At 44.6% G+C, this 144,179-nt stretch overlaps 1 protein-coding gene and 1 non-coding gene across 4 annotated transcripts; both read right to left on the reverse strand.

Moving 5' to 3' along the window:
• Positions 1-49,038: 49,038 nt before the first annotated feature.
• On the reverse strand, positions 49,039-116,744 carry SYNM (synemin). Of its 3 annotated transcripts, none has more exons than XM_056571839.1 (4): positions 116,623-116,744; positions 73,976-74,100; positions 59,756-59,829; positions 49,039-54,908 (listed from the first exon to the last, which is right to left on the reverse strand). In XM_056571839.1, the coding sequence occupies exons 2-4, from the start codon at positions 74,017-74,019 to the stop codon at positions 50,734-50,736; spliced, it is 4,293 nt and encodes a 1,430-aa protein (XP_056427814.1). In that variant the 5' UTR covers positions 74,020-74,100; positions 116,623-116,744; the 3' UTR covers positions 49,039-50,733. The 3 variants fall into 3 exon arrangements, with proteins under 3 accessions (XP_056427814.1, XP_056427811.1, XP_056427812.1); XM_056571836.1 differs by lacking the exon at positions 116,623-116,744 and adding an exon at positions 106,576-107,439; XM_056571837.1 differs by lacking the exon at positions 116,623-116,744 and adding an exon at positions 106,124-106,197.
• Positions 116,745-119,860: 3,116 nt separating this feature from the next.
• TRNAV-CAC (transfer RNA valine (anticodon CAC)) lies at positions 119,861-119,933 on the reverse strand. Its single transcript has one exon. It is a non-coding gene; the product is annotated as a tRNA-Val (tRNA).
• Positions 119,934-144,179: the final 24,246 nt, after the last annotated feature.

The raw sequence follows: 144,179 nt of genomic DNA on the forward strand, positions 1-144,179 counted from the left end.
TAGCTCTTTTCACTGTACACTGGTTTGCTGCCAAAGTCCCCCCCCCCCCCCCCCCACCCCACACCCACCCTAACTTGACACATAGAGGGTACAGGGCAGTGAAAAAGCATTCCCTTTTTTAAATATTTGATGGACTTTATTACAAACTGCATTTACTGCATTGTCTAATTTCAATAACAATCATAGGAAATTATGTGTTTTTGGAAGGGAAGCGACTGGTTTGGACTGTCATTGTCTATCCAGAGCCAAGAGCAGCTGCATAAAAAAAAGAAAAAAGTCTATTGCTCTGGAGGACCCAACACATTTGGCAAGTCTGGATAGTTTATAAAGGATAGTTCAATAAGAAGAATGTAATGCTTAATTTCCCCTGTGGTGGCGCTCAAGGGAAATGGGATTCTTATTGTTGACAACCATTTGCTTCTCCCCTGGATGTTACATTACATTATAGAGCAATGGAACATTATTTGTTGGAAATTCTTAAAACAGATATGCAAATCGGTCTTCTAAAACTGTTACAACTGCTATATATTGAGTTAAGACTGTTTATTTTAACAAAATAGTAGCAGGGGTTTCCATGGAAGTCACACAAAATTTAGGAAGAAAAACTTTAGGAATGGAAAAGATGAACAAGCTTTCAGGAAAAGGAGTCAGGATTTTTTTTTTCTCTCAATGAGTTTGCAAGGATTCATTGCTTAAAAGTTTCCAGTATTCCACATTGCCTAAGTATGTGCGTCTAGATGGGGCGTCATTGGTGCTCCCAGAGACAAACAAAGGATTGCATTGATTCAGGCTGGCGTAGTTTTGGCAATGTTAACAAAGTCTTGGTGGAAATGGGAGCTATAGACACTTTTTCCCACCTAGAACAAATGGACTGGAAAAAGGCCAAGCTCAGAGAGGAAAATATGAACTTTGAAAGCTGACAGCCCACAAGGCATTTAAAAAATATCATTATAAACCATCAAAATTGAAAACTAAAACTGCTTAGGGCATATTAATAAAGCAGATCTGTTCATCTACTATATATAGCAAACAACAACTACAAGTAAAGATTGAAGTCTCTTAAAGAAAGATTGGTGTGTGATGCCCAGAATGTTTTAAAAAGTAATAAATCCGCAATTTTACAATGCACTTTGATTTATTTACTGGTGTATAGATGATAGGGGGTAAAAAAAAAATGAAATATTTGTATTGCATTATGTAAATATTATTCTGTTTATTCAACATGGGATATGTATGACAGATGTATAATATGTTTTTTAAAGGATCCTGCTCTATGGAATAAGACTGAGATCTGCACTACTGTAGATATTCCAGCAGACAGGGCCGGCCCTAGAATGGGTGCAGCTGGGTTCATTGGACCCTGGCGGCACCTTCACAGGGGCAGCAGATTTCCACCCTGAGAAGATTTTAACCCCTTCCTGACCTATGACGTACCGATACATCATGGATCGGATGCGGGGAATATGGCGAGGGCCCGCGGGTTGAGTCCGCTTCATAACAGGCAGATATCATCAGCTGACATCTGCTGGTAATGACAGACATCAGAGCTGGCTCCAATGGTTAAATGCCATGATCAATAGCAATCACAGCATTTAAATATTAAATGCCGGTAATCCCTGGTGTCTAGAGTACTTACCCATCCTTCCCGGTGCTCCGTGGATCAGCGATTGCTTAAGGCTGGGGCAGCCCTTAGCAATCGAGCACTGAAAACATAGATCAGTGTAATGCTACAGCTTATGATGGGCCCCAGGGGGGGCCACCTAATTTTTTTTTTAAACATAATAAAAAAAATCCCCCCCCCCCCATAAAAGTTTAAATCACCCCCTTTTCCAATTTTTCAAATAAAACACTGTTAAAAAAAACCAAAAATAAATATTTGGTATTGCCGCCTGCGTAATTGACCGAACTATTAAATTATGGCATTGCTGATCGTGCATGGCGAACGATGTAAATGCAAAAAAAAAATGAAAATACAAACACCAATATTGCTGATGCAATGGCATAGTCCTTTTTTTTATTTAATTTTTTTTTTTGGGGGGGGGGGGGGGGGGGAGGATTTCACCATTGGACCCAGACAGCATACTGTTTTGGGCTGACCCTGCCAGCAGACAAATGCAACCACACAGATGGAGAACACAATGACATATTTTTGGCATCTGCAAGGTGATTGGGATCTATGAGTTCCATTTGCTGTATGCGATGGGAGATTTTCTGATACATGCACAAAATGGACACCACTGATGTAGTTTGAAAAGAGCTTTACTTTTTAGCTCTTTAATCTATAGGTTATATAGAGACAAGCAGGAATAAGCCTAATTCATTTCTGTCCTAGTCTCCTGGCCCAAGTTCCCTTGCTTAAGGGAACAAGCAATACAGGCAAACCCCCCTGAATTTTTCTTCTATGCTTCTCTACCTTTAAGAGTCTCAGTGGATCAGTCTGTATTGGTTTAGACTAAAACACACACTCTTGAGAATTTTCATTAAATCAACAAACCACAGCAGACTCTCTTTGACCTTCTCTCAGATACACAATATTAATGGCCAGAGACATTAAACTATTCTAAGAATCCCATGGAAGGATTGTGCCATGATATCCTTAACTTGATCAGAGAAACCCAAACGATAATGACTACAAAGACCAGAATCATTACAGTCACAAAGAATAAACCACTGTCTAAATTCATCCGAATAATCCTCCACAGACCTGTTGCTCTGTTTGGAAGCATGAAGATTGACAGCCACAGAAGAGACAATATAAGGGTCATCGTCACAAATTTCCTAAAACAGCAAAGAGTGCCTCTACATTTAGCAAGGTAAGTTTGTAGTGGCCCAGTACAGCATCTTCAGCTGCTACCCATCATAGTAATTGTGTGGCTGAACTTATACAAAGTATGCTGAATGCAAGCTATATGTCATGCATGAGCATGCTAAGTGTCCAAACAATCTCCTATCCACGGGATTGGGTAATTACTATTATTTTGGGGAGGGGGACCAAGAAGGTGTTTAGGGTGTATGGAACAAAGCCTATTCCATACTTAGTGACTGATGGCTACTTTTAGTCAATGAATAGCTGTAAGCAGCAAGCTCTGATGTTGCTCTTTTAACCATGTAGATGCTTCTGTCAATTATGACATTGGCATCTAGGTGATAAAATGTACCTGCCATTTCCAGCAACCGATCAACCCCTCTTCCCCCGATGCAATAACAGCATACCAATGAGTTGCCATGGCAGCTACAGGCTAAGGGTATATGGAGCAGAGCACAGAGCTGAGCCTATTTCATACATAGCAGCTGCCAGATAGGTATTGGAGGGGAGCAAGGAAGTGTTTCAGCCCTCAGCCCTTGAGGTCATAGGAATGCCTCCTTGACTCTAGACACCAAAGAATAAAAGCATTTTCTATGTTATGCAAGCACAGAGAGATGTATGAAAAGTATCATGTGTCTACTTGTCCTAACAGCTATCAAACAGTATCCTGTTAAATAGTCTGCCATACAATGTCACAGGTCTTGTTTACTTGTGTGAGTTGTCAGATCGGTTGCAGGTTTGTCTGCAACATGGATGAGTTTTCTTCGAAACAGTTAAATAGAACAAGGCTTGTCTATGTGACATCTCACAAGGACATACCTACAACCTTTCTGACAGCTTCCTGCTGTCCAGTACATGTTGTAGCTGCTGGAAGAGACAGAATTTAACACAATATATATTACTGTGGTGGCCCAGTACAGGAGGTGTTACCCTGTACCCTTGCTGCCCTGCCCGGCAGCCTCCCTTCAGTGTCCCCTGGGCCCCCTTGTACTTGTTTTCCCCCTGTACATATGTTCTGCATTGTAATGTGTGGTTTCCCGGTACCGTATTACATACGTTACCTTGTGGTGAGGTCCCCAAAGTCAGAGTCCCTAGGAACAGTGGGGGTCCTCTTCCTTAGTTAACCCCTAGTCACCCCTCAGTTAGCTATAATTAATGTAGATATAAGTGTAAAGATGTATATTTAATATTCTTACCTTGTTTGCGTCGCAGGACCTGCGGGTCATGTGACCAGGTTACAGAACTCTATGGTTTTTGCTAAAGGACCTTTGGTGGTTTTGGACATGTGATCACCCACAATCCATTGTAACGGTGAGTGACAGCTGATTGGACCAATCCAAAATGGCTAGCCCCTGCCCATATAAGGGAGCTGCGCCATCTTGATCGCTCTCTTGGGTTGCTGATTCTGAACGAGGTAGGACCTCCGCAGCTTACAAGACAATTACTATGCCTAAGCCTTGCGGCCTAAGCCTGCGCTAGAGACAGATAGTTCATACAATTCCCCGCTATCTCCGCAAGATCTCCGGACCTAATCAAACCCCTAAATCCGGCGGATCTATGCAAATACAATCCTCTAAAGCTAAAGAGAACTTTACGGTCCTAAGCATCTGTCAATCACTGCTGTGCTTTTTAAATAGACTCTGTTATCTGGACTGTTACCGTTATTGCAAATACAGAAAATCTTCAGTAAAGATTCCGCAAGTTTTAAGTTCAGCACTGCTGTGGACAATCTACAGGGTGGGCCATTTATATGGATACACCTTAATAAAATGGGAATGGTTGGTGATATTAACTTCCTGTTTGTGGCACATTAGTATATGTGAGGGGGGAACTTTTCAAGATGGTTGGTGACCATGTTGGCCATTTTGAAGTCGGCCATTTTGAATCCAACTTTTGTTTTTTCAATAGGAAGAGGGTCATGTGACACATCAAACTTATCGGGAATTTCTCAAGAAAAACAATGATGTGCTTGGTTTTAACGTAACTTTATTCTTTCATGAGTTATTTACAAGTTTCTGACCACTTATAAAATGTGTTCAATGTGCTGCCCATTGTGTTGGATTGTCAATGCAACCCTCTTCTCCCACTCTTCACACACTGATAGCAACACCGCAGGAGAAATGCTAGCACAGGCTTCCAGTATCCGTAGTTTCAGGTGCTGCACATCTCTATCTTCACAGCATAGACAATTGTCTTCAGATGACCCCAAAGATAAAAGTCTAAGGGGGTCAGATCGGGAGACCTTGGGGGCCATTCAACTGGCCCACGATGACCAATCCACTTTCCAGGAAACTGTTCATCTAGGAATGCTCGGACCTGACACCCATAATGTGGTGTTGCACCATTTTGCTGGAAAAACTCAGGGAATGTGCCAGCTTCAGTGCATAAAGAGGGAAACATCATCATGTAGCAATTTTGCATATCCAGTTGAATGGCCCCCAAGGTCTCCCGATCTGACCCCCTTAGACTTTTATCTTTGGGGTCATCTGAAGGCAATTGTCTATGCTATGAAGATACGAGATGTACAGCACCTGAAACTACGGATACTGGAAGCCTGTGCTAGCATTTCTCCTGCGGTGTTGCTATCAGTGTGTGAAGAGTGGGAGAAGAGGGTTGCATTGACAATCCAACACAATGGGCAGCACATTGAACACATTTTATAAGTGGTCAGAAACTTGTAAATAACTCATGAAAGAATAAAGTTACGTTAAAACCAATCACATCACTGTTTTTCTTGTGAAATTCCCAATAAGTTTGATGTGTCACATGACCCTCTTCCTATTGAAAAAACTAAAGTTGGATTCAAAATGGCTGACTTCAAAATGGCCGCCATGGTCACCACCCATCTTGAAAAGTTTCCCCTCTCACATCTACTAATGTGCCACAAACAGGAAGTTAATATCACCAACCATTCCCATTTTATTAAGGTGTATCCATATAAATGGCCCACCCTGTATTTATTTCACACTCACCTATCGCTCTTGGGAAGGGTGGCGATAGGCCCAGCATCAATACAGAGTTTTAACCCTCACCCTGGCGTCACGAGTGACAAGGGTTAACAGCGCCCTTTATTATACTGAACAGCAACACCCCAACTACCCTACACCCCCACAAGGTTTTATTCCCCAAGTTTACCACAAATGTATTATAAAAATGTTTGTTGCTTTAAGAGTTGTACCATGTGATATCTCATGTGATTGTTACCCAGGAGGTATCAGTGACCAGGTGAACCAAGAGTGACCTATGGGCTCCCTGCTAGTCTCCCCCATATAAGCCCTGGGTGGAGCTAGCTTCTCTCTCTTTGGAGATAAGTCTTTGCTGAGGTCAGTCGTGCCTAGAGTGTGTGTCCAGAGTGTTGGAAGCCCCAAAGTCAAGTCCTGCAGCCACCACCAAATGCAAATAGGCTACAGTCATGGCTTTGTCAGTCTTCAGTCAAGTCAGTACCTGTCATTTGTCAAGCCAGCTTGGCCATGTCCAGTCCTACTACAAGTCCCAGCAAGCCCTTAACCCCGACGCAGCCCTTTTTCACCTTAAAGGACATCTGCAGCGTTACAAACACTTATCCCCTATCCTCAAGATAGGGGATAAGTGTTTGATCGCGGGGGGTCCGAATGCTGGGGCCCCCGGCGATCTCCTGTAAGGGGCCGCGGCTGTCCCGTGCCAGCCGCAGCATGACGTTGCAGCCGGCACGCCTCCTCCATACATCGCTATGGGAGAGGCGGGGAGGCAGCATTCGTGCCTCCCCGCATCCCCTATAGAACTGTATGGGGACGGGGAGGAGACGAGGCATCACCGTCGACCTCTAGGTCGATGCTACGCGCCTTAGCGCTCACCATGAGCGCTTATGGCGGTGCCCCGTTAGGGAGATCGGGGGAGGTCCCAGCAGTCGGACCCCCCGCGATCAAACACTTATCCCCTATCCTGTGGATAGGGGATAAGTGTAATCCCGCTGCAGTTGTCCTTTAAGGACTGAGCCCTTTTTCGCAATTCTGACCACCGTCGTTTTACGAATTAATAACACGAAAACGCTCTTACAGAATATTCTGATTCTGAGACAGTTTTTTCGTGATATATTCTACTTTATCTTGGTGGTAAATTTTTGGCATTACTTGCATCCTTTTTTGGTGAAAAATCCCCAAATTTCATGAAAATTTTGAAAATTTAGCATTTTTCTAACTTTGAAGCTCTCTACTTGTAAGGGAAATCGTTATTCCCAATAAATTTTATTTTTCTTCACAAAAACAATATGTCCACTTTATGTTGGCATCATAAAATGAACATATTTTTGCTTTTTGAAAAAATTAGAGGGCTTCAAAGTAGAGCAGCAATTTTCAAAAATGTCATGAAAATTGCTAAATCTGAAGGGACAGATGTTACAGAACTACAACTCCCAGCATGCCTGGGCAGTCCAGGCATGCTGAGAGTTGTAGTTTGGCAACATCTAGAGGGCTACAGTTTGGGCACCATTGTAACAGTGGTCTCCAAACTGTGACCCTCCAGATGTTGCAAAACTACAACTCCCAGCATGCCCAGACAGCCTTTGGCTGTCTGGGCATGCTGGGAGTTGCAGTTTGGCCTTCCTAGTGGTTGCCACAGTAAAGATCACTTTACTTTCACTTTCAATTCCCCCCCCCCCACCGTCGCTTCCCTACCTGAGCCAGAATCCAGCAGTCTCCAGCGAAGATGGGGGGGTCCCCAGGCATCTTCTTTGCAGGTACCCGGCCTCCATCTTCTGTCCATGTTCCCCTCGACATCCAGGGGGGGCAGAAAGGGGGGTTGCCATGGCAACCCACTGTCCTGCTCTGCCATTGGTCAGAATCAGTTCTGACCAATGGCAGGGGATAGGAGGAGATCGCAGCACTGCGACCTCACTCCTAGCCCTCAGGATGATCGGGGCTGTCTCTGACAGCTCCGATCATCCCTATTCTCCGGGTGATCGGGTCACCAGAGATCCGATCAGCCCGGAATAGCAGAAAATCGCATGTCTGAATTGACATGCCATTTTCTGCGATCGCCGACATGGGGGGGCGATGTACCGGGGTTCTTGCTGAATGATTTCAGCAGGCATTCCGGTCCAGTCCCCAACCGGCTAGCGGCGGGGACCGGAATTCCCACGGGCGTATTCATACACCCCACGTCCTTAAGGACTCGGGATGCAGGGCATATGTATACGCCCGGCGTCCTGAACAGGTTAAGGTCTCTCGGTCACTGGTCACCTCCGTGGGCCCTGGCTGAACTGTATAGACTTTAACAATTGTCTACCCCCAGTAAAGCTACCGTTATCCGTAACTTGGCGTCGGAGTCATTATTGCCCCTGAGCCTAGCCCAGGATCTAGCGGTATACCTTTGAGTGGCATCGAGGATAAACCATACCCTGGTGCCATGAATACAAGGAGTTAATGCCATCTGCCGCTAAGGTAACAACATCTGCCTTCATCACATCACATTACAAAGTGGTACTACTTGATGTGCTGATACTTCATACTGTATATTTACTTTAGCACAGAACCCCTTTAAAGTTCACGCTGTATCTCCCCTGGGATGCAAGTCTAGTTTATCTCTGAAAACAAACAATAAGCATCATAGCATTAAAGAGGATAACTGAGGATCTGTCAGATGATTTTTCTATCTTCTCCACATAGGCAGCAAACAACTGTCAGCTAATGTGATGTGATTGAGGGGGTAATGTTTCTCCTTGAAGAGAGCACCAAACTGGCATGTGGAGGCATACCGGCCATGCAGTGCTAACAGAGGCTCTTAAAGGGGTCAAACATTGATTTGCAGGGATGATAACCAGGCCCCTACTTACAGCCTATGCTGCCTTAGGCACTGAGTACACTCAATAAGGATGAATCCACAAGCATCAGAATTGTTTCATGCCAATCTATCACAAATACACAGCAAGTACCACAGTTACATGTGGATTTTGTTGACGATTCACCATGGATCTCAACCCCTGTACACAGAACTAGTGTTGCTCGCGAATATTCGCAATTCGAATATTATTCGCGAATATCGCATATTCGCGAATTCGCGAATTTCGCGAATATAGCGCTATATATTCGTAATTACGAATATTCTTTTTTTTTTTCTTCACAGTACACATCACAGTGATCACCCCTCTCTGCTTCCAGCTTGTGTGGTGTAAAGAAGGCTCTAATACTACTGTGTGAGACTGCCGTGCGAAAATTCGCATATGCGAAAATTAGCATATGTTAATTTTCGCATATGCGAATGTTCGCATATGCTAATTTTGTATATGCTAATATTCACATATGTTAATTTTCGCATACGCGAATATTCGCATATGCGAAAATAAAACGAGAATATAACGAATATGCGAATATTCGCGAATATATGACGAATATTCGTCCATATATTCGCGAATATTCGCGAATTCGAATATGGCCTATGCCGCTCAACACTACACAGAACGTGGTGAAATAAATAAATAGAACATAAAGGGCGACAGCAAATCTGCAGGTAAGGCCCCTTTCATACTAACGTTGTCACCCCGCAAAAACTCCCGTCATGAACTCCCGTCTGAAAGTCCCTAAAACGGCCGTCAAAAAATCCAATTCATGTCAATTGGATTTTTTGACCATCCTGCAGCACCAGTTAGATCCTGTTATGACTAACGGACGTTATTTTTGACGCAACAAAAGACGGTGCATGCACTAATTTTTTTCACATCAAAAATAACGGTGGAATAACAGCCGTTAAAATTTTAACATTGAAGTCTATGGCAAACGGATGAGCCTTTAATGTCATCCGTTTGCACCCGGTTTATAATATCCGTTATTACTTCTGTGCATGCTCAGAAGAGGTGACATCAGCAGACTCCTGAAGTGCTGAGATACTACTACTACTCCCATCATGGAACCGACTTGTTTTCATGATGGGAGTAGTAGTTCCCTTGGCTGGGGGAGTCTGCTAGTGGCTGGGGAGGCTACATTAGTGTTTGTATTACAACCAGAGACTGTTCCATGTTGGGAGTAGTAGTACAGGGGCTGAGGGATTGATGTGATCAGAAGTTATTAAACAGGGGAGCGGGCAGCAAGCTCTGCTCCCCTGCGATGTACAGTGTACTTTAACTTTCATTTTTAAATTCCCCACCCGGAGCCCTAAATGGCCAGTACCGAGGAGCCATTCAGTGCTCCCGGTGGGGTTTTTAAACTTCATGTGCATAATTTCCATATAATCATATTCCCCCTGACTTTTGTACAATCAATTTATTCCCCCCTGTATATATTTAATAAATGATTCTCCTGCTGCCCAGTCATCTGTTTCACAGTACAGTGGTGATATGCATCTCCATTCACCTCTGCTCATCTCCGTACTTGACAGAGATGAGCAGCCGGGAATGGAGGGACCTGTCCCCCCGTGCACTGCTTCATTCATTCACCGCCGCCATCGCTGGTTCCCGACATGTCCCCACTGCTGCCCTGCTACAAGTGCAATCAGAGCGCACAGCGGGGACAAGTCAGTCTGTTCCCCACTGCTCATCTCCGTCGGGTACGGAGATGAGCAGCGGTGAATAGACTAGCATGTCCCCGCTGTACTGTGAAACAGATGTGGTGGCCCAATACAGGAGTTAAACCCCTGTACCCTTGCTGTCCTGTCAGGCGGACTCTATTGGGGTGTCCCCTGAGTCCCTCTATAATCTATGTAATGTAAATGGTTAATTATACCTTATGTTATCTATAATAAGGTCTTTATACTATTATGTGACTTTAAATACTGTTACCAATTATTGAAACCAAAGAAGGCACCAGTGATCATGTGACTAATAGGGTGACCTATGGGATCCCTCTAGAGTTTCCCCCATATAAACCCTGGGAGGAGCTAGTTCAGTCTCTTGAGTTCTGAGGTCAGTGAAGTCAAGTCCTGAGAGAGTGTCTGGTGTCCTGAGGAGGCCCAAGGCCTACCACGCAGCCATGCTTCCACTAATCCAGTGCCCCACAGGTGAACATCAAAAACTGGTAAGCTACATACGGGGTGAAGTCAGTCTAGTCAAGTCAGTCAAGAAAAGTCTGTACCAAGTCCGTGTGGGCCTGCAGCAAATTGTCGAAATCCACTATAAGAACTTTTACTGAAGACTTTCGGTAGCAGGCAATATCAATAACAGTCCAGATAACAAAGTCTATTTGTAGTTGAGCAGCGATTGACAGTTGGTTGGGATCAGATAAGCTCAGTTTAGCTTTAGGAAGATTCTGTTGCATAGATCCGCTGGATTTAGGGGTTCGTTTAGGTCCAGTGATCTTGCGGAGAGTTGCTGGGAATTGTAGATATATAACCGCTGTGGTATAGGCCGAGGCCGCAAGGCTTTAGCCTAGTAAACGTACTTGTAAGTTGCAGAGGTCCTACCTCATTCAGTGTCAGCAACCCAAGAGGGCGATCAATGGCCGCAGCTCCCTTATATGGGCAGGGGCTGGCCGTTTTGGATTGGTCCATAATAACTGTCACTCACCGTTACACAGCATTATGGGTGAACACGTGACCTAAGAACCACCTAAGGTCCTTCAGCATACCATAGAGTTCTGAGTAACAGGTCACATGACCTAAGGTCCTGCGACGCCTAACAAGTGAGTAATGAAATATACATATTTACAATGACAATATTTATAAATATTAACTTACTAAGGGGTGACTAGGGGCTAACTAGGGAAGCGGACCCACACAGTCCTATGGACTCTGACTTTGGGGACCCCCCCACCAAGGCACAGTATGAAATACGGTGCCAGGACACCACACTAATGTAGCCCCCCCAGCCACCGGCAGACAGTTATGGTTCGTTACTTTTACTTTTTTTTTGCAGGACCTTTTGTAGCACACAAACGGCTGTAAAAAAGCAGGGACAAGATGGTAGTGTGAAAGAAACCTAATAAGTTGTTCTGATTTATGTAAATTCACTGAAGGGAGTATGAAGGGATTGTGTTTTTATGCAGGCGACATATTGGTGGTAGCAGCTATATCAAAAGTATTTATTTTTTTGTTTACCCACTAAAGTTCTGCCCCCTACCTTGGTTACCCTCGGTTGCCTATTGGCAAATACAGCCCTGGTGCTACCCCCAAGAGGTAGCACTAGAGAACAAGCTTGTGTCATTTTAGAGGGGATCTACTTTGCTTAATTTTACCCCCTAGTCCTACAGTGAAGGCCTCTTTGCTAGCCAGCCAGCACCCCACTCTGTACTGATGATGGGCAAGAACTGAGGAGTGTGCTCTAAGTCACCCAATTGCAAGCAAAAATTGTGAAGTGTGTTCACACAAAACGTAGATGAGGATGTGGTCCATAGCAAGCCCTTCTCCGAAAGAAAAGAGGCCTTCCAATAAACCAAACCCTTCGCCTTCAGGCCAAAAGGCACCTGAAAGGTTCCAGGTACAATGTCCCCTTTTGCCAAAGCTACTAAGGGACTGAAAGTGCTCCTGGCGAACAACTAGGCGTTAACCAGTTTGTCCACCGAGGAACCATTAAAACCAGTTTGGCATCCCTGGACAAGAAACATAAAACACAAATAGGTAACTGTTACGCCGAGCGCTCCGGGTCCCCGCTCCTCCCCGGAGCGCTCGCAACATCCTCGCTACTGCAGCGCCCCGGTCAGATCTACTGACCGGGTGCGCTGCGATACCGCCCCCAGCCGGGATGCGATTCGCGATGCGGGTGGCGCCCGCTCGCGATGCGCACCCCGGCTCCCGTACCTGACTCGCTCTCCGTCGGTCCTGTCCCGGCGCGCGCGGCCCCGCTCCCTAGGGCGCGCGCCGGGTCTCTGCGATTTAAAGGGCCACTGCGCCACTGATTGGCGCAGTTGGTCTAATTAGTGTGTTCACCTGTGCACTCCCTATGTATACCTCCCTTCCCCTGCACTCCCTCGCCGGATCTTGTTGCCATTGTGCCAGTGAAAGCGTTTCCTAGTGTGTTCCTAGCCTGTGTTCCAGACCTCCTGCCGTTGCCCCTGACTACGATCCTTGCTGCCTGCCCCGACCTTCTGCTACGTCCGACCTTGCTCTTGTCTACTCCCTTGTACCGTGCCTATCTTCAGCAGTCAGAGAGGTTGAGCCGTTGCTAGTGGATACGACCTGGTTACTACCGCCGCTGCAAGACCATCCCGCTTTGCGGCGGGCTCTGGTGAATACCAGTAGTAACTTAGAACCGGTCCACTAGCACGGTCCACGCCAATCCCTCTCTGGCACAGAGGATCCACCTCCTGCCAGCCGAATCGTGACAGTAACTCATCCTTTTGGAGGAAATTTTGACCAATAATTCCCAGTCATTTTCCAAGGCTCTTAAATACACTGCTCAAAAAAATAAAGGGAACACTTAAACAACACAATGGGGGAGATTTATCAAAACATGTGTAGAGGAAGAGTGGTGCAGTTTCCCATAGCAACCAGTCAAATTGCTTCTTTCATTTTTCACAGGTCTCTTTAAAAATTATAGAAGCAATCTGATTGGTTGCCATGGGAAACTGCACCACTCTTCCTCTACACAGGTTTTGATAAATCTCCCCCAATGAAACTCCAAGTCAATCACACTTCTGTGAAATCACACTGTCCACTCAGGAAGCAACACTGATTGACAATCAATTTCACATGCTGTTATTCAAATGGAACAGACAACAGGTGGAAATTATAGGCAATTAGCAAGACACCCCCAATAAAGCAGGTGGTGACCACAGATCACTTCTCAGTTCCTATTCTTTCCTTCTAGTGATAGCAAGAGACTGCATCTACAACCCACACAAGTGGCTCAGGTAGTGCAGCTCATCCAGGATGACACATCAATGCGAGTTGTGGCAAAAAGGTTTGCTGTGTCTGTCAGCGTAATGTCCAGAGCATAAAGGTGCTACCAGGAGACAGGTCAGTACATCAGGAGACGGGGAGGAGGCCCTAGGATGACAGAAACCCAGCAGCAAGACCGCTACCACCGCCTTTGTCCAAGGAGGAGCGCTGCCAGAGCCCTGCAAAATGACCTCCAGCAGGCCACAAATGTGCCTGTGTCCACTCAGAAACAGACTCAATGAGGGTGTTTAAGGGCCCGACGTCCACAGGTGGGGGTTGGGCTTACAGCTCAACACCGTGCAGGACGTTTGGCAATTGCCAGAGAACACCAAGATTGGCCACTGGCGCCCTGTGCTCTTCACAGATGAAAGCGGGTTCACACTGAGCACATGTGACAGACGTGACAGAGTCTGGAGACGCTGTGGAGAACGTTCTGCTGCCTATAACATCCTGCAGCATGACCGGTTTGGCGGTGAGTCAGTAATGGTGTGGGGTGGCATTTCTTTGGGGCCGCACAGCTCTCCATGTGCTTGCCAGAGGTAGCCTGACTGCCATTAGGTACCGGGATGAGATCCTCAGACCCCTTGTGAGACCATATGCTGATGCGGTTGGCCCTGGGTTCCTCCTAATGCAAGACAATGCTAGACCTCATGTGGCTGGAGTGTGTCAGCAGTTCCTGCAAGAGGAAGGCATTGATGCTATAGATTGGCCTGCCCATTCCCCAGACCTGAATCCGATTGAGCACATCTGGGACATCATGTCTCGCTCCAACCACCAATGCTATGTTGTACCACAGACTTTCAGGAGCCTCCTCATTCCCAGGCATCATAGGGAGGTCATACGGGCATGTGGAGGCCACACACAGTACTGAGCCTCATTTTGACTTGTTTTAAGGACATTACATCAAAGTTGGATCAGCCTGTAGTGTGGTTTTCCACTTTAATTTTGAGTGTGACTCCATATCCAGACCTCCATGGGTTGACAAATTTGATTTCCATTGATAATTTTTGTGATTTTGTTGTCAGCACATTCAACTATGTAAAGACGAAAGTATTTCATACGATTAGTTCATTCATTCAGATCTAGGATGTGTTATCTTAGTGTTCCCTTTATTTTTTTTTGAGCAGTGTAAGTCAAGGCCACCAGCAAGCTATTTGCATACTAATGTGATGTAACACAGACCATGAATGTGCATATACACTGAACAATCGCTGCATTAGAAAGACCGACTTAATAATGCATTGGTCAATCTTCTTGGGTGATCATGGCTTGCAGACATTGGGGAACAGATTCCTCAAGGAGGCATACATCCCCCATAACCAACTTGACCCATGGTTGCTGCAGCAGCTTGGTCAGTTGGCATATATTTTTCAAAGATGTTGGAGCTTATCTCACATGCTCGGTGGGGTTACAGTATGGCAAGTTTCAAAATAACACAGTGTGGAGAAATTGTCATTTTCCCCAAGCCACTCCCTAGTGATCTTAGCCCTCTTAACATTATTCTGTTGAAAGATGGAATTGTGGTCAGGGAAGATCTCCTGAAGATTTGGTTGCAAATGGTCAGCTATCAGGTCCCTGTAGCCTTTACCATTCAAGGATGGTGGTATAGTTATGGTCCTAAGGCATGCCAGGAAAATGCCCCAGACCACGACACCACCACCACCAGCCTATTGAACTCCAGTGGTGGACCCCAGTGGTGGGATATGACTTTATGCTGTTTATTTCAGATGCAAACCTGGTCATCTGTATGGTTCATTAGAAAATGGGACTAGACACTGCAGGCAACCTTCTGCCATGTGTCTAAGGGAGATTGAGATTTTTTTCTTGGCTTACATGAAGCGTAGTTTGCGATGATGGGGGGTCATTAGGGGAACCTTGGTTTATTTTTAACTGTTGATCCTTAGTCATGCTTATTTTGGAAATTTGTCTTACGTTCACACTGTTTAACTGCTGGGTCAGTTGGTCCACTTTGGTGTGTTGTTGCTGAGATCCCAAACATGTGACCTGATGCTTGGATCAACCACATGTGGCCTGCCACTGTATGATCTGTCAGATGTCTGTCCATGATCATCATGTCTTGGTACATTCTTGATACCATGGTTCAGAGAGAGACAACAAGTGTGGCTGTTTCAGAAATGCTGGCACCGCACAGTCGGCCTGAACAATCTGCCCACATCTCAAAGACAATCAAGTCAACATGTTTACCCCTGGAATAACTGGTAAGGTTGAAAACCCGAAAATTCATGTGGTTATATTTCCATAATAATCTCAGATACCAATAGTTTTGTCATTGACAGAGTTAAATTACCAGGAAATAAAAATGACCTCCCCTCTGTGTGAACATTTCTCAGTGTTACATCTATGGCTCGAAGCAAAGCAGAAGACATCATTGCAGCCATGAGAACCATGTTTGGTAGTTCTTTCTTTCTCCTTGATGCAGACTTTGGGCCCCATCCAAGATTTCCCTCACACTAAATACAGTCGCACAAAACATACCCTCTCTCCAGCAAGTCTGTGTGAACATCACTATCACTGCACGTTTGTTAAGAGATATGTTATTAAAAATATCTATATCTAGTCTCAAATATGAAATATATGGCTTCATTTTTTCCCCAAACCAGAATGACTTTTGCAGAAACTTAGGTTACAACAAAAAGTTTGCACATTTTGAAAAGCAGTGCTGCTTGGAAATGACTTATAACGGCCTATTCGCATTTAGCGTAATACAAAAAAATAAACAGAGGGGAAAGATAACACTTCACATTGGAAAGTTATAATCGTCTTCCTTTTACAAAATAATATAATTTTTTCATTTTTCATACATAAAGTACATACTTACTACTCAAATAGAAAAACTTTAAAGGGGTATTCCGGGCAAAACCATTTTATCCCCTATCCAAAGGATAGGGGATAAAATGTCTGATCGCAGGGGGCCCACCGCTGGGATCCCCACGATCTCCCTGCAGCACCTGCATTCTATGCGGGAGCTGCGTCTCCAGTTTCGGAAACCTCCGAATTTCCCCGACTGGGAATGTGACATCACGCAACGCCCCCTCCATTCATGTCTATGGGAGGGGGCGTGACAGCGGCGGGCCCCCTGCGATCAGACATCTTATCCCCTTTCCTTTGGATAGGGGATAAAATGTCTCATCGCAGGGGGCCCACCGCTGGGATCCCCACGATCTCCCTGCAGCACCTGCATTCTATGCGGGAGCTGCGTCTCCAGTTTCGGAAACCTCCGAATTTCCCCGACTGGGAATGTGACATCACGCCACGCCCCCTCCATTCATGTCTATGGGAGGGGGCGTGACAGCGGCGGGCCCCCTGCGATCAGACATCTTATCCCCTTTCCTTTGGATAGGGGATAAAATGTTTTTGCCCGGAATACCCCTTTAAATAAGTTATGCTGGAAAACTGAAGCAAAACGAGAAGAAGACATGAAGCGAGAGTTGTACCTAGGGCATATGTACCATAATGGCAGACCATCTGGGTGCTATATTGCATTTTGGAGAGAGCCCTACACATGCCATCCTTTTTTGATATTGGGTGGTATGAACATTTTATGGACTCCCACAGATGTGGAATTGGCCAAAGCGTCATGGTAAAGGCATAGAAGAGAAAACAATAACATCCTTTCTGACCTTGGTGGCAAAACCTGGCACCATTAAAAAGGGCCCATTTTAATATTTGCTTTGGGGCCCCCTTTATTGTTTCAAATGCCACTATTTCCTCAGACCAGCAGTTGTCACTTCTTACAAATGGCAATGAGAAGGGAAGATTGTTATTATTACTGTATTATTTTATTTTTTATAGCACCCTTGGCTTCAGGCAGCTGTTCATGTGAAAGGTTAAAATACATAGCATAAACGTGACACAGAGTAAATGACAGCCTAATATGACAGGAGAGAGGGCCCTGCTCACAAGGGGTTAGTTAACTTCCCTTTTAGACTATATTTACATGTACAGTATCCTGCGCATATTTGATGCACAGGATTTGAAGCTAAAGATTTGAAGCTTAGTTAAATAGTTTACATTGAAACCTGCGGCATAAATTCTTCAGCTTCAAATCCTGTGCATCATATAAGTGTAACTGTCATTTCAGAAAACTTTTGTCATGTCATAGAGATATGTGAAAAGTTTTCATTAGTGGGGGTCTGGGTTCTGTGACCCCCACCCTGATCGCAAGAACCATCAGCTTCCCCCCGCTCTTCCTGAGGAAGCCATTTTGGTTAATCGTATGTAGGGGTAGGTGGTACTGTGCTCTGGATGACACACATGCTGGCTAATATTCTCTGAAATATTTGTGCTTGTCTGCATTTTCCCCTTATATTTCTACACTTATGCACTTTTTATGACCTAGCTTTCTAAGGCACGAGTCCTATGCTGCTATGGTACATCTAACTATGGAATATGATTGCCTTTAACTATCTTACCTTTCTGCTGATCATCTTATATATGTATGTACTTCCATTGCCAGTTCCGCCTTTTTTCTTCATCTGGGCATTCCCAGTGCCAATCTCTCATATTTACTTATATTGTTTGCTTTAATTATTGAGAATAATAAAGCTTTTTCATTTTCTGAATAGTGACTTGTATACTATCTGTTGGTGTAATTATATTTGTATGACCCAGTGACGGCATATATCTTGGCCGTGTTTTTTCTGTTGGTGTACAATTTAAGAATTTAACGCAGACTGTAATACTTAAAAGGGAATGTGTTTGTCACGATGCCGGCTGGCAGGTAGTGGATCCTCTGTGCCAGAGAGGGATTGGCGTGGACCGTGCTAGTGGATCGGTTCTAAGTCACTACTGGTTTTCACCAGAGCCCGCCGCAAAGCGGGATGGTCTTGCTGCGGCGGTAGTGACCAGGTCGTATCCACTAGCAACGGCTCACCTCTCTGGCTGCTGAAGATAGGCGCGGTACAAGGGATAGACAGAAGCAAGGTCGGACGTAGCAGAAGGTCGGGGCAGGCAGCAAGGATCGTAGTCAGGGGCAACGGCAGGAGGTCTGGAACACAGGCTAGGAACACACAAGGAAACGCTTTCACTGGCACGATGGCAACAAGATCCGGCAAGGGAGTGCAGGGGAAGTGAGGTGATATAGGGAAGTGCACAGGTGAACACACTAATTGGAATCACTGCGCCAATCAGCGGCGCAGTGGCCCTTTAAATCGCAAAGACCCGGCGCGCGCGCGCCCTAGGGAGCGGGGCCGCGCGCGCCGGGACAGGACCGAGGGAGAGCGAGTCAGGTACGGGAGCCGGGGTGCGCATCGCGAGCGGGCGCTACCCGCATCGCGAATCGCATCCCGGCTGGAAGCGGAATCGCAGCGCCCCGGGTCAGTGGATCTGACCGGAGCGCTGCAGCGGGGAGAGTGTAGCGAGCGCTCCGGGGAGGAGCGGGGACCCGGAGCGCTCGGCGTAACAGTACCCCCCCCCTTGGGTCTCCCCCTCTTCTTAGAGCCTGAGAACCTGAGGAGCAGACTTTTGTCTAGGATGTTGTCCTCAGGTTCCCAGGATCTCTCTTCAGGACCACAACCCTCCCAATCCACTAAAAAAAAAGTTTTCCCTCTGACCTTTTTAGAAGCTAAGATCTCTTTGACAGAGAAGATGTCCGAGGAGCCGGAAACAGGAGTGGGAGGAACAGATTTGGGAGAAAAACGGTTGAGGATGAGTGGTTTAAGAAGAGAAACGTGAAAGGCATTAGGGATACGAAGAGAAGGAGGAAGAAGAAGTTTGTAAGAGACAGGATTAATCTGACACAAAATTTTGAAAGGACCAAGATAGCGTGGTCCCAACTTGTAGCTAGGGACACGGAAGCGGACATATTTAGCGGAGAGCCATACCTTGTCTCCAGGGGAAAAAATGGGAGGGGCTCTTCTTTTCTTATCCGCGAACTTCTTCATGCGTGATGAAGCCTGTAAGAGAGAATTTTGGGTCTCTCTCCATATGATGGAAAGGTCACGAGAAATTTCATCCACAGCGGGCAGACCAGAGGGCAAGGGGGTAGGGAGGGGGGAAGAGGGTGACGGCCGTACACCACGAAAAATGGGGATTTGGAAGAAGATTCAGAGACTCTGAAGTTATACGAGAATTCGGCCCATGGAAGGAGATCTGCCCAGTCATCCTGGCGGGAGGAAACAAAATGTCGCAAATAATCACCCAAGACCTGGTTAATTCTTTCTACTTGTCCATTGGACTGGGGATGATATGCAGAAGAAAAATTTAATTTAATCTTGAGTTGTTTACAGAGAGCCCTCCAGAATTTAGACACGAATTGGACGCCTCTATCCGAGACGATCTGCGTAGGCAACCCGTGAAGACGAAAAATGTGTACAAAAAATTGTTTAGCCAACTGAGGCGCTGAAGGAAGACCAGGAAGAGGGATGAAATGTGCCATTTTGGAGAATCGATCAACGACCACCCAAATAACAGTGTTGCCACGGGAAGGGGGTAAATCAGTAATAAAATCCATACCAATCAGAGACCAAGGCTGTTCGGGGACAGGCAGGGGATGAAGAAGACCAGCGGGCTTCTGGCGAGGAGTCTTATCCCGGGCACAGATAGTGCAGGCTCGCACAAAGTCCACAACATCCGTCTCCAGAGTCGGCCACCAATAGAAGCGGGAGATGAGTTGCACAGATTTCTTGATGCCCACATGACCTGCGAGATGGGAGGAGTGACCCCATTTGAGGATTCCGAGGCGTTGGCGTGGAGAAACAAAGGTCTTTCCTGGAGGAGTTTGCCTGATGGAGGCTGGAGAAGTGGAGATCAGGCAGTCAGGTGGAATGATGTGTTGCGGAGAGAGTTCAACTTCTGAGGCATCCGAGGAACGAGAGAGAGCATCGGCCCTAATGTTCTTATCGGCAGGCCGAAAGTGAATCTCAAAATTAAATCGGGCAAAGAACAGAGACCACCGGGCCTGGCGAGGATTCAGCCGTTGGGCAGACTGGAGGTAGGAGAGGTTCTTGTGGTCGGTGTAAATAATAACTGGAAATCTTGATCCCTCCAGCAGATGCCTCCATTCCTCAAGTGCTAATTTGATGGCTAGAAGCTCTCGATCCCCGATGGAGTAGTTCCTCTCCGCCGGAGAGAAGGTCCTAGAAAAAAAACCACAAGTGACAGCATGCCCGGAAGAATTTTTTTGTAGAAGAACAGCTCCAGCTCCCACTGAGGAGGCATCAACCTCCAATAGGAAGGGTTTGGAAGGGTCAGGTCTGGAGAGCACGGGAGCCGAAGAAAAGGCAGACTTGAGTCGTTTAAAGGCGTCTTCCGCTTGAGGAGGCCAAGACTTGGGATCGGCATTTTTTTTGGTTAAAGCCACGATAGGAGCCACAACGGTAGAAAAATGTGGAATAAATTGCCTGTAATAATTGGCGAACCCCAAAAAGCGTTGGATAGCACGGAGTCCGGAGGGGCGTGGCCAATCTAAGACGGCAGAGAGTTTGTCTGGATCCATTTGTAGTCCCTGGCCAGAGACCAGATATCCTAGAAAAGGAAGAGATTGGCATTCAAACAGACATTTCTCAATTTTGGCATAGAGTTGATTGTCACGAAGTCTCTGAAGAACCATACGGACATGCTGGCGGTGTTCTTCTAGATTGGCAGAAAAAATTAGGATATCGTCCAGATATACAACAACACAGGAGTATAACAGATCACGAAAAATTTCATTAACAAAGTCTTGGAAGACAGCAGGGGCGTTGCACAGGCCAAAGGGCATGACCAGATACTCAAAGTGTCCATCTCTGGTGTTAAATGCCGTTTTCCACTCATCCCCCTCTCTGATGCGGATGAGGTTATAGGCACCTCTTAAGTCCAGTTTAGTAAAGATGTGGGCACCTTGGAGGCGATCAAAGAGTTCAGAGATGAGGGGTAGGGGGTAGCGGTTCTTAACCGTGATTTTATTAAGACCGCGGTAGTCAATGCAAGGACGTAGGGAGCCATCTTTTTTGGACACAAAGAAAAATCCGGCTCCGGCAGGAGAGGAGGATTTACGGATAAAGCCCTTTTTTAAATTTTCCTGGACGTATTCAGACATGGCAAGAGTCTCTGGGGCAGAGAGAGGATAAATTCTGCCCCGGGGTGGAGTAGTGCCCGGGAGGAGGTCGATAGGACAATCATAAGGCCTGTGAGGAGGTAGAGTCTCAGCTTGTTTTTTGCAGAAAACATCCGCGAAGTCCATATAGGCCTTAGGGAGACCGGTTACTGGAGGAACCACAGAGTCACGGCAAGGGTTACTGGGAACCGGTTTTAGACAGTCCTTGGAACAAGAGGGCCCCCAACTCTTGATCTCCCCAGTGGACCAATCCAGGGTTGGGGAATGAAGTTGAAGCCAGGGAAGTCCAAGGAGAATTTCCGAGGTGCAATTGGGGAGGACCAAAAGTTCAATCCTCTCGTGATGAGATCCGATGCTCATTAGAAGGGGCTCCGTGCGGAAACGTATGGTACAGTCCAATCTTTCATTGTTTACACAATTGATGTAAAGGGGTCTGGCGAGACTGGTCACTGGGATGTTGAACCTGTTGACGAGAGAGGCCAAAATAAAATTTCCTGCAGATCCAGAGTCCAAGAAGGCCACAGTAGAGAAGGAGAAGGCAGAGGCAGACATCCGCACAGGCACAGTAAGACGTGGAGAAGCAGAGTAGACATCAAGGACTGTCTCATCTTTGTGCGGAGTCAGCGTACGTCTTTCCAGGCGGGGAGGACGGATAGGACAATCCCTCAGGAAGTGTTCGGTACTAGCACAGTACAGGCAGAGGTTCTCCATGCGGCGTCGTGTCCTCTCTTGAGGTGTCAGGCGAGACCGGTCGACCTGCATAGCCTCCACGGCGGGAGGCACAGGAACGGATTGCAGGGGACCAGAGGAGAGAGGAGCCGAGGAGAAGAAACGCCTCGTGCGAACAGAGTCCATATCTTGGCGGAGCTCCTGACGCCTTTCGGAAAAACGCATGTCAATGCGAGTGGCTAGGTGAATGAGTTCATGTAGATTAGCAGGAATTTCTCGTGCGGCCAGAACATCTTTAATGTTGCTGGATAGGCCTTTTTTAAAGGTCGCGCAGAGGGCCTCATTATTCCAGGATAATTCTGAAGCAAGAGTACGGAATTGTACGGCATACTCGCCAACGGAAGAATTACCCTGGACCAGGTTCAACAGGGCAGTCTCAGCAGAAGAGGCTCGGGCAGGTTCCTCAAAGACACTTCGGATTTCCGAGAAGAAGGAGTGTACAGAGGCAGTGACGGGGTCATTGCGGTCCCAGAGCGGTGTGGCCCAAGACAGGGCTTTTCCAGACAGAAGGCTGACTACGAAAGCCACCTTAGACCTTTCAGTGGGAAACTGGTCCGACATCATCTCCAGATGCAGGGAACATTGGGAAAGAAAGCCACGGCAAAACTTAGAGTCCCCATCAAATTTATCCGGCAAGGATAGACGTAGACCAGGAGCGGCCACTCGCTGCGGAGGAGGTGCAGGAGCTGGCGGAGGAGATGACTGCTGAAGCTGTGGTAGTAACTGCTGTAGCATAACGGTCAGTTGAGACAGCTGTTGGCCTTGTTGCGCTATCTGTTGTGACTGCTGGGCGACCACCGTGGTAAGGTCAGCGACAACTGGCAGAGGAACTTCAGCGGGATCCATGGCCGGATCTACTGTCACGATGCCGGCTGGCAGGTAGTGGATCCTCTGTGCCAGAGAGGGATTGGCGTGGACCGTGCTAGTGGATCGGTTCTAAGTCACTACTGGTTTTCACCAGAGCCCGCCGCAAAGCGGGATGGTCTTGCTGCGGCGGTAGTGACCAGGTCGTATCCACTAGCAACGGCTCACCTCTCTGGCTGCTGAAGATAGGCGCGGTACAAGGGAGTAGACAGAAGCAAGGTCGGACGTAGCAGAAGGTCGGGGCAGGCAGCAAGGATCGTAGTCAGGGGCAACGGCAGGAGGTCTGGAACACAGGCTAGGAACACACAAGGAAACGCTTTCACTGGCACGATGGCAACAAGATCCGGCAAGGGAGTGCAGGGGAAGTGAGGTGATATAGGGAAGTGCACAGGTGAACACACTAATTGGAATCACTGCGCCAATCAGCGGCGCAGTGGCCCTTTAAATCGCAAAGACCCGGCGCGCGCGCGCCCTAGGGAGCGGGGCCGCGCGCGCCGGGACAGGACCGAGGGAGAGCGAGTCAGGTACGGGAGCCGGGGTGCGCATCGCGAGCGGGCGCTACCCGCATCGCGAATCGCATCCCGGCTGGAAGCGGAATCGCAGCGCCCCGGGTCAGTGGATCTGACCGGAGCGCTGCAGCGGGGAGAGTGTAGCGAGCGCTCCGGGGAGGAGCGGGGACCCGGAGCGCTCGGCGTAACAGTGTTAAGAATTTAGGGTGATATTTTTTTTTCAAATTTTCCATTTTGCTCACTATATTTAAAAATAATTCAGAAATCTTGCCATTTTCATTTTCCCCACTATGCCTAATGCCAACCTTCGAAGAACTTCATGTTCTGTCTTTGATGATGAGGACAAGGCTGCTGGAAAGTGATCTGAACAGAATTACGGTGAAAGGTGATGTCAGTAGAAAGAGAAGACAACCGGAGCTCACCCTCCCCTTACTTGTAGATTGACCTTAGCAGAGGTCAGAGAGCATGCCAAGAAACTTATCCCATTCATGCCAATGGCACAGTTCCTGTCCATTGTGAACTGTAGGTTCTGGAAGACTTAGAGTTGTGGATAGAAGACATATCCCACAGTCTGTGGTTCTCTATAATTCATTTGCAGCACTCTCAGAATGTAAGAGCAACATGCATGTTGGCTCAAGCACAGAAGGTGAGGAACCATCGACTCCTATGTCTAATGTTTGCAAGACTGCAGCCAAGGACAAAAAAAAATAAAGTGAAATCTGAAAGGAAGCAGCTGTTGCTGGGTGATTCAATCATAAGAAGTGTGGAGCTTAAGGAAAATGGTTTTGTGAGATGTCTCCCGGGTGCTACATCTAGAAGAGATAGAAGACGTGTTCTTAATATTGTTAAGCAAGCAAAGCAGGAAGGGAATCTGGATGTTCTTGTCCATCTAGGTGCAAATGACTTGGCTTGCAATGAAGTTTCAGAGGTGAAGGAATCTTTTATCACACTTGGTAATGATGTACAGGATTTTGCATCCCCTGTTTCATTTTCTGAAGTTCTGGCTGTGCATAACATTCAGAATGATAGGCAGAGGCGCATTAAGGAGTTCAACTTATGGCTGAGTAAATGCTGTCAAGAGCAAGGATTTGGCTTTGTGTCTCATGATAGCTCTACTTGGAATAAAAAGGAACTGTACAAAAAAGATGGTTTGCATCTTTCTATCAAAGGAATGAATGTACTCAGTGAACAATTCCAAGTCTTTGCTAAGGAGTATTTAAACTAGGAAGCGGGGGGGGGGGGGGGGGGGGGCAATAGAGTGAAAATCCATGAGTACAATTGCCCCCCCAAACAATGCCAGAACATGTCAGTAGCACAGAGGTTAAGCAATGACAGGCTCAGAGTCCTGTCTACAAATGCCCACAGTTTAGGTAATAAAATCAATGAACTTGGGTCAATAATGGCATCTGAGAATGTAGATTTAGTGGCTGTTACTGAGACATGGTTTAATGAAAGTAATGACTGGGACATAACCATACCAGGATACTCTTTATACAGAAGAGACAGAGAAGGCAAGAAAGGAGGAGGAGTGGCCCTATATGTGTAAGATAGCTGTTACGCCTAGCGCTCCGGGTCCCCGCTCCTCCCCGGAGCGCTCACGGCGTCTTTCTCCCTGCAGCGCCCCGGTCAGTCCCGCTGACCGGGAGCGCTGCACTGTTTTGGCCGTTGGGGATGCGATTCGCACAGCGGGACGCGCCCGCTCGCGAATCGCATCCCAGGTCACTTACCCGTCCCGGTCCCCTGCTGTCATGTGCTGGCGCGCGCGGCTCCGCTCTCTAGGGCGCGCGCGCGCCAGCTCTCTGAGACTTAAAGGGCCAGTGCACCAATGATTGGTGCCTGGCCCAATTAGCTTAATTGGCTCCCACCTGCTCCCTGCCTTTATCTAGTCTCCTCCCTTGCACTCCCTTGCCGGATCTTGTTGCCTTGTGCCAGTGAAAGCGTTTAGTGTGTCCAAAGCCTGTGTACCTGAACTTCTGCTACCCATCCTGACTACGAACCTTGCCGCCTGCCCCCGACCTTCTGCTACGTCTGACCTTGCCTCTGCCTAATCCTTCTGTCCCACGCCTTCTCAGCAGTCAGCGAGGTAGAGCCGTTGCTAGTGGATACGACCTGGTTGCTACTGCCGCAGCAAGACCATCCCGCTTTGCGGCGGGCTCTGGTGAATACCAGTAGCCTCTTAGAACCGGTCCACTAGCACGGTCCACGCCAATCCCTCGCTGACACAGAGGATCCACTACCTGGAAGCCGAATCGTGACAGTAGATCCGGCCATGGATCCCGCTGAGGTGCCGCTGCCAAGTCTCGCTGATCTTCCCACGGTGGTCGCTCAGCAATCGCAGCAGATTGCCCAACAAGGACAGCAGCTGTCGCAGTTGACCGCCATGTTACAGCAAATTCTGCCTCTGCTACAGCAGCAACCATCTCCTCCGCCAGCTCCTGCACCTCCTCCGCAGCGAGTGGCCGCTCCTAACCTCCGCTTGTCCCTGCCGGACAAATTTGATGGGGACTCCAGACTCTGCCGTGGATTTTTGTCTCAGTGTTCCCTGCATATGGAGATGTTGTCAGACTTGTTTCCTACAGAACGGTCTAAGGTGGCGTTCGTAGTAAGCCTTCTTTCAGGAAAGGCCTTGTCTTGGGCCACACCGCTCTGGGACCGCAATGATCCTGCCACAGCCACAGTCCAGTCCTTCTTTGCTGAAGTCCGAAGTGTCTTTGAGGAACCTGCCCGAGCCTCTTCTGCTGAGACTGCCCTGCTGAACCTGGTCCAGGGTAATTCTTCCGTTGGCGAGTACGCCATACAATTCCGTACTTTTGCATCTGAACTATCCTGGAATAATGAGGCTCTCTGCGCGACCTTTAAAAAAGGCCTATCCAGTCGCATCAAGGATGTGCTGGCCGCACGAGAGATTCCTGCCAACCTCCAAGAACTCATCCATTTGGCTACCCGCATTGACATGCGTTTTTCTGAGCGACACCAAGAGCTCCGCCAGGAAAAAGACTTAGATCTCTGGGCACCTCTCCCACAGCATCCTTTGCAGTCTATGCCTGGGCCTCCCGCCGAGGAGGCCCTGCAAGTGGATCGGTCTCGCCTGACCCAGGAAGAGAGGAATCGCCGTAGAGAAGAAAATCTCTGTCTGTACTGTGCCAGTACCGAGCATTTCTTGGTGGATTGCCCTATCCGTCCTCCACGCCTGGGAAACGCACGCACGCACCCAGCTCACGTGGGTGTTGCATCTTTTGGTTCTAAGTCTTCTTCTCCACGTCTCACGGTGCCCGTGCGGATTTCTCCTACAACCAACTCCTCCCTCTCAGCCGTGGCCTGCTTGGACTCTGGTGCCTCCGGGAATTTTATGTTGGAGTCCTTTGTTAATAGATTCAGCATCCCGGTGACCCGTCTCGTCAAACCGCTCTACATTTCCGCGGTCAACGGAGCCAGATTGGACTGCACCGTGCGTTACCGCACAGAACCCCTCCTGATGTCTATCGGACCCCACCACGAAAGGATTGAGTTCTTCATTCTCCCCAACTGTACCTCTGAGGTCCTCCTCGGTCTGCCTTGGCTCCGGCTTCATTCCCCCACCATTGATTGGACCACCGGGGAGATCAGGAACTGGGACTCTGCCTGCCACAGGAAGTGCCTCTCCCCCCCTCCCAGTCCCATCAGGCAAGCCTCTGTGCCTCCCCATGGCCCCCGTCCTGGTGTCACACTGCCCCGTGCCAGGCCTCGCCCTCTGCCCTCCCTCCCCATTCCCACTCCTGCTGTACTGCCTGCCGTTGAGGAAACCCTCCATTCTTTCCCGGTATCCTCATCCCAGGGGAGGCAGTTACCGGACAAGGAGAAGGGGAGACCTAAGGGGGGGGGTACTGTTACGCCTAGCGCTCCGGGTCCCCGCTCCTCCCCGGAGCGCTCACGGCGTCTTTCTCCCTGCAGCGCCCCGGTCAGTCCCGCTGACCGGGAGCGCTGCACTGTTTTGGCCGTTGGGGATGCGATTCGCACAGCGGGACGCGCCCGCTCGCGAATCGCATCCCAGGTCACTTACCCGTCCCGGTCCCCTGCTGTCATGTGCTGGCGCGCGCGGCTCCGCTCTCTAGGGCGCGCGCGCGCCAGCTCTCTGAGACTTAAAGGGCCAGTGCACCAATGATTGGTGCCTGGCCCAATTAGCTTAATTGGCTCCCACCTGCTCCCTGCCTTTATCTAGTCTCCTCCCTTGCACTCCCTTGCCGGATCTTGTTGCCTTGTGCCAGTGAAAGCGTTTAGTGTGTCCAAAGCCTGTGTACCTGAACTTCTGCTACCCATCCTGACTACGAACCTTGCCGCCTGCCCCCGACCTTCTGCTACGTCTGACCTTGCCTCTGCCTAATCCTTCTGTCCCATGCCTTCTCAGCAGTCAGCGAGGTAGAGCCGTTGCTAGTGGATACGACCTGGTTGCTACTGCCGCAGCAAGACCATCCCGCTTTGCGGCGGGCTCTGGTGAATACCAGTAGCCTCTTAGAACCGGTCCACTAGCACGGTCCACGCCAATCCCTCGCTGACACAGAGGATCCACTACCTGGAAGCCGAATCGTGACAATAGCATAAAATCTAACCTAATACAAGTTAGTGTGGCAAACATAGAGTCAGTTTGGGTTAAGTTGCAGTTTGGTAATCAGCAGTGGCGTCGCTAGGGGGGCCAGAGGGGGCCATGGCCCCCCTAGATCAGGCCGTGCCCCCCCTTGTGCCCCCCCAATTTAAAATAAATAGGGCTGTCTCGATACTAGTATCGGGGCCAGGGGCGCACTGACCGGCTGGGTAAAGAGCCCACTGCAGCTGCTGAGGATATCCCTGCACTGCTCCTGGTCTGCGTATCATTAGCAGAGACAGGCAGAGCAGGGATGAAGGTACCTGATGATGACTTCGCTCCCAGCACTGGAGAGGAGGGGCCGAGAGCTGACAGGCCTCCGGAACACAGAGCAGCTTCATGTGAGGTGAGTGATGTCCCGTGTCCTCCCTCTCTCCCCCTGATCAGCAGTATATCCTGGGGCTGGGTCATGTGTATAGTAGCAGTCCAGTGGGGTCACTTTCCCTCCTTCAGTGTCCACAAAGTGTGCGCAATTTTTGCCGCAATTTTTCCATAAATTGTTCCGGTAATGTGACCTGTTGGAGACCTGTGGACACAGGAGGAGGGAAAGTGACCCCTCTGGAAGGACATGTGAACACACTGCTAGTTTATCATTAAACCCCATTAAATCACATGTACAGGATCAGCTGCATATTTTTGCTGTATATTTTGTGCAGCTGATTTTGCAACCCATTAGCTTCAATAGGTAGCAAAATCAGCTGCAGAAAATATACAGCAGATCCTGGACGTCTGAACGTACCCTAAGGGCGCATTCAGGGGTGGATCCACAGTGTATTTTACGCTGCAGATCCACCGACAATGGACAATACAGTGCTGCCTCCATCTGTGCCTGCTCATAACGGCAATCCGCCACTACGAGCAGACACGCTTTGATGTGTATACTTGCGCACATCATAGCCGCTCCTCCTGCTCTCTGAGCTAGTCCGAGAGCAGCCGCGATGTGTGCGAGTATACACATCAAAGCCTGTCTGCTCGAAGTCAGATGGAGGCAGCACTGTAGGGTCCATTGTTGGCGGATCCGCAGCGTAAAATATGCTGGCGATCCATCCGTGTAAATGAGTCCTAAGGACACAAGGCGTATGTGTACGCACAGTGCCTGCTCCCACTGTGTTGTATAAATCATTAGCTAGAACCCTCAGCTAATGCCAGACATTACCAATCAGGCTGATGTTTGACATTAACACTTTAGATGCCGCTATCAAAGTTGATGGTAGTGTCAAAAAGTTTTAACGCCTTAAGGACATAGCGTTTTTCCGTTTTTGCACTTTTGTTTTTTCCTCACCTTTTAAAAATCATAACCCTTTCAATTTTGCACATAAAATTCCTTATTATGGCTTATTTTTTGCGCCACCAATTCTACTTTGTAGTGACATCAGTCATTTTACCCAAAAATCGACGGCAAAAACGGAAAAAAAAAAATCATTGCGCAACAAGAATGTATGAAGATTTTAAATTAAAACATTTTTAAAATTATAATTAAACATGTTCTGCACAGTGTGTGTATGTGTGTGTGTATATATATATATATATATATATATGTATTTATTTATGATATATACACACACACATACACACATTTTAAAATTGCCCCCCCCACTTTTTTCACTTTCCCCCCCATGTGCCCCCCCTAAATATGAATGCTGGAGACGCCACTTGTAATCAGACAGTAACTCGTGTAGGTGTTATATATAGACCACCTGGCCAAGTTAAAGAATTAGATGATCTATTAGCTGAAGAAATAGCTAAAATGACAATGAAAGGAGAAGTAATCATTATGGGAGACTTTAATCTTTCGGATATAAACTGGAAAACCAAAATAGCTAGTTCTTCCAGGAGTACAGATATTCTAAATTCCCTACTGGGATTATCTTTACAACAAGTGGTTGAGGAGCCAACCCAGAGGGAGGCCATTTTGGATTTCATATTCACAAATGGGGATTTGGTATATGATGTTATTGTAGGTCGAAAGCTTGGGATCTAGTGATCACTAATCAGTGTGGTTTAATATAAGAACAGTGAAGGAGTCACACCACACAAAAACAAAAGTTTTAGATTTTATAAAAACAGACTTCAAAAATGAGATTAGTCATAAATGAGTCCCTATCAGACTGGAACGGATTACATGGAGTCCAGGAGAAATGGGACTACTTAAAAGACGCATTATTGAAGGCAACATAAAACTGCATTAGACTTGACAATAAAAGCAGAAAAAGGAAGAGACCACTGTGGTACTCAGCAGAAGTGGCCAAAACCATAAAACACAAAAAGCTAGAATTTAGTAATTATAAAACAACCCAGAGCAATGAAGAAAGGGAAATCTACAAGACTAGGCAGAAAGAGGCCAAGCAAGTTATAAGAACTTCTAAAGCGCAGGCAGAAGAAAAACTAGCTCAGTCTGTGAAAAAGGGGGATAAGACATTCTTCAGATATATAAATGAAAAAAGCAAAATGAAAACAAGGAATAACTAAATAAAAAATAAAGGAAGGAAGGTATGTAGAAGAGAATAAAGGGCTAGCCGACTGCCTTAATAAATACTTCTGTTTAGTTTTTACAGAAGAAAATGAAGGAAAAGGACCTCCATTAGGGAGGAATACTAAAGGATTGTTTGATGCATGTGTCTTTACAGAGGAAGAGGTTCTACATTTGCTATCTAAATTGAAGACAAATAAGTCACAGGGGCCTGATGGGATACACCCAAAATTATTAAAAGAGCTTAGTGGTGAGCTAGCAAAACCGTTAACAGATTTATTTAACCAATCACTGGTAACAGGAGTCGTCCCGGAAGATTGGAAATTGGCAAATGTCGTGCCCATTCCCAAGAAAGGTAGTAGGGAGGAATAAAGCAACTGTAGGCCAGTAAGTCTGACATCAATAGTGGGGAAATTAATGGAAACCCTACAAAAGGAGAGGATTGTGGAACATCTAAAATCCCATGGATTGCAATATGAAAAACAACATGGGTTTACTTCAGGGAGATCATGTCAAACAAATCTTATTTATTATTTTGACTGGGTGACAAAAATAATAGATGGCGGAGGGGAAGTAGACATCGCATATCTAGATTTTAGCTTTTGACACTGTCCCACATAGAAGACTTATCATTAACTACAGTCATTGAGCTTGGACTGCCATATTGTTGAGTGGATTAAACAGTGGCTGAATTACAGACAATAGAGGGTTGTAGTCAATGGAGAATATTCAGAGCAAGGTCTTGTTACCAGTGGGGTACCTCAGGGATCTGTACTGGGACCAATTTTGTTTAATATCTTCATTAGTGATATTACAAAAGGTCTCAATGGTAAGGTGTGTCTTTTTGCTGATGACACAATGATATGTAACAGGGTTGATGTTCCTGGAGGGATCCGCCAAATGGAAAAGTATTTAGGAAAACTAGAAGAATGGTCAGAACTCAGACAACTGAAATTTAATGTGGATAAGTGCAAGATAATGCACCTGGGGCGTAAAAACCCTTGGGCAGAATATAGAATATTTGACACAGTCCTGACCTCAGTATCTGAGGAGAGGGATTTAGGAGTAATTATTTCAGAAGACTTAAAGGTAGGAAGACAATGTAATAGAGCAGCAGGAAACGCTAGCAGAATGCTTGGATGTATAGGGAGAGGTATAAGCAGTAGAAAGAGAGAAGTGTTCATGTCGCTGTACAGAGCACTGGTGAGACCTCACTTGGAGTATTGTGCGCAGTACTGGAGGCCATATCTCTAAAAGGATATAGATACTCTAGAGCAGTGGTTCTTAACCTGGGTTCGATCAAACCCCAGGGATTCGGTGAGTCAGTCCCGGGGGTTCGGCAGGGGAGGTCGCAACAGGACAGGCAAACCAAGCAATTGCTTGGGGACCCAGGCTGGCAGGGGCCCCTAGCAGAGCCGGTGTTTACCCGTCCTGTAGCGATGGGGCAATTCCCCCCATCACTATTAACTCCCTGCGGCCCCACGTTAACTTTAAAAATGCAGGCCGCCGGGACATAGCACACGCCGGGACGTCACTGACGTCCCGTGGGTACGCCCATGGAAACAAAGGCGCTGAGGAGCGGAGGATAGAGAAGAAGGAAGACGCGCGCTGGCCAGCTTGGTAAGTGACCAGCGGCACGTCATCTTCGGTGCTCCGACCACTGGTCCCGAGACCTACTGCTATAGCCGGAGCGGTGGTCGGAGCACTGAAGTGGACAGTATACAGGCATACAGCCTCCAGCCATACACTGTATATGGCTGGAGGCTGTATGTCTGTGGAGGAACACTGCCTACATCAGTTGTCTTCAACCTGTGGACCTCCAGATGTTGCAAAACTACAACCCCCAGCATGCCCGGGCCGCCGTTGGCATGCTGGGAGTTGTAGTTTTGCAACATCTGGAGGTCCGCAGGTTGAAGACCACTGGTCTACATAATGTGGGGGAACAATGCCTGCCTAATGTGGGGGAACTCTGTCTGCCTGATGTGGGGGGAACACTGCCTGCCTAATGTGGGGGAACACTGCCTGCCTAATGTGGGGGAACACTGTCATTGCTGCAAAAATGACATGAGAGCGGCACTTGCCAAGGTAAAGCCGCACATTTCTGAACTGGTCTCTGAAAGACAACAGCAGAAGTCACACTGATTTGCAGTAAATATTCATTATGTTTTTGTGTGAAAATCATGTTTTCATGGTTTTGTTCTTTGTTCTTAATGGTTTTGTTCATTTTGTGCACCTATGTATAGATATATACTTAAATATATACCTCCTATGTTTTGAATTTGAAAAAATCATATTTTATTTTTCCAATTAAGAGGGGTTCGGTGAATGCGCATATGAAACTGGTGGGGTTCAGTACCTCCAACAAGGTTAAGAACCACTGCTCTAGAGAGTTCAGAGAAGATCTACTAAACTAGTACATGGATTGCAGGATAAAACCAGGAAATGTTAAAGGACCTTAACATGTATAGCTTGGAAGAAAGAAAGAGACAGAGGGGATATGATAGAGACTTTTAAATACATAAAGGGAATCAACACGGTAAAGGAGGAGAAGATATTTAAAAGAAGAAAAACTACCACAAGAGGACATAGTTTTAAATTAGAGGGGCAAAGGTTTAACCCCTTAAGGACTCAGGGTTTTTCCGTTTTTGCACTTTCGTTTTTTCCTCCTTACCTTTTAAAAATCATAACCCTTTCAATTTTCCACCTAAAAATCCATATTATGGCTTATTTTTTGCGTCGCCAATTCTACTTTGCAGTGACATTAGTCATTTTACCCAAAAATGCACGGCGAAACCTAAAAAAAAATCATTGTGTGACAAAATCGAAAAAAAAACACGCCATTTTGTAACTTTTGGGGGCTTCCGTTTCTACGCAGTGCATATTTTGGTAAAAATTACACCTTATTATTATTCTGTAGGTCCATACGGTTAAAATGATACCCTACTTATATAGGTTTGATTTTGTCGCACTTCTGGAAAAAATCATAACTACATGCAGGAAAATGTATACGTTTAAAAATGTCATCTTCTGACCCCTATAACTTTTTTATTTTTCCATGTACAGGGCGGTATGAGGACTAATTTTTTGCGCCGTGATCTGAAGTTTTTATCGGTATGATTTTTGTTTTGACCGGACTTTTTGATTACTTTTTATTCATTTTTTTAATGGTATAAAAAGTGACCAAAATACGCTTTTTTGGACTTTGGAATTTTTTTGCACGTACGCCATTGACCGTGCGATTTAATTAATGATATATTTTTATAGTTCGGACATTTACACACACGGCGATACCACATATGTTTATTTATTTATTTTTTACACTGTTTTATTTTTTTATGGGAAAAGGGGGGTGATTCAAACTTTTATTAGGGAAGGGGTTAAATGACCTTTATTAACCCTTTTTTTTTGCAGTGTTATAGGTCCCATAGGGACCTATAACACTGCACACACTGATCTCCTATGCTGATCACTGGCGTGTATTAACACGCCTGTGATCAGCGTTATCGGCGCTTGACTGCTCCTGCCTGGATCTCAGGCACGGAGCAGTCATTCGTCGATCGGACACCGAGGAGGCAGGTAAGGGCCCTCCCGGTGTCCGGTCAGCTGTTGGGGACGCCGCGATTTCACCGCGGCGGTCCCGAACAGCCCGACTGAGCAGCCGGGTCACTTTCAGTTTCACTTTAGAAGCGGCGGTCAACCCCTTAACGACGCAGGACGTATATTTACGTCCTGTGCCGGCTCCCGCGATATGAAGCGGGATCGCGCCGCGATCCTGCATCATATCGCGTCGGTCCTGGCGCTCATCAACGGCCGGGACCCGCGGCTAATACCACACATCGCCGATCGCGGCGATGTGCGGTACTAACCCTTTAGAAGCGGCGGTCAAAGCTGACCGCCGCTTCTAAAGTGAAACTGAAAGTGACCCGGCTGCTCAGTCGGGCTGTTCGGGACCGCCGCGGTGAAATCGCGGTGTCCCCAACAGCTGACCGGGCACCGGGAGGGCACTTACCTGCCTCCTCCGTATCCGATCGACGAATGACTGCTCCGTGCCTGAGATCCAGGCAGGAGCAGTCAAGCGCCGATAATGCTGATCACAGGCGTGTTAATACACGCCAGTGATCAGCATAGGAGATCAGTGTGTGCAGTGTTATAGGTCCCTATGGGACCTATAACACTGCAAAAAAAATGGAAAAAAAAGTGTTAATAAAGGTCATTTAACCCTTTCCCTAATAAAAGTTTGAATCACCCCCCTTTTCCCATAAAAAAAATAAAACAGTGTAAAAAAAATAAAAATAAAAATATGTGGTATCGCCGCGTGCGTAAATGTCCGAACTATAAAAATATATCATTAATTAAACCGCACGGTCAATGGCGTACGTGCAAAAAAAATTCAAAGTCCAAAAAAGCGTATTTTGGTCACTTTTTATACCATTAAAAAAATGAATAAAAAGTGATCAAAAAGTCCGATCAAAACAAAAATCATACCGATAAAACTTCAGATCACGGCGCAGAAAATGAGTCCTCATACCGCCCTGTACGTGGAAAAATAAAAAAGTTATAGGGGTCAGAAGAGGACATTTTTAAACGTATACATTTTCCTGCATGTAGTTATGATTTTTTCCAGAAGTGCGACAAAATCAAACCTATATAAGTAGGGTATCATTTTAACCGTATGGACCTACAGAATAATGATAAGGTGTAATTTTTACCGAAATATGCACTGCGTAGAAATGGAAGCCCCCAAAAGTTACAAAATGGCGTTTTTTTTTCAATTTTGTCGCACAATGATTTTTTTTTCAGTTTCGCCGTGCATTTTTGGGTAAAATGACTAATGTCACTGCAAAGTAGAATTGGCGACGCAAAAATTAAGCCATAATATGGATTTTTAGGTGGAAAATTGAAAGGGTTATGATTTTTAAAAGGTAAGGAGGAAAAAACGAAAGTGCAAAAACGGAAAAACCCTGAGTCCTTAAGGGGTTAATACCGCACATCGCCGCGATCGGCAATGTGTGGTGTTAGCCGCGGGTCCTGGCCTTGATGAGCGCCGGGACCGACGCGATATGATGCAGGATCGTGGCGCGATCCCGCTTCATATCGTGGGAGCCGGCGCAGGACGTAAATATACGTCCTGCGTCGTTAAGGGGTTAAAAGTAATATTAGGAAGTATTACTTTACTGAGAGAGTAGTGGATGCATGGAATAGCCTTCCTGCAGAAGTGGTCGCTGCAAATACAGTGAAGGAGTTTAACCCCTTAAGGACCGGGGTTTTTTCCATTTTTGCATTTTCGTTTTTTGCTCCTTGCCTTTAAAAAATCATAACTCTTTCAATTTTGCACCTAAAAATCCATACCATGGCTTAATTTTTGCGCCACCAATTCTACTTTGTAATGACGTCAGTCATTGTGCCCAAAAATCTACGGTGAAACGGAAAAAAAAATCATTGTGAGACAAAATTGGAAAAAAAAACGCTGTTTTGTAACTTTTGGGGGATTCCGTTTCTACGTAGTACATTTTTCGGTAAAAATGACACCTGATATTTATTCTGTAGGTCCATACGGTTAAAATGATATCCTACTTATATAGGTTTGATTTTGTCGTACTTCTGGAAAAAATCATAACTTCATGCCGGAAAATGAATACGTTTAAAATTGTCATTTCTGACCCCTATAACTTTCTTATTTTTCCGTATATGGGGCGGTATGAGGACTCATTTTTTGCGCCGTGATCTGAAGTTTTTAACGGTACCATTTTTGCATTGATAGGACTTATTGATCGCTTTTTATTCATTTTTTCATGACATAAAAAGTGACCAAAAATGCACTATTTTGGACTTTGGAATTTTTTTGCGCTCACGCCATTGACCGTGCGGTTTAATTAACGATATATTTTTATAATTCGGACATTTCCGCACGCGGCGATACCATACATGTTTATTTTTATTTACACTAGGTTTTTTTTTTATTGGAAAAGCGGGGTGATTCAAACTTTTTATAGGGAAGGGGTTAAATGATATTTATTCACTTTTTTTTTCACTTTTTTTTTGCAGTGTTATAGCTCCCATAGGGACCTATAACACTGCACACACTGATCTTTATCATTGATCACTGGTTTCTCATAGGAAACCAGTGATCGATGATTCTGCCGCTTGACTGCTCATGCCTGGATCTCAGGCACTGAGCAGTCATTCGGCGATCAGACAGCGAGGAAGCAGGTAGGGGCCCTCCCGCTGTCCTGTAAGCTGTTCGAGATGCCGCGATTTAGCCGCGGCCATCCCGAACAGCCCACTGAGCTAACCGGCATGGTTTCAGTTTCACTTTAGACGTGGCGTTCAACTTTGAACGCTGCGTCTAAAGGGTTAATAGCACGCGGCACAGCGATCAATGCCGCGCGCTATTAGCCACGGGTCCCGGCCATTGTTAGAGGCCGGGCCCGACCCGCTATGGCCGTGGCCCCGCGTTATAGATCGGGAGTGGACACATGACGTTCCAGTACGTCATGTGTCCTTAAGGGGTTAAACATGTATGGGATAAGCATAAGGCTATCCTTCATATAAGATAGGGCCAGGGACTATTCATAGGATTCAGATTATTGGGCAGACTAGATGGGCCAAATGGTTCTTATCTGCCGACACGTTCTATGTTTCTATGTTTGTATTGTTGCCTGTGTCTATCCCCTTAACCCCTTAGGGACACAGCCAATTTTATTTTTGAGTTTTATTTTTTCCTCCTCGCCTTCTAAAATCCATAACTCTTTTATATTTCCATTCACAGACCCAAATAAGGGCTTGTTTTTTGCGCAACCAATTGTACAATGTACAATATAAAATGTATGATAAACTCCCCCCCCCCCAAAAAAAATTTGTGTAAGGAAATTTAAATGAAAAATGTTGCTAATGTCGGGGGATTTCGTTTTCCTGCTGTACACTTTATGGTAAAAATGACATGTTTTCTTTATTCTGTGGATCAATACATGGTACCCATAATACCCATATATATATATATATATATATATATATATATATATATATGCTTTGCTATAATTGTACTGCTTTTAAAACATCTCAAACTTGTGATATGATGTGACAAAAAGGCAGAAGTGTTGAACTTTTTTTTCACTACATTTATGCCGTTCACCGTATGGGATCATTAACATTATATTTTTATAGTTCGGACATTTAAGCACGAGGTGATACCATGCATGTTTATTATTTATAATTTTTTATGCTTTTTTATTACAATGGGGAAAAGGGGTGATTTCAATCTTTATTGGGAGAGGGGATTTTTTTACATTTTTTTTTACATTTATTTTACACTTTTTTTTTTTAGCAATCATTGGATTGTTAATACTGTTCAGTGCTATGCATATGCATGGCACTGATCAGTGTCATCTGCGATCTTCTTTTCTGGTCTGCTCGATCTCAGAGTAGAAGATGCTGTGAGGACAGATGTAGGCAGATGAGAGGACCTCTGTCCACCATCTTGACTGATCTGATCCTTGCGGCTGTGTCACAGGCTATCAGATCAGCCATTTAAAGTGCCACACTGCCACAGATACCGTGATCTGTATTGACCATGGCATCTGACGGGTTAATTGTGGACATCAACGTGATCACTGATGTTTGCCATTACCTGCAGGTCAGTAGCTGCTGACAACCACCAGGACCCACCATGCATGAAGCAAGCGCAGCTCCTGCGTACATTTACGTTGCATGTCCGTAAGGGGTTAAAGACACAGCCCATTTTAATTTTTGCATTTTCGTTTCTTCTTCTCACATTTTAAGAAGATTGTAAAGTAAGGAAAGCAAGAGATTTCCAGCCACTATTTAAACTCATCGGACCCATGTAATTGCACTGCCGAAATCCGATCAGACAACGCAAACCCACCGATACCTCTGTTTTCCCTATAGATCCTGTTATCAGCATTGATCATAGTATCTATAGGGTTAATGGCAAACATCAGCATGATCTCTGAAGTCTGCCATTAGTGAATCCCCAACTGCTGATAGAAGCCGGAACTCACACAGCATGAAGCGAACACAGTTCCTGCACTTGCTTCATAGCTGGCAGCAGTCCTGTGTATGGAGTCAGCTTGTGCAGCCGTGCTTTTGTTTCTGCCATACATGCAGACTGCAGTGACATCTGGGAGAGAGGCATGTTACCCCTGTTCAAAAAAAAAAAAAAATAATAATAATAATAAATATAAATATATATATATATATATATATATATATATATATATATATATATTTATTTATATAAATATTCCAGAAAACGGCAGCACACAAAAAAGTAGTGTAAAAAAAAGTGAAAGTTTATTCCATATGTCCAGTGCAACAAATAAGAGCAACAATTCTGGGACCTCTCGTCACCGTTTTCAAGCTCAAGTGCGTGATCCCATAAGGGTGTTTAACCTTTTCAGGATGCAGGGCGTATGCATACGCCCGTGGGAATTCCAGTCCCTGCCACTCGCCGGGCGGGGACCGGACCGGGGGTGACTGCTGATATCTATCAGCAGGCACCCTGTGCAAACCCTTGGAGGGGGTCCTGCGCTGCAAATCGCAGGTCAATTCAGACCGCCGATTTGTGGCTATTCCGGGTAAATCGGGTCTCTGGTGACCTGGAAAAAAAGGGTGAATGGGGATTTCTGAGACAGCCCCATTCACCCTTATACAGCAGGAGTGTGGTGGCATGGATGCCGTCTCATGATCACATGACTGATCGGTCGGAACAACCGACCAATCACGACCCTGCTGGGCGGCAATTGGGACGGCGAAGATGGCGGCGATCGGGGCCGGCAGGGGTCTCCTACCTTGCATTGGTCCGGCGGGGGTCCCCTCAGGATCGGTGGCGGCGACAGGAGCAGCAGGATCGGTGGCACCAGCGGCGGTGGCAGGCGGCGGTAGGATACAGCAGGAGGTGAGGCCTGTTCACCTCCTGCTGTTGCTTAGCAACAACTCGCAGCATGCACAGCCAAAGGGCATGCTAGAAGTTGTTGTTTTGCAACAGCTAGAGTTCCAACTACAACTCCCAGCATGTCCTTTTGTAGTCTGTGCATGCTGGGAGTTGTAGTTATGCAACAGCTGGAGGCACATTTTTTCTATCAAAAAGTGTGCCTCCAGCTGTTGCATACCGACAACTCTCAACATGCACAGACTACCAATGGACATTCTTGGAGTTGTAGCAGTGTGCCTCCAGCTGTTGCAAAACTACAACCCTCAGCATGCCCTTCGACTGTCAATGCATGCTGATTGTTGCAGTTTTGCAACAGCTGGAGACACATTGGTTGCGAAACCGAGTTTGTTACCTAACTCAGAGTTTCACAACTAGTGTGCCCCCAACTGTTGCAAAACTACAACTCCCAGCATGCACTGAGAGACTTTACATGCTGGGAGTTCTAGTTTTGCAACAGCTGGAGGCACACTGGTTGCAAACACTGAGTTAAGTAACAAACTCTCAGTGTTTCACATGTGGCTCCAGCTGTTGCATAACCACAACTCCCAGCATGTATGGTCTGTCAGTACATGCTGGGAGTTGTAGTTTTGCAACACATGGAGGTTTGACCCCTCCCATGTGAATGTAGGGTACATTCACACGGGCGGGTTTACAGCAAGTTTTCTGCTGCAAGTTTGAGATGCGACAAAGTTTCCGCCGCAGCTCAAACTCCCAGCGAGAAACTCATTGTAAACCTCCGCCTGTGTGAATGTACCCTAAAAACACTACACTACACCTACACCAAATTAAAAGTAAGACACTACATATACACATACCCCTACACAGTCCCCACCCCAATGAAAAAAACAAAAACAAACGTCTTGTACGGCACTGTTTCCAAAACGGAGCCTCCAGCTGTTGAAAAGCAACAACTCCCAGTATTGCCGGACAGCCACTGACTGTCCAGGCATGCTGGGAGTTTTGCAACAGCTGGAGACACCCTGTTTGGGAAACACTGCCGTAGGGTATTTTTGTGGTGGATTCAAATACACAATTTAGGCCTCAAATGCGCATGGCGCTCTCTCACTTCAGAGCCCTGTCGTATTTCAAGGAAACAGTTTACAGCCACATATGGGGTATCTCCGTACTCGGGAGAAATTGCGTTACAAATTTTGGGGGCTTTTTCTCCTTTTACCCCTTATGAAAAGGTAAAGTTGGGGTCTACACCAGCATGTTAGTGTAAAAGAAAAATTATTATTACACTAACATGCTGGTGTTGCCCCATACTTTTAATTTTCACAAGCGGTAAAAGGAAAAAAAAAGACCCAAAAAATTTGTAACGCAATTTCTCATGAGTATGGAAATACCCCATATGTGGGCGTAAAGTGTTCTGCGGGCGCACAACATGGCTCAGGAGTGAGAGTGTGCCATGTACATTTGAGATCTAAATTGGTGATTTGCACTGGGGTGGCTGATTTTACAGCGGTTCTGACATAAACACAAAACAATAAATACCCAGATGTGACCCCATTTTAGAAACTACACCCCTCACGGAATGTAACAAGGGGTATAGTGAGCCTTAACACCCCACAGGTATTTTGCCAAATTTTCGTTTAAGTTGGATGTTAAAATAAAAAAATAAAAAAATTTCACTAAAATGTTGGTGTTACCCTACATTTTTCATTTTTACAAGGGAGAATAGGAAAAAAGCCCCGCAAAATTTGTAGCCTCATTTCTTCTGAGTAACAACATACCCCATATGTGGATGTAAAGTGCTCTGCGGGCGAACCACAATGCTCAGAAGAGAAGGAGCGCCATTGGGCAAGAAAATGTGTCCGAAATTGAAGGCCATGTGTGTTTACAAAGCTCCCTTAGTGCCAGAACAGTGGACCCCCCCCACATGTGACCCCATTTTGGAAACTACACCCTTCCCGTATTGTTATAAGGGGTACAGTGAGCATTTATGCCCCACAGGTGTCTGACAGATTTTTGTAACAGTGGTCCGTGAAAATGAAAAATTATATTTTTCATTTCAACAGCCCACTGTTCCAAAGATCTGTCAAACGCCAGTGGGGTGTAAATACTCACTGCACCCCTTATTAAATTCTGTGAGGTGTGTAGTTTCCAAAATGGGTTCCCATGTGGGGGGTCCACTGTTCTGGCACCATGGGGGGCTTTGTAAATGCACATGGCCTCCCACTTCTATTCCAACCAAATTCTCTCACAAAAAGTTCAATGGCGCTCCTTCTCTTCTTAGCATTGTAGTTCGCCCGCAGAGCACTTTACATCCACATATGGGGTATTTCCATACTCCATAGAAATGGAATGGGGTTACAAATTTTGGGAGGCTTTTTCTCCAATTACCCCTTGTGAAAATGAAAAATTTGGGGTAACACCAGCATTTTAGTGAAAAAAAATAAAATTTTTCATTTTCACATCCAACTTTAGTGGAAATTTGTCAAGCACCTGTGGGGTATTAAGGCTCACTATACCCCTTTTCCATTACTTTAGGGTTGTAGTTTCCAAAATAGTATGCCATGTGTTTTTTTTATTTTTTTGCTGTTCTGGCACCATAGGGGCTTCCTAAATGTGACATGCCCCCCAAAAACCATTTCAGCAAAATTTGCTTTCCAAAAGCCAAATGTGACTCCTCCTCTTCTGAGCATTGTAGTTCACCCGCACTGCATTTGACGTCCACAAATGGGGTATTTCCATACTCAGCATTTTAGTGAAAAAAATTCCTTTAAACATCCGACTTTAACAAAAAGTCGTCAAACACCTGTGGGGTGTTAAGGCTCAGCGGACCCCTTGTTACATTCCTTGGGGGTTGTAGTTTCCAAAATAGTATGCTATGTTGTTGTTTTTTCTGTTCTGGCTCCATAGGGGCTTCCTAAATGTGACATATCCCCAAAAGCCATTTCAGCAAAACTCATTCTCAAAATCCCATTGTCGCTCCTTCCCTTCTGAGCCTTGTAGTGCACCCACAGAGCACTTGACATCCACATATGAGGTATTTCCTTACTCAAGAAATATTGGGTTACAAATTTTGGGGGCTTTTTCTCCTTTTACCCCTTGTAAAATTTCAAAAACCGGGTCTACAAGAACATGCGAGTGTAAAAAATGAAGATTTAGAATTTTCTCCTTCACCTTGCTGCTATTCGTGTGAAACACCTAAAGGGTTAACTTTGGGGGGGGGTGCAGTTTTTATAATGGGGTCATTTATGGGGTATTTCTAATATGAAGAGAAAAATTGGAAAATTGCTGCTGAACTTTGAAGCCCTCTGATGTCAAGATGACTGCCCCCATAATAATGTAAAATAAAAATGAAATAAAATAAAAAATAATCGGGAAATATAAACAGATTAGAAAAAATAACAGATGACCAAAAAAAAAAGTTTCTGTATCTGTCTCCAATTCAAAAACAATTTAGGCAATACTTTCCCTTTAAGAGATTCAGTAAGCTTATAAGATTCAGTCTGCATTGTTTTGTAGTGTATTCTTAAATCCATGGCAAGCACAAAAACACAATTATTTGTACCTTTGCTGATGGTTTAATTTAGCATTCATATGGTTGTCTTATGCTTGGCAGAAAAACATCCCGGCTGCCTTACTTGAAGTGATTTAAAGGCCCGGGTGCTAAAATTTAAACAAGAACTGGAGCTGCTGCCTTTTAAAATAATCCTGACCTTTCGAGCTGTCAGTGGGAGCATTCCTTGGTGAAGAGCTATTCCCATGTGGTGTCCTGTGCTGCTGGGAAGATGTCATTTGTTACCATTTTTTAACTAGTTCACAGCCTGATGGGGACACAGTGTACATCATCTCCTACCCGCCTCACATTCTCTGGAAGTCATGTATTAAAGTATCAGTGATTAAATTAAAAATGTTGCTCAATGGCATGCATTAACGTATTCTTAAGAATACCTCTTTTCATTAGGTTTGGACAATCCCTTTTCGTAAGAAGGTATCCCAGTCAAAAAGCTGATCCAGTCTCATTGCAGCACTACTACTAGAGTATTGAAACATTGTACAGTATCCATGTACAGATTTGCCATTTCAGAATGAGAGACACTATTTGCAGGTGCTATCCACTCTAGTTTAATTTCATAGTGTGATGTCCCAGTACAGAACATAGTCCTGTACTACACTTAGGCCCTGTCAGGTGGAGTCCCTCAGTGTCCTGGGGGCTCTCCTGCAGTGTCTCCCCCATAATGAGGTTAGTGTTACTATGTCTAGCCAGGACAAGGTTATGTATTATGTGTATATAAAGTATAAAGGACTTTTGGAGATCCAATGTAAATATTTTACAGGGGTATTCCAGGCCAAACCTATTTTTATATATCAACTGGCTCCGGAAAGTTAAACAGATTTGTAAATTACTTTGATTAAAAAATCTTAATCCTTCCAATAGTTATTAGCTTCTGGAGTTGTTGTTCTCTGTCTAACTGCTCTCTGATGACTCACGTCCCAGGAGCTGTGCAGTTCCAATGGGGATATTCTCCCAGCATGCACAGCTCCCGGGACGTGACATCATCAATGAGCAGTTAGACAGAAAACTTCAGAAGCTAATAACTATTGGAAGGATTAAGATTTTTTAATAGAAGTAATTTACAAATCTGTTTAACTTTCTGGAGCCAGTTGATATATAAAAAAAAGTTTTTGCCTGGAATACCCCTTTAAAGACCTTTGGAGTTATCACATGTTATGTTATCACATGTTACCCAGAGAGCACCAGTTAAAAACATGACCTGCAGCTTGATCTATGGGCTTCTGGCCCAGCCCCCCTTTATATGAGGGGGAGCCATTATTATCTCTCTCTTCTACCACATCTCTCTCTTACACCAGACCTTTGCTGAGGCACGGCCAAGTATAGACCTCAGATCCAGCATCCAGTACACCTTGAGGCCTCAAGCCTTCATATGTCAATAAGTCCAGTCATCTATGTCTATTGTCTCTACCTACAACCAAGTCAAGTTACCAGTCAAGTCAATTATAGTCAAAGCGGCTGCATGGAATCAGTATAAGACCCCACCATAATACAGACCCCAGAATAAGACCCCACCATAATACAGACCCCAGAATCAGTCCCCACACCAATACAGACCCCAAAATCAGTCTGCACAATAATACAGACCACAGAATCAGACCCCACCATAATACAGACCCCTGAATCAGACCCCACCACAATACAGACCCCATAATCAGTCCCCACTATAATACAGACCCCAGAATCAGCCCCCACCATAATACAGACTCCAGAATCAGACCCCACAATACAGACCCCAGTATCAGACTCTACCATAATACAGACACCAGAATCAGACCAAACCATAACACAGACCCTTGAATCAGACCCCACCATAATACAGACCCCTGAATCAGACCCCACGATAATACAGAACCCAGAATAAGTCCCCACTATAATACAGATCCGAGAATCAGTCCCCACCATAACACAGACCCCAGAATCACCACCCACCATAATACAGACCCCAGAATCACCACCCAAAATAATACAGACCCCAGAATCAGACCCCACCATAATACAGACCCTAGAATCAGTTCGCACCATAATACAGACCCCAGAATCAGACCCCACTACAATGCAGACCCCAGAATCACCACCCACCACAATACAGACCCCAGAATCACCACCCACCATAATACAGACCCAAGGATCAGACCCCAGTCGTGTTTCGCAATAATATACATACAGTTACATTAACTGACTCACAATTCACGTCGGCATCCTCTTTCCTTCTGTTCTCCTTCTGGCTCAGAACACTATGACAGCTTCTTCCAGCCAAAACCCATCACTGCAGCATCCGCAGGACAAACATCTTAGTCTCTGCATTTTTCCAGTGCTCTCCCCAGAAGTGCAAAATTCTGTGAAGTTTATTCCATTCCAAACAGTGTTATAGAGCAAGCTACGTTTCAGCGACCTGTCTTCGTCTTTGTCAAGCATGAGAGGCAACAAAATTAGCCTGCTCTGTAACACTGTTTGAAATGGAATAAACTGCACTGAATTCTGCACTTTATACTTTGGTGAGCTACGATTTTCCTTGGATATAAGTAGGTAGGTAGCTATGCAGGTAGGTACGTAGATATGGAGGTAAGTTCATAGGTAGGTAGCAAGGTAGGCAAATGGGTAGCTATGTATGTAGGTAGGTACCTGGGTAGATAGCTAGGTAATTAGGTATCAAGTAGGTAGTTAGCTAATTAGGTTGCTATGTAGGTAAGTAGCTATGTAGGTTGGTAACCAGGTGGTAAGTAGGTGGGTATGTAGCCAGGAAATTAATAAGGTAGGTAGCCAGGCAGGTAATTGTGTAGGTAGCCAGGTAGGGAAGTAGCCAGTGCTCCTTCACATCCAAATCATCATCCCCCTCCCTGTCACCTGCATCCCCCTCCCCGTCACCTGCACCCCCCTTCCCCCCATCACTTGCAACCCCCATCATCACTTGCACCCCCCTTTCCCATCATCACTTGCACCCCCACTATCATCACTTGCATCCCCCCATATCATCACTTGCACCCTCCATCATCACTTGCACCCCCCATCATCACTGGCAACCCCCCATTATCACTTGTACACCCCCATCATCACTTCCAACTCCCCCATCATCACTTGCACCCCCCATCATCACATGCAACCCCCCATCATCACTTGCACCCCCCATCATCACTTTCATCCCCCCCAATCATCACATGCACTATCCCATCATCACTTTCATCCCCACATCATCGTGTAATTGTGTAGGTAGGTAATTAGTTCCCTCATCTCTTTTGGTCCCCATGAGGGTAGAACCCTTAGATCAACCTGAATATATCATTGACCTTCAATGCCCTAGACCACTGGAAAATGTATAACTTACTATTTCATTAATCTAGACCAACAGGGATTTTAAAACATAGTATTAAACTGTTGACATGGGTCCCCTCTGTTTATTTCTGTCATGATAACACACAGTTTTTTTTAGGACTAACACATAATACTATATGCCGATGTAAAAGACATAAAATTTAAAAAAAGGACACCAAGTTATGATTTTTACATCTTTAATAGTCAAACGTAAATAACTTATGCACTGTATGAAAATACCAGGGAATAGCCAAACCAGTCTTATATCAATGTGACACAGTAAAAGAGCAAGTTTTCTATGTTCAAGAGATTACATTACTATTACTTAGCTCCAAACTGATTTTTTCTGGATTCCTAGAAAATTGTCAACAGGCTGGACGAGGCCTTCTGGGATGACATCACGTACATGTTCACATGTGATGCTGTAGCCAATCGCAGGCCTCAGTGGTCTCTGCCTGCAAGTATGGCATGACCACACAAACAATGTACGTGACATCATCAGTGCAGGCTTAGTAGGTGGAACAGCAATGGTTAATTTAGGGTTGAGTAAAGTTTTTTTTTTCTCCTTTTTTTATGTCATTTTCAATTTGCAATTTTCTAACAATCCTAAAAAACCCTTTAAGGTGCAAACACATTGGAATATACAAGCTTTGAACATTAGACTGCAGATTTATGGATTGTTATGTTTGGTTACACAGACACGCACGCACACAATATCATTTCTTGAATTCAGAGAACCCCTTTAAACTCAAAAAGTATTTATCAATATTAAAATGTACCAATTCACTGCCGCTGTGATTATATGGTATGTTGGTGTACATGTTGCCTAAACAAACATACGTAAGAAACTGACAGGCTTCATATTTCTGACAACATGGCTACTTATACTATATGTGCAAGTCAAACAGACATTAAGTGGATATATACTATTTGTTATATATACTATTCAAATGACAACATTGTGCTGCAAACCCAATGACATTACAAAAATAAATCTTATTTACTTATATATGATAATGTTTTGTTTTTTTAGAAAATAATATTTAACATTATACCTTGGATTAGAAACTTCGCCTTACTTCTTGTGACTTCATATGTATGACGGTATTCTGCCCCAGTAGTAATATCTAGGACAGAATATTTTCATACACAGAGTCCAAAGAGGCCTGCGTGGAAGTGCACTAAGGACCTGAGGGCTGACGCGTACATGGGCCCTTAAACACAATCTAGACAAAAGCTCCACGTTTCCCTACAGGCTATGAAGAAAAGTGTTAGGGATTTGTTTGTAAGCTATGTCTTGGATTAAAATGTTGACAATATATGGCTTTATTGTCTATAGAAATCAATTAGAGCTCAGGTTTTATTTTTGAACCTTTACTATAGAAATGTAACATGGACGGTTCCTATTCTCATCTGGACCACTCTTCCTATTTGTGACCATTATGATACATGAGGTCTAATGTCTTCTATAAATGGTGACGGTATGAGCAGGAAAATATTATGAATCCCTATAAGGTTAGGTGCTTTGTGCATTGTTTTGAGAATTTTTATGAAAACAAGCTTTTTGAACATTGTGTGATATGAAAAGCTCACCCATCTAAGCAAGAAATATAACATAAATATGTGACCCAAACTAAAAGTTAAAGCCAAAAAAAAAATGTTTTCCATTCAGGGAAGTATAAAATAAAAAGCATTACTTACTTTTAAGCAAAGTGTCTTCATTATAAGCTGTTAGCCCTTTTTCTAAGCTAAGCTATGGGATTGTTGTCAGCGGGAAAAAAAACATAAAGAAAAACTGATGTCCATCACCTAGTGCTATAGCCTCATCAGTTCTTAAAGGGATATTCTAGTGTTTGGATATAAATTTAAATGTTGCTGGGACCCGTAAAAAATAAAAAACATAAATATATATACTTACCTACCCTCGGTACCCTGCTGGTCCCCTGCAACTCATTTTTTTCTCCTTCTTGTCTCCCCAATGCTTCTGTCTGCTTTCTACTTCCAAGACAAGTGCCCAGTGCAGGATCTGCCTACTCAGCCACTCACTGGTGCTGCACTGAGCCCTCGTCTCTGAGATAGGAAGAAGACAGACGCATTAGTATCAGAAGAAGAATAACAGGAGCTGTGGGAGTGGGGGGACCGAGGGTAGGGAATTATGGGGCTTTTTACCCTTTTTTTATATATAGGTCCCAGCAGCATATACATTTTTATTCACATGCTACTGCTGCGACATCCCCCTCCCCCCCCCCCCCCCCGCTATCTCCTGCACGGGGCCACGGCTCTGCTGCAGCTCTCCCGTGCAGGAGGTGTGTCGGCCGCAGCATGACACCGCGGACGACACACCACCTTCATGTATCTCTATGGGAGAGGTGGGGAGGCAGAATTCGTGCCTCCCCACCTCTCCCATAGAACTGTATGGGAAGGGTCGTGGAGGGGGCGTACCGTCGACCTCAGAGAGGTCGACGCTACGCGCATTAGCCGCTCACATAGAGGGAGATGCGGGGGCCCCGTTTGGGAGATTGCGATCCCCCTGCGATCAGACACTTATCCCTTATGCTGTAGATAGGGGATAAGTTGTCTTTTGCTGCAGATGTCCTTTAAATAGAGTGGCAAAGGTTTATGCTATAATTTCAGGAAGTATTACTTTACTGATAGAGTAGTGGATGCATGAAAAAGCCTTCCTCCAGAAGTGTTAGCTGCAAACACAGTGAAGGATTTTAAGCATGCATGGGATAAGCATAAGGCTATCCTTCATATAAAATAGGGACAAGAACTAATCATAGTATTCAGAATATTGGGCAGACAGGATGGGCCAAATGGTTCTTATCTGCCGACGCTTTCTATGTTTCTTGCTGGTACACTGGTACCTTGGTACTCAAATTTCTCAGATCTCAAACAATTAGGTAACTGTCACCAAATAAATTGTTCTAAAGTAACTCAGGCTATGTTCCCTAACTACTCCTAACACCCCTCCCACCCCATTATAAAAATTTCAGAGCTTCAAAAAACTGTGTATCATACCTTTATTTTTGCTCACAGCAGGAGAAAGTGGGCGTTTCCCAGCAGGCATGACATCACTGAAGCCTGCTTGGGGACCACTTCAGCCCTCACACGGTTGTGGTGCTGTGGTGAATAGAAGACATCAAGCTCTGTGCATGTTTCAGTCTGTGTTGCAATAAGTGAGGCTCTCCTCCAGGTTTCAATCTGTGCAACTTTCTGTGAGAATCTGTGGAGCTTTCACTTTCTATGCAGCTGTCAATCAAGCTCAGTGCAGCCAGAAGCACTTCCTGTGTCTGGACTCCTACCATTCCGGGAGGAGACCAAATTGACAGCATTAATTGTGGCAGGGAACAGAACATAGCCACCTAGTGGCCGTTTTTTATATTACATTTTAAACATATTTATGTTGATAATTTTAAAAGTAAGAGAATGGGAAAGTACACAAGGAACACTATATTAAAAGTTTTATTTGGTGACAGGTACTCTTTAAGGAAATCTGGATGTGGCGGTTGCAGTTGTGCACTATAAAAGCTTGGGGGTGAGGATGTTGTGCACTAAAAGGATTATCATTTTCATAACTATTATTTATTTTTACAGCGCCCTAGAACACATATAAACACAAATGTAAGTACAATAAATGTGAAACAGCGTAAATAACTGATATGGAGGAAGAGAGGGACCTGCCTGCAAGAGCTTACAATCGATAAGCTCTATCCTTTATAAAGCATCACATCCTCACTCCCCATTCTTACCCTTTATAGTGTACCCTACCTCACTCTTACATTCATTCCTTAGAACTTAATAGTGAGCCCTTCCTCTGTTATTCTTCCTGTAAATCTGTGCATTAGTTGGCAAATTAGCATATTCCTTACCCTTTCCAACAGTACATATCCCTACATTAAAACAATTTTCAGGCACCTTGAATGGTTGCAAAGCTTGGAACTGATCTAGCTATAGAATGACTAGAGCATTAGATATAGGTCAGAAGTCAATACATTAAAACTGCCTTAGGTAAAAGGGCCCTAAATACTCTTGTCAGTGGGTTTGGCAATGTGCATATCACCAGACATATATTATATTGAGTCCTTAGCATTCATCATCCTTGCATAGAGTGATTTCAGAATGAACGCCGTAAATAATCTTGATCAGGCTCTTCTTCATCTTCTTCATCATCAAGGTAAACAATGGCTACTTTCTTATCATCAGAAACAGTGTGACCATGGTGGACAATTCTTTGCAGCTGCACAGTTTTCTCGACTTCTGACATATCACCGATAACCTGGTGGGATGTGATATTATAAGGGGGTTGAGAGATGCCAGCAATTTCTTCCTCACCATATCCGCTTTCTGCCACTTCTGAATCCTCCTTTAATTCACTATATGATTGACTAAGTTCTTGTTGTTCTTCAGACCTACTAGACATAATCCCCGTGCTGCTTTCTTGACCTCCTTCTTCTCCTGTATGCTTTGTGGCTATTTTGGTTATATCCATTTGAAATGTAAATGACTTTTCTGTTGGACCCAGTTTAATGTGTTTAATTGACCTCTCGCTCTCAGTGGAATCCCCAGATGGAGATGAAACAATATACTCTGATGATTCATAGGATTCCCTAGTTGGTCCTTCAAAGGTGGTACTTTCTGATGTATGACTATCAGGAGAACTCAGTTGTATATGTCTCATATATCTATTTTTATCATCCATTTGAAAACCATCTTCTCCTCTAATTTGAAAACTGGGTGAGAGGGAGCCTTCAAAAACGATTTGCTCTCTGGTAGGACTTAATTTAATATGGTGGACAGATGTATTGATGCTGGGCTGATCTTTTGACTGTTTTAAACTGCTAATTGACTCTGGTTCGGAAACATAACCCTGGTACCTAATTTGTTTTGCTGCATGCACTTTCTGAGTAGCAAAGTTGAATTCAATAGGAGCACTGTCATCGGTGGTATCTAAAGTGATATTAAGATCATTAGGTTTTGGAATAGATCCTTCTAATAAAATGTCTTTACTTTTTTCACCAGAATAAATCTCTTGATCTCCCTGGTTTTCATTGTAAACCAATGATTGGCCTACACTCTCAGCAGTGTCATCTTTAGCTGATAACCCTCCTGTGACATTTTGCCCAATGCTGACTGTTTTGAAAATGGGTCCATGAAATATAATCTGTTCTGCCGGAAAATTTTCTGTTGGGCTTATTTTAATATGTCTAATAGACCTGTTCTGATCTGAAGTGTCTTCTGTACTTTTTACTATGTCCAGTTTCAGTGTTTCTGAGACAGGCCCCTCAAAGATTATCTGCTTTTTAGAGAGCATTTCCCTGGGTCCGATTGTGAAGTGATGTTCAGACCTGTTTATTTCTGTTGGAGATAGTTCACCAACTGAGCCATGTTGTGATCCCGTTTTCTCTTGTGTGACTTGCTCATTGGTGCTAAGTTCAATGTTTTTTATGAATTTACTTACATCGGTGGAAATTTGACCAAACGAAAATTCTCTTGTGGGACTGAAATGGATACTTGTGGTAGTTGGCCCTTTGATGCTGATCTCCTCAGTGTAATACTCCTCACTATTATTTGTTCCCATGGAGTCATACAATTCTTGGTATTTATCAGATTCTTTTGCAAATGATGTTACATCATCAGATGACTTGATATTTGATTTACGTATAGTTATCATTTCACTCTGAACATCCTTACCTAGCTCTAACATATCTACATCATCAGCGTCTACCGTTTGTGATACATTTATTTCTGCCACAATTGTAACTGCACCACTTTCTTCAGGTTGTCCAACTTTTTTGATATCCACTGCCAAACTGCTGCTTTGTGTTTGTTCTTCTCCAGCTAGTGCTGACAGTTCTTCCATAAGATCTTGTGGAAGTTTTCCTTGTAGGCAGTGTAATGCCCCTTTCAATTTTTCCTGTGGATCTTTAACATCTTTTGACAAAAGATCCATAATTGATGACTTCATTTCTTGTGGCACTTCAATTTTTTTCTCAATTACAATACTTTCAGTGTGTGGCTGTTCTGTTTTCTCTTCACTGCTCCATCTTTGTTGTGCTTTATCAGACTTATCTTCACCATATGAGCTTTGCTCACTGGCCGTGGCATTTTTTAGAAGCTCACTCAAACTCTTACGACCTTGGGATCCTTGTAGAAATTCATCTTGCCAAGAATACTTAACAGTAGATTCTTCTTCCGTGTGGATCTGTCCTCGTAAGGTCTCCTCTTCCTCCTCATCTAGGTAGGGGTTATCATCAGGAACATGAACAAAGTAATCTATCTCTTCATCAGCATGCCCACCTTCTGTTACTTCTTCAACTTGAGATGGACCTTCTCTGAGCTGACTTTCATCTTGCCACTTTTCGGTGCTAATTGAGGAATGTTGTTCAGAAATGACTGATTCTTCTACATTGCAACTATCTTCTGCTTCTTCTACATGAAATGGAGTTGGAATTTCCCCCTTTTCAAATTCGAAGGTTCCATAAGATTCTTCAACTATCTCGACATTAATTGACTTTCCTGTCCCTGTCTTTAACCCAGAGTGGATTACATTTCCTATCCATTCTTCTGCCTGCTTTCCAGTCACATCTTTCAGTATTGTTTTCTTTGTTGTCCTGCTTTCTACTTCACCAGGCAAGCTTCCAGTTGATCCTGGCACAGTTTTTGCTGGTGACTTAGTGGCTGTTGTGTTCCATATATCAGTTAAGTCAGGTTCGTCAAACAAATCAATTTCTTCCTTTGTTTTAGACTCTACAAAGATGTGAGTTTTTACAAAGCCATCGTCACATTGCTCCTCTTTTTCCATGTAGGTTACATTGGAATCATCCAGAGCAGTGGGTTGACCTAATTGCCTTAGAATATCTGTAACAATAGCTTTCTTCTCACTATGCTCTAATGAACTATCGTCCACATTAGAATCCATGGTGTACTTTGCATTGTCTTCGTAGTATTCATTTGCTTTCATTGCCTCTTTATCCTTTAGAACAGCAGCATCTTTACTCACCACATTAGTTTGTTGAGAGTCCCATAAAAGCCTGCTTTGTTCTGTATGTTCTAGATTCTTTGTTTCTGACCTAACTTCTCTTTTCCCTTCTTCATACTGTATTGGTATATCCAAGACAATTTTATCTCCAAAAATAGTTGTTGTATCTCCACTTTCCTGTTGTTTCTTCTCAATAGAGACTATGTTAGGCTTATTATCATCTGAAACAGAAGCGTGGCCTAAATGTCTTAGAATATCATCAACTAGAGTTACTGATTTTGTTCTTATGTCAGATTCCTCAGTTATGCCACTCCGATGTGCTGTAAGGTTATCCATATTTTCTAGAAACATTCTTTTGTCATCCACATACATAGGACTTACATTTCTTTTTGCGTTATCCTCCATATAACTTTTTTGTGTGCTATTTTCAATTTTTCTTGCTTCCAGTTGTATTGGTATTTCCCATACAATTTGCTGGTTCTCTGATCCTGATTCTTTTTCTCCAAGTACAACTTTTTGCACATGAGTGGTTTCCTGGACATCAACCATTGATCCTGCTGCTACATTCGTGTCACCATCTCCAACTTTTTCTAACTCCTCTTTTCTTTTTTTAGCTTGTTCTCTTTTCTTCCTTTCTTTTTTGACAGGAAGCTCTTGAGGTACCAGTTCTCGGATAATATCTTTCTGAACTGATTCTGTTATAGTTGCATCACTGATCACATTCTCTTTAGATATATACTGAAGATTAGGTTCCAAGGCTTGTTGTATTTTTTCTACATGCTTTGGAGATGCTTTATTTTCTTTGGTTACTTTTGTTTCTGAACTCCTTTGTGAGATGCAATCCACTTTTTTATCTTCTCTGCTAACATGTACATCTAGCTTTTTGGCCTCTTTAGAATGAGCTCTTGGGCGGGCAACTGGTTTTAGATCTTTCACTTTTTCTTCTTTCCTTGTTTCAGTTATGAGTGTGGGCTTGGTTGATGGAAATGTTGAAATAATTGGGCGATACATAGTCTGTGGGAATTCAGTCTTACTGGATATCTCATATCTTATAGGCGTACCTGTGTTCCATCTTTCACTTTTGTTTTGGCTTGTATTCTCATATATATGGGATACATAAGAACTATTTGTGGTATCCAGATTTGAATATTTTGGTCTGATTTGTTGTTGTGGTATTGTGCGAGTTATGAACCTATCTACATTTGTGGTGTCCATATTTCTCCTTATCTGTTCTTTGCATCTTGTCATTGGGTATTCAGCTCCTCTGTGATAGCGTTTTGTTGATTCTTCAACGGAAGATTTTACGTAACCTAGATAAAATATACCACATGTATGTTATACAGAAAATTAGATATAATTTAAAAGTCTATTTTAGTATAATATGTTTAAAAATCTAATCATGTTTTCAAAATATTGTTTAATGCACAATGTATTTAAAATGATATTTATATTCTTGTGTCAATATATATAGTGTCAAAATAGTGTATACAACATATAGGCTAGGATTCCACTTGGTTTTTTTTCTGGCAGTTTTTGGAAAACTGCCACTGCAGTTTTTGGGCCAAAGCCAGAAGTGTATTCAAAAGGAATGGGAAATATAAAGGAACGACTTACACTTCTCCTCCCTTATTGACCCACTTCTGACTTTGGCTCAAAAACTGCAGTGGCAGTTTTCCAAAAACTGCCAGAAAATAAACCAAGTGGAATCCTAGCCTAAGGGAGGAGAAGTCTAAGCCCTTCCTTTATATGTCCTATTCCTTTTGAATACACTTCTGGCTTTGGCTCAAAAACTGCAGTGGCAGTTTTTTAAAAACTGCCAGAAAAAAAACCAAGTGGAAACCTAGCCTTATACTATAAGGCCAAAGGTATGTGGACACTACTTCATAATGTGTTCAGCAATATTACTGATAACAATTGTTTACAGGTGCATTGAGTCCAGCATAAAGCACTAAGCAGTAAATTAGTTATACAGGAGATGTCAATAGTTTTAAGCACAGTCATATTATGCTACTGTTCATCATATTTCTGTAATGCCTGATATCACCATGTACTATGCCAAGCATTGGTTGGAATACTATCAAGTACACATCCTTCAGACTCTGGAGTATTTAAAACTAATTCTATGGATTAGGCACCAGTCATATCTTACAGCTACCAACTTAATCTTCTTTAATGGGTACTGTCAGAATCAACTTTTTATGATATGTTGTACATCGCGGCAAAACATTAATCTTTCTAACATTCTTCATAGTTTTTTTATTTTCTTTTTATAGAAATCATGGCTTATAAAAAAGACCACTAGGGGTCCCTATACCATCCAGAACTTATGTCAGGCTGCACCATCATCTTTGTCCCAGCTAAAGTACAGGCTGGGACAAAGTCCAGGAAGTAAGGACAGGACTAGCTCTTTTGTGCTTACTCCTGTCCTGTCTATTAGGCTCTTGTCATAAAACAGAGAGGAAGAGGTTACAGAGCACCCTGCAGTGATTGGATGAAGAAACCCAGCACAGCACACTTAGGAAGGATGCAATAATGGAGAAAAAAGGCATTCCTGCACTCACCGCAATGGTACGAGACAGCTGGCTCCTCTTACAGGTCCTCCGTCAGACTGGCAGACATACTCAGCGTGGGGCGCTCAGAGGCTCTGGGACCTGTGAGAGGAGCCTGCTGTCTCGTAACATTGCGGTGAGTGCAGGAATGCCTTTTTTCTCCATTATTGCATACTTCTGACTGCTGCCATAATTTACATCCTAGCACCGCCGCTTGACGAGTTTTGCTTGTATGCCTGCTTATGTATCCTTTTTCCCATTTGCTTTTGGTGTCAGCTACATTGTATATAGTGGTGCCGTTCATATACTTCTTTGTTTGCTGTAGACTTAGGAAGGAAGTGAATGCATGTTGAGTGAAGGTGGGCTCAGTTTTTGCCTTGGACACTGAATGAGTGAGCAGCAGAACAGAGGGATTTGTGAGCCAAATACAGAAGCTAGACACATAAAATAAACATGTAAAGCTCAGATACTGGCTGGGTCACTGGTTCATGCAGCTTTATAATCCACTTGCAAACACATGGAGCTCAATCCTGGACAAAATTATCACCATGTACATGTACATATTGCATCATTTCTCCCACTGGGTTTAGCCTCTGGCTTTAAGCTGTTTTTTTTTTTTTTTTATTCCACAATGCTATTTTATTTACTTGTACTTTCCCAGTTGCAAAATAATACAGAATTTGAATGAAATTATATTAAAAAAGAGTATTCAGACAGTATTATTATTATTCCCATTAATGTTTCAGAATCTGACAGTCTCATTGACAAAGCTGGTTTAGGAGGATGTCAGAATAACACCTCTTATGCATTCTACAGTTTGGTAAAAGGGGAATGATATTCTGGAGCTGTTTTGGTAGTTTGCCCTTAACTCTTTACCTTTACCAAATAGTATGTGATGGTAAATATGTTTGTTTTTAAAAAGACCAACGTTTTATAGCACTAAAACCTATTTTTAATTTTACAAAACTTTTACAAATAATGGTTTATTTTAAATTAAGAGGGGAGTGTAGTTTTCTTTGTAGGTTTTGATTTCCGACAGGTATTTTCCCAAGGTATTTACAAAGTTTTCCCTACATTTTGCACTTTTCCCTACATTTTGCTTTTTTTTTTTTTTTTTTACAACTGTTCTGATCTGTCGAGTTTTTCTCAGCTCAAATCCACCACATTTTCTGTGGGAATACTTAGTAATATGTTGCAATTTTTCAAAACTGTCAGGGACATGCCCCTTTTGCCGGAACCACTCCCATTCCCCCCTGTGACCACGCCCCCTTTCATTTTTTCTTGTAAAATGGTGGGTTTAGGTTTTTTTTTTTGGGTCGCAAATTGTGTTGCATGGAACGTGCGACACAATTTGGGCACAAAACCCGAGAAAAAGAATCGGGATCACGTTAGTAAATAAACCCCAATGTCTCTATTTAAAGAAAATTGTGGGGGGTTGTAGCTTTTGCTGGAGCCCAAAATGTATCTGATTTATTTATTTATTTTTGAAACAAAACCTTTAACACTTTTTTCAGTCTCAAAATATGGACCAAAAATATATGTGCCATGTTTGTTCTGACCTCCATAATAAAGTTTTTTTTTCGGGCAAATATATAACATTTAACTAACTGCCTCTTCATGTATTAAAACAGTTACATCAGCATACTTACCTCCCCTGCTCCCCCCACTGCTCACTCAGATTTTCCAATGCCTGCTACGCTCCTATTCTGCCAGTTTCCAATGATGTCCTGCTTCCCGCTCATCCAATCACAAGCTGGTTAGTTAAGTATGCTTGGTTTTATTGTTTAAATGAACAGGGAAGCAGTTGGCACCATTACAAATGATAAAAAATATACTGGGACACAGTTTAAAAAACAAGGGATGTATTTTATTTCAGTATTTGTAAGCCAAAACCAAAAGTGGAGCCTACACAGAAAAAAATATAGTGGATAAATTTGTATTTTGTCCGTGTTTTGGATCCATTCCTAGTTTTACCTTATAAATACTGGTAAAATGCACTGACCAAAATGTTGCAATGTGGTGCAAAGATTTTTTTTTTTAGGGCTTAAGAAAAAAATTGTCAGGTGGCAGACTACAGCACTCCATGTACAATGTTCGGTTTCCCGAAGGCTCCGCTGGTCTCTTCTGATGCTAGGGTTGAGTATAATTTTTCCTTCACCCCTGACCCCTGCAATTTTTATTTGAAGGTGGAAAATAAAATTTTCTAATTAACTGGTGCCAGAAAATAGATTTGTAAATTAGTTATATTTAAATATCTTATCAACTTCCAGAGGATGTTGTGTAGTTCTTTCCAGTCTGAACAGTGCTCTCTGCTGACAGGTGTCAGGAACTGTCCAGAGCAGGAGAAAAACTTCATGGAAAATCTCTCATGTTCTGGACAGTTCCTTACATGAACTGAGGTGTCAGCAGAGAGCACTGTAGTCAGACTGAAAAGAATTAAACAACTTCCTTTGTAGTATACAGCAGCTGATAAGTACTGGAAGGATTAAGATTTTTTTTTTTATAGAAGTACAAATCTGTTTAAATTTCTGACACCAGTTGTGTCAGGCCCAAGGCCTGATTATTAAAATCCTATATGTGTATTATAATTATAACTGTGTGATGTATTATCCAAGCCATGGGTGAGAGGTCATTCAGACTGTGTTTTTGTGTATTGCATTTTATTGGGGGGTCTGGCTATTTGTTTACATCTCCTTTGAAGTCAAAGGCTTTTTTGAAGTCATGCACTCGGGTCCCATCATATAATCAAACAGATAAGGGGCCAGGAAGAGAGAAGACCCCTTGGTGGGATCAGAGGGGAGGGGGGAATGAAGTCTCCCTTCCAAAAAAGGAGATATATAATATTTAAAAACAATGCTAGACTCAGGTTGTTCAAGGCTGTGCCCCAAGCTGACAAGACCATCCTAAGAAAAGCACTCTCACTCACTCATGGACTGCTATATCATCGTGCTGTAAGAACTTCATCTTTTGTTTTCTGAACTTGCCTTGCTAAACTCTTTTATATATTTTTGTAACTGTATGTCATTTGTTTCTGTATTTTTATATATTTAGCACTGTGATACCTTTTATCAGATTAAATGTTTAATTAATCAGCTCTGGTCTTTGATCTCTAAATATAGGAGCTCACCTTTAGAAGGAGGCTCTGGTAAAACACGTTTATCTAAGGGTTAATTTGGTGACTTGCTGGGACTTGTAGTTGATACCCAGAGGTCTGGTGGCCTTAACCCTTGCACCATCACACTCTTTCTAGCGTCTTGGCTGGACCGAAAGGGTGTGATCGTGACAAGTTGATTTGAATTTTTTTTTTTCCACTGGAGCACCCCTTTAAACTTTGAAGATACCTTTAACATAACAAAATATGGAAGGCCAAGACAATGACAAACATTCATGGGATGTTCCCTCTAAATTGCTTCTGGTTATCGATAGTCTGCAGATAAAAGTCAGAATATATCTTCTATAGTCTCCTGATGGAGTGGAGGGATGCTATGGCAAGTTGAATTTCCAGCACAGTCTGAATGGTATTACTATATTTCTACTGCATATAAGGAAGTTATTTTGAAAATAACAATACATAAAGGCATTTCTATATAACCAGTGATAATTCTTACCTGCAGGCCTGTCCCTCACTAAATGTTCTGTCACGATCACTGTGCCCTTTTTGCTTTCTGCTTCCAATAGAGCCCTGATGTAAAATGACAACAGAATCAATTATTAGAATTGGTGTAAAACAGTAATAACAATCGTGCAATACTGTATATAAAAAAGTGAAAAGTTATGTTACATGCATTCAATGTGGTTTGGATGCATAGAATAGATTTGAAAAGAGAAGTTTCAGTCTTCCCATTGTATGTGTCCTCCATGTATGATCTGTTATTTTAACAGTCTGTGTAACTTTAAAAAATATTGGCCTAAATTTTATTTCCTAGACAGTGTAAACTTAGATTAAACAGTCTAAATATTTGCAAATAATCCAAAGTAAGGAAAGAAAGAGGCGGATCACTCACCAGTCCGTTGCTGTGCACTTTATTGGAAGATGAATGTTACGCCGAGCGCTCCGGGTCCCCGCTCCTCCCCGGAGCGCTCGCAACATCCTCGCTACTGCAGCGCCCCGGTCAGATCTACTGACCGGGTGCGCTGCGATACCGCCCCCAGCCGGGATGCGATTCCCGATGCGGGTGGCGCCCGCTCGCGATGCGCACCCCGGCTCCCGTACCTGACTCGCTCTCCGTCGGTCCTGTCCCGGCGCGCGCGTCCCCGCTCCCTAGGGCGCGCGCGCGCCGGGTCTCTGCGATTTAAAGGGCCACTGCGCCGCTGATTGGCGCAGTGGGTCTAATCAGTGTGTTCACCTGTGCACTCCCTATGTATACCTCACTTCCCCTGCACTCCCTCGCCGGATCTTGTTGCCATCGTGCCAGTGAAAGCGTTCCCTTGTGTGTTCCTAGCCTGTGTTCCAGACCTCCTGCCGTTGCCCCTGACTACGATCCTTGCTGCCTGCCCCGACCTTCTGCTACGTCCGACCTTGCTCTTGTCTACTCCCTTGTACCGCGCCTATCTTCAGCAGTCAGAGAGGTTGAGCCGTTGCTAGTGGATACGACCTGGTTACTACCGCCGCTGCAAGACCATCCCGCTTTGCGGCGGGCTCTGGTGAAAACCAGTAGTAACTTAGAACCGGTCCACTAGCACGGTCCACGCCAATCCCTCTCTGGCACAGTGGATCCACCTCCTGCCAGCCGAATCGTGACAGTAGATCCGGCCATGGATCCCGCTGAAGTTCCACTGCCAGTTGTCGCCGACCTCACCACGGTGGTCGCCCAGCAGTCGCAACAGATAGCGCAACAAGGCCACCAGCTGTCTCAACTGACCGTGATGCTACAGCAGTTACTACCACAGCTTCAGCAATCATCTCCTCCGCCAGCTCCTGCACCTCCTCCGCAGCGAGTGGCCGCTTCCGGCCTACGACTTTCTTTGCCGGATAAATTTGATGGGGACTCTAAGTTTTGCCGTGGCTTTCTTTCACAATGTTCCCTGCACTTGGAGATGATGTCGGACCAGTTTCCTACTGAAAGGTCTAAGGTGGCTTTCGTAGTCAGCCTTCTGTCTGGGAAGGCTCTGTCATGGGCCACACCGCTCTGGGACCGCAATGACCCCGTCACTGCCTCTGTACACTCCTTCTTCTCGGAAATTCGAAGTGTCTTTGAGGAACCTGCCCGAGCCTCTTCTGCTGAGACTGCCCTGCTGAACCTGGTCCAGGGTAATTCTTCCGTTGGCGAGTACGCCATCCAATTCCGTACTCTTGCTTCCGAATTATCCTGGAATAATGAGGCCCTCTGCGCGACCTTTAAAAAAGGCCTATCCAGCAACATTAAAGATGTTCTGGCCGCACGAGAAATTCCTGCTAACCTACATGAACTCATTCATCTTGCCACTCGCATTGACATGCGTTTTTCCGAAAGGCGTCAGGAACTCCGCCAGGATATGGACTTTGTTCGCACGAGGCGTTTTTTCTCCCCGGCTCCTCTCTCCTCTGGTCCTCTGCAATCCGTTCCTGTGCCTCCCGCCGTGGAGGTTATGCAAGTTGACCGGTCTCGCTTGACACCTCAAGAGAGGACACGACGCCGCATGGAGAATCTTTGCCTGTACTGTGCCGGTACCGAACACTTCCTGAAGGATTGTCCTATCCGTCCTCCCCGCCTGGAAAGACGTACGCTGACTCCGCACAAAGGTGACACAGTTCTTGATGTCAACTCTGCTTCTCCACGCCTTACTGTGCCTGTGCGGATATCTGCCTCTACCTTCTCCTTCTCTACTAAGGCCTTCTTGGATTCCGGATCTGCAGGAAATTTTATTTTGGCCTCTCTCATCAACAGGTTCAACATCCCTGTGACCAGTCTCGCCAGACCCCTCTACATCAATTGTGTTAACAATGAAAGATTGGACTGTGCCGTGCGTTACCGCACGGAACCCCTCCTAATGTGCATCGGACCTCATCACGAAAAAATTTAGTTTTTGGTCCTCTCCAATTGCACTTCCGAAATTCTCCTTGGACTACCGTGGCTTCAACGCCATTCCCCAACCCTTGATTGGTCCACAGGAGAGATCAAGAGCTGGGGTACTTCTTGTTTCAAGGACTGTCTTAAACCGGTTCCCAGTACTCCCTGCCGTGACCCTGTGGTTCCTCCTGTAACCGGTCTCCCTAAGGCTTATATGGACTATGCTGACGTATTTTGCAAAAAGCAAGCTGAGACTTTACCCCCTCACAGGCCTTTTGACTGTCCTATTGACCTCCTCCCGGGCACTACTCCACCCCGGGGCAGAATTTACCCTCTGTCCGCCCCAGAGACTCTTGCTATGTCTGAATACATCCAGGAAAATTTAAAAAAGGGGTTTATCCGCAAATCCTCCTCTCCTGCTGGAGCTGGATTTTTCTTTGTGTCCAAAAAAGATGGCTCCCTACGTCCTTGCATTGATTACCGCGGACTTAATGAAATCACGGTAAAAAACCGCTACCCCCTGCCTCTTATCTCTGAACTCTTTGATCGCCTTCAAGGTGCCCACATCTTTACCAAACTGGACTTAAGAGGTGCATATAATCTCATCCGCATCAGGGAGGGGGACGAATGGAAAACTGCATTTAACACCAGAGATGGACACTTTGAGTATCTGGTCATGCCCTTTGGCCTGTGCAACGCCCCTGCCGTCTTCCAAGACTTTGTTAATGAAATTTTTCGTGATCTCTTATATTCCTGTGTTGTTGTGTATCTGGATGATATTCTGATTTTTTCTGCCAACTTAGAAGAACATCGCCAGCATGTCCGCATGGTTCTTCAGAGACTTCGAGACAATCAACTTTATGCCAAAATGGAGAAATGTCTGTTTGAATGTCAATCTCTTCCTTTCCTAGGATACTTGGTCTCTGGCCAGGGACTACAAATGGACCCAGATAAACTCTCTGCCGTCTTAGATTGGCCACGCCCCTCCGGACTCCGTGCTATCCAACGTTTTTTGGGGTTCGCCAATTATTACAGACAATTTATTCCACATTTTTCCACTATTGTGGCTCCTATCGTGGCTTTAACCAAGAAGAATGCCAATCCTAAGTCCTGGTCTCCTCAAGCGGAAGACGCATTTAAACGGCTCAAGTCTGCCTTTTCTTCTGCTCCCGTACTCTCCAGACCTGACCCATCTAAACCCTTCCTATTGGAGGTTGATGCCTCCTCAGTGGGAGCTGGAGCGGTCCTTCTACAAAAAAATTCTTCCGGGCATGCTGTTACTTGTGGTTTTTTTTTCTAGGACCTTCTCTCCGGCGGAGAGGAACTACTCCATCGGGGATCGAGAACTACTGGCCATTAAATTGGCACTTGAGGAATGGAGGCATCTGCTGGAGGGATCAAAATTTCCAGTTATCATTTTCACCGATCACAAGAATCTCTCCTATCTCCAGTCTGCCCAACGGCTGAATCCTCGCCAGGCCAGGTGGTCGTTGTTCTTTGCCCGTTTTAACTTTGAAATTCATTTTCGCCCTGCCGACAAGAACATTAGGGCCGATGCTCTCTCTCGTTCCTCGGATGCCTCAGAAGTAGAGGTCTCTCCGCAACACATCATTCCTCCTGACTGTCTGATCTCCTCTTCTCCAGCCTCCATCAGGCAAACTCCTCCAGGGAAGACCTTTGTTTCGCCACGCCAGCGTCTCGGGATTCTCAAATGGGGTCACTCCTCCCACCTCGCAGGCCATGCGGGCATCAAAAAGTCCTTGCAACTCATCTCTCGTTTCTATTGGTGGCCGACTCTGGAAACAGATGTTGTGGATTTTGTGCGGGCCTGTACTGTCTGTGCCCGGGATAAGACTCCTCGCCAGAAGCCTGCTGGTCTCCTTCACCCTCTGCCTGTCCCCGAACAGCCTTGGTCTCTGATTGGTATGGACTTTATTACAGACCTACCCCCATCCCGTGGCAACACTGTTGTTTGGGTGGTCGTTGATCGATTTTCCAAGATGGCACATTTTATTCCTCTTCCTGGTCTTCCTTCAGCGCCTCAGTTGGCAAAACAATTTTTTGTACACATTTTTCGTCTTCACGGTTTGCCCACGCAGATTGTCTCGGATAGAGGTGTCCAATTCGTGTCTAAATTCTGGAGGGCTCTCTGTAAACAACTCAAGATTAAATTAAACTTCTCTTCTGCTTATCATCCTCAATCCAATGGGCAAGTAGAAAGAATTAACCAGGTCCTGGGTGACTATTTACGGCATTTTGTTTCCTCCCGCCAGGATGACTGGGCAGATCTTCTACCTTGGGCCGAATTCTCGTACAACTTTAGAGTCTCTGAATCTTCTGCTAAATCCCCATTTTTCGTGGTGTACGGCCGTCACCCTCTTCCCCCCCTCCCTATTCCCTTGTCCTCTGGTTTGCCCGCTGTAGATGAAGTGACTCGTGATCTTTCCACCATATGGAAAGAGACCCAAAATTCTCTTTTACAGGCTTCATCTCGCATGAAAAAGTTTGCCGATAAGAAAAGAAGAGCTCCCCCCATTTTTGCTCCCGGAGACAAGGTATGGCTCTCCGCTAAATATGTCCGCTTTCGTGTCCCCAGTTACAAACTGGGACCTCGCTATCTTGGTCCTTTCAAAGTCTTGTGCCAAATTAATCCTGTCTCTTACAAACTTCTTCTTCCTCCTTCTCTTCGTATTCCTAATGCCTTTCATGTCTCTCTTCTTAAACCACTCATCATCAACCGTTTCTCTCCCAAGCTTGTTTCTCCCACTCCTGTTTCCGGTTCTTCTGACGTCTTCTCAGTGAAGGAGATACTGGCCTCCAAGACGGTCAGAGGAAAAAGGTTCTTTTTGGTTGATTGGGAGGGCTGTGGACCTGAAGAGAGATCCTGGGAACCTGAGGACAACATCCTAGACAAAAGTCTGCTCCTCAGGTTCCTAGGCTCCAAGAAGAGGGGGAGACCCAAGGGGGGGGGTACTGTTACGCCGAGCGCTCCGGGTCCCCGCTCCTCCCCGGAGCGCTCGCAACATCCTCGCTACTGCAGCGCCCCGGTCAGATCTACTGACCGGGTGCGCTGCGATACCGCCCCCAGCCGGGATGCGATTCCCGATGCGGGTGGCGCCCGCTCGCGATGCGCACCCCGGCTCCCGTACCTGACTCGCTCTCCGTCGGTCCTGTCCCGGCGCGCGCGTCCCCGCTCCCTAGGGCGCGCGCGCGCCGGGTCTCTGCGATTTAAAGGGCCACTGCGCCGCTGATTGGCGCAGTGGGTCTAATCAGTGTGTTCACCTGTGCACTCCCTATGTATACCTCACTTCCCCTGCACTCCCTCGCCGGATCTTGTTGCCATCGTGCCAGTGAAAGCGTTCCCTTGTGTGTTCCTAGCCTGTGTTCCAGACCTCCTGCCGTTGCCCCTGACTACGATCCTTGCTGCCTGCCCCGACCTTCTGCTACGTCCGACCTTGCTCTTGTCTACTCCCTTGTACCGCGCCTATCTTCAGCAGTCAGAGAGGTTGAGCCGTTGCTAGTGGATACGACCTGGTTACTACCGCCGCTGCAAGACCATCCCGCTTTGCGGCGGGCTCTGGTGAAAACCAGTAGTAACTTAGAACCGGTCCACTAGCACGGTCCACGCCAATCCCTCTCTGGCACAGTGGATCCACCTCCTGCCAGCCGAATCGTGACAATGAATACAGTGGCTACATACGGATAGATGTAAGCAGCAGGGCAGAAGGTGTTACAGAGCCCCATCCGAAGCGACGGCGCCGTTTCATGCCCTCTGGGCGTTTCTTCAGGCCCAGAATTGACAATTGGACAACACCTCCTGCCCTGCCGCTTACATCTATCCGTATGTAGCCACTGTATTCGTCTTCCAATAAAGTGCACAGCAACGGACTGGTGAGTGATCCGCCTCTTTCTTTCCTTACTTTGGATTATTTGCAGAATAGTAACTGTACCAGCATGAGCACCGCCGCCAAATCAGCTGTAGGCGCATTTATCCCCCTACAGGCCGTCAGTCCCTACCTGCATATCCCAAAGCAGTGCCAGGTGTCTTGTTATACTCTGAGTCTAAATATTTGTTTTGCTTCCAAAACTGCCTTGCACTTTGTTTATATGCTTTTTTTTAAAACTTGAACAAGAGGAAAAAGGAGGCTGCTCGATAATGATCAGCCAGAAGCTTAATATATATAATACATATAATAATATATATAATACTTAATATACATAATACTTAAGTACCAATAACTTTATTGACAAATATATAACATAATTAAAACGTGATAGGGCAAAACACATTTTGGAAGGTTAAAGGGGTTGTCCAGCATAAGAAACAAACTGTGTATGGTGTCAACAAGTATAATAAAGCAGCTTACTAATATATTGTTTTTAGCCATACTGCAAAGAGCTTGCCATATTGGCTTGTAGCTGTGACATCTTGTTACCTTCTCTGAAAAAGAGAGCTGCTCTGTCCCTGCTCTCCCCTCCTGTTTGCTTAGGACCAGACCATTGATAAGAAGAAGGGGAGCTCATATTACTGCTCATTAGATTTTAAGGCAGAAGGAAGCTCAGTCACAGTAGTTTCCCTCAAAATAGGCTCATTGCTGTCTTATCTGACAAAGGCTTCCTGCTACCTTAAAACCTTATAAACAGCAATATGATCTCTCCCTGACCAGACAGGAAGAGAGGGCAGACAGGAGATCTTTGCATTCGCAGCCTGTGGCGTGATGTTACAGCTACATAAGCGGGCATGGCTTCAGGTTTCTGAGTTGCAGACATGAGCATAAATTTACATAAAAACAATATAATATACAGATAATAACCCCTTAAGGACCGAGGGTTTTTCTGTTTTTGCATTTTAGTTTTTTCCTCCTTGCCTTTAAAAAATCATAACTCTTTCAATTTTGCACCTAAAAATCCATATGATGGCTTATTTTTTGCGCCACCAATTCTACTTTGTTTTGTAACTTTTGGGGGCTTCCGTTTCTACGTAGTAAATTTTTTGGTAAAAATTACACCTTATCTTTATTCTGTAGGTCCATACGATTAAAATGATACCCTACTTATATAGATTTGATTTTGTCGTACTTCTGGAAAAAATCATAACTACATGCAGGAAAATTAATACGTTTAAAATTGTCATCTTCTGACCCCTATAACTTTTTTATTTTTGCGCGTATGGGGCAGTATGAGGGCTCATTTTTTGCGCCGTGATCTGAAGTTTTTAGTGGTACCATTTTTGCATTGATAGGACTTATTGATTTTTTGGCGTGTACGCCATTGATTGTGCGGTTTAATTAACGATATATTTTTATAATTCGGACAATATGATTCAAACTTTTAATAGGGAAGGGGTTAAATGATCTTTATTCACTTTTTTTTACTTTCTTTTTGAAGTGTTATAGCTCCCATAGGGACCTATAACACTGCACACACTGATCTTTTACATTGATCACTGGTTTCTCATAGGAAACCAGTGATCGATGATTCTGCCGCTTGACTGCTCAGGCCTGGATATCAGGCGCTGAGCAGTCATTCGGCGATCGGACAGCGAGGAGGCAGGTAGGGACCCTCCTGCTGTCCTGTAAGCTGTTCGGGATGCCGCGATTTCGCTGCGGCTATCCCGAACAGCCCACTGAGCTAACCGGCAAACTTTCACTTTCACTTTAGATGCAGCGTTCAACTTTGAACGCCGCGTCTAAAGGGTTAATAGCACGCGGCACCGCGATCAATGCCACGCGCTATTAGCCACGGGTCCCGGCCATTGTTAGAGGCCGGGCCCGACCCACTATGATGCGGGGCTACGCCGTAGCCCCGCGTTAAAGATCGGGAGCGGACACATGACGTTCCAGTACGTCATGTATCCTTAAGGGGTTAAAATAAAATATGCACAAAGAAGTATACATGAATTGTACAGTAAATATAAGAAAGCTAAGTGCAATTGGTCAACTCTTTGCACTGGTTTTGAAAAATCTCTCCCCATGGTGTTGCATTTTAAACCATGCCCTTTTTTTTTTTTACCAAGCAAACATTCCTTTTTGCCAAGGCCACGTCCCTTGTGTCAGCTGCAATAGAAAAATGTCTAACACTGATAACCTAATTCTTATAAGCCAATTTCTTGAAGCAAAGTACTCTAGAATTCTAATGCATTTATGAAAGTTAATCTTTTTCAATGTATTTATTCATGTGTTACTGTGGTGTATCTGAGGTGTACTTATAAGTTAGAATGGGTTCACACTATGATTTACATAACAAAGATAATGAATAGTTATTAAAGAGTAAAGAAATATTAATATCTGCATTGGTATTCATTTTCATGATGTTTTCTCCCCCACATTATATAGAGCATTGTGTAATGGAGCAGGGTGTTCCAGCATAGTCTGACTGTTTTCTAAGTTATTGGGCAGATGGCGGGGGAGGTCTTACGGCTGTTGTCAGTAGTCTGCGCAGCCATAGAGAACCCTAAATAAGCAGCAGGACAACACCCATGTGGCCACAAGAGCTACAAATTAATCTGAAGCTTTAAGTCCTGAGAATGAAGACCAAAAATAAAAGCAGGACTCATATCTGGCACCATCCTGCTGGGATTCGGAAACTGACTCACTGTTCTCTGACTAGAGATAATGTTTTTCCAGTATGTGAGGTGTGAATAAAAAATGATAGCCAAAATATCAGCCCCACCCAGAGGGAAAGGGAGCCATTGGCAGTGTAACATGAACTGGAGGACAGGTGGTTTTAGAAGTCGGCAGATTCAATTTACATTTGTTTCATGCAACTCCACCACTGAGTGAATATAAATAAACTTACTTAATAAAGACCATGAAAAACAGTAGCAGAGAATGGATAAGAGCAACTTGATACCAATAAACAAGAAGAGAAACAGACGCATAACCAGCTGTAAACAAAGTATAGCAGGATCCTGGAGCCTCTCACATCTCTAACTACTTCATTATTTATATTTAGTACTATGCATCATGGTCCAGGTTAAGGATCATCGAAATAGCAATGATGGTTGAAATTGAATCTTGGTATACATTTTCCTTGCAAGGACATATACATATTATATTTTTGTTGTTTGAGATATTTATTGTAGAGGCAACTATATATAATGGAATTTTGGGAGAAAAACATCAACTCGATGCCAGATGTGTAACAGAACTTTGGGGCCCATATGCAAAATGTGTAACATGGCCCCCCACCTACTCAAATAAGTTATGGTGGAGGTCTTTGGGGAGATAAAGTGTATTCTGTAGAACCTTGGGAAAAAATGTTAAAATTTTTATTCTATACAATTTTAAACAAGTTTCATCAGGCTCAAAATGGCCCATCTGGGAACAGTTGGATTCACTGGTGGTCCCCTGAATAGCTTCAAGACACCTTACCCATTTTGCGGTGATGTGCAGAACATTGTGGCAAAAATACAATGGTTTTGCACAAATCACAGTATGTTTACAATATGATGTTTTTGCGTCATCCTAAAGTACTAAATAGGGTACAATTTACTTATAAGTATAGGGTAGGCCCCCAGGATCAATTCTTTTGGTCGGCCCCCAACACCCCAGCCCAATGCTGAGTTCCCTAGCTATTTCGGTACACCCCTATTTCACTATAAGAACTTCTGGTACCCCCACCGATCAGCTGATGGGACAAGGCACTTGTGTGAGTGCTGCTGCCTTTTTATTGCTTACCAGATGCACCTCTATACATTTTGGAGAGGCTCTATTTGACATGTGGTAGCGTTGGGGGATAAAGCCTTGTGGAGTGTAGGGTAGTTAGGGTGTTGCTGTTCAGAATAGTAAAGGGCGCTGTTAACCCTTGACACTCGTGACGCCAGGGTGAGGGTTAAATACTGTAATCTTGATGATAGATGCTTAGCATATCCACTATGTTAGAGGCCGAGGCCGCAAGGCTTTGGCCTAGTAAATCGTCTTGTAAGCTAAGGAGGTCCTACCTCTTCCAGAATCAGCAACCCAAGAGAGCGATCAAGATGGATTGGTCCATAACAAGAACTTCTATACAGTCATAGACTAACTGAGGGGTGCCAAGGGGATAACTATAGGAGAGGGACCCCAACGTTCCTAGGGACTCTGACTATGGGGACCTCTACAAAGATAACGTATGAAATACTGTACCGGGACACCCTAAACCCCCTTACTTAAAACAAGTCGACCCCGATGCCTGTCCCCTAAGGCAGAGGAACTAGGACTGGGACAGGATTATTAATACTTTATGTACATCCTGACAAAACCTAAGTAAACATTAAACACATTTGTACTTGCTTGTTACTCTGACTAGCACCTTGACTAGACAATATTGAAGCTATCTAGACATTTTGAAGCTATCTAGACATGTTGAAGCTATCTAGACAGTGATGAAGCTATCTAACCTTTAGTTTCTAGCTCCTTAGACATTTTCATAGCTCTCTATAACATTTATGAGGCTAACTAAACATTAGTACAGCTCTCTATACATTTAGTTTCAAGCTGTTCAGACATTTTTGAAATCTCACCACATTTTTTCTTTTTGCCACGATGAGTCACCTGTTAGTACACAGAAGGGTATATTGGCTTGCCTGAGGCTCTCTACCAATAAGGTTAGCTACTAGGGTCTATCGGCTACACGCTACTTACCCCTAGAACACAACAGTATAACCTACCTAGGTTACCTAAAGAAATACGTGTTTAATCTTTAGCTCGCAAGAGCATCTACTGGCCAGGTAGAGCATCTCACACACGTAATAAAGAGAAGATAAATATGAGTGTACCTAATAGTGGCAGGAATTGGGTTTCTTGAATGTGAAAATGTGGAAAAGTGTTTCTTGAATGTGAGATATATTTTTTGTTTTTGTGTATGTACTGAAGAAGACTGAGGTAGTACATTTAAGTGAGTAATTTAAGTACTATGTGTGCAAGTACTGCTTGCTAGTTAGTCTTGCTATCTTAAGGGTAGGTTACCCTGTTATTTTTGTTGAGACAGGTGCTAGCAATTGGCAACTGGAATGCTACTCTCAGAGAAGCCAGGAGAGTCACCTATTTAGTAACTACTAAAACACCTTTTTAGTATTTTTATACATTTGTATGTACATGTATACAAGTGTATACTGTTTTTAGTGTACACGTGCATCTGGCAGACAATTTTCTGTGTACAACCTTTACTTACTTTTTATGTACACAGACACAAAGCCGCTGTACACAGACACAAATCTGCTGTTCCGGAGCCATTGTGCTGTTCTCACCATGTGGAACGCTGCTCTCCGCTATGTCTGTACTCTCTGGCTCCCTGTGCAGACTGAAGAGGTCGCTGTGCTGACAAGTTGCTGTGTCACAGCCGAAAGGGAACTTGGAAACACAGGACTCGTTTCTGGGGGAACAGGAAGTCGGGGCTGCACCGATGACATCCTTCCTGCCAGCTGCCATTTTGGGAAGCCCAATATAAAAGACACCACGTCTTTTATATTGGGCTTCCCCAAAAGGGCAGCTGGCAGGAAGGATGTCATCAGTGCAGCAACACAGCAACTTGTCAGCCACGCCCAGGGGCGGGTCATGGTGCAGCGCACTACTTCTTTGCGCGCTTCTCTGGCAGCAGGTTAACTCCTCCCATGCTGACCAGAGGATCGTTTACACATTGCAGCAAATAAATCTTCGTCTCCCCCCTTACTTTTCACGTGGTCCCTCTGTAATTCGCACCACACGCACCGCTCCTGTACACTGTAATGCGGCCTGCGACACATGAATAAAGTCCGTTACTTTCTGGGGGGAGTAAAATTTCACTAGTGGCAACAGCAGTAGGCACACACCCGAATCCTGTTTGTGCGATGCCAAAAAGGCTTTTCTGGTAGCGTTGGGGCATAAAGCCTTGTGGGGTGTAGGGTAGTTAGGGTGTTGCTGTTCAGAATAGTAAAGGGCGCTGTTAACCCTTGTCACTCGTGATGCCAGAGTGAGGGTTAAATACTGTAATCTTGATGATAGGCCTATTGCCACCCTTCCCAAGAGCAATAGGTGATGCAGAAATAAAGGATTGTCCACAACCACTGTTAACTGAAAACTTGCTGGAACTTTTACTGAAGAACTTCTGTACATGCAGCAATAGTAACAGCCCAGATAACAGAGTCTCTATAGATATAGCTGAGCAGCGATTGACAGTTGGTTGGGATCAGATAAGCTCAATTTAGCTTCTTAGAGATTTTGTAGCATAGATCCGCTGGATTCAAGGGTGCGTTTAGGTCCAGTGATCTTGCAGTGAGTAGCGGGGAATTGCTTAGTATATCCGCTATGCTAGAGGCCGAGGCCGCAAGGCTTTGGCCTAGTAAATCATCTTGTAAGCTGCGGAGGTCCTACCTCTTCCAGAATCAGCAACCCAAGAGAGCGATCAAGATGGCGCAGCTTCCTTTATATGGGCAGGGGCTGGCCATTTTGGATTGGTCCATAACAACTGTCACTCACCGTTACATTGCATTGTGGGTGAACACGTCATGGGAACCTCCAAAGGTCCTGTAGCAAAACCATAGAGTTCTAACCTAATCACGTGACCCGCAGGTCCTACTATGCTGAATAGGTAGGCAATCAAATATATACACATTTATACTTATATTTATAAGAACTTCTATACAGTCATAGACTAACTGAGGGGTGACAAGGGGATAACTATAGGAAAGGGACCCCGACGTTCCTTGGGACTCTGACTATGGGGACCTCTACAAAGGTAACGTATGAAATACGGTACTGGGACACCACAGACATCTCAGCTTTTCCTATTTAAGTTTAAAGCCCCATGCAGTTTTTCTTACAAGGACAGCTCCATACAACTGGTAGCAGCTATAACTGGTACTGTAGCTTATCCCATTTAAGTTTCCACTCATAGTTCCAAACTAAGATAATATGGACACCTCTTTGCTTTTGTATTACAGCTACAAGACACAGTCTGACCACTGGTCTCATATCCCGAACTGATAGCTGTCAATTTGGTTCACCAGACCTATGGTTTGTCCAGGACTTGTGCCTGAAAGATAGATGCAGAAATGCATCCCTATTACACAAGTGTGAAGCTAGCCTTAAGCTATATAAATTATCAGATTTAGTTCAAATTAAAGGGGTTATCCACCATAAGGTGATTTTAGTACGTACCTGGCAGACAGTAATGGACATGCTTAGGAAGGATCTGCACTTGTCTTGGGGCTAAATGGCTATGTTGTGAGATTACCATAACACTGTGGCTAGCTTTTTGTGAACTGGTATTTCCTGTTTGAGTTTTCTTCTTTGCCTACAAATCCCATAATTCCATTCTCCTCCCTCCCACACATCAGCCACCCCACCCATTGAAACATAAATGAGCTGCATCCATTCCAAAGACCTGTGGTTTTCAATCAGGGTGCGTACAGCTGTTGCGTTAGTTGTAGATTGATCCCTCTCCCACCAAGCGTTCGCTCCAACCATTGAGGCAGACAGGCTCCCTGTCATCAGCTGACTAGGGAGTCAGGTCTCGGCCGCATTGCAACCTGGGAAAAATCTGAGACAACAGTCATTTTGTGTGCTGTTAAAAATAAATATTGGGGTGAAAATCACAGAAGAATTGTGAGAAAACTGTCACACACAGGTACAGACACTATATTATGAACTACACTAACTTTACAGCCCCTATAGCATAGTCAAATAAAAAAAATTCCTGGAATAACCCTTTAAATGTATGTGGACAAACTATGCAATGAACAATATGTCCCAAAAAACTTTTTCCAAAGAAATGAAAAGCATATATTTATTTAATGAAAGTTTGGTTAGCAGAAGAAACAGTGTAATATAAAATGTTATAACAATGACAGCTGAGTTATATGGTTTTTATAGTGGACATTACCTATAGGCAGCTACTTCCAGGCCGAGTCCTGTTTTCACTTGCATGAGGTCGTGATATTCTTTCAGACGCTCTGTGATGTTCAATGAGATAGTCCGTTTTTCTGTCTCCAGCTCGTTTATGATAATCTGCAGGAACAAATTGTAGAGAAGTTATGTAGAAAAGTAATATCCGCAATACTCTACATTATCAAACTCTATACGTACTCTAAATAAGAGGAGCCTCTAGAGCCTGTTCACATCACTTTTTCTGGAGCACTATAAACTTATCCCCAACATTTAATTGCCAGACAGAGGCCAAAAGGGTGAATTATGTCATCATACAGCAAATAAAGAGATTACAAAGCATAGTAGACAATGGCACTCCATTGGAGTCCAGTAAAAAGAAAATCAACTTATCACAGTGTGGAATAGCTATATTTGGTAAACGGATGCCAATATAGTCTTTAGCTGATGAATGGGTTAAATGAGTGCCCAACAGTAGCATCTATCAAGGCTGTATGCTGAGTGATATCTGAAGATTATCTGAAGATTATTGAAGAAATTTAGAAGAGGGATATTTTTTATTTTTTTGTTAGGAATTTAACAGGGTCTGGGAATGTTGCGGCGGTGCTATTTCCTACAGTGGAACTGCTAACTAAAGGGTGGGCTGTTAACTATAGGAGGTACATTACCTACAGAGCGTCTGCTGATACATATAGGAGGGCAGCTACTACCTACAGGGAGCTGTAATCCACAGTGGGCTATTCACTCCACAGTGCTATTACCTACAGGGGGCAATTACCTATGGGGGCAAAGGGGATGTTACCTACTGGGGGCTAAGGCCTACAAGGGGCTACTACCTAGAGAGGGGACCTACCTACATGTTACACCTACCAACTTGAAGCACCTATGTTATAGGGAAAACTATGTGAAAGGAACATCCTACCTACTAGAGCGATCTTACTAACCAATGAGGGGGACCCTACCTACTCTTCATCAACACATTTATCTACCCAATCTATTGTGTGGGACATAAGTAGGAGTATTATTACTGTTTGGGGTGCTATAGATACTAGAAATATTTATCTGGCAGGTTCTGTGGAGAGGAGTCATGGCTGGAAGAAATCATCACGATGCTGGATGGAGAATAAAAAGAAAGTGAACGACTCCAGTCAAATCATAATTAAAGATGGTCCTGATTCAGCCCCCTAGGGATTCTGGGTGGTGATGAACATTGTTTCTACAAAGAACATTTATAATGATTTTTCTTTTTTTGAATGCTTTCCTTGCTTTTTAAAGTTGTTTTGTGGGACTTTATTATTCATGCTGTAACCTCAGGATAGATCCTCAATATCATATTGGTGAGGTAGCGGCACCTGGCACCCTGCCAGTCAGCTGTTTTCCAGAGCCATGGCACCCGCATACACAAAGAAGAGAGCTAGAAGCAGACCTCTCCGTACATCGTATAATAGCCATGCTGGTTTACTGTAGCTTACTCTCCATAATATGGGGCTCAGCGTGCTGTCATACCAGGATTGTGCATGCAGAGCGCATACAAACTTTTTCATTTCCATAAAATAGTTTTCAGCCCTTATAAATATAATAAAAAAGTAATAACAAATATTAGCTAGTGGCTGAACTCAAAGAAGATGCCTTAAAAGGTACTGTATATTGGTAACGAGGATTGCAGAGAAGATTTTGGACATTCACTGTCAGCCTTGCAGAATACTGCAGTGTTTATATGTCAGTATCACATCTGCTTAGCGCTGCACTTTAAACTGATCCATGTATATCAGAGTTTTCGCATGAGAATGCATTTAGCCCGCTGCTGCCCTTTGCTGGTGTTATTCAGCACTCAGTTAGCTTTGATGAAATCACCTTAGACACTGTTGCTTGTTGAACATCAACAAACTACTGAAGCCACTTTTCTAATTGTGAACAACCAGATCTACTTAAAGGGAAACTCCAGCATTCCTCCTCCTCCATTAAATAGGTTTTCTCACAAAGCAAAGTTTGTAATAAAGTTGGTCAAATCAGATGTGTACCACATACATACAGTATATATCACATGGTAGAATATAGCATGCACTACACTCTAGTTTAAAGGGGTACTCTGCTCCCTAGACATCTTATCCCCTATCCAAAGGATAGGGGATAAGATGTTAGATTGCCGTGGTCCCGCTGCTGGGGACCCCGGGGATCGCTGCTGCAGCACCCTGCTATCATTACTGCGCAGAGCGAGATCGCCGGGGCCGGAGCATCATTACGTTACGGCTCCGCCCCTCGTGATACAAGACTATGGGAGGGGGCGTGGCGGTCGTCACGCCCCCTGCCATAGACTTGCATTAAGGGGATGGGCCGTGATGTCATGAGGGGCGGAGCCATGACATCACGCTGCTCCGGCCCCTGTATCGCCCGTCATTACGCACAGAGCGAACTCGCTCTGTGCAGTAATGATGGCGGGGTGCTGCAGCAGCGATCCGCGGGGTCCCCAGCAGCGGGACCGCGGCGATCTAACATCTTATTCTTATCCTTTGGATAGGGGATAAGATGCCAGGGGCGGAGTACCCCTTTAAGGGATTTTCCAGCAAAAAACTATTGTTACCCACCCTATCCACTGAGTAGGCCATCAATAGTTGATCAGTGGGGTGTTGACACCCAGCACCCCCATCAATCAGATGATTGGCACTTACACATGGCTAGAAATAACGTACAAGGCCTGGAAGCCTCGACTGTATACTATTTGTAGTGATGGCGCTGTGTAACTGAAGAGCTTTAATAAGGACGCAGCCCTTTTTCACCTTAAGGACTGAGCCCTTTTTCGCAATTCTGACCCCTGTCACTTTACGAATTAATAACGCGAAAACGCTTTTACCAAATATTCTGATTCTGAAAAAAATTTTCGTGACATATTCTACTTTATTTTGGTGGTAAATTTTCGGCGTTAATTGCTTCCTTTTTTGGTGAAAAATCCCAAAATTTCGCATTTTTCTAACTTTGAAGCTCTTGGATATTCACAATAAATTTTATTTTTATTCACAAATACAATATGTCCACTTTATGTTGGCATCACTGTAACAGTGGTCTCCAAACTGTGACCCTCCAGATGTTGCAAAACTACAACTCCCAGCATGCCCAGACAGCCTTTGGTTGTCTGGGCATGCTGGGAGTTGCAGTTTGGCCTTCCTAGTGGTTACCACAGTAAAGATTGTTTTACTTTCACTTTCAATTCCCAGGTCCCCAGGCATCTTCTCCTGCAGGTACAGCCTCCATCTTCTTCCCAGATCCCCTCGACATCCAGGGGCGGGCAGAACGGGGGGGTTGCCATGGCAACCCCCTGTCCTGCGCTGCCATTGGTCAGAACTCAATTCTGACTAATGGCAGGGGATAGGAGGAGATCACAGCTCTGCGACCTCACTCCTATCCCTTAGGCTGATCGGGGCTGTTGCTGACAACTCCGATAAGCCCTATTTTCCAGGTGATCGGGTCACCAGAGACCTGATCAGCCCGGAATTGGAGAAAATCGCATGTCTGAATTGACATGCGATTTTCTCTGATCGGAATGCAGGGTGTATCCATACGCCCTGTGTACTGAAGAGGTTATGATTAATTGTAGCTGCTTTACGATTTCCCAGTTCCACCTCTACAGTGTACAATGTACATGTGTGAATGCTTCCAATTCCTCTATGTAGTTTATTTCTGGCGCTGTGGCAGTACTGATCAGCTGATTGGTGGGGGTGCTAGGTGTCAGCATCCTGCGATCAACAATTGATGGCCTGTCCTGTGGAATAGTTTTTGACAGAAATTTTTTTTTAATAATCGGTGTTCAGTTTGGGGTATACACAAGTATTAATGACTGCTTTATTGTGACTTTAGCCTATTGTGGGGGTTATGGGGATATTAAGTAATATGTATTTAAAGGAAATCTGTCATCAGTGTCACCCGACTAACCTGTTTGTACAGGCTTGTAGTTCAGGAGACACTGATGAAAATCATACTTACCACAGGCTGATCCGTGGCCCCATTCACCTGTTATCCTCCTTATTTGGGTGGCAGGTGCATGGGGGGCACTTTAGGAGCACGCTGATGGCATGGCTGCTGCTTTTTCACTCCGCCTTGCTCTGAGCAGGCCTGAAGAAGCAGCAGAAAGTGACATCAGTGTGTTCCTGGAGTGTCGCCGGTGCACCAAGCCTTATGCCCAAATAAAGAGGATAGTAGGCACACGGGCCACATCTCAGGGATAGGTAAGTATATTTTTTTATCAGTGTCACCTGCACTACAAGCCTTTACCAACAGGTTAGTGCGGGTGATACTGATGGAGCATACATTTAAGAGAAAGTATCTAAAAACATCTAAAATGATTCTGCATTTGACATCAAAAACGCTGTTATAGTATATAAGGAACATAAGTGTACCACGTAAATAAGATTCTAAAGCATTATTATTATTTTTTTGGGGTGTTTTGCTCTGTTTAGGTTTATTTTGTTTTTGTTCCCCCTCACGGAACCCTTCTTCCATTGGGAAATTAGAAAATCTGGGGAGAATATTGTTGTTTAAATCTTCAAGAAATGTAATATGCCTTTGTAGAATTAATGTATAAATGAAAAACTGAAATAAAAATGGAAGTATTAAAAAAAAAGATTCTAAAGCAACAGGAAAAAGCAGTTTACTCTTAAAACTGAATAAAAGTCCATGGTAATAGGATCCAACAGGGTAGGTGTTACGCCTAGCGCTCCGGGTCCCCGCTCCTCCCCGGAGCGCGTACGGCGTCTCTCTCTCCGCAGCGCCCCGGTCGGTCCCGCTGACCGGGAGCGCTGCACTGTCATGGCCGTCGGGGATGCGATTCGCACAGCGGGACGCGCCCGCTCGCGAATCGCATCCCAGGTCACTTACCCGTTCCCGTCCCCTGCTGTCATGTGCTGGCGCGCGCGGCTCCGCTCTCTAGGGCGCGCGCGCGCCAGCTCCCTGAGACTTAAAGGGCCAGTGCACCAATGATTGGTGCCTGGCCCAATTAGCTTAATTGGCTTCCACCTGGTCCCTGACTATATCTGACCTCCTCCCATGCACTCCCTTGCCGGATCTTGTTGCCCTTGTGCCTAGTGAAAGCGTTTTGTGTGTCCTAAGCCTGTGTACCAGTACTTCTGCTATCCACCCTGACTACGAACCTTGCTGCCTGCCCCGACCTTCTGCTACGTCCGACCTTGCTTCTGTCTACTCCCTTGTACCACGCCTATCTTCAGCAGCCAGAGAGGTTGAGCCGTTGCTAGTGGATACGACCTGGTCACTACCGCCGCAGCAAGACCATCCCGCTTTGCGGCGGGCTCTGGTGAAAACCTGTAGTGACTTAGAACCGGTCCACTAGCACGGTCCACGCCAATCCCTCTCTGGCACAGAGGATCCACCTCCTGCCAGCCGGCATCGTGACAGTAGATCCGGCCATGGATCCCGCTGAAGTTCCTCTGCCTTATATCTCTGATATCACCACGGTGGTCGCCCAGCAATCCCGACAGATCGCCCATCTAACCCACCAGCTGTCGGAAGTGTCCACCATTGTGCAGCAACTTCAGTCGCAACTTCTGCAGCAATCATCTCCTCCGCCAGCTCCTGCACCCCTTCCGCAGCGAGTGGCCACTCCTAGCCTCCGCCTGTCCTTGCCGGACAAATTTAATGGGGACTCTAAGTTTTGCCGTGGCTTTCTTTCGCAATGTTCCCTGCACTTGGAGATGATGTCGGACCAGTTTCCTACTGAAAGGTCTAAGGTGGCTTTCGTAGTCAGCCTTCTGTCTGGAAAAGCCCTGTCATGGGCCACACCGCTCTGGGACCGCAATGACCCCGTCACTGCCTCTGTACACTCCTTCTTCTCGGAAATTCGAAGTGTCTTTGAGGAACCTGCCCGAGCCTCTTCTGCTGAGACTGCCCTGCTGAACCTGGTCCAGGGTAATTCTTCCGTTGGCGAGTACGCCATACAATTCCGTACTCTTGCTTCTGAACTTTCCTGGAATAATGAGGCCCTCTGCGCGACCTTTAAAAAAGGCCTATCCAGCAACATTAAAGATGTTCTGGCCGCACGAGATACTCCTGCTAATCTGCATGAACTCATTCATCTAGCCACTCGCATTGACATGCGTTTTTCTGAGAGGCATCAAGAGCTCCGCCAGGAAAAAGACTTAGATCTCTGGACACCTCTCCCACAGTCTCCATTGCAATCTGCGCCTAGGCCTCCCGCCGAGGAGGCCATGCAAGTGGATCGGTCTCGCCTGACCCTGGAAGAGAGGAATCGCCGTAAGGAAGAGAATCTTTGTCTGTACTGTGCCAGTACCGAACATTTTTTGGTGGATTGCCCTATCCGTCCTCCACGTCTGGGAAACGCACGCTCGCACCCAGCTCTCGTGGGTGTGGCGTCTCTTGATGCTAAGTCGGCTTCTCCACGTCTCACGGTGCCTGTACGGATTTCTTCTTCAGCCAGCTCTTCCCTCTCAGCCGTGGCCTGCCTGGACTCTGGTGCCTCTGGGAATTTTATTCGGGAGTCCTTGGTGAATAAATTCCGCATCCCGGTGACCCGTCTTGTCAAGCCACTCCACATTTCCGCGGTCAACGGAGCCAGGTTGGATTGCACCGTGCGTTTCCGCACGGAGCCCCTCCTAATGTGCATCGGACCTCATCATGAGAAAATTGAGTTTTTGGTCCTCTCCAATTGCACTTCTGAAATTCTCCTTGGACTACCCTGGCTTCAACACCATTCCCCAACCCTGGATTGGTCCTCAGGGGAGATCAAGAGCTGGGGTACCTCTTGCTTCAAGGACTGCCTTAAACCGGTTCCCAGTACTCCCTGCCGTGACCCTGTGGTTCCTCCTGTATCCGGTCTCCCTAAGGTCGTTATGGACTCTGCCCGCCTTAAGAAGTGCCTCTCCCCCCCTCCCAGTCCAGTCAGTCAAGCCTCGGTGCCTCCTCGTGGCCCTCGTCCTGGTGTCACACTGCCCCGTGCCAGGCCTCGCCCTCTGCCCTCCCTCCCCATTCCCACTCCTGCTGTACTGCCTGCCGTTGAGGAATCCCTCCACCCTTTCCCAGTGTCCTCATCCCAGGGGGGGCAGTTACCGGACAAAGAGAAGGGGAGACCTAAGGGGGGGGGGGTACTGTTACGCCTAGCGCTCCGGGTCCCCGCTCCTCCCCGGAGCGCGTACGGCATCTCTCTCTCCGCAGCGCCCCGGTCGGTCCCGCTGACCGGGAGCGCTGCACTGTCATGGCCGTCGGGGATGCGATTCGCACAGCGGGACGCGCCCGCTCGCGAATCGCATCCCAGGTCACTTACCCGTTCCCGTCCCCTGCTGTCATGTGCTGGCGCACGCGGCTCCGCTCTCTAGGGCGCGCGCGCGCCAGCTCCCTGAGACTTAAAGGGCCAGTGCACCAATGATTGGTGCCTGGCCCAATTAGCTTAATTGGCTTCCACCTGGTCCCTGACTATATCTGACCTCCTCCCATGCACTCCCTTGCCGGATCTTGTTGCCCTTGTGCCTAGTGAAAGCGTTTTGTGTGTCCTAAGCCTGTGTACCAGTACTTCTGCTATCCACCCTGACTACGAACCTTGCTGCCTGCCCCGACCTTCTGCTACGTCCGACCTTGCTTCTGTCTACTCCCTTGTACCACGCCTATCTTCAGCAGCCAGAGAGGTTGAGCCGTTGCTAGTGGATACGACCTGGTCACTACCGCCGCAGCAAGACCATCCCGCTTTGCGGCGGGCTCTGGTGAAAACCTGTAGTGACTTAGAACTCCGCTAGCACGGTCCACGCCAATCCCTCTCTGGCACAGAGGATCCACCTCCTGCCAGCCGGCATCGTGACAGTAGGTTTTTTCTAATTCTGCAAAAGTGTGGTGTGAACCTAACATTATTTTTAGGGGAAGAAGAATGTCCAGCGCACACACGTATAAAACTGAGCTGCTTTATTGCATGGTTGCCATGGGAAACATCGGACACTCAGGTAACGTGACGCGTTTCGGCCAGCAAGGCCTTAGTCATATGACTAAGGCCTTGCTGGCCGAAACGCGTCACGTTACCTGAGTGTCCGATGTTTCCCATGGCAACCATGCAATAAAGCAGCTCAGTTTTATACGTGTGTGCGCTGGACATTCTTCTTCTTTTGCATTTCTCTGGATCCAGTCCTGGTCCTGTCCGTGCGCTGAAGCCTGGGGTAGAGCTGGTTCGACTTGTTTGTACCTTCTATAACATTATTTTTGCATTTTTACAATCTTAAAATTGCTCCTTGAAATTATTTTTTAGCTTTTAGCAACACAAACAATCTTGACCTTTTAAACTATATAAATATTCCACTTTTAGTGATTACACTGGCTGGTGCTACTTCTAACCCTAGTGCTCCATCTGAATATAGATTAAATATACTGCAGCAAAGTTATTTTTTTTTTTTTTTTTTTTTTTGCAATTTGTTTTTGTCAGGTTTTAGATCTCAATACTTTGCTAACTTGAACCACAGAAAAACAACCCATATTTGCAGCACAGTCTATGCAAGAACTAAATGCACATTGTATAATATAAAATACATGAACAGAATGCGATTTAATTAATGAGGGTGGAACGTCTTGGTATAAAATCCTTATCACATAAGCAGTGACTTGACAAGCTGGAGCAGACCGATAAGTAACCCAGTGGACGATGTGATGTAGAACACTGTATAACCATGTTAACTAAGACGTCACACAAACATGCATCAGATTAAAATATCAAATTTCTTGAAATATTAGAAATCTTGTCAAACTCTATTAATGCTTATAAGATGTTGCTGCTGTGAAAGAACTCCTGAAATCTTTTATACCTGCCATTTAATTTTCATAGAAGGTCATGTGCCCCTATCACCCTTCCAAGTATGATATCCTTAGAGAGAATCTGTGGCCAACCCCCAAAAATGAGATTGCATTATCATTCAATAGCTTAGTGTGCCCTCATCGTACACCTTTTAACATTTCCCTCTTATTCCCAAGATAGTTTGTCTGACATTTCAGGAAATCAGTCAGATGGGTGGGACCTTATTTTAATAATTTGAGTGAATATCAGGTGATGGGCGGGATTATACAGTCAGGGGGTGTGTATTAGGCATACGGATCCCCTAATGTAAAACATTCACACCGACTGTATAATCCCAGCTAACACCTGATCACTTTTATTAATAAAAAATTATTTTATGACTTCCATTAACTAAGTTTACGCCCATCTGAGCGATTTCCTGAATTGTCAGACAAACAATAAACCCAAAGGCGTATCAAGAAAATATAAAAGGTGTGGGATCATAGCAGCCCAAGATATTTCATGAGAGTAAATTTAAACATTTGTTTTGGACTGGCCATAGGTCCTCTTTGAACCATATTAATACATTGTATTCGTGCAGAACTTCTCTTCCATTTTTGTAAGGCTCTGAACTTTTACAAGAGTTGTATCTGAGAGACTGCCCTCAGGCCATGAATCGAATGGTTAATGTACTCTTCATATTAATGCCATCATCTCTGTTCATCATAGCATTAAAGAGAACCAAACATTAGATTTTATTATATATACTGATTGTTATCTATGGTAAAATCTTTATCCTCACCATCCCTGGGGGACGTTTTGCCATCAGGGATGGTTAGGATGTTCAGTTTGTAAGTTACCCCTGCCAACTTGTAAGTAGTCCCCTGGGCGGTGAGCTATACTGACCTAGTCCTGTCACTCTGGCCGATGGAGCAGAATAGTGACACGGGCTGTCAATCACATTGAGAGGGCGTCACTACGATTGGACTAGGTAAGTATAGCTTCCCACCCAGGGGACTAAGTGCAAGTTGGTGGGGATAACTTACAAACTTTTGTAAGATTTTTTTGTAAGATTTTACCATTTATAACATGCTACCAAACATTATATATGGTAAAATCTAATGCTTGGTTTCCTTTAAATGCATAATCCACAATCTAATATCACAGAAATAAGTTCAGCACTTATAGGGTTAAACATTTTGGTATAAACCTAAATATTTATCAAGAAAAAAAATATTCATGACTGGCGTAGACACATACAAGCTGGAGCTGGATGATAAGAAACTCGCTAGAGGATGTCTTGCAGTATGTTACTTTCTTACAATAATTTAATTTTTTCACAGGAAAACCTGGTGAAAAATGGTACGTTAGGGGGTAATAAATATAAGCATACAGTTATTGTTTTTACAGGGTTTTTCTATTCCCCCCATTGTGTTGTGCCATGTGTTGGTCTAAGCACCGATGCATAACACAGGAATTATTTCTTGTGTTCTTTTGCCACGTCTCAGGCAAACAGCTGATTGGCAGGATGCCGGGTCTCAGCACCCCACCAATGTGATATTGATGACTTATCATGATGATAGATCATTAATAAGTTATTTTTTCTGGAAAATTTCTTTAAAGGGAACCTGTCAGACGATTTTATCTTATATAACGTGTAGTGATGTGTTATATATGGTAAAATCTTCTTCCTCGTCATCCCGGGAGATGTTTCTGCCTGTAGGATAGGAATGGTGAGGATATATAGCTTAAAGGGGTACTCCGGTGAAAACCTTTTTCCTTTTAAATCAACTGGTGGCAGAAAATTAAACATATTTGTAAATTACTTCTATTAAAAAAATATTAATCCTTCCAGTACTTATTAGCAGCTGAATGCTACAGAGGAAATTCCTTTCTTTTTGGAACACTGATGACATCATGAGCACAGTGCTCTCTGCTGACATCTCTGTCCATTTTAGCAACCATGCATAGCAGATGCATAGAAGATGCATAGCAGATGCATGTTAAGGGCAGCATGGTGGCTCAGTGGTTAGCACTGCTGCCTTGCAGCGCTGGGGACTTGGGTTCAAATCCCACTAAGGACAACAATAAATAAAGCATTATTATTATTATAATAACGTCAGCAGAGAGAACTGTGCTCGTGATGTCATCAGAGAGCATTCCAAAAAGAAAAGAATTTCCTCTGTAGTATTCAGCAGCTAATAAGTACAGGAAGGATTAAGATTTTTTAATAGAAGTAATTTGCAAATATGTTTAACTTCCTGCCACCAGGAGTTTTCACCGGAGTACCCCTTTAAGGGTACGTTCCCATATGCATATTTTCTGTGGCTTTTGCAGATTTTGCTGCCTATTGACTTCAATGGGTAGCAAAATCTGCTAAAGCAAATCTGCAGAAGATCCGTAGCCAGCCACAGACCAGCTCCAGTCACAGACGGGCTTGGTAAGTAGTCACCTGGGCGGGGAGCTATACTCATAGTCCTGCTGCTCCAGCTGGTATGATGCCCCCTCAGCGTGAGTGACATCCCAGGCATGGCACACATCATCGCTCTGCTCAGTCTGCTTAGGGAGCAGAGCAGTGACGCGGGCTGTCAATCACGCAGCGGTAGTGGCGTACCAAGGGGGGGGGGGGCGGGGGGGCAGCCCGCCCCTGGTACCATTCTCAAGGGGGGGTGCCAGGGGCGGACTGACCCGCCGCTGCTGAGGTTCGGGACACTCCTCCCAGATCCCCAGCAGTAAGCGCTACTTTCTCCTGTATGCGCGATACACGCACATACAGGAGAAGGTGTCCCCTCTGTGTGAGCCACATCTGCAGCTACACAGAGGAGACGTGATCTCCGCACCCACGCTGTACAGGCGCCGGTGACGTCACTCATCCGGCGCCTGTACTGTGGAGGGGAGACGACGCGGGCCCTGCAGCTGAGGAGATCGCTGCTTGGGATATCAGGTGAGCATCCTTTTTTATTTTTATTTTTTGCTCTACATTTACCTATGGGGAAGGGGGGGGAGGGGGTTACTCTACATATACCTAGAGGGAGGGGGGCTGCTCTGCATTTACCTATAGGGAAGGGGGAGAGAGGGTGCTCTGCATTTACCTATAGGGAAGGGGGAGAGGGAGGGGGGGGGGGGTTCTCTGCATTTACCTATAGGGAAGGGGGGGGAGAGGGAGGGGGGAGAGGGAGGGGGGTGCGTGCTCTGCATATACCTATAGGGAAGGGGGGGGGAGGAAGGGGGGGTGCTCTGCATTTACCTATAGGGAAGGGGGGTGGGAGATACCTATAGGGAAGGGGGGGAGAGGGGGGTGCTCTGCATTTACCTATAGGTAAGGGGGATGCTCTGCATTTACCTATAGGGAAGGGGGAGAGAGGGGGGTGCTCTGCATTTACCTATAGGGAAGGGGGAGTGCTCTGCATTTACCTATAGGCAAGGGGGGAGAGGGAGGGGGGTGCTCTGCATTTACCTATAGGGAAGGGGGGGGAGAGGGGGGGTGCTCTGAATTTACCTATAGGGAAGGGGGAGAGAGGGGGGGTGCTCTGCATATACCTCTAGGGAAGGGGGGAGAGGGGGGTGCTCTGCATATATCTAGGGCTGGGCGGTATGACCATATATGTGTATCACGGTATTTTTTTTAACTTACGGTGGTTCCACGGTATATAACGGTATTTCCCCCCCCCCCAAATCATGTGACCCGCCAGCGCTTTTCTGCCCCCCCCCTATCATGTGACTTGCGTGCGGCGTTCGGCTTCCCCCCCCCCCCCAAATCATGTGACCCGCCAGCACTGTTCTGCTCTCCCCAATTAATGATCAGCCCAGCGGGGTACTACTCACATATGTCAAGCTCGGCCATCCTCCTCTTTGTTGGGGGCCGCCGGCGATGGAACTCACTGTACGCCAGTGGTCTCCAACCTGCGGACCTCCAGTTGTTGCAAAACTACAACTCCCAGCATGCCCGGACAGCGCTGGGAGTTGTAGTTTTGCAACAGCTAGAGGTCCGCAGGTTTGAGACCACTGCTGTACGCTGTATATGGCTTCATACATGACAGTGGGCTCAGCCTATCACTGGCAGTGGCGGGGCATCGCTCTGGCCGGTGATAGGCTGACGGCTGTCCGGCGTTCCCGTCCCCAGCGACGTGGGTGAGTTAAAAGTTTATTTTCCGTATCTTTTTCAGCCCGGGCATAGGTGTACAGCGTACAGCAGTGGTCTCAAACCTGCGGACCTCCAGCTGTTGCAAAACTACAATTTCCAGTATGCCCAGACAGCTGTTGGCTGTCCGGGCATGCTGGGAGTTGTAGTTTTGCAACAACTGGAGGTCCGCAGGGTGGAGACCACTGGTGTACAGAGAGTTCCATCGCCGGCTGTCCGGGCATGCTGGGAGTTGTAGTTTTGCAACATCTGGAGGTCTGCAGGTTGGAGACCACTGGCGTACAGTGTAGAGTTCCAGCGCCCGGCGGCCCCCAGCAAAGAGGAGGAGGGCAGTGCTTGACATATGTGAGTAGTACCCAGCTGGGCTGATCGTTAATTGGGGGGGAGCAGAACAGTGCTGGCGGGTAACATAGGATTAGTTCCCCGATGTGGGGACAGCGCTGTGCTAGGCTGATAATACATTCCCGAGGGGGAGGGGCCCAACCGGTATTGCGGTATGGGGGAAAATCCATATTGTGCAGCCCAAACAAATTTGGTATTCGGTAGGGGTGTGAATCGCCAAGAATTTGGCGATTCGATTCGAATCGCGATACCAGTGTGGCGATTCGATATATCCCGATATATCGCGATACCGTCTAGGTGACGATACATCGCAATATATCCCGATACATCGCCCACCTGGGAGCATTCATAGATCCCAATAGACGCCTCTGTCAGCTTTGACAGCGGCGATCTAGTACTCCGGTGCTCACTTTTCTCATTTTATCCCGTCCGGGCTGCAAAATAAAAGAAAACGCACTTTATCTTACCTGCCAGCGAGCCCGCGGAGCTCCGGTACAGGTGTTCGGTCCCCGGGCTGTATTCTTCTTACTTCCTGTTAGGCTGAAGCTCCGTGTGACGTGCCGGGCTAACAGGAAGTAAGAAGAATACAGCCCGGGGACCAAACACCTGTACCGGAGCTCCGGGGGCTCGTTGGCAGGTAAGATAAAGTGCGTTTTCTTTTATTTTGCATAACATGAGAAAAGTGTGCACCGGAGTACTCCTTTAATAGCCAGCCGCGGCGATCGCCGCATGCTGGCTATTAGCGGCGGCCCCCGGCTACTGAAATCAGCCGGGGGTCGCATAGTACGGAGCGGGCACGAGTCGGAGCCCGCTCCATACACCCAGAGCGACGCCGTGTCAGATCCGGCCTGCCCGGCTCCACAAATGTGGAACTTTTATCTCCTGATGCCCGGGACATGCTGTTCCAGGCGTCAGGAGATAAAAATTCCACATCCCTAAAAGAATCGATTCAAAAATATTTTGAATCGATTCAGTATCGGCAAATGAAAAAATCGCGATTATCGCGAGAATCGATTTTTTCTTACATCCCTAGTATTCGGTATGAACCGGTATACCGCCCAGCCCTAGATATACCTATGGGAAAGAGGGGGGGGGGGGTGTAGCTCTGCATATACCTATGGGAAAGAGGGGGGGTGTAGCTCTGCATATACCTATGGGGAAGAGGGGGTGGGGGTTTTAGCTCTGCATATACCTATGGGAAAGGGGGGGTGTAACTCTGCATATACCTATGGGAAAGGGGGGGGGGGGTTAGCGTAGCTCTGCATATACCTATGGGAAAGAGAGGGGGGTGTAACTCTGCATATACCTATGGGAAAGAGGGGGGGTGTAACTCTGCATATACCTATGGGGAAAAAGGGGGTTACCTGGCTACCTACCTACCTGCCCTTTTACTGTGCAGGACACCAAGGAGGGCATTATTACAGTTTGTGGGCCTATAGATGGGAAGATTGTGTAGAGGAGGGCACTGAAAATATGCAGAGTCTGATATGTTTTTCCTGCAGATGTTAAGAGATTCAAATGGCGGTCTTATCCGGATGGAGAAGAAAAGGAAAGAGGTCGCCACTGATCAGAAAAGACGTAATTGTGAGTCCCAAAATGTAACTGTAATCACTTATATGGTATACACATCCTGTGTACAGCTGATATCTACCGCCATATGGTCCTGTATATAATCACTTATATTCTATACAGATCCTGTATAGTATACTGGTCTGTGTATAGTGGTTTAATTCAGTACAGTATGGTGGTATTATTCAGTTATTGTGTGGTGGTATATATTTACTCCTTGTATACCAGTATTATTGGTCATAGAAATTTACCTACTTTAAAGTGTTTCTTACATATATACATTTTAGTTTATTGTGTGTGGGATTTGGGTGGAATAGGAGCGTGGCAGAAGATTGACGAGCTGCAGAGGCCCTTGCTTTTTTTTGGGTCCGGGGGCCCCGAGTGTTGTCAGTCTGCTCCTGGGGGGAGGGGTGGGAGGGGGTGTAATTAAGGGGGGGGGTGCGTGTGTGTGTGTGTGGGGGGGGGGGGTGCCAAACAAAGGGTCCGCCCCGGGTACCAAATGCTCTAGGTACGCCCCTGCGCAGCGGGACTAAATGAGTACAGCTCTCTGCCATCTTTGCAGGCAGGAGTGTCTCTCGGGGATGTAGGGGAAGAAGATTTTACCATATAACACTTTGCTACACACTATATGTGGTAAAATATACTGACAGATTCCCTTAAAGGGGTACTCCGGTGGAAAACTTTTAATTTTTTTTAATGAACTGGTGCCAGAAGGTTAAACAGATTTGTAAGTTACTTCTATTAAAAATTCTTAATCCTTTCAGTACTTTTTAGCAGCTGTTTGCTACAGAGGAAAATCTTTATTTTTGAATTTCTTTTTTGTGTTGTCCACAGTGCTCTCTGCTGACACCTGATGCCCATATCAGGAACTGTCCAAAGTAGTAGAAAATCCCCATAGCAAACTTATGCTACTCTGGACAGTTCCTGACACGGACAGAGGTGTCAGCAGAGAGCACCGTGGACAACACAAAAACGAGATTCTAAAAGTAAAGAGTTTCCTCTGTAGCATACAGCTGCTAAAAAGTACTAAAAGGATTAAGATTTTTTGAATAGAAGTAATTTACAAATCTGTTTAACTTTCCGGCACCAGTTCATTTCCAAAAATAAATTTTCCCCCGGAGTACCCCTTTAAATGCAGTATAAAAAGTATGAAAATAATATAATATAAAAAAAAGACATGGCCATACATCCACCTATTATACATTGATCTGTTATACTGAAGCGAATATCCGTTATATATTTTCCATGGATAACACGGTGGTTTTTCTTCATTACAGCACTTATAACAGCCCCTTGTTGTATATGTCCAACAAGGAAAGCTGAAGTCTGTAGACAAAGTCTGTTTTGTACAGTTTCCATGCTTCTGTTCAGAAAATAAGGAAAAAAATGAAAAAAAATTCTATGTCACAGGAAATTACAACATCAATTACTTATCCAGATGATGTAATCCCATAGGGAAATTATGTCAGGCTACTACTTTAGCAACTTGTGAACATTTACAATCTCATTACAGGCTAAACGCCCGAGCAAACGTATGGTATATGGTAGTGGTACATTTCAGAAGATGAAGATTAAATGAAGATGCTGTATGGCCAATGTCACATCCTTTTCTATATTATTTGCTTCAGTCATTTCTTAGGCAAGGTTCACACTGTGTTATGGCATTCTGTTCAGTAGGACTGGCAGCTGTATGGCTATTGAGTTGCCTTTGCATTAAAAACTATACCACTTAGTACATATTTTTTGTCATACAAATGCCTTGAAAAGTGCAGTTTAATACACCTATCAATAGAGCTGAGACGAAGGTATACTGATATTTTGTATAATGGTGAAATAAATGCCAAAAGGACCCATAATGGCAAATGCTTGGTTCTTTATATTCCATAGACAAGTCATAGGTAAGGAACATTTTCCAGCATGCACACTAAACATAGTACAACCACATGTATTGGGTTTGTAGCTTAAATACAAGACAGCTATTATGGCCAGTGTTACAGCTTCCACAGTGACTATTACCCAACTTTTCCAATTTCCTGAATGTAAGTTGCTGAAGTACATATAAAAATAAATCCTTGATGCATCGTTTATTGCCAATTTTTTTTAGACATCTATTTGTTAAATGTGTTACTGGACAATCTGGGTGAAAGCTTATATGGCTGCCAATGCGGCTTCCACTGGAGAATGTCAATCAGTTTTCTCCTATTTCAGAACTGTAAATCTGCAAAGTGATTAAAGTATTATTCCCATCTGGACTTTTATGTCATATCCATAAATGTTTAATAGAAGCGGGTCCTCAGATCTTGTGATTGAGAGCCCCCTGGCCCCCTATGGCCTGCATGAGGCCACGAGGCGCCATCTTGAGAAAGTTTCAGGTCCAAGAGTTGGACCTACATCCATTGGGCATTTAAGGCAAATCCTGTGGATATGTCATAAATACATAAATGTCCAAATGGGAATACCACTTTAGGCAACAAACAGGTATTAATGTTTATTCTAGGAATTTAGCCATTAAAGGGGTACTCCCGTGGAAAACCTTTTTTTTTATCAACTGGTGCCAGAAAGTTTAACAGATTTGTAAATTACTTCTATTAAAAAAATCTTAATCCTTCCAGTACTTATTAGCTGCTGAATACTACAGAGGAAAGGGTTTTCTTTTTGGAACACAGACTCTCTGCTGACATCATGACCACAGTGCTCTCTGCTGACATCTCTGTCCATTTTAAGAACTGCCCAGAGTAGGAGAAAATCCCCATAGCAAACATATGCTGCTCTGTACAGTTCCTAAAATGAACAGAGATGTCAGCAGAGAGCACTGTGGTATCCTTCCTCAGAGAGATCTCTGAGGAAGGAAAGCGTACTTTCTGATACGCGTCAGATCCTTTTTGGCCCCAGGCCCATGCAATAGGGACATCTCTAGCAGAACCTGTGTTACGGCGAAGCGCTATTACACCAGGGAAGCCAGCCAGTGAGACGCTTCCGGCCGGAGCAGATCTCCCAGCAATCGGCTCCCTGGTAATGTACATCACATCGCCCAGCAGAGGATTTCTATTTTGGAAGCTCCCCAAGTCACCCGGAACGGACGTGAGAACCAAAAGGCAACATACCTCGCAGCAGAGCCACGTGTAACAGCAACAGGTAAACAGGTAGTACGGACATCAGCATATGCAGTGTTGATCAGAGCAGCTATCTGTCACTTCCCATTGAGTGTTTACGACTGTGGACATGTGCAACTTGGAGTACAATATATAGGTCTACTATAGTTCATTTTCTTTTCCTTTTAGTGAATACAGGATCTTTTCCCCAACTATATCATTAAGACCGCATGAGCCCTTCTGATATAAACTTCAGAGAAAAAAGAGAAAAGAGACAGGAGGACAGCGCCTAGCGTAATTCTGTAAGAACCAGACAATTTACCAAGGATCCGCAATATAGGTGTTGTGCTCACCTGGCAGGACACTTGGGTTCATGCACGTAACTCCTCCGTATGGGGTCCAGACGTATGGATCTCGAGCTGCAGCCTGCAACTGGTGGGACCGGTCACCTTCCAGGGGTGGGGGACGGTATTGTAGACAACTGTATATAACGAGGAAAAATTTCGTTGCTCTGGCGCTACTTTCATACGATCCGCTTCAGACTCCGTGACACGGGATATAGTATAACCAAAGTGTTTTTATTTCTCCATAAAAACGGTTAAAACATATGACAAATGGCAAAACGCGTTTCGGGAATATCATTTCCCTTTCTCAATTGCTTAAAAATGGATGCACAATCCTATACATATGTTCTTTTATACACTTGTAATTGGCGCCAAAGTTAAAGGTAAAAGGTCAAGGTGAATCCGGTCACATTGTGGCCGGTGTACTAAACAATTGTAAAAAGTAGGTAAAATAGCAATCTTAGGGTTACACAGTCAGGACCCCTTTAAACCCATCTGAGGGCTGCAGTTACAGACATTGTGTTACACAGTCAGGATCAGACCTAATTCTGATAAAAATATATATTAAAAAACTAAAATCAAAGTTGTATTCGTGCTGAGCCTCTTACAGCAAACAGGATGGTTTCCGGATCGATCTCGAGGCCTGGATAAGCAAGTACTACATGTTTATATTGTTGAAGCGTACGCTCTCCCATTCATTAGAAGGGTTAGCCAATCGGAAGGCTTTGGGTGGACTTCACTGTATCAGATGAACATACACCGATGTCCACCCAAAACCTTCCGATTGGCTAACCCTTCTAATGAACGGGAGAGCGTACGCTTCAACAATATAAACATGTAGTACTTGCTTATCCAAGCCTCGAGATCGATCCGGAAACCATCCTGTTTGCTGTAAGAGGCTCAGCACGAATGCAACTTTGATTTTATTTTTTTAATATATATATTTATCAGAATTAGGTCTGACCCTGACTGTGTAACACTACCTCACCCTAAGATTGCTATTTTACCTACTTTTTACAATTGTTTAGTACACCGGCCACAATGTGACCGGATTCACCTTGACCTTTTACCTTTAACTTTGGTGCCAATTACAAGTGTATAAAAGAACGTGTATAGGATTGTTGTCACGATTCGGCTTACGGGTTGTGGATCCGCTGTGTCAGCGAGGGATTGGCGTGGACCGTGCTAGTGGACCGATTCTAAGAGGCTACTGGTTTTCACCAGAGCCCGCCGCAAAGCGGGATGGTCTTGCTGCGGCAGTAGCAACCAGGTCGTATCCACTAGCAACGGCTCAACCTCGCTGACTGCTGAGAAGGCGTGGGACAGAAGGACTAGGCAGAGGCAAGGTCAGACGTAGCAGAAGGTCGGGGGCAGGCGGCAAGGTTCGTAGTCAGGATGGATAGCAGAAGTTCAGGTACACAGGCTTTGGACACACTAAACGCTTTCACTGGCACAAGGCAACAAGATCCGGTGAGGGAGTGCAAGGGAGGAGATCAGATATAGCCAGGGAGCAGGTGGGAGCCAATTAAGCTAATTGGGCCAGGCACCAATCATTGGTGCACTGGCCCTTTAAGTCGCAGAGAGCTGGCGCGCGCGCGCCCTAGAGAGCGGAGCCGCGCGCGCCAGCACATGACAGCAGGGGACCGGGACGGGTAAGTGACCTGGGATGCGATTCGCGAGCGGGCGCGTCCCGCTGTGCGAATCGCATCCCCGATGGCCATGACAGTGCAGCGCTCCCGGTCAGCGGGACTGACCGGGGCGCTGCGGGGAGAGAGACGCCGTGAGCGCTCCGGGGAGGAGCGGGGACCCGGAGCGCTAGGCGTAACAATTGTGTATGACAGCCATTTTTAAGCAATTGAGAAAGGGAAATTATATTCCCGAAACACATTTTGCCATTTGTCATATGTTTTAACCGTTTTTATGGAGAAATAAAAACACTTTGGTTATACTATATCCACAGAGTGTCACGGAGTCTGAAGCGGATCGTATGAAAGCAGCACCAGAGCAACGAAATTTTTCCTCGTTATATACAGTCTTCTGATATAAAGTAAGTGGATCATAAGCTACATAGTTGTTATAGCGCCGATACACATATATACACAAATCTGTTTAACTTTCAGGCACCAGTTGATTTAAAAAAAAAGTTTTCCACGGGAGTACCCCTTTAAACCCATCTGAGGGGCTGCAGTTACAGACATTGTGCCTGCCTGTAAGCTAAGACCCCATTCCTATCAATTTTGGAGGCTACATTGCTGCTATTTACTGTTATTGAATAACAGTATGATGGTATTGGTCACTATAGTAGTAATATGTTGTGTGGAAGTATTATTTTATGTTTCCAAATCCCAAGCCATGAGAAAATCCTGCGTGCTCCCCTGTTGAGCGACATTATATTGCATGCACTGCCATTCTCTTACATTTACAGGCCAGGGGGATGCACAATACTCTTGTGGCTTTGCCCTGGGAGCTTCCAACCCACACTATGCCATGCTGCGACACAACATGTCAGTGAGGGAAGGGTGGGTGGGTGGTAGGTGCACCAAAATGCATCTTTGCCTGTGTAGTAAAAAATCGACCGGATCTGCATTTCGCCGCTCTACGGATCTCCTTAGCACTTGACAGTCACTATGTTACATTACAAAATAGGTTTCTCGTAATGACTTTTTCTGATATAGAGTAATTTAACCTTCATTTCAGCAGTGCTGCTAATGGTATATACTTAACATGCCAGCTTTCATCGGTTACTAGCTTTTAAATGTGAGGGATTATATATAGCATAGGAATTGTTCATTCACTGTAACAGCCCTGCAGGGGGTCGCGTCTTCTGTCATTCATCACCTGTTTAGTGGTGCTGGTAAAAGTACTAATGGAATCTGTCATTAAGATGAAGACATGTATAAGGTAGCATATATGAGGATATCAGGTTTTAAATACGGTATTCATTGATCTATAGAATACATTTTCATATAAAGGGTATGCTAAAATTACATTTGTATACACTCCCTTACTAAAGGATTTTTATAGGATGTGAAAGCACAAGTGCATGTGATATTCTAGGGGACAGTTTTCTCTCCAAGACATGCTTTCTGAAAATCTCACCCAGGTGGCTTCTGTTTCTCTACCCCCAGACCCCCAGCTGCTATGCTATCCCTGACAGAAAATTTGGCTGTTATTTTTGTTGCAGCTACCACTCCTACAATGTGGCTCTCAGTTCTAGCTTATAGTGGGGGGGGGGGGTGGGAGGGGTTCTTAAATAAATCTACTCTAGGATGTCCATTTTCCCTAATAGGGCATATGGATATGGTTATATTCATAGGTTAACTCCTTTAAAAAAAAATTGGTAAATTTTATAGGTAAAATATATCCTAATCATTATTTCCTTTTAACTCTGATTAGTTTAGAATAACATTAGAAAATCTGCTGCGGAAAGAATGAGCAAGCTTATTCTTCAGGTGGAATTTGCCCCAAAGACATTGCCGTCTATGGGGATGGCAGTGTCTGCACAGTCTTATCGTCTACAACAACTCACCTTTAAAGGACAACTGCAGCACAATATACACTTATCCACTATCTACAAGATAGGGGATAAGTGTTTGATCGCGGGGGTCTGACCGCTGGGACCCCCCTCGATCTCCCTAACGGGGTGCCGCCATTAGCGCTCATAGAGGTCGACGGTGACGCCCCATCTCCTCCCCGTCCCAATACAGTTCTATGGGGGAGACGGGGAGGCAGGAACACTGCCTCCCCGCCTCTCCCATAGAGATGTATGGAGGAGGTGTGCCGGCCGCAACGTCATGCTGCAGCTGGCACGCCCCCTGCACGGGGGAGCCACAGCACAGCCGCGGCCCCGTACAGGAGATCACAGGGGGTCCCAGCGGTCGGACCCCCCGCGATCAAACACTTATCCCCTATCCTGTGGATAGGGGATAAGTGTTAATTACGCTGCAGATGTCCTTTAACTCCATCAGAGATAGCCCTAAACTAAATACCTCGCTTATTTGTATAAAACTTTACTTTTATTTACACTGTTATTAAAAAAAAATTCTGATAAATGTAAATAAGGTGCACTGTGTTTATTACCACTCGTTGGCAGAAGTGTTTTAAAATTACGCTAATAAGCTGAAACCGACCAGTTTTTGTCTGGGTATTTTGGCACAGAGTGTCTGAGACATGTCTGCGCCAGTCTGCACCAGTGTGCGATAGTGTGCGCCTGGAAAATCTGACAAACTCGACATTGCACTGTGAAAAGATGAGAAGGGGGCGTGGTTTGTCACAAAGGGGCGTGGTTGCATAACCCCGACCGATTCACTATTGAATTCTCAGAAAATCCTGTGGATAAATGGCTGGAAATGTCCACATAGCAAAAGCTGGTCAGAAAATGTTCCCGACTTTTCCCAATAGTAAATAGAGAGGAATCCTGCAAGTCTGAAACAACTTTTCCCACTAGTAAAAACCTGACACTCTTAGTAAACGAGGCCCACTGTGTCATGAGCTTCTTTAGTTAGTATTACTGCTGTGTCCATTGATGGGACTACTTGTAGTCAGCAGTGTTAATATTTATAACCTAAAGCTATTTGCTATGATCATGACACTGGTGATGCCCTAAAACAATAGCACCATACTCCCTGATGTTTCACCAGTTAACCTGGCTTTTTCAAAGGCACGAGTTATGGCATGATCTTAAATGCAGGCTTTTTATAGACTTAGTTAATTATGTCATTCCTACGTCCTGATAGTGCGCCTAAATCTAAATGTGATCTATATGATCTATATGTCCTCTCTTGACCTCTGGTATTGCCGATCATGTGTCCGTAGTATCGCATGATTTCAACTGGTTGCGCATGCTCACAACCTCCCACTGGCACTCAGCTTATATCACTAGTAAACTGCACAAGCGGAGAACCTTAAACCTTTCACCAGCCTAATAATCTCTATTGCGCATGTGGGGAAACTTCAATCTACCCCTCACTAGCTGCGTAAAAACTTCTATCTAACTTCAGCTCATTCTTTATATCAAATTTGAGCCTAAGACATTGCCGTTTATGGGGACGGCAGTGTCTGCACAGACCTATTGCCAACTGATTCAGTCGTCGCTTGTCACACTCGGAATCTCCAGTCAGAATTTCTGTAGTGTGAACCTAGCCTTATTGTGTATTTGTCATGATATAAAGTTTATTTAACAAAATTGGATGCAACAGTCATATGCCCTGTATTTAAAGGGAACAGGAAATTGGGGTGGTAGGAGGACCAGGCAAGTATACAACTTTACAATTTTTTTTTGTTATAATGCTCCTAGCATTTTTTTTTAAATATCTTACTACACCACATTTAGCAGAAATGATGGCCACCATTTACAAAGGTCTACAGGATATGGCATAAATGTCTGATAATGCAAGTCCAACTTCTGGGAACCACATCTTCCTCTGATCCCCTCCAGCTACAGCCAGAGGTAGCCAGGAGTACAAAAAACATCCAAACGGCTGTTTGACACTGTTTTATTATTAAAGGGGTACTCCGGTCCTAAGACATCTTATCCCCTCTCCAAAGGATAGGGGATAAGATGTCTGATCGCGGGGGTCCCGCCGCTGGGGACCCCCAAAATCTCTCATGCAGCACCCACCTGTCTCAGCTGCACGAAGCGATGATCGCTCCGTATCTGAAGAATCACGACTCCGGGGCAGGGGTATCGTGACATGACTCCACCCCTTGTTACATCACGACTCTGTCCCCTCAATGCAAGCCTATGGGAGGGAGCATGACAGCCGTCACGCCCCATCCCATAGGCTTGCATTGAGTTGACCCCCGTGATCAGACATCCTATCCCCTATTCTTTGGATAGGGGATAAGATGCTTTAGGGCCGGAGTACCCCTTTAACATAGATGGGAAGAGCAGGTACAGAAACGGTGTAACCCCATAGATGGCCTCCATCCATCAGACATTATGGCTATGTTCACACATCAGGAATTTCCGCACATCCGCACCAATTCTGCATCAGCAATCATTTGGGTGGTTTCTGGCTTGTGCGGATTCCCTACTGAATCAATATGGATTCCGTGCAGAATACATGCGGATTCCAAATGTGGAAATTGTAAAGTGTGAATAGGAGTGTGGAATATTATTGAAGTCTATTGTACTTTAATTTGATGCAGAATCTGCATGCGGAATCCGTCCGGAATTCCGCATGCAGAAATCCTGACTTGTGAACATAGCCTTATAGCTTGTCTGTGGATTTACCATAAATGTCTAAGATGGGAATACCCCTTAAAGGGGTACTCCGATGAAAAAATTTTTTTTTTAAATCAACTGGTGCCAGAAAGTTAAACAGATTTGTAAATTACTTCTATTAAAAAATCTTAATCCTTCCTGTACTTATTAGCTGCTGAATACTACAGTGGAAATTCTTTTCCGTTTGGAACACAGAGCTGTCTACTGACATCATGAGCACAGTGCTCTCTGCTGACATCTCTGTCCGTTTTAGGAACTGTCCAGAGTAAAAGGAAATCCCCATAGCAAACATATGCTGTTCTGGACAGTTCCTAAAATGGATAGAGATGTCAGCAGAGAGCACTGTGCTCATGATGTCAGCAGACAGCTGTTACGCCGAGCGCTCCGGGTCCCTGCTCCTCCCCGGAGCGCTCACGGCGTCTCTCTCCCTGCAGCGCCCCGGTCGGTCCCGCTGACCGGGAGCGCTGCACTGACATGGCCGTCGGGGATGCGATTCGCACAGCGGGACGCACCCGCTCGCGAATCGCATCCCAAGTCACTTACCCGTCCCAATCCCCTGCTGTCATGTACTGGCGCGCGCGGCTCCGCTCTCTAGGGCGCGCGCGCGCCAGCTCTCTGAGACTTAAAGGGCCAGTGCACCAATGATTGGTGCCTGGCCCAATTAGCTTAATTGGCTTCCACCTGCTCCCTGGCTATATCTGCTCACTGCCCCTGCACTTCCTTGCCGGATCTTGTTGCCTTGTGCCAGTGAAAGCGTTTAGTGTTGTCCAAGCCTGTGTTACCTGATCTCCTGCTATCCATCTTGACTACGAACCTTGCCGCCTGCCCCGACCTTCTGCTACGTCTGACCTTGCCTCTGCCTAGTCCTTCTGTCCCACGCCTTCTCAGCAGTCAGCGAGGTTGAGCCGTTGCTAGTGGATACGACCTGGTTGCTACTGCCGCAGCAAGACCATCCCGCTTTGCGGCGGGCTCTGGTGAACACCAGTAGCCTCTTAGAACCGGTCCACCAGCACGGTCCACGCCAATCCCTCGCTGACACAGTGGATCCACAACCTGTAAGCCGAATCGTGACAACAGCTGTGTGTCTAAAAGAGAAAAGAATTTCCGCTGTAGTATTCAGCAGCTAATAAGTACAGGAAGGATTAAGATTTTTAATAGAAGTAATTTACAAATCTGTTTAACTTTCTGGCACCAGTTGATTTAAAAAAAAAAAGTTTTTCACCGGAGTACCCCTTTAAACACCTTTGTTAAAAAAAATATAGCCCATTATTAGTTAAGGAACTAATTTATAGTAAGTAATATACATCCATGGTGTAGTATGTACTTATTCTTCCAGGTTATACTACAGAATCTCAACTTCAGACTGATTGGTTCTTAATCATGTTATAACTTTGGTTAAGGATACTGCTGTTTATTATTAACCTTTTTTTATTATCTATTATAATGGAATGAAGAAATTAAAGGGGTACTCCGGTGGAAAACTTTCTTTTTTCTTTTTTTTTTTTTTTTTATCAACTGGTGCCAAAAAGTTAAACAGATTTGTAAATTACTTCTATTAAAAAATCTTAATCCTTCCAGTACTTTTTAGCTGCTGAATACTACAGCGGAAATTCTTTACTTTTTGGAAAACATTTGGACAGAGATGTCAGCAGAGAGCACTGTGCTCGTGATGGCAGTAGAGAGCTCTGTGTTCCAAAAGGAAAAGAATATCCTCTGTAGTATTCAGCAGCTAATAAGTACTGGAAGGATTAAGATTTTTTAATAGAAGTAATATACAAATCTGTTTAACTTTCTGGCACCAGTTGATTTAAAAAAAAAAGTTTTCCACCGGAGTACCCCTTTAAGTTTTAACATGGATATAGTGCTGGACTAAATTCTTTTTGTTTGCTGTCTATCTATCTTTGTGCATGAACCATCTTCCCAACACCTGTGCATATTTGATTTTTACAGGAGGAGAGCATGATGATCATTTCAGTATGACTTTAATGCATTCAAAGGGTTTTATGCACAATAAAAATGTTATGCGTCTATTTTATGAATATAGAATTATAAAACACAGCCTGTTACACCTGAGCCTTATTGGTACCATTTGAAGCCAGCAGAAATCAATAGATTGTTAGTTTAGCAAGAAAAAAACCCAGAGAAAATACAGATAGAAAATGGACAACTTACAGTATAACAAAATGTAGAACAAAATAATCCATTTTATCTGATACATCATGGCCGACATTTATCATTCTCTTTAGACTGTTTTTTGTGTCTACAAAAGGTGCAAAAACAGGCGCAATCAGAGTTTATTTGCGCTTTTTTTGTGCCTTTTGGTTTACACATTTCTGCTCATTTTGAGTTGCAATCCACTGATTTTGGCAATACACATGATATGGAAGGGTTCTATAAACTGCGCTTTTTTTGTGAAGTAAAGTCTCTAAAACTACACCAGCCCAGACTTAGCTTAGCTTTTTGCTGTATGTGAAGAGAGAAATTTCAGAAAATGTGACCTGCACAAAATGTATTAAATGCTCTGTGACCATATAATAAATTTGGTGCTTCTACACATTACCAGCACACAAAAATAAAAGGTGTAAAAAAATGCTTCACTTACACCTATAATTAGAAATGCCGGCCCATGGCCGTAAATGTAGGTGCCCCTGAAATGAAGTATTTCTCACAGAAAAGGATTGCAGTAACACATGTTTTGCTATACACATGTTTATTCTCTTTTGTATTGGAACTAAACCAAAAAAAGGGAGGAAAAACAGCAAATTGGACATAATGTCACACCAAACTCCAAAAATGGGAGGTGGCACCCTTAACTAAATATTAGGAAATCAGTTGCTTCCTATAACCATCAATAAGCTTCTTACACCTCTCAGCCAGAATGTTGGACCACTCTTCCTTTGCAAACTGCTCCAGGTCTCTCTTATTGGAAGGCGCCTTTTTCCAACAGCAAGTTCAATGGGATTTAGATCTGGACTCATTGCTGCCACTTCAGAACTCTCCAGCGCTTTGTTGCCATCCATTTCTGGGTGCTTTTTGACGTATGTTTGGGGTCATTGTCCTGCTGGAAGACCCAAGATCTCGGATGCAAACCCAGCTTTCTGACACTGGGCTGTACAATGCGACCCAAAATCCGTTTGTAATCCTCAGATTTCATGATGCCTTGCACACATTCAAGGCACCCAATGCCAGAGGCAGCAAAACAACCCCAAAACATCATTGACCCTCCACCATATTTCACTGTAGGTACTGTGTTCTTTTCTTTGTAGGCCTCATTCCATTTTCAGTAAACAGTAGAATGATGTGCTTTACCAAAAAGCTCTTTCTTGGTCTCATCTGTCCACAAGACATTTTCCCAAAAGGATTTTGGCTTACTCAAGTTCATTTTGGCAAAATGTAGTCTTGCTTTTTTATGTCTCTGTGTCAGCAGTGGGGTCCTCCTGGGTCTCCTGTCCTAGCGTTTCATTTAATCTAAATGTCGACGGATAGTTCACGCTGACACTGATGCTCTCTGAGCTTGCAGGACAGCTTGAATATCTTTGGAACTTGTTTGGGGCTGCTTATCCACCATCCGGACTATCCTGCATTGACACCTTTAATTTTCATTAGCCTTTCAATTTTTCTCTTCCGTCCATGCCCAGGGTGATTAGCTACAGTGCCATAGGTTACAAACTTCTTGATAATGTTGCGCAATGTGGACAAAGGCAAATCTAGATCTCTGGAGATGGACTTGTAACTTTGAGATTGTTGATATTTTTTCACAATTTTGGTTCTCAAGTCCTCAGACAGTTCTCTTCTCCTCTTTCTGTTGTCCATGCTTAGTGTGGCACACACAGACCCACAATGCAAAGACTAAGTGAACTTCTCTCCTTTTTATCTGCTTTCAGGTGTGATTTTTATATTGCCCACACCTGTTACTTGCCCCAAGTGAGTTTAAAGGAGCATCACATGCTTGAAACAATCTTATTTTTTCACAATTTTGAAAGGGTGCCAATAATTTTGTCCAGACCATGTTTGGAGTTTGGTGTGACATTATGTCCAATTTTCTTTTTTTCCTCCCTTTTTTGTTTAGTTCCAATACACACAAAGGGAATAAACATGTGTATAGCAAAACATGTGTTACTGCAATCCTTTTCTGTGAGAAATACTTCATTTCAGGGGTGCCAACATTTATGGCCATGACTGTATTTTCATCTGAATGTGTGATTAAGGCCTAATGCAAGGATTTGTGCCTCTTTTATGTTTTACATACTGATGCAAAATTTTGTCTGGTCAGTTTATCCCCAGTGTATTGGTAAGTGTCCAAAATCTGGATCTGACTTAGGCTGGTTTCACATGCCAGTATTTGCCACGTTTTTTTTGCACTAGTATATGTAAGCCAAAACCAGGATCGGTCCATTCAGAATTTGTTTAAACAGTGGGACCTGAGCAGACAAAAGATATGCTAAATGAATGGACACCAGATGAAAACCTGATGTCCCTTGTGTAAAGGACTTTTCAGCTCTGTTTTTTGTCCTTGAGTGGAATCTGCGATGGAAGCCCCAAATTGAGTATCCAATGGCGATATGAACAAGGCCATGAATGAGTACAGATGTAGCAGTCAGCGGCACATTTCCCTGTTTCTGTGGAATGCTATGCTATTAATATACCTAGAGTGACGATGCATACAATAGTGTTTGCATCACTGCTCACCTCTTAAATTTCCTTAATCGGAAGCATAGGCTGCAGCATGCTACGCTAATAAAATGTAGAGCTACCTTGTTAAAAATGGCAAACGCTACAACTGTTTACTGGATATTTCCCCTTGATATATTTCTGCAAAAGTTCTCTCAGGAAGGTATTTTTCCCTTTGGCTTTAAAGAGAAGAATTGCTATCTAACCCTTTCAGATCAATCATTTTTGCTAGATAGTACCCTACTGTACAGTGTACACCTATAGATGTACTGAGACACAGCCCTTTCATTCTGATGATCCGTTAGGGTTGCCACCCAGACGGTATTTTACAGATGCAGCTGGTGTTTCCATGTTGCTGTATTTATCGGGGTATACCACGCACTATAACCACGGCCTTATATACCACGGCCTATAACACGCACCCTCATTTTACCACGGATATTTGGGTAAAAAAAGTTTTTTACCCAAATATCCATGAAAAAATGAGGGTGCGTGTGTGCGCGTGTATACCCCGATATACCCCCAGGAAAGGCAGGGGGAGAGAGGCCGTCGCTGCCCGCTTCTCTCCCCCTGCCTTTCCTGGGGTCTAGAGCGCTGCTGTCGGCCCTTTTCACCCCCTGGTTATCGGCGCCGCTGCCCGTTCTGTCCCCCTGACTATCGGTGCCGGCGCCGATTGCCACGGGGAGAGAAGGGGCAGCGGCACCCATTGCCGGCGCCGCTGCCCTGTTGCCTCCCCCCATCCCCGGTGGCATAATTACCTGAGTCCGGTCCGTGCTGCTCCGCTGCTCCAGGCCTCCGTCGTGCGTCCCCGGCGTCGTTGCTATGCACGGCGCGGCGCACTGACGTCATGCGCCGCGCCGTTCAGCGCATAGCAATGACGCCGGGGACGCACGACGGAGGCCTGGAGCAGCGGAGCAGCGCGGACCGGACTCAGGTAATTATGCCACCGGGGATGGGGGGAGGCAACGGGGCAGCGGCGCCGGCAATGGGTGCCGCTGCCCCTTCTCTCCCCCTGGCTGTCGGCGCCGCTTCTCTCTTCCTGGCAATCGGCGCCGGCACCGATAGTCAGGGGGACAGAACGGGCAGCGGCGCCGATAACCAGGGGGTGAAAAGGGCCGATAGCAGCGCTCTAGACCCCAGGAAAGGCAGGGGGAGAGAAGCGGGCAGCGACGGCCTCTCTCCCCCTGCCTTTCCTGGGGGTGTATCGGCGTATAACACGCACACAGACTTAAGGCTAAAAATTTTAGCCTAAAAAGTGCGTGTTATACGCCGATAAATACGGTAATTTTCTATGAAAAATAAACAATTAAAATGGCACAGGGAGATAAGGAGGGGGAATCAATAAAGAGGGGGGGAAGTTGAAATGGCACAAGGGATCGGGGGGGGGTGAAATGGCACAAGGGGGTTTTAAAGGGGGGATTGGTCCTCCTTGTGCCATCTCATCCCCCCCATGCCATTTTAATCCCCCGCATATGTATTCTCTTTTATCACTTCCTGTGATGTCACGCATATAAAATTAATTATGCAAATTAGCATGTTTGTTATTTTTTTGCTAGAAAGGTGGCAACTCTAGTCTAGATCCTACAGATCACACATTGTTGGCCAATACTAAAGTTAGATCAACAAAGTTATTTCTAAGTAATCCCCACAAAGATGATAGATACAGAACAAGTGAAGCTATTTCTGTACAGCCATTGCATCTACTGTTACACAGGCCCAGCCTGACTGTCTGTATATATATGGCAGGTGCATGGGCATTTTAATAATGTAACTACAGATTGTGCAGGGATTAAGGTTCATGGCAATGTTTTAATAGGTCACATAACTGTAAGCCATGCCTGGTAATACAATATAGTATGTATTATTGCATAGCTACTAGTACTAGTAATACTAGTAATATGGTATCACTGTGCTACTAGACAGATTTGTTATATAGGCAGGGCCAGGATAAGATGTGGACTGATGCCTCGGGGGCCATTATATTGCTAGGGCACAAATATAGATTTTATTCTTTAGATTTTGTAGGAAAGTTTTTTTTCAGTGGTATTTATTAATGAAATCATACCTGTACTTTCGAAGGTTTTAAAAACCTGCCTGGATTTGTTACATTAACCCCTTAGAGTGGCTACAAGGTGATGTTAGTGCCCTCACTGCTGTCATTAAAGGGTTATTCCAGGGAAAAACGTTTTTTTTTTATATCAATTGGCTCCAGAAAGTTAAACAGATTTGTAAATGACTTCTATTAAAAAATCTCAATCCTTCCAATACTTATCAGCTGCTGAAATTGAGTTGTTATTTTCTATCTGGCAACAGTGCTCTCTGCTGACATCTTTGCTTGTCTCGGGAATTGCACAGAGTAGAAGAGGTTTGCTATGGGGATTTGCTTCTACTCTGGACAGTTCCCGAGACAGGTGTCATCAGAGAGCACTTAGACAGAAAAGAACAACTCAACTTCAGCAACTCATAAGTACTGAAAGGATTAAGATTTTTTAATAGAAGTAATTTACAGATCTGTTTAACTTTCTGGAGTCAGTTGATATATATAGAAAGTTTTTTTTTTCCTGGATTACCCCTTTAAGTTCCTAAAGGTCGCTCTCAATGGTGCACTGCTATTTCTCATTACCCATTTTAGGGGGGAGAGAACTTAGCAGGGCTATTTGACAGCAGTGCACACCTGGACTTCTTTTGCCTTACTTTTGTGCCCAATCACAGGGCCCCTACACTTCTCTGATATGTCATGATTTAGTGCTGGAGAAAAGGCAGCTGCACTGTTCTGCCGGATGAGGTACACATTAAGCTATATAGATAAAATGTAGGGGGTAGGAAGATATTAATGCACTGCTTTTCAAGGATAATAGCTTCACAGCAAGGAAGGAGATACAACATAAAAAAACCTGGGTTCATGCAGTAAACTACTGCTGATAATGATGTAAAGGGACAGCTGCCCAAAACTTTAGGATGGTCAGAGGTATGAGGAATGCCTTAATTTACCTTGCAGGCACAGTGTGAGTCATCTGGAGGAGGCAGACAGCCTCTCATTGCATGCACACAGTCTAGGTTCTCCATTATACAGAGCACAAGCTAAGCCCCATCCCCATTTTCTGTGCTCTGTTTTGATCGCTCTGGAGATGGAATTCCCCTAACAGTCAGTGGAAAAAAGTTTGCAGGTTAGAGAGACACCTGGTGGCCAAGACCTTAGGGCTTTTTTCTGAGGTAATGCATATTTTTTTGGTAAATTAAGTCATTTACAAACATGTTAGGAATGACATAGGCTATCAGACAGAGGGAAGTTGTTTAAAACAGCACTGACCTTTCAATATGATAGGATTTTTATATGTTTGCTGCCTCCCTTGATACCCGGTATATGCTGTCATTGTATACATTGATGATGTTAGTTTTTATTATAGCACACAATGATTTCTGTATGGGATAGATTTACCTACCTGGTACTCCTCCACCTCCAGCATGTACTTCTCTTTCATCCTCAACAGCTCTTTTTGTAACATATCCTGGATTCTCAGGAGTTCCTCATGTTCTTTGTGCAATTCTTCTATTTGTAGTTTCTGTACTTTTACCTCCTCCTCCACTCCAAGTCGTTGTTCTACATCCATATCCAGTGAGTTCTCTAGTTTCTCAATTTTTTTCTGGTAGACCAGAAATACCTCCTTCCAGGACTCTGAAATCTCCAGTGACAAGCTCTGTACATCCTCTAGGCTTAGCCTCGGTCGCACAACCTCCTGCATGGTCATCTGAAGAGGCACCTGAACAGCCTGATCTCTGAGGGCAAACATTTCTTCTTGTTGAGAAGTTTTAAGCATCTGACATTCTTGTTGGAGCCGAAAATACAGTTCTTCCAATGCTGCCTGGTTAACTTTTGCTTGGTGCAGATCTTTCTTGTAAAGTTCTAGCTGTTGGTCAATTCTCAGTCTGACGGACCTCACTTGCTCCCATAATTCTTGCAAGTCCTGAAGTTCTTGTAAGACAGTGTCCTTCTGTAGTTCTGCTTCACATTTTTGTACACTGAGCTCTTCCACTTGTCTCCTCAGTTGGCATATTTCATTGTAGTAAACCTGTGTCCACTCTGCTCCTCTTTCCTGGCGAAGTCTGTGGATCTCTTCTACCAGTACCTGGTTCTCTGCTTCTAGCTGCCTAACTTTCGATAGGTACTGGTCCAAACGTTTATTTAATTCATTTAGTTGAGCTTTCTCATCCCCAAACCCTCTCCTTACGTACAACATGTTTAAAGCCAATTTTGATCCCTATATTACCCTACAATTTAGCTCCTTTCCTCAAGCTGCCCACAGAGATCTGAGTCTCTACCTGAAGTGACACAGCTTTCATAGCTACAGGGAGTGGCAATTTAAGAAGGAGGGGTGTACAGACGGGGTACTGAGAAGTACTTCGGAAAGGATGAAAGTTTTGTACAATGTGAAGCAAGACAGTGCCATCTGCTGGGACAATGCCGCCAAAGTATATGGGATTGTGTATCTCTGCTGTAAACTAGAAGAATAGTTCCTAGGTCAATACAGCAGAAATCTAGAGGTAACAGAACATGACTATACACAGTATATTCTCAATAATTTAGGAGAGCATATATTATTCCTTATAATACATACCTCAGCAACTGCAGAACCACTTTTGGAAGAAGCAGAATATCATGCCAGTCTTTAATTAAATAATAAAATGCCCACAAACAATGCCTACCACAATTACCTGTGGCTTTCACCCTACCTTCCAAGAGCCATAACCATTCATTGATATAGTTTTTGTGCAAGATGTTACAATTTTTTTGTTGTTTTCATTTATTTTTTTGTCAGGTCTCCACACGTGACTGGCAAGACTTACCTACACCAGTAGATAATACTTATTCAGTGGTTCCTGTAAGGAAACAAATAAACACATATGCGTAACACTGCATAGTAAAGCGGTTGAACTGTGCCCAAAAACAGTGACCGGGGGTTAGCCTTTAGAGGGCAAAAATACAAAACCGTGCAGTAATAAAAATAATTTATTGGAAATTACAATACCAAATATCTGAAAACATCAGCCATTTCGTTGTGGGGATTTGGAACATAAGTAGCATAACAGCCTGACTTTCACCTCCCTAACTTCTGTATAATGTGCAGAGGAACCTTGTGTTGTGATGTGGCAGATGCTGCCCTAATGCGAAAAGAGTGACCTGAGAATTCCCGATGATTACCTCCCAAAGTGGTGATCATACTGTATGTGAGAAACGAACCAAAGGGTAATAGTGGGTGATCATCAGTTTGCTGCTCAAAACTGATAGTAATACCACCACCGGACACCAGGCATTCTGTGAGGGAAAGTAGTTTACCGAAACCCTCACCTGCAAGTTTTCATGACTGAGACATTGAGCTCGAAAAAACTATCCCTCCCCATTAACTGACACTTGAGCAAAGGCTTGGACTTTGGACGTTAGTGCATGAAAATTCCCCCGGTCTGAGGAACTCATAAAAAGCTAGGTACATAGCTGCCTTGATCACTGGACTGGGGAGGTGCCAGAATGGTCGTTTGTCCAATGCTTCTGACATGGACCTGAACACAATCCCAGTAATCGGTTTGCGGGACGGCCCCTTGGGGACACTATGCACCTGGATACCTCTGAGGGCCGCTTTAACAGCATGCAAAAAAAGATTGATGGTCTATCCAGGAAAGATAATGAAATAAAGTGTTGCAACCCAGCTAAATAAGTTTTGATAGTGTTATGTGACAGGTGTAAAGATAAGTGGAAAACCCCAATTAATGACAGGATGAGTAGTGTCAAAAGAAAAAGGAACATTAATGTGGCTAAGATAAGTGGTATAAGCGTGGAAGGCAATGTCATAGGCTTTCCTAGTGCTCGGTGCTAGAGAGTCTCTGATAAGGTTGCTGGCCACTTGTGAATGGAACTTCAATCCATCATTAGAGCTTGTGAAGGACAAGCGTGTCAACGGGATCCACATGGGGCATGACCTGAGAGAAAAGGCGAAAATTAGCCCTCGACAAAGCATCTGCTGCCATATTCAAGACACCCGGTATGTGTCGGCAGACAAGATTAAACTTATATAGAAGTGACAGAAACACCAATCTCCTGATGAAAGACATTACCCGACCTTTCTTAGATCTGCCTTTGTTAACAATCCCCACTGTAGCTTCACTGTCACAGTAAAATAACACTGACTGATTACACCAATTATGCCCCCACACACAAGCGGCCGCCTTAATGGAGTAGAAATGCTCAGGTACTATCAAAACCTACCAGATTCCGAACCTCAGTTGACCATTGTCCTGGGACAAACATTGAAACCACGTTCCACTCAGCAATGTACTTATCCCACATGAGAAGATCGGCCATGGCCTCTGCGTCCAAATAAATACAACTGTCCTGGTGAGCTACCGTGTGCAGTAAAGTCAATAATCGAGATACAAATTACCTGCCTTGGGGAATTATACGCATTGCGAAGTCCAACATCCCCAGCCGGCTTTGTAGTTTGACCCTTGCAGTAACCTGTGTGCAGGAAAACCTGTGACTTGTCGCTTTAATCCTGCTTAACTTCTCTACTGGCAGTCGGGCCTGCATATTGACCATGTCCAACACTATGCCAATATGTCTATTGGGAGAAACTGGCACCCCCACTTCAGCAAACAGCCCTAACAGATCTACCAACCTATCGGCTCCACATCCGGCGGTTCCAGTACCAGGAAGTCATCTAGGTAGTGGATAACGTACGGGCAACTGTCGACATTGACCAGAGCCCAATGCAAAGCTCGAGCAAGCTGGTCAAAGAGCCAAGGACTGCTTTTGGATCCGAAAGTTAGTTTAGTTGCAAAATAGTACAAACCTTTCCACTTAACCCCATACCACCTCCAAAGATCCTGTCTCACAGGTAACAGCTTGAAAGCATCCATAATGTCTGTTTTTGTCAACCAAGTACCGGGACCTAGTCGAATTATGATTTGAATGGCCTCATCGATTGATGCATAATGCATTGAGAATTCCACGGATGGAATAAGCAAATTGATCCTGGGTATTACAGATGAATATGGTGCTGACAAATCGCAAATCAAACACTTTTTATTGTTAAATTTTCCACATACTACCCCCACGGGGCTGACTCTCCAAGTATCGAATGGTGGAATCATGAAGAGGCCAATCATGTACCCTTTTTCTAATTCATTTTCTAACAGCTGGGAGACAGTGTTAGGGTCATTACTTGCTGACAACAGGTTATTACACTCGTAGGTGCACTGTGGTAACATGATCAAGCCTGTCTGAAACCCCTCAACAAACCTGTCTACCAGCCAATGCACCCAGCCAGTTTTAGGGTGTCCTGACAGGATTCTGACCAGGGCGGGAACCTGCACCCCGCCTAGTCATGCCTTTTTGTGAGCAGACCATACTAGGGTGTGCTCTATAGCATAGAAAGCAAACATATAGAAGTCTACAGTAACTATAATTGCATGTCGACAGATTATAATTGTTACAAATCTGGCTCCTTCCCAGGTACCTGCCTGGGCGCCCCAACTTATCCACGGAAGGAGACGATTTCTGACCAAGCGCTGGCATTGGGCTAGAGCTACTGCTGGTACCGGGCTCTACTGGCTGATTGCTCCCTGAACACCAGGCTGCCGTGTGGGATATAGATTGACAGATTGTGCACGCAGGAGATTTTAAACCCGCAAAGTGATTGCAAAGGAGTTCAGTATCAACTATGCTCCAATCTGCTACAAAGGCTTATTGACTAAAGATGCTGCCGCTTTGGCCGAGAAACTCTTGTGATAATCATAAAAATGAGTGCCACCATACTTGTAGGAAAATTCCGTGATTTGCAAGAGATACAAATCACGGTATACCGCTTAGACTGTGCATACAACCCTGAGTGACCTAAACAACCCCAGAAGTGATCAATAAATCTACCATGCATGCTTTAATCAAAAACGTGCTACTCCACGCTGAGCAGTCGGTTTAACTGTCACTGAGTGATATGAGAACGTAAATGACGTATGAAACGGGCAACTGCTCTGAAGACGTGTCATTAACAGCCGCAAGCAGAGATCACCCCTGAAAAACGTGTCAGGATAACAGCAAACCATGGCCTAGTGGTACTTTGATGCTCTGAAGACATGTCAGCAACACCAATTGCGACAATTCCCCCTGAAGAAGAAGATGTGTGGGTAACTGTTACTCTGATTTCGAGATGGTGAGCAACAGTGAGCCCTTGTCTGCCCCTAAAGAACGTGTAAGGTAAACTGGCAAACCAATTGCTGTTGCATGAGGATGACCTGAAAACGTGTCAGCAACTGTCCTCTGTGGTGATCTTCCCCTGAAGAAGAGTCAGAATTAAACGGTGAAATCACCACCTTTGTGTCCTGTATTAAATATGTTACGTGTTTGTGTTAATATACAGCCTTACTGTCCATGTGACAGAATTAGTGTCTGTGAGCACCCATGTACCGAAAGACCCTAACAAAAACAACCTTTACTAATCATATGCAAACAGTGACATCCTACCAAGTACCCGACATGCTTGTGACATGATTACTATTCCTCACTCATGGTGACACAACTGGACATGTGCCAGTATTGTGAATGTAAACGTAATATGTAATGCGAAATATAAATGCATGACAAAGAATGCGTGTCGTAAACTTAACAACCAGAAAAAAGAAAATGCTATCAACGACAACCGACTGGAAACACCGCCTGCAAAATGTAAACAACATAGCTCAAAACTTTCCCCCATATACCATACAAATTACTTACAAAATAAAAAAAATGTTTTTTTAATTATATATATGCTACCCTGACCTGGACCAGTATCTCTACAAAGACCAGGGCCAATGCATATATACACCTCTATGAACACCTGCCTACCCATACATATAAACTGTTACAGCCACTTACAACCTCCTTTTTTTCTTACTTTATACAACAAGACATCTTCCCTGCCAAAACACCATGCAGCGCCTAGTGACGGCGTCCCTGCACTGCACAGGTAGCCGCACGATGCCCAGAAGCGCTCGCCAGGCTTGCACAGCACCCTTTTACCGGGCCCCTGAACCTGCAGCTGACCGGGTAAATTTTCCAGCAGCACTTGGGGCACATCGACTAAGCCATACTCATCCCACCAATGCACCAATGATAACCCGCTGCTGCGGCCATATCCTCGCCAGCGCTGCAGACACGTCGACCCCGGCCCACCGATAACATAAGTAGTCTGCAAACTATCGCAATACGCCGGGACTTGAATAACCCGCATTGCCCGATCCCCGCACTTACCCACCACAACCGGGAACACTTGCCAATACACGTAACCCCCGCACTGAACTACAAACTCTTGAGAGGGGACGTACGAGCTGACAGCAGTGCACAGTAAACTGAAACACCGCCAAACGCAATGCACACACACCTGTGTGATGGGGGGGGGGGGGGGCGTGTGTTAAATATCCAAAACCCCTCTCACAAATGCAGCCTGATAGGCTTATCACTTAATAGAAGGGCAGGACCAAAAACAGAAGGTGAGCATGAGGGCCTTCACATTTTGGGCATGTGTGAACTGTAGTGTTACCAATAAGGTAACCCCTGTGTGTGTGTGTGTGTGGGGGGGGGGGGGGGGTGAATATATGCCCTATGTGTGCTTTCATAAGCCATTTCCCAATAAAACTCAGGTATTTGGCTGTGAAGCCCGTTACCCAGCTAGCGAGGATGGTGTGCATTGGCTTCACGCCCTATTACCTTTTATGCAGTTGTGGCAGTAGGATTATATTGCTTTCTACTGTGCTGAAGGTGACTGTTGTGTCTGCTCATGCAGCCTTGTCCATGAATTATCTCTTGTCTTGTCCGTGACTCATGGACAAGCCTGATGCTGCTGCAGGACTGGTTAGTAGCCCAGTAGGTATAGGGACCCCAAATGGTGGGATTTTCAGGAGCTGTTTTCTTTATTAAATATATAAAAAAAACTATAAACAACCACATTACAAAAGGTCTTTAATTTTCATCAGGTTAAATCATATAAACAGTTTTTGGATCTGACAGTGCCCATTTAACCTAGATCAACTAATGTATACATGTACTGATCTAAATCCTGCCTTCTAAGCAGACTGACCAAACAAATGGTTCCTCTATAGATACTGAATGTCATTACATACTCTTATTTACACAACTTCTAATTAAGTCTTGGGTCTTTTGCCTTTATGTCCTACAGAAACCTCCCCGCACATGTATGACATAATTTCCAGTACATTCTGCTAGCCCACAAGCAGTGAGGTCAAAAAGGATTCTTTATCCTCTCTTAGCATGTAGAAATAAAATCTGCAGGAATCAGGACAACCAACTCTGCCACAGAGGCCGTACCTGCCACTATAGGAATGGGAGACTGTAGGTTACGTTGGACCACTAATATCTGCGTGCATGATTGTGGAGCTGGTTTCCACCATTTCTAACCAATTCTGAAATTCCTGCATGGAAGTGGTTAGACCACTCAGCAACGAATGAATTTGAAGCATGGCAGAACCTATTGAAACCACCCTTGTGGTCTTCTGGCTATTGGCTGTAAGCATAAGAAATGGCAAAGTACAGTTTTCCTGGCTCTGTCTGGGAAAGGAGTATATTGGCATAATGAGCTCAAGAACTATCCAAGATCTCAGTGTGAGGGCACTGCCCACCTCTGGACCCCTGGATGGAGATAGTGAGACTGAAGCTGCCTAAATGCATGATGAGTGCAGATCTTCCGAAGTCCTGGTAACCAACCAGCTGGTATAATCTATGAGCTTTGATATGTGAGTCTAGCACTTATGCAGACCATGTAGACTGGTTAGAAAAAAAGTAATGAGCAACCTAAAACAACCTGAAACAAAGTAGAATAAATAAATCCATGCAACCTTGTACATAAGCAAGATCCAGACATATCTATGAGCCCTCATGTGATCTGTGAAGCATTTTAATTAAATATAAATACAATTATTAAGTAATTAATAAAGGGTTTCATTATTATTAGGGATGAGCATATTGTATAGAAAAGAAAACACTTGGGTCTTAAAATATAGCTTTTAAAGCTATATTTTAAGACCCAAGTATTGTTTTTTCTATACAATATTCCATGTGAATGCTGGTCTATTAATACATTTGTTGAATTGGGTGTCTATGCTTATTAGGGATGAGCAGAAATTTTGAACATTGCCAGGTTCAGTCGCAGCATTCCGCAGATAGGATTCCTTATGATAGATGATCCATAGTATAGAGAGGCTAAAATGGCTGCAGGTTAGACCCTTAGAGAATTATGTTGCATTTGATGCCATGCATCTGGGAGTGGACATGGAACCCCGCTGCCAGAGGATATAGTGAAAATTTAAAACAGGGGCCGCATAAAAATACTAGCACTGGAGTACCTCAAGAAATATACCATACAGTATAATATCGACAATGAATATAACACAAACATTACTTAAGGAGGGTATCAGGTAACTGTGCCCTAAGGTGTACCTACCAGGAGGTGACTGTGGGAGCAGTGGGGGATCAGGCTGGCATGGGCCTAGACCTATACTGGCCATGCTTTTACCTAGTGTAAGACCCTATACCTAGGTGGGGTAACAATTTCATAAATCACTCGGATTGTTAAAAAAAAAAAAAAAAAAATAGAAAACCACACTCACATTTTGGAAAATTATCTTTAAGTGAGAGCTGTCAGTCCAGGTCATCACACCCCCTGATCAGGCTGGGAATGCCATCCATAATATGATTGCAAAAAATGTATCCGGCCTACACTTATGTGAAACCCAACTAAATAACTGTAAATGACTTTAGTGGAAACTCAGAGCATCAACAGTGAAGTCACGCCTACAAACTATACCCATTTTTACATATTTGGGTGTAAAAGAAGGCCTTAAAACCAACACATGTAAATATAGTCAGATTTGAGTGGACAAGGTGGTAACCCTAATACAGTTGAGCTACTGCCACAATTTTCTGGGTATAATGGGCAGAACACACAAGATCATTATCATGGCTATAACAGTTATGATGTGGGAGCTAGCACCTGCTAATGATGGCTATATCCTTCACAAGCAGTTAAAGGGGTACTCCACTAGAATTTTTTTTTTTTTAAATCAACTGGTGCCAGAATAGTAAACAGATTTGTAAATTACTTCTATTAAAAAATCTTAATCCTTCCAGTATTTATCAGCTGCTGTTATGATCCACAGGAAGTTATTTTCTTTTTTAATTTACCTTCTGCCTGACCACAGTGCTCTCTGCTGACACCTCAGTCCATTTTAGAACCTCTCCAGAGCAGGATAGGTTTTCTATGGGGATTTGCTCCTACTCTGGACAGTTCCTAAAATGGACAGAGGTGTCAGCAGAGAGCACTGCGGTCAGGCAGAAAAAAAAATAAAAATAAAAATAAAAACTTCCAGTGTATCATACAGCAGCTGATAAGTACAGTAAGGATTAAGATTTTTTAATAGAAATAATTTACCAATCTGTTTAACTTTCTTGCACCAGTTGATTTAAATATTTTTTTTCCAGTGGAGTACCCCTTTAAGAGGTTCAGGGTGCTTTCTAAAGCTGCACATGTAACACAATGTAGGGGGAGTGTCACACGTGACATATTTTCTGTAGTTTTTACATGCAGAAAATCTGCAGCATTTACAATTGCTGTAAAATGCTGCGACCCCCCTCCTCCTAGATCTCTAAAATGAAGCCCTGACTCTCTGTTGCTCCTTATAAAGTGTTGCAATTTCTGCATGAAAAGTATATAACAAAAGTCAGCATTAAAGGGGTATTCGGGCTTTATACATCTTTGGATAGGGATGGGGGATAAGTAGTCTGATCTCTGGGGGCCCGCCGCTGGGACCCTCGCGATCTCAATTGAGCACCTGGCATTCTGTGTGCTGCCTCCGAGACCGAGATGTGGCGTCACGACCACGGCCCCTCGTGATGTCACGCCACACCCCCTCCATTCATGTCTATGGGAGGGGGCGTGATCGTGGGGGTCTCAGCTGCGGGACCCCTGCGATCAGACATCATATCCCCTATCATTTTTCATGCAGCATGGCAGATGTACATTTAGGATATATTTACATTGTGCATTGCCCTACCTCCCTACCTGTCGAGCCACCCCCCCCCCACAACCAACTCCCCCCAACCCCCCCCCCCACCGCCTGCAAAAATAAACCACAAAAATAAAGTACTGATATAGTTATCATATAATATTGTTGCTGATGAGCCAGATAAAAATATTACCTCCATAATACTACTAACAATACACATTCTACATTATTTACCAAAAGCTGTGAAGAGGAAAAGTTGCTCTTAGCAACCAAATTGCTGGTTCAATAAAAATGGTCAACTATTCCTTTGCACAAGCTTTGATAAATATTCCCCATTGTCAATGATACCACAACAAAATGTCTAAATAACACTGTCACACCATGACTGCTTCACACCATATATACAGTAAGTGACTGCAGTGCAGTTACATTCAGTGACTCACACATGGCGTCTTCTCTGATCAGAGTCATTCACATCATATTCTCCATCTGGCCAGATCGTCATGACAACTTTCTCCAGCCACAATTTGGCCCAATTTGGCTCCACACTTTAGCAACATCCTTCCCACCTAAATAATAATGCCGTCCTTGGTGTCCTGTAGAGTAAAGTAGGTAGAAGAGTGAATAGGGTGAGAGTCGGTGACGTCATTGCGTCTCGCAGTGCATAGCAACGACGCAGGGGACGCACACCGAGGCCTGAAGCAGCGCGGACCCGACCCCGGCAACAGGTAATTATACAACCGGGGATGGGGGAGGCAACGGGGCAGCGGCGCCGGCAATGGGTGCCGCTGCCCCTTCTCTCCCCCTGTCTGTCGGCGCTGCTGCCCCATTGCCGGTGCCGCTTCTCTCCCCCTTGCTATCGGCGCCGGCAATGGGGCAGCGGCACGATAGCCAGGGGGAGAGAACGGGCAGCGGCGCTGATAGCCAGGGGGAGAGAAGGGCCGGCAGCAGGGCTCTAGACCCCAGGACATGCAGGGGCAGAGAAGCCGGCAGCGGTGGTGGTGTCTGCACCTGCAAAGCCGCTGCAGTTCATTGATTTAAAGCGCCCGCTTTAAATCATTGATCTTCAGCGGCTTATCGGCGTATAACACGCAGGTAGACTTTAGGCTAAAAAATTTTGCCTAAAAAGTGCGTGTTATACACCGATAAATACGGTATATATATTATATTGTGCTGCAGAATATGCGCTAGAAAACAATGAGAGAGAGAGATAGTCAAAACTGTTCAAAAGAAAGGAATGCATTTCATGCCCATAGCAATCTACCATAAATCAGCCTTTTTTTTAAGATACCGTATTTTTCGACCTATAAGAAGCACCGGCATATAAGACGCACCCAATTTTAAAGGTGCAAAATCTAGAAAAAAAAAGATTCTGAACCCAACAGTGATCTTCAACCTGCGGACCTCCAGATGTTGCAAAACTACAACTCCCGTTGGCTGTCCGGGCATGCTGGGAGTTGTAGTTTTGCAACATCTGGAGGTCTGCAGGTTGAAGACCACAGGTATAGGAGGTAATACCCACGTGTCCCCACCGCTACGGACCCGTCACCGCTGCCCTGGATGTAGCTCTACCGCTGTTGTCGTGTCCCCGTGGTGTCCCCGACGCTCCGGTCATCTTCTTCTCCGGGATCCACGCTCTCCGTCGCCGTCATCACGTCGCCATCATCACGTCGCTACGCATGCCGCTACGCACGTCACTACGCACGCCACTCCTACTGGATGATGGGACGGCGTGCGCGATGACGTGATGACGTCTAAGGAGAGCACCGGCCATGCAGGGGATCCCAATCGGAGCAGACACCGAGGAGGCAGGTAAGGTCCCTCCCGGTGTCCTGTAAGCTGTTCGGGATGCCGCGATTTCACCACAGCGGTCCCGAAAAGCCCGACTGAGCAGCCGGGTTAGTGTCACTTTCGCTTCAGACGCGGCGGTCAGCTTTGATCGTTGCGTCTGAAGGGTTAATACAGGGCATCACTGCGATCAGTGATGTCCTGTATTAGCCGCGGGTCCCGGCCGTTGATGGCCGCAGGGACCGCCGCAATAGGTGTGTATTCGCCGTATAAGACGCACCAACTTCCCCCCCCCCATCAGTTTTGCCGAAGAAAAAGTGCGTCTTATACGGCGAAAAATATGGTAATCCAAACAGTAAAGAACCTACATATATCAGTAATGTAACAAACGTAACCCCTGCATAATAGTTAGGCACCGTATAATGTGAACTCCCAAAAAAAAAACAATAATGTTACTAGAGTCACTTTAATGAATGTATAAAAGTTCAATTTTTATTATAAACAATATATGTTAAAAAGTACATATCATTTAAAAAAGGATGAATTACATCAAAATATAGGCTACATTGCTGGAACCTCTGCATAAAAGTGATCATATTATATGGGTTGTAAATACAAAGTACATAATATAGCAAGATAAGTCCAAGGCAGCACACAACTCAGCAATGACAATTAAAAAATGAAATTGCATAAAAATACTGCGTGCATAAATCATCTGTTATAAAAATAACATTAACAAATAAATTTCATACGATGAAAAGATATATTATATCCATGTAACCTTCATCCGGAACGAAGATTACGTGCCGAAACGCACGTAGGAGTGGCGCCATCCTGGCCCCTGCATCTTATTTATTTTTGTGTCTAAGTGGGTATAGTATATGTTTTCAATTGCATCTCCATAGACGGCCATGCATGTTCAAACAGAATCAGCAGCAACATTTAAGGCTGGGTTCACACTGTGGAATTTCTGGGCAGAATTTCTGCCGGAGATTGATCAGGCGGCACTAGGACCACGCCGACTACATTGCCGTCCCCATAGATGGCAATGCATTTCTGGGTGGATCTTTTGGGAGATCTGCTCAGAAATGCATTGCCATCTATGGGGACGGCAATGTCTGCTCGGTCCTAGTACCGCCGGCTCGATCTCTGGCCGAAATTCTGCCCAGAAATTCCACAGTGTGAACCCAGCCTAACAGGTTCATTGCGTCGGAATGGGAAATTCTGCGGCTGAAAAATCTGCCGCAGAAATTCTGCCATGTGCATAGTGCAGCAGAATCCCATTGAAATCAATAAGTATTTACAAGCTGAATATTTCAGCAGAACTCCGCTCAGACATTACGCCCTGTTTACGTACCCTAAGGCTAGGTTCATGCTATGGAATTTCCACCTGCAATTCCGCTATGAAATTGCAGGTGGAAATGTATAGTGTAGTGAATGGGTTTCTGTTCACAAATTCACACTTCGGAATTTGTGAAGCGGAATTTGTGAAAGGAAAATCTGCATGGAAATTTCCACCTGAAGAATGGCGTTGCTCATTCTTCAGGCGGAAATAATCGCAGAACACATTGCAGCCTATTGGAGACTGCAGTGTTCGTGCGGTCCTAGTGCAGACTGATTCAGCCGGCGCTGGCCGCACTCAGAATCTCCGGGCGGAAATTTTCTGCCCAGAGATTCCGTAGTCCGTAAACCAAACACTACTTGTGATGCAATTTGGAGGGTGCCATCTGCTGAATAACATTAGATGCAGCACTTTTAGCCTGATGCATACATACATTTTTATTTTATTAAAAATTAAAAAAAATGTTTAAAAATTTAAAAATAGAGAACAATAAATTGTAAATAAAAACTGTAGTGACATGTTAAGGTAAATTCCCACACATTTAAAAGACGTGTTTCCGCCCGGGATCGAACCGGGGACCTTTCGCGTGTGAGGCGAACGTGATAACCACTACACTACGGAAACATTACAATGAAAGGAGCTTGCCTCGTGCTTTGTTATCAGAAAGACTGTAGGATGTCGGTACTTTCCTTCTTTACTTTATAGGTTTTGCTACATCGCGAAGCTTTTGTCCATGTTGTAGTATCAAGCTTTATGTTCCTTGCTGTCAGCACCCTGTAAGAGCACAAGAATGGTATGATCCGAGCTGTCTGTTCCTTGCTGTCAGCACCCTGTAAGTGCACAAGAATGGTATGATCCGACACAACCATTGCCGTTATGAAGAAAACACGGTGGTAACTATCATTTATTTCATTCGCCTGTAGAGGGCAGTATAACTCTGCTGGAGGGTGCAGAACAGTCCATTCACGGGGGTTCCGATGAGTAAATCGTGGAGCGCTGGGATGCAGCACTGTGAGTGTTGTAGATAATGACAATAAACCTGCTGACCTGCTCTGGGTACATTTTGGCACTACGTAAGGATCTCTGGGCATGAATATGTGGGCAGAAAAGTACACTATGTAGCCTATGGGTAAAAAACGGGGGTGTTGAGTAGGCACAGCCTGGGCACTAAATGCTACTCTGTGGACACCATACAGCAGTGTTCTTCTTCCTGTACCTGTTGCAAAACTACAACTCCCATCATGCCCTGAGAGCAGCCCCCCCCCTCCCCCCCCCCCCCCCCCCCCACACACACACACAGTTGCTTTTGCAAATTTCAAAACTACAACTCCCATCATGCCCTGACATCAGTGTCTCTACAGCAGTGGTCTCAAACTGTGGCCCTCCAGATGTTGCAAAACTTCAACTCCCAGCATGCCCGGACAGCCAACGGCTGTCCGGGCATGCTGGGAGTTGAAGTTTTGCAACATCTGGAGCACCACAATTTGAGACCACTGCTCTACAGCTATCAACTACAAAGCTACAACTTCCATCATGCCCGGCAAGCAGTGTTCCCCAACCTGTGTCTCTGCAGCTGTTGCAATATTACAACCCCCATCATGCCAATTATGAGAATTGTAGTTTAGCAACACACGTGTTGGGGACCATTATTGTCGGTGGGATGCCCGTAGTATCATATCATTGTGGAGAGCGAAATGCCATCTTAGGCCCCTTTCACACTACAAAATGACTCCGTTTTAAAGATCCGTACGAAGTTCTGTCTAAAAATCAGCTGAAAACGTCAGTTACAAAATCCTATACGGCCGTTAGAAAATCCCATTATAGTCTATGGGATTTTTCTAATAGCCGTTTTAACCCGTTATAGCCTGTTATTAATAACAGACGTTATTTTGTGATGGAAGGTGGTAACGGGGAAATAGTGCATGCGGAACTTTGTACGGATCATTAAAACGGAGTAATTTTGTAGTGTGAAAGAAGCCTTATACACTGCTCAAAAAATGGGGACACTAAGATACTAAGATAACACATCCTAGAAGGGAACACTAAGATAACACATCCTAGATCTGAATGAATGAACTAATCGTATGAAATCCTTTCCTCTTTACATAGCTGAATGTGCTGACTAGTGTTGCTCGCGAATATTCGCAATTCGAATTTTATTATCGAATATCGCATATTCGCAAATTCGCGAATATTCGCGAATATTGCGCTATATATTCGTAATTACGAATATTCGTTTTTTTTTGTTTTTTTTTTCACAGTGCACATCACAGTGATCATCCCTCTCTGCTTCCAGCTTATGTGGTATAAGAAGGCTCTAATACTACTGTGTGAGACTGGTGTGCGCATTTTCGCATATGCAAAAATTTGCATATGCTAATTTTCGCATATGCGAATTTTCGCTTATGTTAATGTGTTGTATATGCTAATTTTCGTATATGTAAATTTTCGCGCACGCGAATATTCGCATATGCGAAAAAAAGAGAATATTACGAATATGCGAATATTCGCGAATATGGCGAATATTCGTCCATATATTCGCGAATTCGAATATGGCCTATGCCGCTCAACACTAGTGCTGACAACAAAATCACACAAAAATTATCAATGGAAAACAAATTCATCAACCCATAGAGGTCTGGATATGGAGTCACACTCAAAATCAAAGTGGAAAACCACACTACAGGCTGATCCAACTTTGATGTAATGTCCTTAAAACAAGTCAAAATGAGGCTCAGTAGTGTGTGTGGCCTCCACGTGCCCGTATGACCTCCCTACAATGCCTGGGCATGCTCCTGATGAGGTGGCGGATGGTCTCCTGAGGGATGTCCTCCCAGACCCAGACTAAAGCATTCGCCAACTCCTGGACAGTCTGTGGTGCAACGTGGCGTTGGTGGATGGAGCGAGACATGATGTCCCAGATGTGCTCAATCGGATTCAGGTCTGGGGAACGGGCGGTCCAGTCCATAGCAGCAATGCCTTCCTCTTGCAGGAACTGCTGACACTCCAGCCACATGAGGTCTAGCATTGTCTTGCATTAGGAGGAACCCAGGGCCAACCGCACCAGCATATGGTCTCACAAGGGGTCTGAGGATCTCATCTCAGTACCTAATGGCAGTTAGGCTACCTCTGGCAAGCACATGGAGGGCTGTGTGACACCACCCCCCCCCCCCCAAAGAAATGCCACCCCACACCATTACTGACCCACCACAAAACCAGTCATGCTGGAGGATGTTGCAGGGCTCTGATAGTGCTCCTCCTGCTCCTCCTTGCACAAAGGCGGAGGTAGCAGTCCTGCTGCTGGGTTATTTCCCTCCTACGGCCTCCTCCACGTCTCATGATGTACTGGCCTGTCCTGGTAGCACCTCCATGCTCTGGACACTATGCAGACAGACACAGCAAACCTTCTTGCCACAGCTCGCATTGATGTGCCATCCTGGATGAGCTGCACTACCTGAGCCACTTGTGTGGGTTGTAGACTCCGTCTCATGCTACCACTAGAGTGAAAGCACCGCCAGCATTCAAAAGTGACCAAAACATCAGCCAGGAAGCATAGGAACTGAGAAGTGGTCTGTGGTCACCACCTGCACAACCACCCCTTTATTGGGGGTGTCTTGCTAATGCCCATAATTTCCACCAGTTGTCTGTTCCATTTGCACAACAGCATGTGAAACCGATTGTCAATCGGTGTTGCTTCCTGAGTGGACAGTGTGATTTCACAGAAGTGTCATTGACTTGGAGTTACATTGTGTTGTTTAACCCCTTAACGACGCAGGACGTATATTTACGTCCTGCGCCGGCTCCCGCGATATGAAGCGGGATCGCGCCGCGATCCCGCATCATATCGCGTCGGTCCCGGCGCTAATCAACGGGCGGGACCCGCGGCTAATACCACACATCGCCGATTGCGGCGATGTGCGGTATTAACCCTTTAGAAGCGGCGGTCAAAGCTGACCGCCGCTCCTAAAGTGAAAGTGAAAGTGACCCGGCTGCTCAGTCGGGCTGTTCGGGACTGCCACGGTGAAATCGCGGCGTCCCGAACAGCTGATCGGACACCGGGAGGGCCCTTACCTGCCTCCCCGGTGTCCGATCGACGAATGACTGCTCCGTGCCTGAGATCCAGGCAGGAGCAGTCAAGCGCCGATAATGCTGATCACAGGCGTGTTAATGCACGCCAGTGATCAGCATAGGAGATCAGTATGTGCAGTGTTATAGGTCCCTATGGGACCTATAACACTGCAAAAAAAATGTAAAAAAAAAGTGTTAATAAAGGTCATTTAACCCCTTCCCTAATAAAAGTTTGAATCACCCCCCTTTTCCCATAAAAAAAATAAAACAGTGTAAAAAAAATAAAAAATAAACATATGTGGTATCGCCGCATGCGTAAATGTCCGAACTATAAAAATATATCATTAATTAAGCCATACGGTCAATGGCGTACGCGCAAAAAAATTCCAAAGTCCGAAAAAGCGTATTTTGGTCACTTTTTATACCATTAAAAAATGAATAAAAAGTGATCAAAAAGTCCGATCAAAACAAAAATCATACCCATAAAAACTTCAGATCACGGCGCAAAAAAGAAGTCCTCATACCGCCCTGTATGTGGAAAAATAAAAAAGTTATAGGGGTCAGAAGATGACATTTTTAAACGTATAAATTTTCCTGCATGTAGTTATGATTTTTTCCAGAAGTGCGACAAAATCAAACCTATATAAGTAGGGTATAATTTTAACCGTATGGACCTACAGAATAATGATAAGGTGTAATTTTTACCGAAATATGCACTGCGTAGAAACGAAAGCCCCCAAAAGTTACAAAATGGTTTTTTTTTTTCGATTTTGTCGCACAATGATTTTTTTTTCCGTTTCGCCGTGCATTTTTGGGTAAAATGACTAATGTCACTGCAAAGTAGAATTGGCGACGCAAAAAATAAGCCATAATATGGATTTTTAGGTGGAAAATTGAAAGGGTTATGATTTTTAAAAGGTAAGGAGGAAAAAACGAAAGTGCAAAAACGGAAAAACCCTGAGTCCTTAAGGGGTTAAGTTTTCCCTTTTATTTTTTTGAGCAGTATAGTTGTACTAGTGTGATGATGAACCACCAAGCGAAACGTGCAGAATCATGGTGGCATAACATGGGGTGTGATTTATGTATGAAGCCTCTTGTACCACTCATGGGCAGTGTGACCAGATTTTGGTGGAAAAAACTAAATCCTATCCCTCAGGGGAAGTCGCTAGTGTTCAGGATATACAGTAACCTATACTCTGGCCCTCTCACCAAGGCAGTCCCTAACTGTTTGACACCCTCTCTCTACACTCCGCACATAGCAATTTGTCACCCACGCACCCCCTGTGATACCCTCCCTGTGCACACTGCACATTACACAATGTCACCTGCAGCATTTTGCAATAAGCTGAATGGCTCTGCTATCACTTGCTTGTGTCAGTGAGGTCTATGTGTTTGCTGGACCTACACAGGGATAGGGCTATGTGCTTGCGCATACGCAGTGCCGTTCACTTCAGAGTAACAGCTGTGATTGCGTCACAGGAAGTGGGTCCAGCTTTCTGACAAGTTCAGGAAAATGACACAACCTGTACATTCTGTACACATCCTAGGAAGAAGCCAAAAAAGGCCATCAATGGGCAGATATCAGTAAAACTGTTTTAGTGTAATGCACCACATAAGAATGCTATTATTGTTACCATGTATACACAATATTTGCTTCATTTGTTCCTTGTGCTTCTTTGTATAACTGGATTTGTTTCTGACTAAGCCTACGGCTACATTGACTTATTGTAGCGCTACAAGATTGGTTTTAAAGGGGTATTCCAGGATTTTTTTTTTTACTATGCTACAGGGGCTGTAAAGTTAGTGTAGTTCATAATATAGTGTCTGTACCTGTGTGTGACGGTGGTCTCGCAATTCTTCTGTGATTTTCGCCCCAATATTTATTTCTAACAGCATACAAAATTACTGTAACGATCCTTCCTACGGTCCGGTGTCCCGGCATCCTGGCCGCAGGCGCTCATCTGCTGTATCTGCGGTCCGGTGTCCCGGCCGCAGACGCTCCCCTCCTGTGAGGTGTCTTCCTGTGGTCCAGTGTCCCGGCCGCAGGCATTCTCCTCTTCCCTCCTCCGGTGCTGCGGTCTGCATCCTGGATGGCGGCACTCTTGTGTCTCTACCCCTACTCACCTCTCCACGCTTCGATGCTCTCAGATTGCCAACATGTGCACACCCGCCCCCTAGTGCGCGCGTGCCGACTCCCTAAGATTTAAAGGGCCAGCTCACCAATAATTTGTAATTGCTGGGTGCTGACCCTATAAAGGGGACTGACTTCCCCTTGACCCCTGCCGGATCTTTGTGTCTCCTAGAGCCGCAGACGCTCCCCTGCTGTGAGGTGTCTTCCTGTGGTCCGGTGTCCCGGCCGCAGGCATTCTCCTCTTCCCCCCTCCGGTGCTGCGGTCTGCATCCTGGATCGCGGGCACCCTCGTGTCTCTACCCCTACTCACCTCTCCACGCTTCGATGCTCTCAGATTGCCGACATGTGCACACCCGCCCCCTAGTGCGCGCGTGACGTCTCCCTAAGATTTAAAGAGCCAGCACACCAGTAATTTGTTATTGTTGAGTGCTGACCCTATAAAGGGGACTGACTTCCCCTTGACCCCTGCCGGATCTTTGTGTCTCCTAGAGCCTTAGAGAAAGCGTCTTCCTGTGTGTTCTGACTTCCGTGTACTGTACCTTCTTTCTACATTACTTACCTTGCTCCTGTGCCGCCAGCCTCTGACCACCTTGCTTCGTCCCCGACCACACTCCTGTGCCGCCTGCACTGACCTTTTGCCTGTCCTGACTACGAGCTTGCCTATTCCTTTCTGTGCCATGCTATACCTCGGCAGCCTGTGTGGACGAGTCGTATCAGGGGTAGCGACCTGGGTACCGCCTGCCGCAGCAAGTACGTCCCGCTTTGCGGCGGGCTCTGGTTAAAACCAGTGGCACCTTAGACTCCGCTCACGCCTTCATCAACACAGGTCCCCCGGATCCACTTCTCCATCACCAGCCATTAGAATTACTCAGGTTTTGGGTTTTCCCAGGTTGAAGTGCATCGAGACCGGACATCACAAGTCAGGGGATCATAGGGAGCCTGTCTGCTTCAATGGGTGGAGCAACCGCTGGGTAGGAGAGAGATCTTTTTCAACAGCTGTAGGCACTCTGGTTAGAAAACACTAGTCTTTTGAATGGAATGCAACTCATTTGTGTTTCAGTGGGTGGGGTGGCTGATATGTGGGAGGGAGGAAAGTGGCCTCAAAATTACAAGCATGGAACTATGAGATGTGTAGTTTGAGAATGAAATCCAACAGTTCACAAAAAGCTAGCCACAGCATTATAGTAATCTCACAACATAGCCATTTAGCCCCAAGACAAGCACAGATCCGTCCTAAGCATGTCCATTACTGTCTGCCAGGTATGTACTAAAATCACTTTATGGTGGATAACCCCTTTAAGTAAAAAGCAAAAAGCCGCAGTGTAGAATTAAAGAAGTACTGCAGTCTTATACACTAATACCCTATTCGCAGGATAGGGGATAAATGTCTGATCGCGGGGGGGTCCAACCGCTGGGACCCCCGCAATCTCCCATATGGGGACCCGGCCTTGCTGCGGCTATTTTGCGTGTCATTGACCTCACTGAGGTTGAAAACACGCCCCGTCCATACAGCTCTGTGGGAGAGGCGGGGATGCATGAACGCTGCATCTCTGTCTCTCCGATGCATGAAGGTGGCGTGTCGGCGGGAGAGCTGATCCCGTACCAGGAAATTGAAGGGGGCCGCTCGGATCCCCCGTGATCAGACACTTATCCCCTATCCTGCGGATAGGGGATAAGTGTCTAAGGCGGCAGATTTCCTTTAAAAAGTTATTGAATGTTATGTCACATAGTAAGGATATGCCATAACATTGTGATCTCCTGGAGTGGTCAGAGTGCTGGTTTTAGCACTGCAGCCTCTTAGATGTTTTAATGCATAATGTCTGTCAATGGGGCTGTGTATGTCAATGGGGCTGTGATGTTCACTGTAGAAAAACTGTAAAGGGCCTGCAGCACTAAACAAACTGTGGCAATTTCATTTTGTGGATTGGTAAGTTTCCTGGCATTCAGACCCCACTGATCAGAACATGTGCGTATATCATAATCATATGCCATTACTTTCTATGATGGAAAAAAAACATTTAAATTGAACAAAAAGGGTCCACAGTCTAGAGGAAGTTTACACAAATACTAACAAATGGCATAACCAGAAACTCCCTAACAAAGCTTTCTAATGTTTATTTTCCCCATTACAAGTGCCACCCATCATGCAGCAGGAATCACATTGACTTTGTCTTCTCTTTCACCAGGGGGTTCCTATGAAAGGTAAAAATAAAGTTCTAGATCACCTCCTTGCTCTCCAGGTGCATGGATCCACACTGGCCAGGTACGAAGCACAATACAGCAACAAAAGGTGTCCGTTTCCCAGCACTGTATGATGTATTGCTTTTAATTGGTGTACAATAAAGAGGAATTTTATTTTTCCAAGATCATCTCTTTTATTTGGGTCCTATGACCTAGCTGGGATCTGCAGCAGAGTGAGGCCATGTTCAGAAATTTTGCCAAAATGTATTGCCCATAGACTTTAATGAGATTCTGCTGTTCCATTCACACTGCGGAATTCCTGCAGCGCATTCTGCAAAATTTAAAGACCAGTCTTTAATTTTGCGGAATTCTGCAGTGGAATCTTATTGAAGTCAATGGGGCTTTGAATTTCAGCAGGATTCTGTGTTTTGAGAACACAGAATTCCACTGAAAATCCACCGCAATTCCGCAATTGTACAAATGTCCCCATCTGTACATAGCCTTAGGATTTGTGCACAGAAGCAAAACTGTGTGCAGTGCTGTGGCGTTCTCATGCCACGGTCTGCAGGGGTGGGGGATTTTGGGGGGCCTGTCCTTATAGGATAGGATAGGTGATAAGTTTCAGCGGTTAGACCCCCCGCGATCTCCCGTATGAGGCCCCGGCAGTCCGCGATAAGGGGGCCTGTCAACCACCACACGAAGCGGTGGACGACACGCCCCCTCAATACAACTCTATGGAAGAGCTGGAGCGCTGCCTTCGGCAATCTCAGGCTCTAAGGGGGCGTATTGGCTGCTGCTTCGTTCAGTGGTCGACACGTGGTATCTAGCCAGAGAGCCAGGGCCCCGTACGGAAGATCGTTGGGGGTCCTAGCGGTCGGACCCCCCATGATCAGAGACTTATCCCTGCTAGAAAAGAAGAATTGTCACTACTTTTTTTGTGCCGTTCACAGTTTCCCATTGAAATCAGTGGGTAATGTGTTTTTTTAAAGAGGATCTACGTTTTTTTTTCTTGATGAGGAAATTGGCAATGTTTCCATGTCAAAAACCACATGCCCGTGTAAACATGGTCTATGGTCGTATTAGTTGACAGCAACCAATGCGGACAATAATGGGCTCCAGTACAAGGTAACATGATCAACTCCTTTAGCTTCTTTCTGGATCACTTATCCCTACAGGGTATAGGAACTATTACTATTTCATGCCTATGGTCCATGCTGAGCAGTAGTAAAGCAGTTCCAAAGGTACCCGGCAGCCTCTTATTTCCCAATTGCAATAGATTTCTGTTTGTTTGAATTTACTGGTAACATTATGGTTGTTGTTTCTCCCCCCCCCCCACAAAATTCTAGTAATAATTTTGAATAGCAACTGTTATTTGAGCAGATAAAATTCAGACAGTATATAATAAACCAGCAATGCAATGTGTAATTTTTTTCTTTCAATCCAATTGTTGCATTAAAGGGGAACTATGGGAAAAATAAAATTTCTAATCAACTGGCGCCAGAAAGTTCAACAGATTTGTAAATTGCTTCTATTCAAAAATCTTAATCCTTCCAGTACTTATTAGCTGCTGTATGTTCCAGAGGAATTGTGTAGTCCTTTCCAGTCTGACCACAGTGCTCTCTGCTGACACCTCTGTCAGGAACTGTCCTCACAGGAGAGGTGTGTTATGTGGATTTTCTTGTACCCTGGACAGTTCCTGACACAGAAAGAGGTGTCAGCAGAGAGCACTCTGGCCGTGAGCGCATGGTCCCGTTACCTGCTGTTGCTAGCGGGGCTGGGACTTGCATCGCGGGACACGCCCGCATGCGAGCCCCAGTCCGTCACAAACTTGGTGCTTCTCCTGCCCCCACCTCTACCTCTCTGCTCCGGCACGTGCGTCGCTCGTCCCCTAGGGCGCACACGCGCTGGAGCTTTAAAAAATAAAGGGCCAGTGCACTCATTAGTGTAATTTACCTGTGGCTCATTGATAAATTCCTCCACCCTCCTCACTTCCCTGCTGGATCTTTGTTGCTCTGTGCCTGAGAGAAAAGATTCCTGAGAGTTGCCTTGCCGTGTATCTGATCCTTTGCTCTGTGACTTCACCTTGCTCCTCTGCCGCCTGCCTATTGACCTCCTGCTATGTCCTGACTACACTACTGTGCTGCCTGCCTTGACCTTCTGCTATCCTAACTACGAGCTGCCTTATGCCTCCTGTGCCTCGCATCTCCTCACTGCCTGTGTGGTCGAGCCGTGCCAGGGATAGCGACCTGGGTGCCGCCTGCCGCAGCAAGTCCATCCCGCTTCGCCTCGGGCTCCAGCGGCACCTTAGACTCCGCTCCCTGGTACGGTCCGAGTCATCTGCCACACAGGTCCAGCGGATCCACATCCACCGGAGTTCCTGTCTTTTGAAACGTGAGTGTTACACAAAATGGAACTACACAACTTTCTCTGTAGTATACAGCAGATGATAAGTACTGAAAGGATTTAGATTTTTATATAGAAGTAATTTACAAATCTGTTTAACTTTTTGGCACCAGTTGATTAAAAAATATATATTTTCCACCGGAGAACCCCTTTAATATGTAAGAAATGCCTATTTTGATGAGAAAGTACTTTATCTGTGGAACGCAGCCATTAGCATGGAATGTGAGAAAGACTATGAGTGACATATGACAGCATGTGAAAAATGACATTATGTGGTTTAACTTCATGTCACTCCGTTACGCAGGTGGTAAGAGTTCATCACACTACTAAAAATACACTGGCATGCACTGCCCTAATGATGAACTGGCTGTTACTAGGTACACAATGCTAATGCTACACTTCCTTTTAAATTTACTGTAATATGATTTAGGTGACAGTGAAGCCTTAATCAGTTTTCAACAGAACAACTCCAAGCATTCCCTGACAGCACTCACTTAACCCCTTAAGGTCCACGGGTTTTTCGTTTTTTTCCTCATCACCTTCTAAAAATCATAACGCTTTCAATTTTGCACCTACAGACTCATATGAGGGCTTATTTTTTGCGCCACTAATTGTACTTTGTAACAACTTCAATCATTTAACCACAACATTTACGGCGAACCTAGAAAAAAAATATTTATGGGGCAAAATTGAAAACGTTTGTAACTTTTGGGGGCTTCCTATTCTAGGCAATGCACTTTTCGGTAAAAATTACACCATATATTTATTCTGTAGGTCCATATGGTTACATTAATACCCAATTTATATAGGTTTTTCTTTATTCTACTACTTAATTTTTTTTTAACTTCGTGCACCAAAATTTGTATGTTTTAAATTGGCCTCTTCGGACCCCTATAACTTTTTTATTTTTCCCTATCAGGGTTGGTATGAGGACTCATTTTTTGCACCATGATCTGAAGTTACCGGTACCATTTTTATTTTGATGGGACTTTTTGATCGCTTTTTATGCATTTTTTTATGGTATAAAAAGTGACCAAAAATACTCTATTTTGGACTGGAATTTTTTTAGAGTGTGGTTTAATTAATTATATATTTTTATACTTTGGACCTTTACGCTAATGCGGTGATACCACATATGTTTTTATCATTTCCATCGTTTGTTTTTTTTTATGGGAAAAGGGGGTGATTTAACGCCTTAAGGACACATGACGTACTGGAACGTCATGTGTCCGCTCCCAATCTATAACGCGGGGCCACGGCGTGGCCCCGCGTCATAGCGGGCCGGGACCTGTGGCTAATAGTGCGCGGCATTGATCGCAGTGCCGCGCGCTATTAACCCTTTAGACGCGGCGTTCAAAGTTGAATGCCGTGTCTAAAGTGAAAGTGTGCCGGTTAGCTCAGTGGGCTGTTCGGGATAGCCGCGGCGAAATTGCGGCATCCCGAAGAGCTTACAGGACAGCAGGATGGTCCCTACCTGCCTCCTCGCTGTCCGAAAAAAAATTCCAAAGTCCAAAATAGTGCATTTTTGGTCACTTTTTATATCATTTAAAAATGAATAAAAAGCGATCGATAAGTCCTATCAATGCAAAAATGGTACCATTAAAAACTTCAGATCACGGCGCAAAAAATGAGCCCTCATACCGCCCCATACACGGAAAAATAAAATAGTTATAGGGGTCAGAAGATGACAATTTTAAACATATTAATTTTCCTGCATGTAGTTATGATTTTTTCCAGAAGTCTGACAAAATCAAACCTATATAAGTAGGGTATCATTTTAACTGTATGGACCTACAGAATAAAGATAAGGTGTAATTTTTACCGAAAAATGTACTATGTAGAAACGGAAGCCCCCAAAAGTTACAAAACTGCGTTTTTTTTTCAATTTTGTCGCACAATGATTTTTTTTTCCGTTTCACCGTAGATTTTTGGGCAAAATGACTGACGTCATTACAAAGTAGAATTGGTGGCGCAAAAAATAAGCCATCATATGGATTTTTAGGTGCAAAATTGAAAGAGTTATGATTTTTTAAAGGCAAGGAGCAAAAAACGAAAATGCAAAAACGGAAAAAACCCCGGTCCTTAAGGGGTTAAGGGGTTAAACATTTATTAGGGAAGGGGTTAAATCACATTTATTAACTCTTTTTTTTACATTTTTTTTTTTTTGCAATGTTATAGCCCCTGATTGAATACACTGATCAATGCTATGCCATAGCATTGCATTGATCAGTGTTATCGGCGGTTGATTGCTCAAGCCTGAATCTCAGGCTTGGAGCAATCAAGCGCCGATCGGACAGTCAGGAGAAAGGTAAGAAGACTCCCACTGTCCTCTCAGCTGTTCGGGATGCCACGATTTCCCGGCGGCGGTCCCGAACAGCTCCGCTGAGCTAACGGCAATGTATTCTTAAGTTTTAGACGCTGAGATCAAGTTTGAACGTGGCGTCTAATGCTTTAATACCGGACATCAGCCTGATCGTCGATTTCCGCTATTAGACGCGGGTCCTGGTTGCTGATAGCAACCAGGACCCAGCAGATTCTGAGCACGCTTCACATTACAGGAGCTGGCCACGGATGTAAATATACGTCCTTGGTCGTTAAGGGGTTAAATGATGCTAGCCAAATAAAATGGATGCAAACAAACCAGAATATCATATAAGAGGTATACTAAGGTATAAACAATTTATTATTATTTTTTTTTTTTATCTTAGAAAATAGTTTATATTACTTAAAGGGGAACTGCGGCGCAACCCTTTAACTTCCCCTGTGCCCTGGCTGCAAAAACTTAAAAAACAAACTTTAACTCACCTTCCTACGTTCCCCTGTTGCGCCGATATCGGCATCCCATTCCTCCGGTGTTGGTCTGCTATCTGCTTCTTAGGCTCGGAACGTCATACTGCAGTCAGCGTATTGCCGGCCGCAGCAATGTCCCGCCTCGACCAGTGATAGGCTGAGCGCACTGTCATGTAAGGAGCTTTCTCCCTGCTGCCTGGGCTCCTTACATGACAGTGCCCTCAGCCTATCACTGCGGCTGGCGATACACTGACTGCAGCGATATCGCTGACGTTCCGAGCCTAAGAAGCAGGGAACCGAGCAGTGCCTGGAGAACCGGGATGCCGATATCGGCGCTAAGGGGGAACGTAGGAAGGTGAGTTTTGTTTTTTGTTTTTGCATCCTGGGCACAGGGGAAGTTAAAAGTGTTGCGCCGCAATTCTTCTTTAACATATTGTGCCTCTGCATTGCCCAGTTAGCACCCTTTTTAAGCTATGTTTACACGGCAGAATTTTTGAACGAAATCAGGCTACAAAATTCTGCTCGGAAAATCCCATTGTTTCCTATAGGATTTTGCTACACCGTACACACAGCTGAATTTTCACAGCAGAAACAGGGTTTAGGTCTTGGTCTGAATTTATTTAGTAGGAGTTAAGTCTGCGGTCTGTATTGATTTAGAAAGTAAGGCGTGGGGTCTCTATTTTTTTTACAGGATCAGGACTGGAGTCTGTATTAAAGGGGAACATAACTATTTACCCCATATCCAAAAGATCCTGTGGATAGGGGATAAGTGTCTGATTGCCAGGGGATCTCCTGCCTGGCCCCCCTGGATTTTTTCCGCTCCATGCATGGGTTACTGTCCGACACGCCCCTCTATGTATCTCTATGGGAGAACCGGAGATACAGTGCTCTTGTATCTTTGGCTTTCCCAAAGAGATACATGAAAGTCTCTTTGTGCATTTGGAGAGCTGTGGTGTCGGGCAGGAGATCGCGGGGGGTTCCAGCGGTCGGATCCCCCGCGATCAGACACTTATCCTCTAGGAGATAAGTACTTATGTACCGGAGCTCGCCTTTAAGTTAGGGAATATGGGGTATCTACTTATTTGGGGGATCAGCTCTCTGGACTTAGTTGCGGAACTCAAGGGGGGAGCTTTATCAAAACCTGTGTAGAGCAAGAGTGGTGCAGTTGCCCATAGCAACCAATCAGATCATTCTTTAATTTTTAAAGAGGCCTGTGAAAAATAAAAGAAGCAATCTGATTGGTTGCTATGGGCAACTGCACCCCTCTTCCTCTACACAGGTTTTGATAAATCTCCCCCTAGGACTTTACCCCCACATAATCTTTTGCTCTGTGACATTCACAGTATGTTACAGATCTTTCTTTAAAAACTAGAGATTTGTGAGCTCTGCAGTGACAGCTCCTGAGCGGTCAGATGTGTATATTGTTTGACACCATCCTTGTTGCAATGTGATGTTCCTGTGAAAATCATTTTATTATTACCTCCTCTTCTTTGCAGGCCTTCTAGATGATAGGTGGAAATGTGTGAGTCCCCGGGAACAGCAGAGATCAGGAGGTGAGAATACACACTCTTACTTCTTTCCAGTTCCCTGCAAGGTGTCAATTTTTTTTTTCTTATGGAAGATCTTATGTTGATACTTGAGCTAACTTCCTTATGTTAAGTGAAAAAAGAAACACTTAGATGTATACAGTAAAAGGTTCCATATCTTGGGCAAGATGGGCGCTTTTGGCACACAAATACAGTTCACTCCAACTAGTATGGTGCAAATGGTCGCAACCAGTTTTATTTCTTCCATTACAGAAAATTAAAACAAACAGTACAAAAACAAAACCTAGGCCATCTGTCCACTGACTATACACACGACAGCTAACTATCCAGAGCTAAGCCTACTGCACAGCTCCCAAACAAAACTTCCAACATATGGATACGCACAGCATGTAGCTTTTCCCAGGAGCAGAGAGCCATCGCCTTGTGAGTTTTCTGTTCTTCTATAGCACATACGTGAATAAGCCTCAAGCATCCCAAATACCTGGAGTGGCTAAGTGGGGCAGGGAAATACGCTATCCTGCTCTATGGCAACTTGTAGAACTTGTATAGGCTATGAACAGCGGAATCTCTGTGATTCCGCTCAAATTCTGTTCTGCATTTACTTCAGTGGGGCTCTGTGCAGAATTCTGCAAAAAATATTGACAGGTTCAATGTTTTTGCAGAATCCGGAAATTCTGCCATTTGAATGGAATCAGCGGAATTCCCATTCAGCACAATGAGCCTCCTTTACTAAAAGTAAAGTGCAGTTTTCTTTGTGGGTTTTTGTTTCTGACAGGTATTTTTCCATGGTGTTTACTATTGTATCTTGTATTTGCGATTTTCCCTCAGTTTTTTTTTTTTTTAACAAATGCTTTGAGCTGTTTTCCAGAGCTCAAATCTACCACATTTTATCTTAAAACATTAGTAAATTTGTAAGTTTTTTTCTTCTCTTATGTCATTGCATCTTTGTAGGGTTTTCTGAGTAAAGTGGATGTTAGTAGGGTTTTTTTCCCCCCGGAAATTATGCCGCACGACACATGCAAAACAAAAAACCCTACAAAATCTACTGGGAAAAACCTTAGTAAATGAGGTCCAATGTGCAGTAAATTTTGCAGAATTTCCGAGCAGGATTTTTCCAGAAGATTCCGGTTGGTAAAATTATATTTTGATATCTATGTTCTCTGTGTATTATATATATATATATTGTCTAACTGTAGATGGTGTTGGCCGGTTTTATCTAGTTTCAATTAACCATTGTCTTAGTTCTGGCCAGCACCCAGTGATGCTCAAAAACTGTCCAAATGACCTTGGTAAATAATGAGGCTTTTATTGGATCACAAGCATTTTCTGTGATAAGGAAGAAAATGTAAAAGGAACCCTGTGATTGGTAATACAGTTATACACCATTATCCACTGGGGTTCCTTAGCCAATCAGCGAGTGTTGCCATATAAAAGCGCTGTAATCTATTTTGGGGTATGATTTTCTTCTGCAGGGTTGTTTTTTTCTGCATGTAAGAGAACATCCATCTGTATCGATACATATGAATTAAATCTGTCTGCTAATCAACATGGCTGGAGTTGACTGATCACAGGGAGAAATAGATCCTAACAATTTTACTCGGAAATTCTACCGTGTGAACATAGGCTAAGACAGAAACCTGGGTAAAATATATACTCCTTTCACCATTTTACCACTGGTCCTGCCACATATCCTTTCCCTCTGTTTTGACCCCGGGGGCCGAACACTCTGTGCCTTTAAACAGTAATCCATAGACAGGGCATCAGCAATACCAAGCTGGCTTACACACCTATACTCCACTATAAAACAAAAGTCTTGTAAAGATTTAAACCATCAGGTAACACGACTTCTTTTTCTTCATTTTGACACATCCATTTGAGAGAGCAAGGTCAGTTACAAGTTTTAAAGTTCTATGGCTGCTTTTAGAACATGTAAAACAACACGCTAGGTAAAATGTACACTCCTTCCACCACTTTATCCCTGGTGCTGTCACAATACCATTATAAACTGTGTAACTGCCAGGGGTGTACTGCCACAGGGAATATAAACCCATACGTCTGCACGCCATTGCCCATAGCATTTTTCCAGGAAGAGTTGTTTTTCCACATCCTGGCTCCCCTTTTGGGAAAACACATTAATAGTACTAAGCGTGCCACATATATCAAGGGGTTTTTGCCCAATTGCATAGGGACCCATGTTCCCAAGCAACTTATACAACATATTAAGAGTTTTACAGTTGTGTGCAAAATTAATTGCTGGTATTTTTCATTAACCAGTTAATTGCATGGAAATTGCATGCCTGGCATAAGGCTACGCCTCGGTCTAGACAATTGACATGAACTCTATTTATATAGTAATCTTGCGTTCAGGAAAAATTCTCTGGAGGTTGTAAAGAACACTTGAATACATATTGGCCCTCATTTACTTAGAAAATCGGGTTGTAAGTCTATCTTGCTTTCTTACCCAATTGCTTTTTTCCCCTGGTATTTATTATTATGTCGCACCCTGTTTGTCGCACGTGGGTTTTGTAGGTTTTGGTTTCCAACTCCTCGGAGTTGTCGGGAAAAAATCCACAACAATTCAACAAAGTCGGGTTGGAAACCTTTATAAATACGTGGGAAAGCTCAGAAATGTCGGGTTACGCCCCTTTTTCGGGTTTGGGAGAATCCACATCAGGTCCGTCGGGAAAAAAATGCTGCATCGTGTCGCAGACAAAGATGCGCCAAAAAAAAAACGACAAAACAAGTCGGGTTTAGAATAGTAAATGAGGGCCATCGTCTCAGTTTATTGATGATTGTTTTGTTCATTGTTTTAATGTTCCATACTATTGTACAGAAAAGTTCAGTATGTTACCTAATACTGTATGTACAGAACTAGAATATTTGCTTGTAAGTGAATATTGTGTTATAATTTTACACTGTGTAATAAAGTTTCATATTTAAATCAATTATATGCTTTTAATTACTATCTCCTATTAAAGGGAATCTGACAAAACCATCAACCCCACTAACCACAGGTTATTAATGCGGGTGATGCGATTCAAATGCAGTTTACCTTTTAAAAGTCTGTGCAGCTTTTTTGTTGTAATCATTGGAAAAGAAAATAGGCAAATCAGCCTTTCTGAGCAATTGAGGTGTTCTTTATGCTGCATTTGCAATGCTTCTCCCACCCACTTCATCCAATAACTCCACCCCTTCATCATTTTCTTCTCTCTTCCTCAGCACATCTGTGAAGGGGCGGAGTTATCCGATTAGGGGGTAGAGGTATCGGCTTGACCAGTAGGGAGAAGCATTGTTAGTACAGCATAAAGAACGCCTTCATTGCTCGGTAAAGGCTGATTTGCATATTTTCTTTTTTAAGGATTACAACAGAACAGCCACACTATTAACCTGTGTATTCAGGTTAGTGCAGGTGATGCTGCTGCCAGATTCTCTTTGATTCTAGCTTGCTAGTTAGGCCCAATTCACATTAGTGTTTGCTGTCTACCACATGTTTTATTTTAGGCACAGAAACACATGGTAGCAAATAACATAAGGGGAACAGACATTGTTACAAGTAGACTACATTTGGGCTATTGAATCCTACAGTAATGCCATTGTATATGTCCAGGCTCAGACATGCCGCAATGAGATGTTAAATACCGCTTAGTTAAAACATTGCAAATGTAAAAGTTTATTTGAAAGAGAACCTGTCAATACTTTCATTCTGCCCAAAGCATGGCAGCATGTAACAGGGATAGGCTTCCTTGTTAAAATAAACTATTATCTATTTAAAAATGCTGCAGCATTTCAAAGATATCAAAGTTTTTAAACTGGCCAGGAACAGTGCTTTGAGTCACCGGGGCAGTGCCCGGCATCTTCTCACTCTCCTGCTGTGCTCGAATGATGTGTTTGTATCATGAACACATTGGCCCAGATTTATCAATTATCTGTCTGAGACAAATACTGTCTGGTTTGCCTATATCAACCAATCACAGCTCTGCTTTCTCAAACTGGTCTGGTAAAATGAAAGCTGAGCTCTGATTGGTTGCTAAAGGCAAACCAGACAGTATTTGTCTCCAGCAGTCTGGGCCAATATTTGTTCTTATTTTCATGTAATAAAATATGGAGGTCATAGAGAAAAGGTAGGAAATAGCCTGAAATCTTCTGCAAACGAACACATAACACATTTCGTTGCAGATTTTACTGTAGAAAAAAAGAATTTCCCAGCATTTTATGTGTGGCTCACTTTTATCTAACTATGGCAGTGTATTACAACAAATACAGAATATTTGTGTGTGATATTTTTCTTGTTAAAAGGGTATTCCACCCTAGACATCTTATCCCCTATCAAAAGTATAGGGGATAAGATGTCTGATCGCAGGGGTCCCGCTACTGGGTACCCCTGTGATCTCGGCTGCAGCACCACAGATATCCGGTGCACGGACATCATGACCATGCCCCCTCAATGCAAGTCTATGGGAGGGGGCGGGATGGATTTGTTGTTGCTGTCCATTTGCTATGGCCCTACTGCTGGCATGGCAACAATCAGGAGACAACAATCATGTGTCCCCCATGGTGCCTTAGAAACCAGCAGAACGTTGCAGCAGTAGGGAAGAAAAAATGGTGGAGAGCCATCTGCACATTTGGAACCTTCCTTTATAGGTATGCCATAAATGTTTATCATTGGAATATCTCTTTCATATTTCCTCTATTACAGGAACATCTTATGGCCTTTATAGAACATGGCTACTAATTCTTCTTAAAATCATTGCTTGCAGGATAAAAATGGTGACACACATATTGGGGCGCACAACGATTGCCCAAGGTGTTTATTTAAGCATTTACCAACCCGTCCTTATGGCGGCATGATTGTATGTTTTTAATTGTTGCTTTCCTTCATGTGCCCTACGTACACTTTTATATGTCATATTTGCGTTATCTCCCCTAGAAGGGATTTGCTTGTTCACTCATGCATCCGAATATGTTTGTACTGTCTATTTATAAAATGTTAAATAAAGATTGGAAGAAAGATAGGTAAGAAACAATCAGACCATTCACAATAGAACATAGTCAGAGTTCCCCTTTGTCCCTATTCTGTGACCTCTGCACAAGTCCCAGAGTGTGCCTAGAAAACTCTCCCATAGAAGTCAATAAGTCTGTAAAGCATATCTGTAAATGTCTCTATCCCTAAAAGTAGATCAGACAATATGGCTGCTCCTATTCTAATGTTCAAAAAAATTATAATTTGAACCAGAATAAATAAATCAGAAAATAAAAATGGAATAAAATAAAGGATCATGTTTCAATTTTTGGCTCAAATCAATAAAAAGACATTGACACATTCACTTTAACTTGAAGATATTGGGGATACACTAGGGGCTTCTGCTACCTTGGGAGGGGGAGGCTGTAGCTGATATTACACTAGGGGGCTGACTGGGGAGTATGTCATGTGCCCAATGAATCACTCATCTGATACAGAATATGCACATATTTAACATGCACAGTGAATTTGCAATCCCCCACATACAGATTTAGACATTTAGCACAGGAGTTTCTCAGCCACACAACAACCAGCACATGGGTACTGGAGCACTGCAGAAGCTTGCTGAAGTACATGGACCAGCATTAATGATATAAGATTCCCTCCTTGACCATCTGAAATATTGTTTTGTGTACCAGTGTTGTCATGATCCCAAGGTATACATGATATTACGCGGATATCTTTTTAATTTCTATTAAGTATTTGTATTTTTATACTTCCATCTCCTTAAATACGGTATTTTCCTGCGAATATGTCATAAGACACACATACTGATTGCTTATGTTAACTATTTCAGGATGGTTTTATTTTTAACTCCCATCACACTATCCATGGTTTAATATGGTCTTTATTTTCAGTTTCCTGTTCAGATCATCCCCTCTGGTGTCATGTAAGATTACAAGCATATGCCATGAAATCTATTGTAATTGTTACCTCCGTGTTCTTCTTTCATTGTTGACATGGTACCAATTTGCAATAACAACCTGTTTTTCTTATGATGGCCAGCAGAGGTCATCAGCTGTCAGCGTATTGCAACATTGAAAGACTAGTGGGCACTTGTCAGCTGACTTACTGAGAAGCCTTGGAATTGAAACACATTTCAGTTTATATTTACAATGGATTTAGGACATAGGAACCAATACATACTACTTAGCCAATGACTGTAGCACTTAAACTTTTGACATGTCAAAGTTTGTGACAGGTCAGAGTCCCGACGCTGAGACCCCTACCTACCAATTGGTAGGGATAGCCGTGATAAGCACATTACTTCCTGGCTCACCATTGGATTCAACTCATTGCAGGAGATTTTCTCCAATGTAAGTCTATGTATGTGACTTGATGATATGATGTACATACATTATGGGAGTGATATAATTATACTAAAAATCTATAGGAGCTCTTTCAAGGTTCTGATAAGCCAGTAAAGGTATTACTTCTTTACTCATTTGGTTTGTTCCAGTTGACATGATGACATCACCATTGGTTTTTGCTGTACAGTTTAGACTAATAACATAATAATTCTTCTTTTATTGTTTTGTGAGTGATGAATGTGCAGCATGTAGTTGCATCCAGAGATGAGCGAACTTACAGTAAATTCGATTCGTCACAAACTTCTCGGCTCGGCAGTTGATGACTTATCCTGCATAGATTAGTTCAGCTTTCAGGTACTCCGGTGGGCTGGAAAAGGTGGGTACAGTCCTAGGAGACTCTTTCCTAGGACTGTATCCACCTTTTCCAGCCCACCGGAGCACCTGAAAGCTGAACTAATTTATGCAGGATAAGTCATCAACTGCCGAGCCGAGAAGTTTGTGACGAATCGAATTTACTGTAAGTTTGCTCATCTCTAGTTGCATCTACTGATCCGGGGGTATGTTGTGAGCTGTTCTGTATAGTTTCATTGGCATAGTTAAGTGTCGGTGTAAATAAACATTAGTGAACATGTGATGGTACAAGCCACAGAACTGCCTCTGGAGATTGTCTTACTTACTCCTCTTCTGCTCCTTTTAATCACAGGCATAAGAGCACTTAGGGAGACCATAAAATGGGTATGTGAGAATAATTTAGGATGGATGTCTCCATGTTATACTGTTTCTTACACATCAGATGACCTGATTAATTATAGAAATCATATCCCTAATAAACAGACTAATAATAGAACATGCATAGTGATGGCAGGAAAAAAAAGCCATCCTATCTACAACTGTGTGGGTTGTTTTACAGTTTATTTGTTTGAATCATCTTCCATGGATATATAAAGCTGGACATACACATTAGATAGCTGTCAGCTAATAGCTAACTCTCCTAATTCCCCCATATACACTTGCATATGTTTTCACTGGAGAGAGGACACAGTAAGCCGCTGCCAGACATCTCAGTGGTTAATCTCTTCTGAGAACTGAAAAATAAAGTAGATGAAATCTAGCTGCCTAAGGGTATGTTCATACTACGTACCATATTTTTCGCCATATAAGACGCTCCGGCACATAAGACACGCCCAACTTTAAAGGGTGAACATCTAGAAAAAAAAGATTCTGAACCTTCAACCTGCGGACCTCCAGATGTTGCAAAACTACAACTCCCAGCAATCCCGGACAGCCGTTGGCTGTCTGGAGGTCCGCAGGTTGAAGACCACTGGTATAGGAGGTAATACTCACGTGTCCCCACTGCTCCGGACCCCTCACCGCTGCCCTGGATGTCGCCCTCCATCGCTGTCGCCGTGCCCCCGGGGTGTCCCCGTCGCTCTGGAACGTCTCTGCTGCCCGGTATCCTCGCTCTCCGTTGCCGCCATCACGTCGCTATGCACGCCGCTCCTATTGGATGACGGGACGGCGTTCGCGACGACGTGATGATGACGAAGGAGAGCGCCGACCATGCAGGGGATCCCGGCACGGAGTAGACACCGAGGAGGCAGGTAAGGTCCCTCCCGGTGTCCTGTAAGCTGTTCAGGACGCCACGAACAGCCTGACTGAGCAGCCAGGTTAGTGTCACTTTCGCTTCAGACGCGGCGGTCAGCTTTGATCGCTGCGTCTGAAGGGTTAATTCAGGGCATCACCGTGATCAGTGATGTCCTGTATTAGCCGCGAGTCCCGGCCGTTGATGGCCGCAGGGACCGCCGCGATAGGACAGGTTTTAATGTGTATTTGCCGTATAAGATGCACCAACTTTCCCCCCTCCAGTTTTTGGGAAGAAAGAGTGCGTCTTATACGGTGAAAAATACGGTATTTGGTATGCAATCTCCGCTCGCAGAATTCCGCGAGCGCATATTCCATCTGGCGGCCGCCGCCGAAACACACCATTGACAGCTATGCAGTGCTCGCGGACTTCCGTGCAAAGAATGAACATGTTCTTTTTTTGCACGGATCAATTTCAGCGGCGGAATTGTCCCATCCACACTAATGTTAGCAGTACACACTGGAACTCCAACGTGCAAGTTAGCGTGCTAATTACGTAGTGGGGACATACCCTAATTCTGAGCTCCACCTGACATTGTCTTTTGGGGCAGAGACAGTTGGCTGGTCCCACCGAAATCAGTGATTTTGGCCAAAAATGATCTAATGTGTATGGCTATCCTACAATAATTTAATGTGTATGGCCATCCTTCTATATAGTAAATAATAATATAGTAATACATTGACAGCTCAAGCCCACCATAGTGAGAGGTTCTTTTTACTTTGCACCACACTGTTGCCTCATATAAAGACACCTGCATGGAAATTCTGTATGTGGTGCAACTGTTCTTAGAGATGTACCTGATGACATTATAGCTATTCATAAAAGACAGGTAGTAGACAAGAATCTGGCAAGTACAGGCCAGTGATTTTTATATTTGTAGTAGTAAAATGAATTTAATCCCTTTTGAAAAAGAGGATTACTGATCAATTAAAAGCATGGCTGATTTACCGAGGTTAGATCATGTCAAACTAATCTCACTGACTTTTTGTACATGTTGAAAAAATTTGGATAAGAGGGGGTTTGGACTGTTATTTTGTGGCCTTGTGCTAAAATGTTATTAAAAAAGTGAAAACAGAATGTTAAAAACTAAAATTTAGCATAAATATAAGTATTTAGACCCTTTACTCAGTGCTTAGTTGATGCACCTTTGGCAGTAAATACATCATCCTCCAGTGTTCTTGGGGATGATGCCACAAGATTTGCTTACCCGGATTTGGTGATTTTCTGCTATCCTTCTCTGCAGATCCTCTCAAGCTCTGTCAGGTGGGATGGGGAACAGCCATGGTTTCAGTCCTCCCTGAGCTCTCCAGAGATGTTCGTTGGATTCCTAAAGTCAGGGCTCTGGCTGGGCCACTCAAGAATATTCACAGAGTTGTCTCTTCGCCACTCCTGTGTTGTCTTGGCTGTGTGTATAGGGTTATTGTCTTTTTAGAATGTGAACCATCAATATTTTTGTATTTTTCCTCTATTTAGCTTTCCTTCAACCTTGACCAGTCTTTCGTCCTCGATGCTGCCACCACCATGCTTCACTGTAGAGACAGTATTAGGCAGGTAATGGGCAGTGCCTGGTTTCCTACAGATGTGGGGGAAGATTTATCAAAATCTCTGAAGAGGAAAAGAGGAACAATAGCCCATATCAACCAATCAGACTGCTTCTTTAATTTTTAATAAAGCTTCTTAAAAATGAAAGAAGCAATATGAATTGTTTCTATGGGCAATTGCACCACTCTTCGTCTACACAGGTTTTGAGTAACTTCCCAAATGATCTTTAGAATTGA

This window comes from Hyla sarda, chromosome 4, assembly GCF_029499605.1.
Source record: "Hyla sarda isolate aHylSar1 chromosome 4, aHylSar1.hap1, whole genome shotgun sequence".
In the NCBI taxonomy this organism is placed as follows: domain Eukaryota; kingdom Metazoa; phylum Chordata; class Amphibia; order Anura; family Hylidae; genus Hyla; species Hyla sarda.

Excerpts from the sequence above, each read along its gene's own strand:
- SYNM (XM_056571836.1), bottom strand. The coding sequence starts at position 107,370 with ATGTTGTACGTAAGGAGAGGGTTTGGGGATGAGAAAGCTCAACTAAAT. Across the intron at positions 74,101-106,575 it reads TGGAGGTGGAGGAGTACCAG|ATTATCATAAACGAGCTGGA; the intron begins GTAGGTAAATCT and ends TTGTTCCTGCAG. Across the intron at positions 54,909-59,755 it reads AGTGAGGGACAGGCCTGCAG|GTTACGTAAAATCTTCCGTT; the intron begins GTAAGAATTATC and ends TATTTTATCTAG.